Here is a 144,179-nt window from a genome sequence, read left to right on the forward strand (position 1 = left end):
GTAACCTAATCGGTTAGTTCCAGCACATTTTTTTTCTTGACTTCCAGTCCCTTACATCCACAGACTTCATTTTAACACTTGCTGTATCTTGCACACAGTCAATATTAATAACTTCATCAGGATTTTCCGTCCACTTTGTATTTGCTGGAATTGCCCCCCTCTTGGCTAAAACATCTTCTGTGGTGGCCTAGGTGCTTTCACTAGTTTGATAATCATCTGAACACTGCAAATTAAATTGAGGCTCTGGATTTTTAAATCCCAGATCAGGAAGATCATTCTCAGTAGTCCAAGGAGGGGTTATATCTGCTTCTGGAATAACAGCAGCACTATCAAAATCAACTGTTTCTCCTTCCTCTTTGTCATAAGTGAGGGCATTGAGTTCACTTTCCATGGTCTCCTTTTGTGACCAATGTATCGCTTTTAGCATTGGAATCTCTTTCTCTAATTTAGTACTAAATGTCCATTCCTTGTAATCCTTGCTCAGGTCTTGCAAAATTCCTGCCAGCTTGCTTTTGAATTCAGCCTGATGTCCGGAATCTATTTCTACTACCCGAGACATGTGCCATTTCATGTTATCACTTAAAGAGCATTCAAGACCAGCTATTTGAGTTTTCAGATCTTGAAGTGGTCCTTCTGCCCTTTTTCCACTCAATGCAGTTGCCAGTTCAGCTTCTTTGGAATTGAGTCATGATTCCACATCTCCCAGCTGACTCAGAGCAAGGCTTAAATCAGTTTACTTTTCTATATTTCTGACCTGCAGATGTCGGTGCTCCTCCCGGACCTTGTACAGCCCTAGGCCCTCTCATTGGCCGTGATGTCCAGTAATTTGTGGGTATCAGTCATCTCGGTCTCATAGCGCAGTGTAGGCTGGCCACTTGACTCATTAATTTACTCCTGTGAGAGTACCACTGGGCCTCCAGTGACGATTTCCCCGTGTAGGATCGTGGACGTCTTTCCGTCCTATTCTTATTAGAGACTCAATTTTTAAAGCAAATTGTAATACTGCAACGGCATTGTAGATACACTTATAGGAACGCACAACTTGCTTGGTTAATAGGTAGGTTTGATATCCATACTGAACCACTCTAGCAGATTTCCCCACGTCCTGGTAACGTCTTTGTTGGTGATACTTCCTAACCTTTACCTGTAGTAGAATCACGCATTCCTTCAAGTTTTGATACTTCTTTCTTTGCTGCCTTATTCGCCAAAATGACTGAATAACCCGAGCTGCTTTACTCTGGTGGAACAGCAGGCAAACTTTCCTCCCTCTGTAGGTGGTGACAGTCGCAGAGCGTTTACACATATGGCATTCTCTCGCCATCCTTCCTTGGATAAAGGCTCTGTAGTCTCTCTGAAGTGTAAGAATGCTTTTCTCTCTTTTGAGCAGGTCCATTTCCTCAGTGAGCGACCACTCTTTCTTGATTGCATCCTGCAATCTTACTCTCAGGGTCTCCATCTCTTCCTTGTGCTTGCTCCGAGTTTGCATCAGCGCATCCTTCATATCTTGGAGCTCTGCAGATTTCATCACCAGAGTCAACTATACTTGCGATTTCCACACCACTTTCTCCTGAGTGTACTGACATTTGGGGATGGCACAGCCTCTCTGCTTCTCCATCTCATGCTCTATTTTCTGGACCTTCTCATGCTCCCTCTCATACCTGGCCTCTAAGCTCCGCCTCCAGCAATGCTTAATATGGCCTTCAACTCCTCACGCTGCTCTGCATGGACATACTGGGTACTCAAACACTCCTGCAGAACTTTTACTTTGTTAGCAGCCTGGATACTTTCTTCCTGCAGGACCCACGGGTTCTCCGTTGCCTCCTGTAGATGCACACACAGCTCTTGCAGTATATGCTCTGCTTGTGTACTCTGCTCCAGGGAGAGGCATTCTTTTTCCAGCATTCTCTCTGCATTCTGCAGTGCTGACTGTACTTCTAAATTTTCCTGGAGGAATTGCTCCTTCACTTTTTCTGCTTGGTGAAGCTTCTCCTTTCCTTCACTGACCTGGTCAGACAAATCTGAATTTCCCTCTTTCAGACTTGCATTCTCATGGGTTTCCTTCAACATATCCAGCTCTGTGTTTAGACCGTGCCTTCCTGGTGTGAGTATTCCACCTGTGTGCTGAGAGCATGAAACTCTTGTAGAGTCTCCTTATATTTCTGTTTTAGGTTGGCAATCTATTTGTCAGCCTTGTTCTGATTTTCATCCATGGTAGCAATTGCAGTGTTGGCCCTTTTCAGACTAGTCTTCACCTCCTCCAACTCGCTCCGTAAGAGACGCTCTGTTTTCTTCAATGCCTGGTACTCTTGTATAGCTGGAAGTAGACACCTCTGTAACTCAGCGTTAGCTTCTCGCTCATTATCCAATCGCTCCCAAAGGACTTCATAATCATGGAGTGCAGAAATTAAGGTCTCTTTATCATGGATCAAGAATTCAGCTTCTCTTTGCTCCTCATTTTCTTTTGTGGTCATTTCTATGCTGACTCCGCCCATCACTCCGGCCTGCACACATCTCTGAACCTTTCTGACGCACATTGTCCTGACGTAGCAGGCTCACCAAGTGTTTCAGTCACTTCCTCTTTGGGTTGAAAAACACTTTTCTTTTTCTTTGGTTTAGAAGCTCCTGAGAAATCAGTAGTACTGGGCACAGACTCAATGTTTAACACACATATTCCCAGATAGCTCAAACTCCTACATCCACCACATCATGAATATATATTTATGCCAAAATGAGCGCTACTGAGCGTGGCAAATGTATACAACAGAAGACAGGGGTGCCCAATGCTACATCAAATTGACAAAACATATATGGTAATGAGTATAAAGTTTAAATACTTGAATAATAATAATAGTAATTACTTGTTTTTTTTAGTTAAACCCTTTGGCCAAAGCGTCGTAAGCCTGCATACCAAACGTCAAGGTAAACCAAAAATGCAGGTCCTAACACTAAAACTGTGAACCCTTCCTGTTACCTCTGTATGAGGGGAATGAACTGCAGTGAGTCCTGTCCATTCAGCAAGTTGCCAGAGTAATTACTATTATTATTCAAGTATTTAAACTTTATATTCATTACCATATATGTTTTGTCAATTTGATGTAGCATTGGGCACCCCTGTCTTCTGTTGTATACATTTGCCACGCTCAGTAGCACTCATTTTGGCATAAATATATATTCATGATGTGGTGGATGTAGGAGTTTGAGCTATCTGGGAATATGTGTGTTAATCAATTTCTGGTTGGTAACAGTCTATGGAGGTTAGGTGGCACCTCCACCCAGAGCTCGCCCCTCCCCACCTTTTTAACTTGGGAGGCTCTGGCAACTTGCTGAATGGACAGGACTCACTGCAGTTCCTTCCCCTCATACAGAGGTAACAGGAAGGGTTCACAGTTTTAGTGTTAGGACCTGCATTTTTGGTTTACCTTGACGTTTGGTATGCAGGCTTACGACGCTTTGGCCAAAGGGTTTTACTAAAAAAACAAGTAATTACTATTATTCAAGTATTTAAACATTATACTCATTACCATATATGTTTTGTCAATTTGATGTAGCATTGGACAGACTCACTGTTAACAGCTTCAACCTCTTGTTTGCACTCACAAGGCGTTGCTTGCTTTTGCATCTGTTTGTATTTGATAATTTGGGGACTCATGTCTTCCATGTGACCTAGTTCATGACAGGCCCAGCATACTAAATTCATCTGTGGGTATGGCTCTCTTCATGGGGCCACATACGAGTCATCATCATCATCATCCTCGTATGGCCTGAAGGGACACTGTTTTGCATGGTTATGTACATTATAAAACAAACATTTCACTTCGGCTATTTTAAAAACCCAGCGGTGCAAACTTGACACTTAGCACTTTGCTTATGGTGTAATCGTTACACAGCACAGCAAGCCTTTCATACCCGACAGGGCAGACTTTACACTCAACACTTGTTAGATGCAATTTCCACTTTCTTCCGCAAACATTTTGGTTTTCTGCTTGGGTTCAGGGTCTTAAGATATCTTCAGCTACTGACCACTGGGTGTAATTGCCGCCACACTTCACACATTCTCTGTGTATGCTGTAAGCACAACTGGTCATACACAGTGGGATAGACTTTACACGCAGAGTCTGCAATTCACTTCGGCCGTGTGGCCATTTTAAATCCCCATGTTTTTTTCTCAAGCCCACAGACCTTTCAGTGTCTGCCCACACTCTCCACCATATGTGGCAAATGGCTCCATTTGTGCAACGCTGCTGTTTCCCCAGGCTCTTCGCGACACAATCTTCTAGGGATTATTTATAGAAAAGGAGGACAAACAAGTGTATACACACACAAGAGGTACTCCGCCCTCAACCTTCAGTAGTTTATTTTTCCATTAGTGACACTAAACATTTCAAACACCGTCACTTTAAGAAACAAAAGAAATCATAAAAATAACATCTACTCCTGTCAGGAGTCTAACTCCCAGCATACCGCTTACTGCAAAGCTGGGTGGGTAAGCCATTTACCATCTTAAATAACACACACACATAACATTGAAATCTTAACTGTCATATGGGGACAGCGCCCCAATAGATTCTCAAATGCTGCCACACGTGAAGGGGTCGTCAACCTCGAACTGTTTCCTTGGGAGCACCATCCTTCCAGCCCCCAGGCTCTAGGATATACTGAAAAGCAACCCCCTCTGCTCTAAATACCTGTTCTAGTAATTAGAAGAGCAGGTGAGGGAAACCAGAACCATTGTAAAGTCTGGTATGGCTTTCCTATCCACCAGCCTTAGTGATTGTGAATCTATGGGGTGGATCACATCCACACTATGGCTAAGGCCCTGCTCCCTCAGTCAGCGCGCCCGCACTGCAGACAGGCGGTGCGCTGACAGGCAATTGACCGCGATATGCTGTCTGTAGGGAGCCAGGGCGGGAGTGGGGGGGGGGGGGCGGGAGTGGGAGGGGGGGGCAGGAGTGGGAAGGGGGGGCGTGGTAAAACTTTATGAAGATCGTGGTGCCGTCCACCCCACCACCACCACCCCCACACACAACACATACACACACACATATACACACTCACACACTTTTCCCCCGCAGCTCCTTCCCTGCTCCCCTCCCAAGTCGCCTCCCATCTAGCTCCTTCCCTCCCCTCCTTCCATCATTGGCTGACTGCCGCACCACGTGACGCGTCAGAGCTGAAAATCACTAGGAGCTTGTAGCATCGGCCGGCTGACGCGTCACAGCACGCAGTCAGCCAAGTAGTAAGGAGCCAGCGAGAACCTCCACCCTACAGGAAAGGGGCTGGTGGTCCGCGGCCACACGGGCCGTCGGAAGCAGCGGGACCCAGGCCTATGTCTGCACTTTCTGCTATGAATCAGACAGAATGCTGCCTACTATCCTGGGACTATGTCACAAGGGGTTGAGAGAGTGTGTATGGGGGGTGAATTGAGTGTGTGCGGGGGGCTTGAGGGTGAGGAGGAGGGATTGAGAGTGAGGAGGGGCAGTGAGATAGGGGGAAAGAGAGAGAGAGTATTAGTAGGAGACGGGGAAGAAGAGTGAGAAAGAGGGGGAGAGAGAGACAATGAGGAAAAGTGAGAGAGAGGGGGGAGAGATGAGTGAGTTGGGGGACCAAAATACATAAGGGAGGGAGTTCATGAGAGGGGCTGAGAGAAAAAAAGTGTGTTAGGGGGGGTGAAAGAGAGGGGGGTCCGCAAGGCCGCCGACACCGGAAACTGGATTTATTTTGCGTTTTTTATTGGGAGGGGGGCCTTTCAAACATTTTTCAGGGGGGTGGGGGAACCAAAACACATATTTATACCTCTGCTGCAACTAGTCCGCAAGTTAAGTACGGTGAATTATTTATTATTTGGGGACGTGGGTGAGTGTTCAGAAAGGATATCTCTATGCTGTGCAAATTTACTGATTGAAATGGCGGTTACATGATTACGTATTTTTATATATGTACATCTATCTGTGGGAGTCCTGTAGCACTGATTATGTATATACAGTGCTGAAGAATATCTCTGATTCCTGCTGGTATGCAGACATTTTCATTCAGAACTAAATTAGATTTTGGGGGAGAGTTTCTCATCATCAGCAGATTTCTGTTGTGTTTTAAAATACTTGAAATAGGGGTAGGGGTTTCTCATGACTATCTTGGATTTTTTTTCCAGCATCTTCCAGTTCTTAAAACATACTTGTTCTAAATTTTTATCTGTGAGGTACATTGAAACAGATGGCATTTTGCTAGAATGAAAATGAATAAAGATATCAGTATAATGTACTGGGAAACTGGAATAAATTATACATTGCTTTTGCACGTCACTTTTAAATATCTCAGGAACATGTGGGTACCTGGAATAATAAAGGATCATTTGGAGAGTGAACACTACAAGGAGCAGACCTCGGCATCAATATCCAGTTCTAGCGGACGGCAGAGACGTGCAGCGAGGAGTAAGCGGCGGCGAACAGCTCCACCCAGCGAGTGACGTCAGTGTAGACGAAAAATCTCGCGAGGGTTGGCCTGCAGGGACGCCAAGCCCGAGAGTGATCGGAGGAAGCGCCGGCGGCCATTACAGAAGCAACACGCGCCTGACTAAAGCTGAAACCGGACTGCACCACCTGCTAATACTGCTTGAACATTACGGAATTGCTGTGAGTAGGATTCCGGTTTTACACACCGGATCCTAGACCTGCTCCCTAGTTCATTATCCTTTTTAGTATTTGTTCTAATAAATATCTCTGTTTTATTGTCAGCCTTTCTGTCAGTGTTGTTAGTGGTGTAAGTCTTGTATGTGTGAGTTATATGTTTTTCATATGCAGTGTCACGCTATGATTTCTCTCTTTATCTTCCCTGCATAAAACCATGATTGCTGCTGTGGAGTCTGCTGTCTAACCACCGGATCCCCGTCATTGGACACTGCAGTATTTCTTTGGACTTAATATCGTTTTGGACATTTGAGGCGCCGGTCTGTATCGTTATCTCTGTGTTTTTACTAACTGTGTTTGGGTTAGGTTTTTTTTCCTGGCAGCCGTCCTAAATTTAGTCACTTATCACATTGTGTTTATATTGTGTATTATTCATTTTACTTTTATTGATAGCGCTATTTACACCATTCTTTTTTCCTAGTACCTGGAATAATTACCAATGCTCCAAAAGAACACACATGGTCCATATAATGTTTGAAAAGAAAATGTGGCCAATCTGCATTATTGCTTCAAAAGGCTCACGAGGCCAAGAGGAATCAAATCCCCAAAATAGGTGCAATATTCTTATTAAAAAGACCAGATTCTGTCCCACATAACTCCATTACATAGTCAAATAGAAGTCTATATATTTTACTCCTTAGCAGGAAAATGGAAATCTTAATTAACTCACTATGAATTACCAGAACATCAAATACAAAAGTGCACAGATCAGAGCAGTTACTATGTTCTGTATTCCCAGTAATTTATTTTCTAATGTTGTGCCACCCTCTAGGGCTCAAATGAGGGATTAGCATAAATCAATTAATCTCTTTTTTACAGCCGATCCACCCAGCACACTTAAATTAGGGCAAATAATGTGACATTACCTAAATCGGCAATGAACATTAAGGGGCCTATGCAGAGAGCAGCGAATTTAAAAATTGGCGAGGGTAATAAAAAGTAGCTTTTTTGGAGAGTTTTATTCTCCATATGCAGAAATGTGCGAAATCTGCAATTTATAGCATGAATGCGTGTGGCAAGTTTAAAATGGAGAGATGCGCGATGCTGAAATGTGTAAAAAAAAAAACGCGCATTTTTTTTCCCTTTCCTATAGCCTGCGAGCTCCAGCTTCTTGCCAACTTTTGTTGGCGTAGCAAATTGTCGAAAATCGCGCCATTTTATTAGCGCTAACAGCCGCTAGATGCCGTTCGCGCCTTTCTGCATTAGGATATTTTTAAAACTGGCGAGATGTAGGTTCTCGCCAGCCGCGCGGCAAGATTTACAAATAGAAAAAAAAATGGCGCGTTTTTCGTAACTCGCCATTTTCTGCTGTTTTCTGCGCGAATTTCTCAAAAAAATGGCGAGATTTACTTTAGCGCTGCTCTCTGCATAGGCCCCTAAGTTCCTTGAGCTTAATGAAGATCCACAAAGCTCATTTTATATAAAAATAACATCTGTTGTTGTCCTCAGCAGTAGCAGTGGGGGAGATTGGTTCCGAAGATGGTCATGAAGATGTGGCTGACTACTCGGATGGGGTAAATCCAATGTTTTCATTAGGTACACATTGAGTGCCATTGTGGCTACCTAGACTCTCCTTAAAGGAGCGCAAGTAGCCCCACTGTAACTTAATCGGTTATTTTCAACGTTTTAAATGTATGTATGTATATATTGTGGCAGGATGACCTCGAGGCAGGGTCAGTAAGAATCTTGGACAATGGGTTAAGCTTTAACTCCAGTGGTGAATTCACCACAATAATAAAAGAAGAGTAGGCACACACACATATATATATATATATATATATATATATATATATATATATATATATATATATATATATATATATATATATATATATATATATTTAACTGCCCTATACTAAACCGAAATAACCGATACTGCTTTCTTCCAGATCTGACTCAAGCTTCACACGAGACAGAGGAATCCCCCCTAACCCAGAAGACAGGTAGGGAACACACCCCCTCCAACATATCGTAGTGCGGCCGTAGCGGCGCAACTCTGATAACCGCGGGCAGATGCAGTATGTTTTTTTTCCCCTTAATATATTGCGGTATTTTAGCTCTCGTAATATTAGCATTTTATTAGCGCTGTCTGCAATACCATCTAAAAACTCAGGGGGGCGTTCGTGAGCTGTTGTCTTCAAAGTCTAATACTTTAGCAGTTCAACCTACAGTACGTCAGTACACAGTCTGCGTGTGCGCGCGCGCAGTAATTGTAAATTTGCATATTTATACATGCATGTGCAGTGCTGTATGTCTCATTTGACATGTACTGTAACAGTATCAGTATCTGTAACAGTATCACATCTCCCCTCGCTCGCCCCTGCGCACACACAGGCTAATTTACTGCACTGCAGTATTTCAACTTTTTATCTTATCTACAGTAAGTACAGTACACCTCTCCTACACCATTCCTTTGAATGTGTCTTTCTGGTTTCAATCACATTCCTGCTTGATAGCTGATGATTACTGCGCATGCGTCTGTAACTTCGCCACTACTTGCTTGCAAAGTTCAAGAGTGAGTGACCAAAAAAAAAAAATATTTTTTTTCTCCTCATTTTATTTTTATTTTCTCCACAAGCCTGCCTAAACCATCTTGATATTACGATATTCAATCTGTGCTGTAGCTTTTGACTGCGACACTGTGAGTTTAACTGCACATGGTTGATTTGTGTGCTTTTTATGTATTTGGGGGTGTAATGATCAAATAATTATGATGACCTGCCTTTTGAAAATATGTAATTTCTTTGAACTACAGTACAGCTAATCTTTCATGCAGCTTCACCCTGTACCCCCCTCCCCCACGCACACACACAAGGCTCGCTCAAGGATTTGAACCTCTTATCGACAGACACCTCTCCAGAACCATTCCATTTCCAAAGCTTGTCATTGTTCTTTTTATCGTCCCTAGCCGAGCATCACATCTCTGCGCCTGCGTGTAATCCTCTTTGGGATGGTAGCTACAGTACATAGCTGATGATTACTGCGCATGCGTCTGTAACTTCGCCACTGCTTGCTTGCGAAGTTCAAGAGTGAGTGACTGTAACAGGGGAGTTATCCCTGTTCAGGTAAAGTGCCTCTAATCCAGCAGTGTGGTGGTTAACTGCTGGTAGTCAATTAACAAACACCACCTGTCTGATTAGATTGCTTAGAAAAGCCTGTCTTTTGAGACAGGAAGTGAGACTCCTTAGCTCACACCTGAGCTGAACTTGGAGACAGAGCAGAGATTCTTTAGTCCACAACTGGGATGAACCAAGGAAGGCCAGATGTCTTGAGAGACAAGCTGACCACAAGACAAAGGGGACAAGATTCTAACCTGGAGCCTGATATTTCCTGTGCACACAGGGGTGCGGTTCCAAGAGAGCAGAGAAGCTTCCCCTACAGCAGCACAGCTAACAGATAAGACTTTCATTTATAAGACTTTTTATATCTGTTCATTTCATGCTATACTGCACCGACACACTTTATTCGAGCAAATACCCAGTATGTGCCTGGCAGATACCTGGAATGCGCCGCTCCTCACCTCTGACAAGCCCTGTTGCGTTTGCCTTCCCAGCCTGGGTTCATGCCTGGCTGACGGGCGGCTGATCTGTTAAATGATAATGATTAGGATTTAATAGGCTGCAATGCTTCGCGTGTCTACCAGATGGCATAAATTCATGAATTGTAATGCAGTATATATATATATATATACTGTGCAGTATTGCAGCCAGTGGGAATAAAATGCTTCAATCCCTGCATGGAAAATACCTCAATGCACTCGGGCAGAAAACAGTCACAAACCTCAATACACCCGGGTATACCCGAATTCGTGGGACTAGCCGAGCTCGAATAAAGTGTGTCGCCAGTGTATGTTTGGGGCTGGGAGACATGCTTATCTAAAGGGAGTTGTGGATTGCATAGTATTTCACTAGAAATACTCCCAAGTGAATAGAAGCTTTGTTTTCCCCTTGTTTGGATGGTTTCCTGATGTTAAGGAAACAGGTGCAATAAAAGCCTTTTTTAATTTCACCATAACCAGTCTCCCTTGCATACCTCTGTGAGCGTCCGCCTACAGTGACCAATTTTTAAGCACCACGTGTCCTACTTGGTGTACTGTGGGTGGGCCAAAAATGTCAACTACGAAGGAAAGCACGAAAAAAGGGCGTTTCCTGAAAATTTAAGAAGGACTATTGTGGATTTATTGCGGCGCTATTTTTCAATTTCAGATCTTTTAATGAAAATCGTTCGAGACTCCATCAATGGCATTTTGCGCCATACAAGGCATCGGCCCTGGAAGGACAATCTGGTGGGGATCGAATTTGTGTGACTGTTCAACTGTTGTTTATTTTTTGTAAATGTTTTTGTAAATGTTTTGTCTTTCTCTACTTTAATAAAGGAGATGTTGCATTTTTTAAATTTTATGAATAAAGAAAAGTTTTTACTTACTGTACACAAGACCTGCACAATTCCAGTCCCTCGAGGGCCGAAAACAGCCCCAGTTTTCTTAAAACCGGGCCTGTTTGCGGCCCTCGAGGACTGGAGTTGTGCAGGCCTGACTGACTGTTCATTCATTGCTCCTGAGGAAGTTGTCTAGTATGACGAAACGCGTAGAGCCATTTTCATTGCTGCAGCTGCTCTTTCTACTGAAGGCTTCAGAGTTGCTGAGTTCCCCCACCGTTTGCCTCCAAGACCGGATGCCGTCACCCCAACAGCGGATGTGACGTCAGACGCCATCTCCCACCCGGTCTGTTGTGAGTCTAAGGAGAAGATCCCCGGTGAGCTGCTCCACACTGAACCAGCACTCCATTTGCCTCAAGTAAAGCCTTATGTGAACTATGATTATGTACACAATGTGAGTACAATTCCTAAAATTTGTTGTTTGTTTATATAAATTTTATGCACGATCGACACTATGGTCTGCCTTTCTTTTGCATGTCTCTGATCCACTCACATCTACTGACGTCTGAGCTGAGGTGCTGATTTCTTATGCTGTAAACCTGGGCTGTTGTTCCTGAAGATCCTGACACCTTTCTACCTGCTGTGTAGATCAATGCTTTTTACCTTTTGACCTGCTGTAAGTAGGCATTGCTATAGAGCCAAGACATACATGTTTTATCCAGATTGAAAAGAACTTATTACACTATTGTATGCATTTATTTTTTATTTTTCATGGTGTATCCCTGCTATCTTCGCTCCCTTCCCATCCCGGACAAGTGACTGTTCTGTACACCATCCTACTGTAAATGTTTTGACTTCGGGACATAAATGTTTTCACTAGCAGTAAACCATACACCTGTTAATGTTTTGCATTGCTGTACACTTAAAATGTTGTTAAATTGTATTTGTAAATAAATGTTTTTGTACTTACTCCACCAATAAATAAAATGTTGATTTGTTTTAAATTGTTCCATTGTCTCCTTTTATACTGTAACAAAATACAGTGTTTCTAGAACATACTGTACAGTACTGTCCAGGCATACTGTGCAGTACTGTACTGTATACTGTAGGCATGCTCTGCACTGTACAGTACATCACAAGAGTATTAAAACAATACATGCTTTACGGGTATAGAATACACATATGTAGTGGATACATGTAGAATAAATGCATACTTTTTATTTTTTGGGTTTATTATACAGTACGTATATATAAAAAAGTATTGTATACGGTCTGAAAACAGCATACTGTTTCAGGTTTTCTATGAAGCTCTCAGTTACAGTATTCTATCCTAATCAATAACAACGGCCACTAAACTGTAGACTCCGGTACGTGGTTTTTTAAATCCGATTCAGCATTGTGCAGGCATTGTAACACAAAGCGATATTATCCATCGAAATCCCTCCATTTGCGGTTTTCCACATGAGATGACAAAGTTTTCTTTTCTGAGGGAAAACAAAAGTAAAAGTTTTACTGTAATGGTGATGCAGTCCCTTAAAGAAGTTCCCACAGTCAGTCCCACCAATAATTTTCTCGGGGGGCGTCTCCTGTTCACATGCGCATGCGCCTACTATCGATGTGATGACACGCATATGCGTTTCAAGAAGGTTCCAATGCGCATGCACCTAGCTTTCCACCAATTGTTCAGTATCTACTGTAGAAGCTGCTCAGCCAATGATATTGCTTACAGGAGAATCGCTTGACTGTGCATTGATATTGATATTTCAAAAACAGAATAAAATACGGCAACATTTCTCACCATAGACTTTGCCAATCAGCTGGCGCCGAGGCACTGCCAGTTCCGTATTCTTGATTATACATGTAGTTGACAGGTGACAGCGGGACTACTACACCTGTAGTCCGCTGTTGAGGCTGGAAATCGCTTAGGTACATGCAAGCTTGCTGGAATCTGTATGCGAAATACAGCTCAGACTGCAGGAATCCTGGCGGGGACAGACAGCAAGGGTTGTCAGTTACCAGGTTTTCACTGACGGTCGGACCGTTATTGGAAGCCTGTGCTGGTGCTGGCGGATTGCTTGCCTGCGACTGATGTTTTAGTTAGGATGAGAGGTGGCCCTTGAAGTTCAAAGGGGCCTGTAACAGGGGATTTATACCTGATCAAAAATGTGCCTCTAATCCAGCAGTGTGGTGGTTAACTGCTGGTAGACAATTAACCAACACCACCTGGCTGATTACAGGTGTCAGAAAAGCCTGCCTCTAAGACAGGAAGAGAGATTCTTCCTGAGCTCACACGTGAGCTGAGCTGACCCAGAAAGCAGAAAGAGCGGAGATCCCCGAGTCTCACAAGTGGGACTGAGCGAGGAAGCACAGATGTCTTGAGCTGCCAAAAGACTGCCAGCTGACAAATAAGACTGCTAAACCTGAATGCGGAAATAGCCTGAGGAAAAGGCAGTAAGCCAGGAAAAAGAGAAGCCTCCACCCTACAACTAGAAAAGACAGATAAGACTTTCTTATAATGTTATCTATCTATATATCAAATATCTATGTCTCTATGATTTGGGCTGGTGAATCGCTGGGCTACCACGCAGTTAAAGAGGGCTGGACTACAAGTGTAAATATACTCCAAAGTGGAGCAGATTTTGATTGCGGATTTTCACATGTTTGCTGTGTTTAAAGCGACAGGCGCAATAAAGCCTCATTTAAGTTTCACTGTAAACAGTCTCCATTGCGTGCCTCTGAACACGTCCCTTACATATGGTGTCAGAAGTTGGGATGAGAAGTGGCCCTTGAAGTTAAAAGGGGCCCCGGAGATTGCCTGTGAATTTTTTTTTTTTGCTTTTTGCCTGCATGCAGTCTGTAAACAGCCTGAGAAACAAAAACAAAGATTCACCTGCAGCAGAGACCAGAATTAAAGGGCTACACTGCACTGAACAAAGCCAGATGGACTCTTTTCCCCGATTCCAAGAGGAGAGAGAGAGAGAGACTGTGCTGAAGCAGGTAAACCTTTGTCAGGGTTCTGCTCGCCACAAACCAGGGTCGGACCGCGAGGCTGAGGTGCGGTTGTAAAAGCACCGACCTGAGACCGCGCAGGCTGATCCGGATTGCGCAGTTCGTAGTCATATGTCGCAGGATCAGGATTAGAGAAGACAGCGTCGTCGTTGTACAAGCCAGGGTCAGAACAGGAGACGTCAGGATAAACATTGTCCATGCAGGAGTTCGGCAATAAGGAGATAGGAGAGACCCGCTTCAGCTTAGGAGCGCGGGGTTGGCCTTTGCGCGATCGACGACCATGGCCCATGGTGCTGGTCACAGGAGATGGTAGGCAGACCAGAATAGCACACCGTCTTGCTGCACGGGTGCACCAGTGCTACAACGCAAAAGTCCTGAGCGGGCAAGGGAATCCACTGTTTCAGCGCAGGAACCAGGACACGGCCTCTCTATATTAGGGAAAGAGTAGGCCCCAGGAACCAGGAAGCTGTAGATACAGGGAAACCTCCGCTTCAGTGCAGGAATCCAGGAGACTGCAGAACGCAGGGACGAACCTCTACTTTAGTGCAGGAATCCAGGAGGCTGAAGGACGCAGGGACGAAACCTCTGCTTCAGCACAGGGGAACAGAAGCTGAAGGACGCAGGGAATACCTCCGTATCAGCATAAGGGAACAAGCGGCTTGAAGGGAGCTGAAGGATGCAGGACGTAACCTGGAATCAGCATGGGAGAACAAGCGGCTTGAAGGAAGCTGAAGGACGCAGGGCGGAACCTGGTATCAGCAAAGGAGAACAAGCGAGAGCTTGTGGCAAAACAGTTGACATCCAGTTAGGACTATGCTCGGCAAGGAGCATTATGGGCAAGCAATACTTAAAGGCCAGCGGGCCAATCCCCGGCGGGGGTGTGAAGGTCCTGCCCCTAATGAGTGAATGCAAGTATAGTTTGCAATGAAAGGCTGCACAGCTGCAGTAGATACCAGAGGGAGTGTGTATTGCTTTGAGTGAATCCAGGCTGCAGCAAACCTCAGGAAAGCTGTTCCAGAACTGCACCGGTCTGCAAGGTAAGGTAACCAGTAAACCGTGGAGCGGATTCCTTACAGTACCCCCCCCTTCACGCGAGACCTCCGGGCGAACATGAGCACTCATAGAGTTGGAGGCCCGGGAATTGTTGCTGAACCGTCTAGGATTGGGGCTAGAGTCGTACTCCAGAGACTCATGATTAGTCCTTAGTGTACCCCCACCCCCCGGTGAGAACTGTGGCCAGACAGGACCATCCATGGGCCTTGGGGACATTGAGTTGTTCCTAAAATTCTTTAGGTAGAAAGGGCATCCGTAAACGAGCAGTTCTTTGGTGAGTACAGTTCTAGGATATAAGACTGATGGAGGAAACATCCTTGGTACATGGCTTGCCTCGCAAAATGTCTTGGAAATCCAGGGCTGTGAAGAACCAGAGAGTTCCAGAGCAAAAACAGTAGAAGAACCCCCACTGAAAGCCCAGTCCTTAATAAAGAAACCTGAATCTAGGATCAGCGGCCCTGATAGTTGATCGAATACACCAGGAGGAACTTTGTAACAGAAAAAGTCTTGGCTGACCACTGCATGTTGGAATTTGCGAGGAATTTTTCCTCTAGAAGACTCCCAAGTAATGGTTAGTAAGGGTATAGGCTGGTTAGAAGCATCTCCCGGTATTGGTATGGAAGGTGACAAGGCAAGCAGTAAACCAGGCATAGGGACCGAAATCTTGGGATACGTACAGAGTATTTCCAACTGAGAGGAAATAACAGGGGCAACCGAAAATTCCGAGGGACAAAACCATGGTTTAGCAGGAGCAGAGAAGCAAACAACAGTAGAGCTCTCCAATACTGGGAAATCTTCATTGGGAGATAATATTGTCAGTGAATCAGGAATAGTCCCTGGGATCTTCAAATCAGTAGCTTGAGAAAAAGGCAGAGCCAGGGTAGTGGTGGGAGGGAAGCTAACATCAGAAGCTGAAGTCTGTACCTCAATGACAGGGCCCTGAGAATCAACAAGCAGCAAGTATGAACTATGAAAACTCTTAATGACATGCACCTTAGGAGTACAAAGAGTCTTCTCTAAAACTGCAATGGCCCTAACCACAGGGGTACCTAACCTGACAAAAACATGAATTGGTGTGTTTTCTAGTGCAAAATCTCTGATCACAGGACTCCTAACCGATAGTGAGGGTATCTGGGTTTGATTAGAGAAAAAATCAGATGTATTGATAAGTGACATAGAAACACTTACTGAGATACTAAATTTGCTGGACATGTGAGAAAAAATACCCTTTAAGACAGGAGCTTTAATCTCCCCCCCGAGTAACCCCATGTTTGCTGGGACATATTTAGACACAGTACTGAGGGACTGGGTTTCAGCAAAGGCAGGACAGCTAAAAAGCTCAAATTTAAACCCCAGGACTTGTAATATGTGCATGGTGTCCTCAGACAGTACTAAGGGAGTGACCGCAGATATGCTGATCCCCAAAGGATTAGCCTGGAGAGAGAAATCAGGAGAGCCCCCAGACAGGATACTCCTTATAGAAAGAGCCTCAGAATCAGAAGGAGAATCATTACCTCTCAGAGTCTCAAAACTAGTAAGACACAATTCAGCGAAAAGGGAAACAGTATGCAAGCTTTTTACTGATCTATATGAAAAAGCGTCACTTTTGGGAGAAAACCGTGCGTCCGCAAACATTCCTGGGAACACAATATGAACCCCAGGAGAGACATACAGACTACTGTATGCCTTTAACCCTAAGCTTAAAGAGGAGGAGAACTCAGACAGTACACGGGGGTTAATCATAACTGTACTGGTCTCTGAAGTAGGTATTTGGTAAGGAATGTCTGGGAAACCAGAACTTACTGCAGACTCCATAATGTGGGAACTATGCGCTGAAGCAGGGATCACCGCTATGTGGGCGACAGGCTGGTTCAGTGAAATACCCGGGAGAAGGAACTCTGCGACTAAGCTTAGGGAAAAACCTGACTCCTGAATACATTTAACAGGAACCAGAACTTTAGCCGAAGTCTCCGGAGACGAAACCTGAGCTGAAGCAGGGGATTTATAGCAAAGAATATCTAGAGACTCTGTACGGTTATGGGAATCCCTCAATGCAACCTCTGCTGTCTGACTTGTGGACTCATTCTCTGAGGCTACAACGAAGGCATTAACTTGGAGGCAGCAAGAATTTACAGGGGTTAATGCAGACAATGCCTGAGAGTAATACATAGGTAACCTTTTCTCTGTATTAGAAGAGAGCAGGAATCTCTCGTCTGAAGCTAGGGGCGTGACCGTGGCTGACAGAGAACAGGGATTTACCAAAGGAAACTCAGAGAGCTGCCCCACAGAGGTTAATACAGAAATAACCCTGGGAACAGAACTTAGGGATTCTTTCTCTGACGGGGAAAGCGCGCAGGACTGTCTAGCAGAGTTTAAAGCTGGAAAACCCTCAAGACCTAGAGAGAGGGATTCAAAGCTAGAAATAGGAGAACCAAGGGACTTATTCTCTGATACAAGAACCTTAGTGTTAGTTAGTGACACATATGTGTTCTCCAAGGGGACCTCACAGGACTGATCGGCAGGGGTTAATGTAGACATATCATTAGTGTCAGGGAACCCGGGCATACAATCAGAGCTTGGGACTGTGGCAGTTGCTACGTTGGGAGATATTGGTAATAGTTCTGTTTGGTCATCTCCCGGAGAGAGAGATACGTCCCCCGGTTTAGCAACAGGACTGGTAGCCGAGGGATACCGCCAAACGACGGCGTGAGCGGCTAAGAGACGATCCTGTTTTAACAAGCAATCATCCAATGCACGGGAAAGTAAATGCAGCGTCTCGTGAGCGAGAGCCACCATGACGGAAGGTTCCGGGAATACTATAGGAATGTCCAAAGATAAAGTCAGGGCATTGAGTGTACTACAGGCGTTGACCAGTTCCACAGGACTCAGCTCCTCCCCAGTTAAAGGGGAATCAGGGGAGCAAGCAATGTTAGCAATGGCCAAAACACTGGCCAGATACTGTTTTAAGTCTCTGAGGCAGTAAGCCTTATAAACCAGATTATTACGGCATTTCTTTTGCAAGGGAGTCAAGCCCTCCAACATAAACGGATCTTCCATCAGAGGTATTATATCGCACAAATAATTATTCTCAAACTGGGACTGGTCTACAGGCTGGGACAGGTTTTTAGGAAAAAACTTACTAACCCACACCTCAGCGGGGTCCGAGTTTGTAGGGCCGAGCATACTGTCAGGGTTCTGCTCGCCACAAACCAGGGTCGGACCGCGAGGCTGAGGTGGGGTTGTAAAAGCACCGACCTGAGACCGCGCAGGCTGATCCGGATTGCGCAGTTCGTAGTCATATGTCGCAGGATCAGGATTAGAGAAGACAGCGTCGTCGTTGTACAAGCCAGGGTCAGAACAGGAGACGTCAGGATAAACATTGTCCATGCAGGAGTTCGGCAATAAGGAGATAGGAGAGACCCGCTTCAGCTTAGGAGCGCGGGGTTGGCCTTTGCGCGATCGACGACCATGGCCCATGGTGCTGGTCACAGGAGATGGTAGGCAGACCAGAATAGCACACCGTCTTGCTGCACGGGTGCACCAGTGCTACAACGCAAAAGTCCTGAGCGGGCAAGGGAATCCACTGTTTCAGCGCAGGAACCAGGACACGGCCTCTCTATATTAGGGAAAGAGTAGGCCCCAGGAACCAGGAAGCTGTAGATACAGGGAAACCTCCGCTTCAGTGCAGGAATCCAGGAGACTGCAGAACGCAGGGACGAACCTTTACTTTAGTGCAGGAATCCAGGAGGCTGAAGGACGCAGGGACGAAACCTCTGCTTCAGCACAGGGGAACAGAAGCTGAAGGACGCAGGGAATACCTCCGTATCAGCATAAGGGAACAAGCGGCTTGAAGGGAGCTTAAGGATGCAGGACGTAACCTGGAATCAGCATGGGAGAACAAGCGGCTTGAAGGAAGCTGAAGGACGCAGGGCGGAACCTGGTATCAGCAAAGGAGAACAAGCGAGAGCTTGTGGCAAAACAGTTGACATCCAGTTAGGACTATGCTCGGCAAGGAGCATTATGGGCAAGCAATACTTAAAGGCCAGCGGGCCAATCCCCGGCGGGGGTGTGAAGGTCCTGCCCCTAATGAGTGAATGCAAGTATAGTTTGCAATGAAAGGCTGCACAGCTGCAGTAGATACCAGAGGGAGTGTGTATTGCTTTGAGTGAATCCAGGCTGCAGCAAACCTCAGGAAAGCTGTTCCAGAACTGCACCGGTCTGCAAGGTAAGGTAACCAGTAAACCGTGGAGCGGATTCCTTACAACCTTACTGGCCTATCACAATAATGTGTAATATGGTTGTTGAAAAAGGGGCTTTGCCTTCCAGCCGTAGTCAGGGTTCAAGAAGTGAGTTAGCGTGCCAGAGGAGCTAGGCTTTGTTTATTGTTTTCTTTTTTTTAAATGGTGTGAGGCTAATGCCTCTGCTGAAGCAAGGAAATGGGCAGCTAGCAAGCATTGTATTTAAAGAAAGAGTGCCCCAATAGGTCAAGGTGAAGAATACACCTGTGTGGTGGTGGAAAAAAAACCTGGGAATTTAAAATGGCCGCCCAGCTGAAGTCAAATACAGACTCTGCAAAAATGGGGAAGAAAATGTGTTCCTGGTGTAAAGAACCCCACCACACGGAGAAGTGTCCCTTCAGGCCTTATTCAGACGATGATAGTGAATGCATGCACAGTACTGCTAATATTGTAAAACTTACCAAAGGGAAGAAAAAGAAAAAGTCTATAGAGCTGCCTGTGAGAGCTACGATCTCTACAAGCAAAATATGCCCACCGGTAGGACTACCACAATTTGGGGTTCTAACGAATACAGTGACAACAGCTGCAATAGCGCCTCCTGAGTTCAGGAAGAAAAATACAACTGATAGCCCCAAAATGGAGGACAAGATGTGGCGTTTCTGTAATGAATCCTACCCCACAGAAGAGTGGCCCTTCCGGTCCGATAAGGAGGAAGACATCTCTTATGGGGAACCCAAACCGAGCCACACCCACAAAACACCCCAAGAATGGTGTGGGTGCCTGAATTCGGTATGAACCGAAAAGACCGCTATCTATGATAACTAATGTGATCGACAACAGAAACAGCAGGAGCAGCAGATCACTGAATATTCCTGTCAGCTAACGCAACTGCAAGAAAAGCCTGGCGTATACAGTGAAGCTGCTGAAGTTTCAAATAAAGATGGAGACCCCAGTATTCCTGATGGGACGGAGTCATCCAAAACAATAAGGCGGAAAAAGAAAAGCGGGTCTTCACTTACCGTGAAAGGAACAGACATGTCCGCAGATCCCGCGAAGGAAAAGGGGTAACGAGATGCCATGCAACCTAGAGAAAATGAAGAATTCATCCCGCGGATGACCAAATATCCAGAGAGCCCAAGGCAGAAGTCGTGTACCCCAAAGTAGTGTCTGCCCAGTGCCAATAGTGAGAAACCCTCAACCAACCATACCAGGGAAGCGGAGCCGGAACCAATGAGTGACGATCCCTTGACAGCCCTGAAGCTGTCCTGAAAACTGCCAGGCATGACTGTGATATGCTCTGTGAACAATTGAAACTGGAGAGGGAAGATAATGCTGAGCTACAGAAGACTGTTCTCGCAATGGACTCTAAATCCGGGACTGACTTGGAGGATCTAAGGACAGATCTAGATACAGCAAATGCTACTATTACCACCATGGATGAAAAGCAGAGTCAATCTGATAGAATGATTGCTAATCTGAAGCAGAAGTATGAGGAGGCACTGAAGGAGATTACAGTCTTTCAGCAAGAGGTTCGCAAGTGCCAAAGAGAGGTGGAAGTCTCTCAGAATGAGGTACATACACTCCGCATAGAACTGAATGCCTCACACCAGGAGATCACCAGTGTCCAGACAAGGGTGGACATATCCCAGAAAGCGGTTCATACTCTCCGCATAGCACTGGATGCCTCATACCAAGAGATCAGCAGTTGCTGCACAGAACTGGAAGTCTCTAAAAAGGAACCACAGTCTCGCTGAGGAGCTGGACATATCTCAAAAAACTAACCTCATTCTTAATATAGATCGCAAAGTCTCTCAGAAGGAGCTTCAGACCCTCAACCTAGAGATGGAAGTCTCACGCCAGGAAACTGTCATTCTCAAAGCAGATGTGCGTAAATGGAGGGAGGACTACAAGGAGGCCCTGAATATTACAGACAGCAAAAAGAGAAAATTTAAGACTGAAAGAAGAAAATTCTGATTTGACAGACCACGTCAATAAAAAGAATGAAAAGCTGCACGAGCTTGAAAAAATTAAGAAAATTTTGGAAGATGAAAAGTTTGAAGCAGAGCACCGACTGCAGAACCAACTGCAAGGTCTGCGTACACACCTTCAAAATGCAGAGGAGAAGCAGCGAACTCTGCAGGAAGAGAATCTGCAGGCTGCTAAAGAAATACAAGTGCTGTAGGAACATCTGATTATCCAGTGTGTCCCCGCAAAGCAGCAAGAGAGACTGAAGGCTACCCTGAGCATCACCAGAGCATTGCTAAAGGTCAAGCTTAGAGGCCAGGTGACGCGGTACAAGAGGGAGCAAAAGAAGGTCCAGAAACTGAGACAAGTAGCTGCGGCCCAAGCAAAGAAATTCACAGTGCTTCATAATATTATGGAGATGTGGAAGCAATCTCAGAGAAAGTACAGGGAGGAGATGAATACCCCGAGAGGAGAATTGCAGGATGCACTCAAGAAACAGGGATCTCTTGCAGATGAGATTACAGTACTATAAGAAAAGGTATTGACCCTGCCCAAGCGTCCGTATTCCACAGCAAATAAAACCCATGAAGACAAGGGTACAGTGAGAGCTGGGAACACCGCTCACCTGAAAAACAAAGTTGAAAAGTTTAAACAAGCACTAGCTAAACCTTCAGCCACCCAACAGGCAACAAAAAAAGGTATACGTGCAGAATCAAAACCAGAAGAATCCTTAGCTGAGGAAGGTGGAATTGCAACTCAATCCCAAAGAAGCTGAACTAGCAACTCTATTGAGTGAAAATAGTGCAGAAAGACAGCTTCAAGAGCGGAAAACTCAAAGGGCTATTCTTAAACGCTCTGCAACTGTCGCCATACAGTCTGCCTACAAAAAGAGGAGCGCCCGACGCAAAGGAAATCTCATGACCACAAACTCAGTAAAAAGACTATACTTGGAAAAAGTCCTCCTCGAGCGACTTAAGAGTGCTGATCTCAAGCACCTTCGGGAGGAGACACAAAAACTGGAGAATGGGCTCCAATCCCAGTGGGACTGAGGGTTCTCTTCCTCCATCCACTCTCATTCGACTCACAGTGATATCTCGAATAAGAGTGGAAGAATGGTCTTCGGCCATGGTAAGCCTGAGCTTCCCACAAACAGGGGAGGTATGTAACAGGGATTTTCCCTGTTCAGAAACTTACCTCTAATCCAGCAGTGTGCTGGTTGATTGCTGGTGTGCAATCAACCATCTCCAGCTGCCTAATCACAGATCTCTGAGAAATAGCCTGTTCTGAGACAGGAAGGGAGGATTCCTTAGTCTCTCAATTGGGGGCTGAACCAAGGAAGGAAAGACAGATTTCCTTAACTCACCTTTCGTGAGCTGAGAGAGGAAAGCAGAGAAGCCTGCACAGAGACACTGTCTTGAGCACAACGGTGTGCTGAGATAAAGACACCCAGACACCTATATTTCCTGGACACAGAGGACCCAGAAACCTGCCAGAGACTGACATGGAGGGCCACCTGCTTTAAGGTATCTCTTGAGACTTTGGGGAATAGGGTGGTAATGGGATTAACCATCCAGCCCTGCAGATAGGGCGTTTGTGTTTTCGTTGTTTTCATGTTTGCTGTGCTACTTAAGGAAACAGGCAATAAAGCCTTATTTTAATTTCACCTTAAAACAGTTCCATTGCGTACCTCTGCACACGTCTAACTATATATATATATATATAAAACAAAGAGAAGCGCAGGCTCCATAGCATGTACTGCTGCGGCCGAGTTTATTTGAGCATTTGCCCGTTCTCGGCCGCAGCAGTAACCTGGCGCGCGCCGGAGGGTGCCGGGCGCACGCCGAAGCTGCGGAGGAGCGCCCTCCGATCGGGGCTTTCTCCCTCCCACTGCCGGGTCCGCCGGGTCCCCCGGAACCCCCTGCCGCCGTCCCCCACATCGCGGGACACCAGGGCTCCCTCGGGGAGCCCTGGACGCGCGTACAGGGGGCGCAGGCACCCGATGACGCGTGACCGTGCATCGGTGATGTGCGGCACGCTGAGGGAGTGCGGCTAGCACGCCGGGGCATCCCCCGGCTTGCGGTGCTAGCCGTGCTCGGATAAAACGTGTCGCCTGTGTAACTGTATAACAAATTGGTACATTTATTAAAACCAGCAGCCTGTACTTGTACTGAATTGCACTTACAGGATTAAAAAACAAACATTCATTGGAGAGAAATCTCTGTTGGGGGTCAACCACGGGGGTGGGGGAGTCCGGAACAAGCAGGGTGCACCTGATCAGCCACATACAGCTCCTGCCACGAGCTAGCGCCGATCCGCTGTGCCTGTCAGTGCCTCCACGTTCTCTGCTTCTGCTTCAGCCAGGTACTGGCAGTTGGAAAATTAGCTGGCTATACTGCTGGAATGCCAGAGAACTCCACATGCACGCACGCTCACGTGATGACGTCACCATCCCTACGCATTACGTCACGCTTCGTGACTTCGTCAGGGGTTGTTTAATTGGTCAATAACAGCCAATTTAATAAGGATTCTTTTTTAATTATTAGTTAGGGTATTCTTGGTATATGGTGTGAACAATCCAACTATTTATCATTGTTTAGTTGAGTAATATTATAAGTATAAATACACATGTAATATACAAATTTATAAATTTGTTGAATCAGTATTCATATAGTGAGAATAGCTCTACTTGAACCTCAGCCTATTTCATTGGCTTTTATTGACCAATCAAATATCCGCTGATGAAGTCACGTAGAGTGACGAAACGCGTAGGAACGGTGACGTCATCACGTGAGGGTGCGTGCTCGTGGAGTTCTCTAGTGTTCCAGAAGTCTAGCCAGCTGATTTTCCTACTGCCGGCACCTTACTGAAGCAGGAGCAGAGGACGTGGAAGCACTGACAGGCACAGCGGATTGGCCCCAGCTTGTTGGAGGAGCTGTATGTGGCTACCATCTGATCAGGTGCACCCTGCTTTATCCGGACTCTCCCACCCCAGTGGTTGACACCCAACAGATTTCTCTCCAATGAATGTTTGTTTTTTAATCCTGTAAGTGTAATTCCTTGGGGCTGCTGGTTTTAATAAATGTACCAATTTGTTATACAGTTACATGCTATGGAGCCTGCGCTTCTCTTTTTTTTTTTTTTTAGATTTTATAGTGGTTGGCTATACCACTTCATCTGAAGCTGCAAAGTGCTCCCTGGATCTGTTTTGTTGGGACTATCACCTCTCTGGATTTTTACCAAGTGGAACAATTTTGGACTTATTCTTTTTATCACTGGTCACGTTATGGTTTGTTTCAATATATAGTTTAGTTTAATATGTAATTATTTCACTATTTAAGTATAATAATTTATTATCCTACACTACTAATATCGATATTCCTCCTTAGCGCTACATCTTTGTGTGTGGTTTTTTAATATTTATATCTATGAAAGAAGGAGAAAAGCGCACGGCCCATAGTTTAATATTGTTTCTACATTTAAAGCTGCAGTTCAGTCAATATCCTGCATGTGTGTTTTTTTTAATAAATCAGTTCTGTAGTAAGAAAAAATACTTTTAGCATTTTCTGTTTTTAAAAAAACAACTTTGAAAGACCAATTTTCTTGTATTCTATTTTAACAGCCATTTGCTAAGGCACTGCCGCTTCATGTCCTGTCACAAGCTCTGGCACACCCCTTTGTCAGCCCTGCCCTCCCTCTAGCACATGTCAGTGCAGGAGTGCTCATGAATATTCATGAGCTTCCACTGAGAGACAGCAGCAGAAGAAAAACATATGCCAGCTCTAATTATGTCACCAAATTTTGCCTATCAATAGATGGAGAACGAATTGACCTGCAGCTATACAGTTCTTTAGGTAATAAGAGATTGCACACATGAAACTATTGAAGTAAAAAAATAAATTAAAAAAAAAAAAAAAAAAGACTGAACTGCAGCTTTAATACAAATTGGGGAAAGGATACATATATATATATATATAGATATAGATATAGATATAGATATAGATAGATATAGATAGATATAGATAGATATAGATAGATATAGATAGATATAGATAGATAGATAGATAGATAGATAGATATAGATAGATATAGATAGATATAGATATAGATAGATATAGATAGATATATATATATATATATATATATATATATATATATATATATATATATATAGTGATGTATGAATTATGAAGCCTATCAGGTGAAACATATGTTGGGTATGTCCTAGCGTCACTCCCTGGTGCGCAGGCTAATCGGAGAGGTCAGTTGCGTTACCTTGTCAGAACATTTTGGAGCCTTCATCATGGGAAGCGCAACATTCTGACTTTAAATCCTATTTATAATTCTGTAGTACCTATAAGTGCTAAATGGCATTTGCTCCAGCATTAGGAGTGTCTGCCTGAATACATGCCAGGTGTTCTCACCATTACAAACCACTATGTTCAGCAGTTTCTGCACCTATTTGGTCTGGTGAAAAAATAAATAGATAAATAAAATAAATAAATAAATAAAAAATCTCCTTTATTGGATATATATATATATATATATATATATATATATATATATATATAAAACAAGCAAAAAATTGAAGTAGCGCCGCTAAATTACCCAATTGATATATATATATATATATATGGATATTATTTAGAGAGACAGTAGCTATTAATGGATTTCCCCTGAAGAAGTTGTCATTTGATGACGAAACGCGTAGGGCGTGGCTAGATTCCGGCCGCCATTGCCCACGATCACTGCAGCTACTTGATCAGAGAACTTTGGCTCTCGTGTGCGGCTCTCACGAGCCGAATCCCTATCACATTAGTCATTGGAGGCTTTTGTTTCCTGGAGGGACCTGTCCTATTTGAACACCAAGGGCGAAGGATCCCTCTTCCGGTTCCGGTTCCACGGAGGAGACTCACGTGACGACGCCATTGACTGCAGCCGGACGCTGGTGATCGAGCTGTTTGGCACATGAGAGCCTATCTCATACACGCTTATATTTGCTGTACCTTTGTGAGTGGGCATTTGTTAGATTTTATGTTCCTTTAATACATTTTTATTGTGGTAGTAATGCACTAGGTGTGCGCCTGTCCGAATGGATGCTCCACGTGGTAAGGGTGAACATGTAAATATACAAAGAAATCAAATCATAGCATAATACTGTAAAACATACACATAAATGAACAAACAACACTTAACAGACGCTGAGAACAACAGGTAACTAATCACAATGGCATTTAATATGGCATATCATTAATATCATAAAATACACTTATAACACATAAAATAGTACATAAAAACATATATCAGGTTCAGGCAAGAATCTCCAACTCGGGTGGGGGTACCTGCTTACCGAAAACAAGATGTTATCAGGCAATGGATAATTCAAATAGTATCCCCTCTTATGGATAGCTGCTGCTGCTGCTGCTGTTGTTAACACCTGGGCTCAGACGAGGAGTCTCTTATGGGCAGGGCAGGTTTTTCCAGCTAGCTGCGTCTGCCTCAGTCCTCTCCCAGCACTGCGGCACCGTCCACGCACGGCAGAAGCTCCAGGACCGCACACACAGATACTTCCTGGTCTGCCCGCGCCACACGCACCAAACAAAGCAATGCTGAAATGCCGGATGTTCCTACGCCAGCATTTGATTTCCCACAGCTCACAGCTCCCAACTTCGGAAGGGTACAGCACTCACACCCGAGTAGTAGGGACCTCACGGAACCACCGGGTGGCGTGTGGCGCGGGCAGACCAGGAAGTATCTGTGTGTGCGGTCCTGGAGCTTCTGCCGTGCGTGGACGGTGCCGCAGTGCTGGGAGAGGACTGAGGCAGACGCAGCTAGCTGGAAAAACCTGTCCCTGCCCATAAGAGACTCCTTGTCTGAGCCCAGGTGTTAACAACAGCAGCAGCAGCAGCTATCCATAAGAGGGGATACTCTTTGAATTATCCATTGCCTGATAACATCTTGTTTTCGGTAAGCAGGTACCCCCACCCGAGTTGGAGATTCTTGCCTGAACCTAATATATGTTTTTATGTGTTATAAGTGTATTTTATGATATTAATGATATGCCATATTAAATGCCATTGTGATTAGTTACCTGTTGTTCTCAGCGTCTGTTAAGTGTTGTTTGTTCATTTATGTGTATGTTTTACAGTATTATGCTATGATTTGATTTCTTTGTATATTTACATGTTCACCCTTACCACGTGGAGCATCCATTCGGACGGGCGATTTCCGTGGCTCTGGTTGTATATTCTATATTATCTATCAGAATTGTTTTGATCATTACAGTGTTGAGCGCCACTGATATAACTTTTTTTCCACTTCCATAGCCTGACTAGGGGTCAGGGTTATATCATAGGCTGCCAGCTCACTGTGGGATATAGCGCTACCTATTTGTTTTTTCTACTAGGTGTGCGCCTGTTTCTTTCTCTTTCCTTATATATATATATATATATATATATATATATATAGTGATATGTATCATCCTTGAAAATCAAATAGACCTTAGTCTTTGTGATCACAATGTACACATTATTTATTAATTAACACCAAACATAGGCATCTATAGAACAAGCACACATACATATATATGTAGCCCCGAGGTTGTTTTTCCCTCCCTGGCCCCTCTCCGGGAGTGCCGTGTGGTAGCGGGTGCCGCCGGAGGCTGCGACGGACCCGCCGGCACTTCGCGAGGGTGGGGGCCAGAGCAGGGAGCAGCGCTAGGTATCGCGGCGCAGGCCGGTTGCCGGGGACGCGATCGGGCCGTCGCTAGGGCCGCGATCGCGTTGCCACTGGCTCGGCGGCTGGAGGAAAGTGCGCCGCCATTGCGCGTTAGTTCGCGCATGCGCAGGAGGCGGCAAGCGCGCGATAGGACTCCAGGGATAGGGAGAGATCGCGCGAGAGTAGGGAAGTGTAGAGGGAGATTGAGGCGGCCATTAGGGGTTCGCGCATGCGCAGGGCAAGTGCGCACGCGGCCCCAATGCTTTAGGCAGCCCCTGGGGACTACAACTCCCAGGAGGCTTAGGGAGACAGGCATCAGGTGCCTGAGTGTGGCCAATAGGGCTGGAGGAAGCTCAGCCCGGGAATATAGATACATTTCCCGGGCTTTGCATGCGTGAGTCAGGAAGAGGAGAAGGAAGGAGTAGGAAGGGTGTAAGGAGCGTGTGGCTCCTGCACCAGGTAAGGGTTCTCCTTAGGTCCCCAGGCAGGCCCCAATTCCCGGTAAGGGCAGGGGGTAACTGAAGAGGGATGGCCCTAGATAAGGAGGTGACCCTTAGGTGTGGAAGGTGCAGTTTGGCAGTGCCACAGTGGATAGGGCTGTGCGCACTGGCAAATAGGCACAGCGTGCGAGCAGTGGATTTGCTGCGGGATTCAGGTGGCTGTGTGTGATTGCAGCTGCGTGTGTGTGTGTTGCTGCATGTGCTGGGCGCAGTGTGTGCAGCGTGTGTGGATGTCTGCAGGCTGACAGTGTGAGCTGTGTGTCTGCTGCAGAATGTTAGCTAGTTAATAGCTAGTTGTTAGAGTTACAGATAGGACTGGGTAGCTAGGGGAGGGGGGGGCAGGTTATTGTTCCACCGGCCCTAGGAGTTTCCCCCAAGCCATCCCAGGTTGCGGTTCATCAGGGACAGGCCCTAGGTTAGGGTTCCTGTCCTGATAGGGTTAGTTAGGGATAGCGGCGGTTTCTGTTCCCGTGCGACGGTGGTGTTACCGAGAGACGGTTGAGTTCCCGTGGAGCGGTGGGACCCTCGTTGGGGTCCACGGCAGAAGTACCTGGAAAGGATCAGATGGACGTCTGACCCTTTGAGAAGTGTGTTGCGGTCCCGAGCATCGGAGTGCTTGGAAGGTACTTCAGTATTATAAGTGCACCAACTGGGCCCTAGCTTAATTTAGTGACTGCGCAGTCACCCACGACCTCCGTAGGATTACGGGACATTGGGTGTGGGGGATCACAGGACACTGGGTGGGAACACCAGACATTGGGCTGAGGTGATGCGGGTAAAGCATCAGGTTATGTTATATTATGTTATGTAATGAGTTATATGTGTGTGTTAAGTAAAGTGTTAGTTATTGGTTTATCGTATACGTGTGTTATTGTATTTCTTACCCAGGGCTATCTTTCATAACAGGGATCCTGGGTAAGTGGAGGCGCTGCACCAGGTAATGGTAAGGGTTTCCCCAGGCTACCAGCTAGCGGAGGCTCAGATCTCCTGGAGCCACAGGTGTTATACAGTACCAGTAGTCCCTTAGAGCAGGTGTGTTGCAGGGAAAGGGACCGGTTAGACCACGAGGGGCCAATGTGAGATTGGGTGGGTCGGCCGGTTCACAAAAAGGGCTACATTTGGAGGCGCTGCTGAGAGATCAGACCTGGGGTGCCCTGTACATGTTTTTCTAATTTGTGTCCTATTTTTGTTCCACCACGTGGGTGCTCTCAAAGCAGGAGGTCTACGCATGGGCCTTGAAAATGAACGTGCCCCCCAACCGCGCGGTTGCCGTCGGGGCAGTCCCCGCGGACGTGTCCCTGCTAGATGTCCAGACGCAGGTTAGGGAACTCCCTGGGCTAGCTTGTACATGTGTCAGAGGGCGAAGGTATGATGACACCGTGCAATGGTCTACCGTATTGATGCATATGGGCCAGGCTATAAGCGAGGAAGACGGCCCCCAATTATTGAATCTACCCGGGGGTCCAACTGAGGGATGCCCCTTTATTTACCCGGACTTGACAGTTTCCCCCTGTAATGACAGCCCTAGTGTGGAGGACTGGGCTGTATTCAAAATGGAGGCTCCTGCAGCAAGGGATTCTGCGAGGGGGAGGGAGTGCCTTGAACAGCGATCAGCCACGTCTGTTCACCATGAGAGAAGTGACGGATGCAGAGCAGAACACCCCTGGCTGTATAGAGTCCTACGGTCCCCAGATTTAGCATTGCCAATAGCATTATGCCCGTGTGCATTCAGAGACTGGGAGGTGACTGGTGGCTGGGTAGATGGGTTAACTAGGTCACCAGTAGCGCTCACGAGGACAGTGGTAGATGGGGAAGAGTGGACGCACTGTTGCCTGAGGGAATGCGACTGCCCCATCGGCGAATTGACTCAAGGGCCCGAGTGTCCTGACTGTGCGGTACAGTTCCTGCAACCCAAACTGCCGCAGCCTACCGAACTGCCAGTGGGAGGGGACACTGTTGTAGAAATGGAGTGTCCTTCCCCTGGGAAGGAAATAGACTGCCAGGGGTTACACCCCAATGTGTATATGCCCTGGCGAGCGCCAGGAATAGATGAAGTTGTGCTAGCGTGTCCCTGCCTGCAAAAAGCCTGTGCCCCGGGAGCAGTCCTGTCGCAGTTACCGCTCGACTTCAAGGACATCGAGGTGGATGGAGAACTGGGTACCCAGTGTTTTATGCCAAATTGTGACTGTCCTAGAGGTGCACTGGCGTGGGGGCCCCAATGTGAGTGTTGCGGGGCCTGGTTCCTAAAGCCTATCCTGCCCAAGGCGGCGGAACCAGACGAGGAAGAAGAGGAGGAGCCGGACCTCCCTCCTACAGTAAATGATACTTGTCCTCAGTTTGTCTTAATTACAGAGGCCTCCGGGGACCCGTGTGTCCAGACCACTGTTGCAGACCCTCTCAAAGGGGACGTGCAAATGGAGGAGCAGGAACCTCTGATGGCGGAACCTGCGGAGAAAGAGGCGCCTGATGGTGCTACCGAGGTGGGTGAAGCCGCTACTAATGCTTCTACTTCAGCGATGGAGGTGGTGGAGGGGCCGTGTGCCCAAATGGACTTTCTAGATGCTGAGCCGGAGTCGCTGAAGGCGGAGCTTCAGATGTCGGAACCCCCGATGTCGGTTCCAGACCCGGTTCCCGAGCAAGAACCACTGATGCCAGAACCACAGATTCCGGAAGGCCAGGGTAAGGTGTTTATACCCCCGCCCATGTGTGGTGATTCTAGCGACCAACCGAGCGTGGTGATGCGCCTGCCGGCGGACCACTCCAGTGAGGTGACCGAGCCAACCACCTCAACTGATGCAGACCATGATGTGGGCCCGTGTGCCCTGCAACTGCCAGTCCGGCCTACCACCGAGGTACCAGCGGTCCCAGGCTTGGGATCAGTACCTGCCGACAACGATAGGGGTAAGTTGACTGCCCCAGGGGTGTCGGGTGTGAGCTCCCCGGTGATCGTGGAGCCTGGTGACTCCAAAGGTAGGGTCACCCGGGCGATGGGCTCACCCCGTCATCGCGTCCTGGTGGAGGTGTCTCCCCCAGAAGATCTCTGCAGATCATGGAACGAACTCGACCTTATCCAGGGATCCGGTGTAGCGGACCGGAGCGACACATACTCCTGTGAGAGGAGTCTCCAAACGGGCCTACCCGAAGAAGTGGTGCCGTCCGCGGAAGAAGTCACCGTTAAAGGGATTGTTGGAGCGGACAAAGACTCTGTTGAGACCGCTCTGGTAGTTGTGGCCTCTCCCAGGTGCGCGATGGAGCGCTATGTTCGCCATGTGGTGGATCGAGGCAAGAGACTGAATCTCCCTGTCTCCCGTGAGACGAGACCGGAGGATCCGGCAAGGATCAATACCCAGGACCCTTACTATTTTTTTCGCGAGGGGGAGGCGGTGTTTTGACAGAAGAAACAGGTCTAGAGTTCCAAAAGACTCACAGGAGTCAAGGTGGGATACCCTCACCCAGTCTGTTAGGGGCACTCCACTCTGAGACTCAGCTGGCCTCGGGTATCCATGCGGGTATGTTGGGTACGGGTGAACAAATGCCTATTGTATGTGATGTACTGTTTACTATGCATTTTTCATTGTGTAACAATATGTATGGTTGCTACCCAAGCGAGGGCGTTGGGATTTTGCGAGGGGGAGAATGTAGCCCCGAGGTTGTTTTTCCCTCCCTGGCCCCTCTCCGGGAGTGCCATGTGGTAGCGGGTGCCGCCGGAGGCTGCGACGGACCCGCCGGCACTTCGCGAGGGTGGGGGCCAGAGCAGGGAGCAGCGCTAGGTATCGCGGCGCAGGCCGGTTGCCGGGGACGCGATCGGGCCGTCGCTAGGGCCGCGATCGCGTTGCCACCGGCTCGGCGGCTGGAGGAGAGTGCGCCGCCATTGCGCGTTAGTTCGCGCATGCGCAGGAGGCGGCAAGCGCGCGATAGGACTCCAGGGATAGGGAGAGATCGCGCGAGAGTAGGGAAGTGTAGAGGGAGATTGAGGCGGCCATTAGGGGTTCGCGCATGCGCAGGGCAAGTGCGCACGCGGCCCCAATGCTTTAGGCAGCCCCTGGGGACTACAACTCCCAGGAGGCTTAGGGAGACAGGCATCAGGTGCCTGAGTGTGGCCAATAGGGCTGGAGGAAGCTCAGCCCGGGTATATAGATACATTTCCCGGGCTTTGCATGCGTGAGTCAGGAAGAAGAGAAGGAAGGAGTAGGAAGGGTGTAAGGAGCGCGTGGCTCCTGCACCAGGTAAGGGTTCTCCTTAGGTCCCCAGGCAGGCCCCAATTCCCGGTAAGGGCAGGGGGTAACTGAAGAGGGACGGCCCTAGATAAGGAGGTGACCCTTAGGTGTGGAAGGTGCAGTTTGGCAGTGCCACAGCGGATAGGGCTGTGCGCACTGGCAAATAGGCACAGCGTGCGAGCAGTGGATTTGCTGCGGGATTCAGGTGGCTGTGTGTGATTGCAGCTGCGTGTGTGTGTGTTGCTGCATGTGCTGGGCGCAGTGTGTGCAGCGTGTGTGGATGTCTGCAGGCTGACAGTGTGAGCTGTGTGTCTGCTGCAGACTGTTAGCTAGTTAATAGCTAGTTGTTAGAGTTACAGATAGGACTGGGTAGCTAGGGGAGGGGGGGGGCAGGTTATTGTTACACCGGCCCTAGGAGTTTCCCCCAAGCCATCCCAGGTTGCGGTTCATCAGGGACAGGCCCTAGGTTAGGGTTCCTGTCCTGATAGGGTTAGTTAGGGATAGCGGCGGTTGCTGTTCCCGTGCGACGGTGGTGTTACCGAGAGACGGTTGAGTTCCCGTGGAGCGGTGGGACCCTCGTTGGGGTCCACGGCAGAAGTACCTGGAAAGGATCAGAAGGACGTCTGACCCTTTGAGAAGTGTGTTGCGGTCCCGAGCATCGGAGTGCTCGGAAGGTACTTCAGTATTATAAGTGCACCAACTGGGCCCTAGCTTAATTTAATGACTGCGCAGTCACCCACGACCTCCGTAGGATTACGGGACATTGGGTGTGGGGGATCACAGGACACTGGGTGGGAACACCAGACATTGGGCTGAGGTGATGCGGGTAAAGCATCAGGTTATGTTATATTATGTTATGTAATGAGTTATATGTGTGTGTTAAGTAAAGTGTTAGTTATTGGTTTATCGTATACGTGTGTTATTGTATTTCTTACCCAGGGCTATCTTTCATAACAGGGATCCTGGGTAAGTGGAGGCGCTGCACCAGGTAATGGTAAGGGTTTCCCCAGGCTCCCAGCTAGCGGAGGCTCAGATCTCCTGGAGCCACAGGTGTTATACAGTACCAGTAGTCCCTTAGAGCAGGTGTGTTGCAGGGAAAGGGACCGGTTAGACCACGAGGGGCCAATGTGAGATTGGGTGGGTCGGCCGGTTCACAAAAAGGGCTACATTTGGAGGCGCTGCTGAGAGATCAGACCTGGGGTGCCCTGTACATGTTTTTCTAATTTGTGTCCTATTTTTGTTCCACCACGTGGGTGCTCTCAAAGCAGGAGGTCTACGCATGGGCCTTGAAAATGAACGTGCCCCCCAACCGCGCGGTTGCCGTCGGGGCAGTCCCCGCGGACGTGTCCCTGCTAGATGTCCAGACGCAGGTTAGGGAACTCCCTGGGCTAGCTTGTACATGTGTCAGAGGGCGAAGGTATGATGAGACCGTGCAATGGTCTACCGTATTGATGCATATGGGCCAGGCTATAAGCGAGGAAGACGGCCCCCAATTATTGAATCTACCCGGGGGTCCAACTGAGGGATGCCCCTTTATTTACCCGGACTTGACAGTTTCCCCCTGTAATGACAGCCCTAGTGTGGAGGACTGGGCTGTATTCAAAATGGAGGCTCCTGCAGCAAGGGATTCTGCGAGGGGGAGGGAGTGCCTTGAACAGCGATCAGCCACGTCTGTTCACCATGAGAGAAGTGACGGATGCAGAGCAGAACACCCCTGGCTGTATAGAGTCCTACGGTCCCCAGATTTAGCATTGCCAATAGCATTATGCCCGTGTGCATTCAGAGACTGGGAGGTGACTGGTGGCTGGGTAGATGGGTTAACTAGGTCACCAGTAGCGCTCACGAGGACAGTGGTAGATGGGGAAGAGTGGACGCACTGTTGCCTGAGGGAATGCGACTGCCCCATCGGCGAATTGACTCAAGGGCCCGAGTGTCCTGACTGTGCGGTACAGTTCCTGCAACCCAAACTGCCGCAGCCTACCGAACTGCCAGTGGGAGGGGACACTGTTGTAGAAATGGAGTGTCCTTCCCCTGGGAAGGAAATAGACTGCCAGGGGTTACACCCCAATGTGTATATGCCCTGGCGAGCGCCAGGAATAGATGAAGTTGTGCTAGCGTGTCCCTGCCTGCAAAAAGCCTGTGCCCCGGGAGCAGTCCTGTCGCAGTTACCGCTCGACTTCAAGGACATCGAGGTGGATGGAGAACTGGGTACCCAGTGTTTTATGCCAAATTGTGACTGTCCTAGAGGTGCACTGGCGTGGGGGCCCCAATGTGAGTGTTGCGGGGCCTGGTTCCTAAAGCCTATCCTGCCCAAGGCGGCGGAACCAGACGAGGAAGAAGAGGAGGAGCCGGACCTCCCTCCTACAGTAAATGATACTTGTCCTCAGTTTGTCTTAATTACAGAGGCCTCCGGGGACCCATGTGTCCAGACCACTGTTGCAGACCCTCTCAAAGGGGACGTGCAAATGGAGGAGCAGGAACCTCTGATGGCGGAACCTGCGGAGAAAGAGGCGCCTGATGGTGCTACCGAGGTGGGTGAAGCCGCTACTAATGCTTCTACTTCAGCGATGGAGGTGGTGGAGGGGCCGTGTGCCCAAATGGACTTTCTAGATGCTGAGCCGGAGTCGCTGAAGGCGGAGCTTCAGATGTCGGAACCCCCGATGTCGGTTCCAGACCCGGTTCCCGAGCAAGAACCACTGATGCCAGAACCACAGATTCCGGAAGGCCAGGGTAAGGTGTTTATACCCCCGCCCATGTGTGGTGATTCTAGCGACCAACCGAGCGTGGTGATGCGCCTGCCGGCGGACCACTCCAGTGAGGTGACCGAGCCAACCACCTCAACTGATGCAGACCATGATGTGGGCCCGTGTGCCCTGCAACTGCCAGTCCGGCCTACCACCGAGGTACCAGCGGTCCCAGGCTTGGGATCAGTACCTGCCGACAACGATAGGGGTAAGTTGACTGCCCCAGGGGTGTCGGGTGTGAGCTCCCCGGTGATCGTGGAGCCTGGTGACTCCAAAGGTAGGGTCACCCGGGCGATGGGCTCACCCCGTCATCGCGTCCTGGTGGAGGTGTCTCCCCCAGAAGATCTCTGCAGATCATGGAACGAACTCGACCTTATCCAGGGATCCGGTGTAGCGGACCGGAGCGACACATACTCCTGTGAGAGGAGTCTCCAAACGGGCCTACCCGAAGAAGTGGTGCCGTCCGCGGAAGAAGTCACCGTTAAAGGGATTGTTGGAGCGGACAAAGACTCTGTTGAGACCGCTCTGGTAGTTGTGGCCTCTCCCAGGTGCGCGATGGAGCGCTATGTTCGCCATGTGGTGGATCGAGGCAAGAGACTGAATCTCCCTGTTTCCCGTGAGACGAGACCGGAGGATCCGGCAAGGATCAATACCCAGGACCCTTACTATTTTTTTCGCGAGGGGGAGGCGGTGTTTTGACAGAAGAAACAGGTCTAGAGTTCCAAAAGACTCACAGGAGTCAAGGTGGGATACCCTCACCCAGTCTGTTAGGGGCACTCCACTCTGAGACTCAGCTGGCCTCGGGTATCCATGCGGGTATGTTGGGTACGGGTGAACAAATGCCTATTGTATGTGATGTACTGTTTACTATGCATTTTTCATTGTGTAACAATATGTATGGTTGCTACCCAAGCGAGGTCGTTGGGATTTTGCGAGGGGGAGAATGTAGCCCCGAGGTTGTTTTTCCCTCCCTGGCCCCTCTCCGGGAGTGCCATGTGGTAGCGGGTGCCGCCGGAGGCTGCGACGGACCCGCCGGCACTTCGCGAGGGTGGGGGCCAGAGCAGGGAGCAGCGCTAGGTATCGCGGCGCAGGCCGGTTGCCGGGGACGCGATCGGGCCGTCGCTAGGGCCGCGATCGCGTTGCCACCGGCTCGGCGGCTGGAGGAGAGTGCGCCGCCATTGCGCGTTAGTTCGCGCATGCGCAGGAGGCGGCAAGCGCGCGATAGGACTCCAGGGATAGGGAGAGATCGCGCGAGAGTAGGGAAGTGTAGAGGGAGATTGAGGCGGCCATTAGGGGTTCGCGCATGCGCAGGGCAAGTGCGCACGCGGCCCCAATGCTTTAGGCAGCCCCTGGGGACTACAACTCCCAGGAGGCTTAGGGAGACAGGCATCAGGTGCCTGAGTGTGGCCAATAGGGCTGGAGGAAGCTCAGCCCGGGTATATAGATACATTTCCCGGGCTTTGCATGCGTGAGTCAGGAAGAAGAGAAGGAAGGAGTAGGAAGGGTGTAAGGAGCGCGTGGCTCCTGCACCAGGTAAGGGTTCTCCTTAGGTCCCCAGGCAGGCCCCAATTCCCGGTAAGGGCAGGGGGTAACTGAAGAGGGACGGCCCTAGATAAGGAGGTGACCCTTAGGTGTGGAAGGTGCAGTTTGGCAGTGCCACAGCGGATAGGGCTGTGCGCACTGGCAAATAGGCACAGCGTGCGAGCAGTGGATTTGCTGCGGGATTCAGGTGGCTGTGTGTGATTGCAGCTGCGTGTGTGTGTGTTGCTGCATGTGCTGGGCGTAGTGTGTGCAGCGTGTGTGGATGTCTGCAGGCTGACAGTGTGAGCTGTGTGTCTGCTGCAGACTGTTAGCTAGTTAATAGCTAGTTGTTAGAGTTACAGATAGGACTGGGTAGCTAGGGGAGGGGGGGGCAGGTTATTGTTACACCGGCCCTAGGAGTTTCCCCCAAGCCATCCCAGGTTTCGGTTCATCAGGGACAGGCCCTAGGTTAGGGTTCCTGTCCTGATAGGGTTAGTTAGGGATAGCGGCGGTTGCTGTTCCCGTGCGACGGTGGTGTTACCGAGAGACGGTTGAGTTCCCGTGGAGCGGTGGGACCCTCGTTGGGGTCCACGGCAGAAGTACCTGGAAAGGATCAGAAGGACGTCTGACCCTTTGAGAAGTGTGTTGCGGTCCCGAGCATCGGAGTGCTCGGAAGGTACTTCAGTATTATAAGTGCACCAACTGGGCCCTAGCTTAATTTAATGACTGCGCAGTCACCCACGACCTCCGTAGGATTACGGGACATTGGGTGTGGGGGATCACAGGACACTGGGTGGGAACACCAGACATTGGGCTGAGGTGATGCGGGTAAAGCATTAGGTTATGTTATGTTATGTAATGAGTTATATGTGTGTGTTAAGTAAAGTGTTAGTTATTGGTTTATCGTATACGTGTGTTATTGTATTTCTTACCCAGGGCTATCTTTCATAACGGGGATCCTGGGTAAGTGGAGGCGCTGCACCAGGTAATGGTAAGGGTTTCCCCAGGCTCCCAGCTAGTGGAGGCTCAGATCTCCTGGAGCCACAGGTGTTATACAGTACCAGTAGTCCCTTAGAGCAGGTGTGTTGCAGGGAAAGGGACCGGTTAGACCACGAGGGGCCAATGTGAGATTGGGTGGGTCGGCCGGTACACAAAAAGGGCTACATATATATATACATATATAGGACCTCTCCATAGAAGAGGTTCTAGGTACATTAAGGATTAGGTATGTGACGCCAGGATATATGGAAAAAGCTACCACCACAGTTAATTCAATTGTATAACTGTGGTTCACACACTATTTATTTGATAGCTACTTTAATTTCCAGCAACAGCATTCAGATTCAGCACACCGACGTCTCCATTCATTTTTAATTTATTTTAATCATTTGGTCCATTGTTTTTCCTCACTATATCTACATTTTATTTTATATGTTAAATAAAGGTTATATTTTAACTCGCTAGGGTGTTTCCTCAGTGCGACACATTTGGGAGATCTTTCCACTTTTGTTCACATATCTCTCGATAGATAGAGATAGAGAGATAGAGAGAGATATAGATAGAGAGATAATGATACATATTTGTTAAGTTATGGTTGGTGAAAAAGGCGACAGAAGACCTCCACCGTTAGCACATAGCCAAAAAAGAAAATCACTTGTGAGCACATTAAAATGTTTTAGGCCTCGGTCCAGCTGCGCTCGTTGGCGCGGGCGGCCACACGCGAGTTTCCCACCAACAGGGGAATCCTGCGGAGCCGGTCCCGGTCCACCCTGGCTGCACAGCTTACTACACGCTGTGGCGCGTCAGCCGCTAGGGGACACAAGAAAATGGTAATCCCTAGCGTTGACGCGTCACGTGGTGTGGCTGTGAGCCAATGGGGAGGGGAGGCTTCGGGAGGAGGAGAGGCTTCGGGGAGCGGGGAGGAGTGTGGAGTGACAGCAGCGTGAGTGCCTGTCTGTGTGTGTCTGAGTGCGTGCGTGTCTGTCTGTGTGTGTGTATGTGTGTGCCTGAGTGCGTGAGTGCCTGTCTGTGTGTGTGTATGTGTCTGAGTGCGTGAGTGCCTGCCTCTGTGTGTGTGTGTGTGTGTGTGTGTGTGTGTGTATGAGTGCGTGAGTGCCTGCCTGTGTGTGTGTGTGTGTGTGTGTGGGTGTGGGTGTATATGAGTGCGTGAGTGCCTGCCTGTGTGTGTGTATGTGTGTGTGTGTGTGTGTGTGTGTGTGTGTGTATGAGTGCCTGCGTGTGTGTTTTACTTACCATCAGCAGCTCCAGACCGAGCCCGTGGAGGGTGGGAGGGGGGGAGAGTAGCGGGTCCCTCCGCTCAAGCCACGCCCCCTCTCCCTGTCAATCCTCCCACTCCCGCCCACCTCCCGCTCCGGCTCCCGCTCCCTACAGACCGCATATCGCGGTCTGTGTATGTCAGCGCCCCGCCTGTCTGTAGTGCGGGCGCGCTGACTCTGGGAGCGGGGCCTTAGCCTTAGACAGGTCTGCAACTCTGCCTTTCAACCATTATGACCTAGCATAGTGTTTCCACTGCAGCAAGGGATTCTGGGAAATAACATGCAAATGAGCACACAATGTGTCACCTTTTGCCTGGAATATCAATTCACATGGGGCCCATTTACATTGTGTGCTCATTTGCATGTCATTTCCCAGAATCCCTTGCTGCAGTGGAAACACTATGCTAGGAGATAATGGTTGAAAGGCAGGGTTGCAGATCTGCCTAAGACACGTGAATGTGCTCACAAGTGATATTCTTTATTGGAGATATAGAGATATTAGTAAGACAAAAATGAGAGGATTTTGCAAAAGGGTTTTGTGGCCTGGAACAAAGATTTCAATGAAATAACAGAATTGATGTACTGTAATACTTACTCGTTTAGATAGAACTAGAAAACTTATATCAGTGGAGAGAGATGCAACTAAAACTGACACACAGGGCATATTGTGCTTTTAATATAAGTTACAAGAGCACAGACAAATCCAGGAATAGATGTCAAAAGTGCCAACAAAAAAACACTGCTATGGGACTTCCCCAAAATTGCTAATTTTTGGGACCAAGTGCTGGACTATATACAGCAGAATGTTATAATAACTGCGGTTAAAGAACCAATTTCTTTGATATTTGGCAACTCGGAGGAATGGAAGATCATGAATAACGGGGTGAGAATACTTAAATTCGTAGAAGTTACATTACTGGCAGCCAGAAAAACCATAATGTTACTGTACAATGGATAAAGGATATACCCCCTAACATGGAGATGCTAAACAATTATTTCACACAATTATTCATGTTAGATAATGGAAGTCAAAACCAATAAAGAGCTTAAAACAGAAACACTATTTAAAAAATGGGATCCGTTGAGGTTGTGATGTGGGCGTTTGACTAAACGTTGTGGTATTTACCAAGAAATCTGGTACGTGAGAGGCACAGAAGGTGATGAGGGAGGGAAAAGAATAAAATGTCTAATGTCTGTTATCCCTAGATAAGGTTAAGACCTATAGCACAGAAACAATAAAAGGACTGTGGGTAAAGAGGGAAAAGGTACAGAGGGAAATGATGCAATGCAGATAGAACGGACTCAACGATTTAAATTTAATTTCTTTTTTGTTTGTTACTGTCTAAAGTATGTGATTTTAATATATTATTTACTGGTTTAGTGCGCTGTTAAATTTAAAGGAATATTATAATCACTGTAAACTGGTATTTTGTGATCTTGTTGAATTGTACACTAATATATTTTGTTGTGGAAATGCAATAAAACAATTGAACTCTAGCCAGGTCCCCCTGTGACAGAGGGAGTACCCAGGCCAATAATAAAGGTATTATGCTGGCTGTGTGTCTCTGAACCATATTGGGGAGTATGAAGTATCAGCTCGTCAACCCAGTATGGCATGTGAACTGCATTGTAATAAAAGATGTATGTGTGTTTTACTGTTCCAGGAGTGCCAACCAGTGGAGATTCGCAGGCGTGAGTTTCAGGGAGGATTTTACGGTAAAAATGTTGTCAGGGTGCGTTTGGGTAGAAGGGGACCGGAGTGGCTGGCTGCCCTGAAAATGTACCCAGGAATCCTACCAGATTTCTGGGGACATGAAGACACAGACCACCGGACAAAATCCTCCCTAGGAAGCAGTTAGGCAGCTCCCCGCCAGGTCTCTCTGCTTCAGCAACGACCAGAACAGTAAGACGGGGCAGGGGGATAAATCACATTCAAGGGTCCCCCGGTATATGCCCAAACCCTCAGAACCCAGTATAAGGGGTAGGAGTCTCTCCCACCATGTATAAGGTGGCGACAGTGAAATGTTTCTATGTCCAGCACTTAGAGAATAAAAAGCGGCTTTTTTGCCAACTTCTGTTAGGAAGCTCCTAGCGCTCTGAAATCGGCCGTGTGCATAGTTCAGGTAGAAACGTATAAAACAACCACAACTTAATTTTTATAACGTTTTATAATAATTGATGAATGAAAGTTCCCCTAAATGAATGTATTAAACATAATAGGAATAATTGGGCTTTCATTTAAAAATCCGGAGACAGGGAAACACTAATTAATTATAGTACCCCACTTAGTATGCGTGTAGTGACTCACTGTAAATTAGCCGACGATGTGCAGCTCCGGACTTCTAAGGCATCCCGCTGGCTTGATGCCACAATGTCTGCAAAAGCCCGGAGTTGAAAGGGCTCAGTGCCTCTGAGGTGTCAGTTTGGGAGGAGTAGCCCAAGTACACCCATCAAAATGTGAAGTCCGGGCCGTTGGCAAATGGTCGCCCAGCCCAGAATTACTGTCACCAGGTAGAGGGGTTGGGTCCCATATGCTAAGAGGCAAAGGTGATCGGTTGGGGCATGCGCCTAGCAGAATGGGAAGCCACACCTGCCAGGTTTCTGAAGTATTGGGAACTCCGGGATAGGTGGGAAAAGTTATTTCCATGGAGGGATTGGCTGCATTTGTTAGGGTTCTGAACCATAAAAGAATACCTGCAGCCCATCGGGAATCAGATTCATCTTAAGGTTCATCAAGTTTCATAAGTTTCATCAAGATTCCAAGTGCCATGACAGCAGCGGCAGATATGAGAACGGACCAAGGCTTTTGCGGATAATTCCCGCTACTGGGAAATTTCTCATACAGACTGTAACGCTTGCACACACCACGAACAAGGCGGGACCCCGGTACGGAGGTGGTAAAGTACAAGACTGAGCACCCAAAGCAGCGGGAGCACGCCTGGAGGGTGGATAGTCAGCGTAGCCGGGTCTGGGTTGGAGAGAGTGGGTTAGCATGAGTTCTTGCCAAAGTCCGGGGGCGGAGCCAGTGGGGTGGTCAGTGTCCGTTGTGCCGTGGTCTAGGGTAGGAGCCAGGAGAGTGATAGATTGTCCGTAAGCCGAAGTCTGGGATGGAGCAGTTCGGGTAGTCAGGAACAAGCCGGGGTCTTTTTCCAGAGGAGGTCCAATAGTCAAGCCAGGTTTGTACACAGGAAAGCAACAGAGAACACAGCAAGGCACAAGCAAAGCAAGGCAAAACAAATGCAAGAACACAAGGTCACAAGAGTTATGCTCGGCAATCAGGAAGGGAAAGTCTTAAGTAGCACACAGGAACCAATGAGGCTGGGGGCGTGTGGACGGACGTTCACAGAGGTACACAATTAGGAGGCTTTATAATGTGAAATTATAATAGGCTTTATTGTGCCTGTTCCTTTTCATCAGGAAATTATCCAAACACAGGGGGGGGGGGACAAAGCTTCCATTCACTTGGGAGTATTTCTAGTGAAATCCTATGCAATTAGTTCACATCTCCCTTAGTCAAGCAGTTCTCGCAGCCCCAAAACATATAGCATGAAAATAAGCAGATATAAGCAGTCTCTTAAGAATAAAAGTCTTATCTGTTTCTTGGAGGGAAAATCTCACTTCCTGGTTCAGCTTCAGGTGCAGTAGTTTTCCCTGTGTCTTGAATTCAGCTCTGCTGTGCAGAGCTCAAGACCGCTCAGCTCCAGAGATCTGGGTTTCTTTTGGTCAGTCTCTCCTGGGACTTAAGAACCTCTGCTCTGTCTCTCCAAAGGTCAGCTCTCAGTCAGAGCTAGGGAGGAGTTACTTCCTGTCTCAAAGGCAGGCTTTTTCTACTACCTGTAATCAGGCAGGTGGTGCTAGTTAATTTGCTACCAGCAGTTAACCACCACACTGCTGGATTAGAGGCACCTTTGTGAACAGGGATAAGTCCCCTGTTACAGGGCGGAACAGAGGCGTGGCCTCCGCAGATGTCAGGATAGGCTGCAGGAGACATGGGGCATTCAGAGTAGTTGCCACGCCGCTGAGGAGCGGTGCACAGCATCACGTGAGCGCGCCACACACGAGAAAAGCGCGGTGCGTCCGGGGGCGGAGCTAGGCTCCGTGGCACGAGTAGAAGAGCTCTGTGTGTGCACGCACTCTGTAAACAGAGCAGGGATGCACACACGATCAGCAACCAGCACAGAGGGCTGTGATGAAGCAGGTAAGGAGGGAACACGACGCAAAGGACGTGTTCCCCGATTCCTTACACAGACTTTATTTTACAAGATTTCATTCTAGAAACAAATTATTTCGTTTGCCCCTGTCCCAGTAAGGGTATTTTGACTGTAATTGTGCAACATTGTGTGTATGTCTTTTTGTGAAATAAATTACAATTTATTTTACCTCCTTGCTTTGCTCAATCATATGATCCCGGTATAAAATAAATAAATAAATATATATATATATATATATATATATATAAATAAAACTGAAATGTTTGTCTGTGGTGTTGTGCGTTGTGATTGGTTGTCTCGCCCGCCCACGGCTCTCGCTCTCATTGGCAGCCGGGGTGGGGTGACATCACGGCCAGGGCTAGCCAGCCCATGAGACTCAAACCACACTCACACCACGTGCGCCTCTCCAAGAGTGCCTACCACACGCCGTGCACCAGCTGCCGCCTCCCGCCCAGGTACAGCCACAGCCCCTTTTATTCTCCAACATCTCCGATTTTTTTCGGGGATTTTTTCCGAATGCCACGCACTTCACCGCGTTCATGCTGCATTCATGCCGGCGTCACCCGCGGTTGATGTGTTTATTGATAATGGTTTGGTTTTAATTGGTTGCAATTCTTCGCGTATCTGCCAGGTGGCAGATATTCATGAATTGTAATGAATTCTAATGTGCTACCCTCTGTTTCCCCCTCTGTCTCCCCCTCTGTCTCCCCCTCCCACCCACCGTCTCATCCTCTCATCCTGTCTCACCCTCTCACCCACCATCTCATCCTCTCACCCTCTGTCTCACCCTCTCACCCTCTGTCTTACCCTCTCACCCTGTCATACCCTCTTACCCTCTGTCTCACCCACCCTCTCACCCACCGTCTCATCCTCTCATCCTCTGTCTCACCCTCTCAACCACCGTCTCACCCTCTCACCCACCGTCTCATCCTCTCCCCCACCGTCTCACCCTCACCCACCGTCTCACCCTCACCCAACGTCTCACCCCCTCACCCACCGTCTCACCCCCTCACCCACCGTCTCAACCCTCACCCACCGTCTAACCCTCTCACCCACCATCTCACCCTCTCACCATCCGTCTCACCCTCTCACACTCCGTCTCACCCCCTCACCCACCGTCTCACCCCCTCACCCACCGTCTCACCCCCTCACCCACCATCTCACCCACCCTATCACCCTCCGTCTCACCCTCTCACCCTCCGTCTCACCCTCTCACCCTCCGCCTCACCCTGTCACCCTCTGCCTCACCCTGTCACCCTCTGCCTCACCCTGTCACCCTCTGCCTCACCCTGTCACCCCCTCTTTGTGTCTCACATGCAGACTCTCTGTGTCTCACACGCACACTCTGTGTCTCAAACGCACACTCTCTCTGTGTCTCACACGCACACTCTCTCTGTGTCTCACACGCACACTCTGTGTGTGTCTCACACGCACACTCTCTGTGTCTCACACGCACACTCTCTGTGTCTCACACGCACACTCTCTGTGTCTCACACGCACACTCTGTGTGTCTCACACGCACACTCTGTGTCTCACACGCACACTCTCTCTGTGTCTCACACGCACACTCTCTCTGTGTGTCTCACACGCACACTCTCTCTGTGTCTCACACGCACACTCTCTCTGTGTGTCTCACACGCACACTCTCTCTGTGTGTCTCACACGCACACTCTCTCTCTGTCTCACACGCACACTCTCTCTCTGTCTCACACGCACACTCTCTCTGTCTCACATGCACACTCTCTCTGACACACACACACACACACACACACACACACACACACACACACACACACACACACACACACACACACACACACACACACACACACTCTTAACAAGGACTAATTGTAGTATAATGTAATACAATAAATAAACATGTCAAAACCTAATGTTGTTCTTACTAGGAATTTATTCAAATTTTTTTAGAAGCGGGGCTGGGGGCGGGACTAGGGCGGGGCTAGGTGGCTCTGTTACAGCAGAGTAGCTCTAATCAGGGCTGTTAATGTACTGTTCATGTTCTACACTTGCTGAGCTGAATTGTTTTTACACTTATACACCAACTACTCTGCGCAGTAAGGCTTCGTCCAGGGTTGCTGCTTGCTGGCGGAGGCGCGCTGAGGCGCGTTTCCGCTCGGCACTGAGCCCCTACAGCCGCAAGCGTTGGTTTTAGCAGATTTTTACATTTCAGCGCTCGCCAGAGCGCAGGACCGGTCACGTGACGTCACTGGCCCCCCCCCGGCCCGCCCCCGACACGCCAGCGGGGAGCTTGGCTGAGGCCTAATTCCCATACAGGGATTTCCAGGTATAGCAATCAGTATACACATGGTGCTCTATATCGGAGATTATGTTTATTTCAATCTACTGATTAAATCAGTTCACAATCTTATATCAGGTCTGGGGCAGATTATATAGCAACTGCCACCATTTGTCTACACGGTGCTCTATTTAATCTATCACCTACTGCAGTTAGCAACAGGTTTTAGAAGTGCAGCACACTTTATTATAACGACACTGTGCAATATCAGCTAGAGCAGGCCTGCACAACATACTGCCCCCAGCCCGCCTGGCCTCGCTGACTCCGGCCGGGCGCCGGTTAATTAAATAAACTAAATAAAAAATTTCAAAAAAATGGGGGGGAGAAGGGAGAGAGAGGGGGGAGAAGGGAGAGAGAGGGGGGAGAAGGGAAAGAGGGGGGGAGAGAAGGGAGAGAGAGGGGGGGAGAAGGGAGAGAGAGGGGGGGAGAAGGGAGAGAGAGGGGGGAGAAGGGAGAGAGAGGGTGGGTGAAGGGAGAGAGAGGGTGGGTGAAGGGAGAGAGAGGGTGGGTGAAGGGAGAGAGGGGAGGCAGAAGGGAGAGAGGGGGGGCAGAAGGGAGAGAGAGAGGGCAGAAGGGAGAGAGGGGGAGAAGGGAGAGAGAGAGGGGAGAAGGGAGAGAGGGGGGGAGAAGGGAGAGAGAGGGGGGAGAAGGGAGAGGGGGGAGAAGGGAGAGAGGGGGGGAGAAGGGAGAGAGAGGGGGGAGAAGGGAGAGAGAGGGGGGAGAGAAGGGAGAGGGGGGATAAGGAGAGAGAGGGGGGATAAGGGAGAGAGAGGGGGAGAGAGGGGGGAGGAGAAGGGAGAGAGGGGGGAGGAGAAGGGAGAGAGGGGGGGAGAAAGGAGAGGGGGAGAGAAGGGAGAGAGAGGGGGGGAGAAGAGGGTGGGAGAAGGGGGAAGAGACGGGGGAGAAGGAGGGAGAGAGAGGGTGGGAGAAGGAGGGAGAGAGGGGGTAGAAGGAGGGAGAGAGAGGGGGGGAGAAGGGAGAGAGAAGGGGAGAAGGGAGAGAGAGGGAGGGGAGAAGGGAGAGAGAGGGGGGGGAGAAGGAGAGAGAGAGAAGGGGGAGAAGGAGGGAGAGAGAGGGGGGGAGAAGGGAGAGAGAGGGAGAGAGAGGGGGGGAGAAGGGGGAGAAGGGAGAGAGGGGGGGCAGAAGGGAGCGAGAGGGTTGGAGAAGGGAGAGAGAGGGGGGGAGAAGGGAGAGAGAGGGGGGAGAAGGGAGAGAGAGGGGGTACAGAAGGGAGAGAGGGGGCAGAAGGGAGAGAGGGGGTACAGAAGGGAGAGAGAGGGGGCAGAAGGGAGAGAGGGGGGCAGAAGGGAGAGGGGGGAAGAAAGGAGAGAGAGGGGGGGCAGAAGGGAGAGAGAGAGGGGGCAGAAGGGAGAGAGGGGGGCATAAGGGAGAGAGGGGGGCATAAGGGAGAGAGAGGGGGGCATAAGGGAGAGAGAGGGGAGGGCAGAAGGGAGAGAGGGGGGCAGAAGGGAGAGGGGGGCAGAAGGGAGAGGGGGCAGAAGGGAGAGGGGGCAGAAGGGAGAGAGAGGGGGAGAAGGGAGAGAGAGGGGGAGAAGGGAGAAAGAGGGGGGAGAAGGAAGAGAGAGGGGGAGAAGGGAGAGAGAGGGGGGAGAAGGGAGAGAGGGTGGGTGAAGGGAGAGAGAGGGGGAGAAGGGAGAGAGGGTGGGTGAAGGGAGAGGCAGGGGGAGGGTAATGGGTGATGGGAGGTGCAAAGGGGGAGTGATTTGAGGTGCATGGGGGGTGATTTGAGGTGCAAGGGGGGTGATTTGAGGTGCAGGGGGGGTGATTTGAGGTGCAGGGGAGGTCATTGGAGGTGCAGGGGGGGTCATTGGAGGTGCAAGGGGGTGATTTGAGGTGCAGGGGGGTCATTGGAGGTGCAAGGGGGGTGATTTGAGGTGCATGGGGGGTGATTTGAGGTGCATGGGGGGTGATTTGAGGTACAAGGGTGTGTGATTTGAGGTGCAAGGGGGGTGATTTGAGGTGCAAGGGGGGAGAGTGATGTGAGGTGCAAGGGGGAGAGTTATGTGAGGTGCAAGGGGGAGAGTTATGTGAGGTGCAAGGGAGGAGAGTGATATGAGGTGCAAGGGGGGGTGTGATGTGTGTGCTGTGCAGGGGTGTATTGTGTGTTTGATGTGGAGGGGGAGTATTATGTGTGTGGGTGAGGGGGAGAGATGGGGGTATGAGAGATAGATGGGGAGTATCGCAAAGGTTGATAGTGAGGGGTTCTGGGGGAGATATGAGGATGATGATGATGAAGGGTGCTGGGGGAGATATGAGGATGATGATGAGGGGTGCTGGGGAGATATGATGATGATGATGATGAGGGGTGCTGGGGAGATATGATGATGATGATGATGAGGTGCTGGAGGAGAGATGATGATGATGATGATGATGTGCTGGAGGAGAGATGATGATGATGATGATGATGATGATGATGATGATGATGATGATGATGATGATGATGATGATGATGATGATGATGATGATGATGATGATGATGATTTTACCCATGCGGACCAATTTTTTTTTCCTTGGAGCAGTTCGGCCCTTCTCACTTTACGAGTTGTGCAGGCCTGAGATAGAGCTAGAGGTCTTAACATTATGACCTAGAGCTATAGCTGTTGTGTATCCTTGGGGCAGTAATTTACACTGTTCATTTAACCCTAAGGCAACATAGGTGCATTATCTTATCAAGATTTAAATGACACTCTATTGCTAACTACAGGCTGTGCAATCAACCCACCATTAGCAGTGTCATTTCAATACTATTGCACCAATGCACTAGAAGTATATAGTTGGCATTCCATATAAGAATAGTATTTATAATCCCTCAATCTAGCTTTCCCCCAGGCTTCCCTAATTAAGGTGGCTGGGGGTTAGTGTACTCAAGCAACACTTCAATAACGACAACCTACCTGGGGACTATCATATCCCTTAGGTAATTAAGCGTAGTTATACAGAGTTTAATCCTATTTTAATCCCCATTGTTTTACTATGTTTCTAATAAAGTTTAGTTTTAAATTTACACCATCATCTCAACACAGTGTATGAGTGCTCTACTGGGGTTCTTTCCTCCATTGTTTATCATTCTTATATTGCCCCATCAGCACCTATACCCATCATTATTAATTCACTATTGCAAGCAGTAGCGGGGCTTTCTCTATAGTTTATGAGAATATGCACTCACCTACCCAGTTAGCCTGGAGTTTCTTACTCTCCTCGCTGTTTAGATGTGTGTAGCACTGTTCCCCCCCCCCCCTCCTCTGGGAGATATACATACTACTACATGGGTGTGGTGCTTCACCTGTTGGTTAAGGAGACTTGGAGTGATCTGCATTACTTTGAGACCAGGTCATGCTTTTGATCTTCTTCTTCTGAGTTGGTACTGTGCGGCTCATGCTGTGATGGGCTCCACGTGTATGGATGTCAGTCCCCACCACTGCATACTTTATCCCTCCTGCCCAAGGACTGCTAAGACAGGAAGGGAGTGAACAAGGGCCTTTATTGAGTAGTAGCCGCTGCATCAGTTGTACATACAGCGGTGCCTCTCACGGTTCCAGCCCTATCTGGATGGTGCTACCCCGATAGTATGGGGTGTTGAGTCAGATGGTCCCCCAGGCCTACGGCTGATGGTGAGCCCGCTCATCCTCGCAATGGAAGAGACTCACAGCCCATCTGCTTACTCCGAACTCCAAAGCAGGACTGACTAAGTTTTAACTCTACCTCAGGAAGCAGGGGCGGACCCATGGATTGTACCTATCCCTGATAGGTTGCACACAGGCCATGAGTCATCACCGCACTTCTGTCCATCAAAAGAGGAGCACAAGGGGGGTCAAGAGACCGTAAATTTAACATGTTACTGCCTGAAGCTAACAGGACTTACATAACAGATATACTGTACTATGGGTGTGAGGATTCACAATTCTGGTGGCTGGAATCCACCTCTCCATCTTACCTCCTCAACCTCGACTGATACTCAGGATGCACGATATCACGGCGGCCCCATTACATGCGCGAGCAGGGCGTGATCGGTCTGTCCCTCCGCGGGTTCCGACTCCAGTCTCCGCCCCCGCTCTGACATGCGGCGTGTCCGTTCGGTCATCCTCCCCTCAAGATCTGTTACCAGGCTCCGCCCCCGCTCTGACGACGGACATGCGCGGTGCGTGAGTAACGCGCGATCAGGTTGCCACCCCCCCGACGTTGGTGTCACGCGCGAGACAGGTCTCTTCTGGACCCGCCTCCAGGCTCCGTTCCCACTTGGGTGACGGGCATGCGATCGGGTCACTTCCCCCTGACGTAGCTTTGCCTCTAAACCTAATTTGGCTGCACAATAGGGCGCACCTGCGTGACCCAGCAGCCTATCGGCTTTCTCCTTTTGTTCCACCCTGGCTTACCATTTGGAGGGAGGCTCCTTAAATACCTGCTCTGCTCAGTCTCTCATTGCTGAGCATAACCTTGTGTGATGCTGTGCCTTGCTGCATTCCTGCCCTGCCTTGTGCCTTCTCTGTCTTGATCCTGCTGCTGCCTGACCCTGCTTCGCTTATTGGACTCCGCATCTCTCCTCTCCTGACCCAGCTTACGTACGACCATCCCGAACTCTCCAAACCTGACCTCAGCTACTCTCACGACCATCCTCCATTTTCTAATCCTGACACTGGCTTAGTACCCCAACGATCCGCTACTCTCCAATCCAGACCGGGGAAGTATAAACTACTATTCTACCTTCTGTACTACAGACCCGGCTTGCAAGACTAATCTACACTCTAGACGCGCCCTCGCGGTTGCGGGTTGGCGTTTTATACAATTCCCTACCTCAGCCTTGCGGTCGCATCTGGTTTGTGGTGAGCTACATGTTACAGTATGCTCAGCCACACAAACTTCGACCCCGCTGAGGTAGGAAGAGTCCTGAGCATGCACTCCAACTTCCTGTCCAGTATTGAGGAAAAATTAGAGGCGAATGACCAACAAATGCGCACTCTCCAGGAGAATTTCAGGTCTTTCTTTCTATGCAAGAGTCTCGGCCTGCTCCTGGCCATTTGCATAAAAGTGGATCATCGCCTCCAGGAAAGGTCAGAGAGAACTCACCACCGTGTCACCACATCCTGTACAATTCCCGTTCAGGTGAGCACAACCGAACTTCCACCGACTGACACTTTCGAACCAATGCAACTGGGGGGGTACTAGCCTTTCTAAAACTGAGAAGCAACGTCGCAATGATGCCAGACTTTGTCTCTATTGTGGAAACTACGGACCTTTTGCTTATTTTTGTGCCAAAAAGTTGGGAAACGCGAAGTTCTCATGAGTCCAGGGGAGTCTCATTGGGAACGCTTTCTCTCTCCCCTATCTCTGGATAACCACTCTAGGATACTGCTTTCCATCACTCTATCAGGGGATGGGATTCTTGTTTCTACGCACTCTTTCCTTGATTCAGGTTCTGGGGGCAATTTCATAGATCAAGGATTTGCGGAACGCCATCATATTCCTCTCAACTCCACCTCTCCAGCCGGTGCTGGATTCTTCTTTGTGAAGAAGAAAGACTGATCTTTACGGCCATGCATTGACAACCGGGGCCTTAATAAAATCACCATTAAAAAATCGCTATTCACTTCCTCTCATTTCGGAGATCTTTGATCGCCTGCAAGGCGCTAATATCTTCTCCAAACTAGACTTACGCGGGGCCTATAATCTCATCAGGATCCATCAAGGTGACGAATGGAACACTGCATTCAATATCAGAGATGGACATTATGAATACCTGGTCATGCCGTTTGGTCTGTTTAATGCCCCAGCCGTGTTTCAAGACTTTGTCAATTACATTTTTAGGGACCTTCTCAATTCTTTAGTAATCATTTACTTGGATGACATCTTAATTTTTTCAAAATCCAGACAGGAACATATGGCCCACGTAAAACAAGTACTCCTTCGCTTACGGGAAAACCGGCTCTTTGCCAAACTCGAAAAAATTTAAATTTCCTGATCACCCTGGCAGAGGGCACCTTTGGGTTAATCCCTCTTCCTTCTAGGTAGGACATGAAATTGACTTTTGCAGGAATGCCATAAAAGGCCCCTTCCTCTACCTGCACCTTAGTCTTTTTCCTGTCCGCACAGCTAGGAGTAGGATCTTTTGTTTTCTAAGGGGGACTCACCTAAACTGCAACTGTTGCAGTGATCCAGGGACCTCAACCTCTCTGCCCTGAAGCACCGATTGACGCGCCCCTGAGGGTGGCAAGACGGAGACCCCAAGAGTTGGTGGAACCCCCAGGAGCCCGGTAGACGCGGGGGGGGGGGGAAGAAGCATCAGGAGCATTTTTTACAACAATGGAACGGGAACCACAAGGATACAAGACAAAGAATCTTGTTACACCCACACACAAAAGAAGAATTAAAGTGGTAGGAAGATACCCGAAATCTGGGGAAAGGACGGACACTACACCCAGTACAATGGGAAAGAATTAAAACAGATGCGAGCAACGCAGGTTGGGGAGCCCAAATGGGAGAAACACTGGTGCAAGGAACCTGGACAAACAAGGAACAGCGCCTTCCATCAAATCTGCTGGAACTAAAAGCAGTACAAAGGGCTCTAGAAGCGTTCCAAGACCAAATATGAGATGGCAATATAAAGATACAGTCAGGTTGTAAAGTATATAGCCAAACAAGAAAAACAAGGAGGAACCAGGAGCAGAAAGCTGATGAACCTCACAGCAGAAATCCTCTCTTGGGCAGAGGACCACTTATCAGAGATCACAGCCGTACACATCCCAGGACTGGAAAATGTCACAGCAGATTTTCTAAGTCGCAATATTATACACCCAGGAGAATGGGCATTAGAACCACAGGTGTTTCAGGAGCTGGTAGAGTGATGGGGTCAGCCAGACATAGATCTCATGGCGACACATCAGAACCGCAAGGTAAAAAACAACTGTGCCAGGCTTTTTCATCCAAGCGCAAATAGCACAGATGCTCTCGGCTTCAAATGGGATTTCAAGTTTCCCCCAATTCCGAAAACAATCAGGAAAATCAGGGAAGACCAAGCAGAAGTGATATTGGTAGCACCATTCTGGCCAAGAAGGCCTTGGTTCACACACCTGGTAAATATGGCAGTGGATATACCATGGCACATACCAGACCGCAAAGAACTAATGCAACAGGGGCCAATATGCCACCCGAACGCCAAACAATGGGCCTTGACGGCATGGCGATTGAGCGGGAAACATTGAGGTTGAAAAGTTGTTCAGACAAGACAATCCAGACCCTATTACAGGCAAGAAAGGGATCCACATCAAAAGTGTACCATAGAATTTGGCTTTGTTTCCGGGATTGGTGCACAAAAGAGACACAAAATTTCTTCTCACTAAGAATTGTGACAATAGTGGAGTTCTTGCAAAAGGGATTTGAGAAAGGTCTCAGCTTCAGCTCTCTGAAAGTACAGGTGTCTGCACTATCGGCCTTATTGGAGAGAAATCTGGCAATAGAAAGATTAATCATCCGGTTTTTACAGGCAGTTAAAAGACTAAGACCTCAAATTAAAAACAGGGTGCCGACATGGGAACTGTCTTTAGTATTGGATGTATTAACAGCACCTCCTTTCGAACCTATACAAGAGATAGGGTTGAGATGGTTATCGTGGAAGATGGCGTTCTTGATCGCGATCACTTCAGCAAGGAGAGTGGGAGAACTACAGGCACTATCAGCTAAGAAACCATTCCTAGTCGTGCACCAAGACAAGGCAGTTCTCAGATCGTGCATCAATTCTTGCCAAAGGTTGTATCACAGTTCCATATGGATCAGGAAATCGTGATCCCGTCATTCTGTCCAGATCCAAAGAACAAGAAAGAGGAGAGATTACACAAACTAGATGTTGTAAGATGTCTAAAGGTATACATGGAAAGGATGTGAGATGTGAGAAAATCGGACAGACTATTCATCATACCAGAGGGACCGAAGAAAGGTCAAGCAGCATCTAAGAGAACAATTTCCCAATGGATAGTGGCATGTATTAAAAAAGCTTATGAGAGCAAAGGACAAGATAAACCTTTGAACATTAAAGCTCATTGTACAAGGGCTATGTCTACGTCATGGGCATTCAAAGCTCGGGCAACACCAGGGCAGATATGCAAAGCAGTGTCATGGTAGCTTATGACAAGATATAATGAACACCAAATATCTGGGTTGAACTGAATGAGGCTTAGATATAATAAAATATAATTTATTCCTTAAATAAGGTGAACACATCAATATAGTACAATTAACAGACAAGAGGGTAACACTAACTTAGGGTTGGGGGATGGAGAAGTATCCGCTAGCAATTCTCCAGCAGTCCAGTGACATTCAAGATGGTATCAGAAGCACAACTCCAGCACTCCAGCACAACCAAAAACTGTAGGGTTGGCACAGTTTATATACCTGTGTAACCCTATTCTTAATTATCTGTATCCAATCCCTAACGTGGAGACACAGACTAACCCATGCCCTCCAGCTAATTAGCTCATGTGTACTGGGACTCTATGGGTAGCCCCAAATTAAATCAGGGGCAACGATCCGTTTTACTAAATGAAGTATCTGCATTGTCTGTAGGTGTAGACATAACACGTACAAACCACTCCAGTTTAATGATTCTCCGTCTTCAGGTAACAATTAGACTGGCAGAGTTTGTTGATTAATACTTAATCTCTAGACATTGGGTAAACAATCAGGGCAGTTAACTTTTTGATCACTGTGCTTAACAACATTAAAGGTGAAACATGGGAACAGGGGAACATACATTTTCAAGGTATAACAAGGTGCAAACCTCCTCCCTGGACCGCAGTCCAGTTAACCCCTTGTCTCTCTGGTGAGGTCAGGGGATGGCAACCCCTTTAATACTGGGCCACCCCCTTTCTCCCTCTACACCTCCCCTTCTTAATGGGTGACCTGTGGCCCACTGGCCCTAAGGGGGAGTGGGGTACTGCTGGCACCCTTAACGAACTCAGTCTCAGAGGGATAGTCCTGACGTGAAAGTCCATCAGCATTGCTGTTTTCACTACCCTTTTTGTGCTGAATGGTAAACTCAAACTCTTGCAAGGCCAAGCTCCACCTTAGAAACTTGGCATTCTCCCCTGATGCCCTCTGCAGCCAACTCAGGGGATTGTGGTCTGTGAAAGCCCTTCCATACACATAGGGCTGGAGTTTTTTGAGTGCCCACACAATGTCCAAGCACTCTTTCTCAATGGTGGCATAGGCCACCTCTCTGGGGAGTAGTTTTCGGCTGAGGTACACCACAGGGTGCTCTCTACCGTCGTCCCCCACTTGGCTCAACACAGCCCCAATGCCATAGTCCGAGGCATCAGTCTGTATAAGGAAATGTTTGGTATAGTCTGGGGCCGCCAGTATGGGGGCCCCAGCAAGCGCAGTCAGTATAGGGGCCCCAGCAAGCGCAGTTTTCAGTGCCTGGAAAGCAGTTTCACAGGCAGGAGTCCAGGTGATAAGCACAGGCAGTTGCTTCTTAGTCAAATCAGTCAGGGGTTTGGCCACGGCGCTGTACTGTGGGACAAACTTACTATAGTACCCTGCGGTGCCCAAAAATGCCATGACCTGTTTCTTGGTTTTTGGAACAGGCCACTGAACTATGGCTTCTACCTTGGCTGGCTCTGGTTTGAGGTGCCCTCCACCCACCCTGTGCCCTAAGTACAGGACCTCTGCCATCCCTACCATACACTTAGTGGGTTTCAAGGTAAGCCCAGCCTCCCTGATCCTACCTAGCACCGCAGCTACATGTCCTAAATGGGAGTCCCAGGAAATACTAAAGACAGCAATGTCATCTAAGTAAGCCCTGGCATAGCTCTGCATCCCTTCCAGTAACCTATTGACCAGGCGTTGGAAGGTAGCCGGGGCATTCTTCATCCCAAATGGCATCACTAAAAACTCATAGAGGCCACTTGGAGTGATGAATGCTGACTTCTCCCTAGCCTCCAGGGTCAGTGGGATTTGCCAATAGCCTTTGCTCAAATCCATGGTGGTCAGATACTTTGCCCCCGCGAGTTCATCTAGTAACTCATCCATGCGGGGCATGGGATAGGCATCTGACACCGTCCCAGCGTTGATCAAGCGGTAGTCCACACAAAACCGGGTGGTCTTGTCCTTCTTAGGTACTAGGACTACCGGACATGCCCAAGGACTCTGGGACGGAGTAATAACCCCTAGGGTCAGCATCTCCTCTATCTCCCTCTCCATACTGGTCTTGACCTCTGCTGACACTCTATAAGCGTGCTTATGCAGAGGCCGCAGGTCCCCTGTGAGCACTGGGTGTTTTGTGAGATGTGTGGTCCCTGGCATGTCAGTGAAGAGGGCCCCATACCTAGCTAGCATGTCCCTGGCTTCTCCCTTCTGCCTAGCACTCAACTGTGCCCCTATCTCCACCTGCTCCACAGTGTTTCCCTGCCTGCTAGAAATCATAAGGGGTCCTACAAGATCCATCGCTACTTTCTGGAAGGGTTCCCCTATTATCAATAGGGGTTTCAGGGGTGCCTTCACACGGTCGCCCGCTTTACCCACTCGCTGGCAGGCATCACAAGAGCGGCAGAAATTGCCCACATCTCGAGATGCCCCCGGCCAGTAGTAACGCTGTAATAATCGGGCTCGCGTTCTGTTGACCCCCTGATGTCCCGCTAACGGAATAAAGTGAGCTACCCATAACAGTTGCTGTCGGTACCCCTGAGGCACTACTAGCTGTCGCTTACCGGTCAATCCCTCCTCTATCCCTGGGTTCCCTTCTTCTGTATACAGGAGTCCCTTATACCATAGGCAGTGCTCAGTGCCTTCCCCTGCCCGAGATTCGGACGCCCGAAGTCTCACGCCGGCCAGGGTAGGATCTGTCTTCACTGCCTCCCTAAACTGGGCTCCTAATTCTGGCCACCCCCCAGTCAGGTCATTGTCCGGAGAATGGGGAAGGGTGAGGGGGAACAGTAAGTCAGTCTGTGGTTGCAACTGATCCTGGCTTACCTCCCCGGGCTCCTCTGCACCCTCCGCTAACGTTGGTCCCAAAAGCTGGGGGACTGGCGCCGCCGCTGTCTGGCTCCGGGTAACCGCCGCCACTGCAGCGGGCTTGGGCACTCGGTCATAGGTGCAGGTCATCGGTCCCAGATCGTTGCCAAGAAGAACATCGGCATCCAAACCGGGTAAAACCCCCACCTCCCGCACACACTGGCCCTCCCCCCAATCCAAAAAGATTCTGGCCACTTGCAAGAAACGTGGCTCTCCGTCGGCCACAGTGATCTGTATCCCAGGGCCTGGGATCAATTCCTCTGGCCGGACCATATCAGGTCGGACCAGGGTCACTGCAGCTCCTGAATCCAGCAAGCCGACTGCTTGCCGGTCACCGACTGTGACTGGGGTGAGATGTCTGCTCCGGCCGTCCGTCTGCTGCAGGTCCGCGCTGAGATGTCCTCCGTTCCTGGCTGTAGGCACTGATGAAACCGGGACAGGTGTGGCATGGGACGTCTCGCTGGGAGTTGGTTCCCTGACCGGTCCGGAGTCTGTGGTGGAAGCCACCCGCACGCGGGCTACCGGCTTCGCAGCTGGGGTGCGTTGCCCCTGATGGGGTCCGCCAGAACGCAGGGGTTCCGGGCAATCTGGTCTGATGTGACCAGGGCGGTTGCAGTTGTAGCACCCGCGCTCGTGCCGCGCTCCCTCCCATTCGGTGGACTGCTGCCCGCAGGTGGCCTCTGAATCCATTGGGGGGTATTGGCAGACTTTCTGGCCGGTGCCGCCGCTGCCTTGGCTACTGTTTTGGCGGTCATCAGGGCTCGGCTGGCCACATAGTCATCTGCGAGCCTCGCCGCCTCCTGGTAAGTCTTGGGCTTCTTGTCGTACACCCAAGCCCTCACCGCCGGCGGGCACTGCTCCATGAGCTGCTCCTGAAAGATGAGGTCGAGCAGGCATTGGTAAGTCCGTGCCTCATAGCCCTCCACCCAGCATATCCCGTATAAAGCCATGCGGGTCACATAAGTAACATAGGACTCCTGGGGCTGCCTCTCCTCCTGCCGGAATTTACCCCGGTAGGCTTCAGGGGTAAAACAATAACAGTTCTTTCAGGTGTTCGTAGTCATCAGCATACTCATCTGGAAGCGTCATCATTGTCTGCTTAGCCAAGCCGGACAGTAAGGGGTCCAAACGTGCAACCCTATGCTGGGGAAGCACTTTGTACCGTCGGCACTGCGTTTCAAAGTTCTTTAAGACACTGTCAATCTGGTCAGTGCCTTCCACGAACTTGGTGAGACTGTGCTGGTCCAGTTTGAGTTCATCTGTGTTGGGTTGGACAGGGGGGCAATAAGCGGGTCTGTTCACTGCCATAGTGATAAACTGCAGCCGCTCCTCCGGTGTCCCTCTGTCTCCCCATGCAGTAATTAGTGCCAACATTTCAGGGGTGAACGGACTGGTAGCCGTAGCAACCAGTACCCCTCCTGTTGCACTGCTCCCGGGAGGTACACTCGTTCCCTCCCCGAGATTCCGCCGCCCCAGCACTGGGTTCCTTCCCTGATCTCCGGGTGGCTGTAAAAGGGCAAGCTGAGCCGTATCCTGAGGCTCTGCAAGCCGGGCTTCATAGTCACCGATTGCGTCAACCATGTCTGCGACTTCCTGGTTCTCAAAAGGCAGTCCATATTCACGGCACTTGTCTTTCAGCTGAGCTCGGGTCCACATGTTGGATGAGCATTCAGCCTCGCTCATGGTTCAGTCGCAGCAGTGAGGTGGTGTTACAACTTGTGTTAACTGTTGCACTACTGTGTGTTCAATATCTTTAGTCCCAGGAACTCGCAATTCCCTTCGAGTTCCCACTATATTACACGGTAATTACCGTACACTGTAATACAGGTTCAGTTCAATCCCACCGCTTGCCACCAGTTAATTATAGAGCTTGTCACGGTAGCTTATGACAAGATAAAATGAACACCAAATATCTGGGTTGAACTGAATGAGGCTTACTGTAGATATAATAAAATATAATTTATTCCTTAAATAAGGTGAACACATCAATATAGTACAATTAACAGACAACAGGGTAACACTTACTTAGGGTTGGGGGATGGAGAAGTATCCACTAGCAATTCTCCAGCAGTCCAGTGACATTCAAGATGGTATCAGAAGCACAACTCCAGCACAACCAAAAACTGTAGGGTTGGCACAGTTTATATACCTGTGCAACCCTATTCTTAATTATCTGTATCCAATCCCTAACGTGGAGACACAGACTAACCCATGCCCTCCAGCTAATTAGCTCATGTGTATGTGTTTGTTGATTAATACTTAATCTCTAGACATTGGGTAAACAATCAGGGCAGTTAACTTTTTGATCACTGTGCTTAGGCTACTCAGCCGGCTGTCCTTCATGACCCATTAGCCTAGCAGATGGCGTCTGCAAAGGAATCTCTGCAGGATTTTATCCCTGCCTTGGGAAACAACATTAAAGGTGAAACATGGGAACAGGGGAACATACATTTTCAAGGTATAACAAGGTGCAAACCTCATCCCTGGACCGCAGTCCAGTTAACCCCTTGTCTCTCTGGTGAGGTCAGGGGATGGTGTGGAAGAAGTTCCAGGGGAGTGTCGCCGTATGCACATAAAAAGAAAAAAACAGTGGATAGTGTAATATTGCAAAAAAACAATAAAAAGTGAAAGTGAATAACGAGTTCCTACTCACAAAAGTAGCAGGAATATAGGCATGTGAGTCAATAGTACTCTGTGATGCATATGGGGTGCAACCCCTTTAATACCGGGCCACCCCCTTTCTCCCTCTACAAGCAGCAGTCTGGTCCTCGTTCAATACATTTTTGAAATACTACAGACTAGACGTACAATCATCAGCTGATGCAAGTTTTGGGCGCAAAGTTCTACAATTTGTAGTGAAATAAAGTGTAAAAGTGAATTAATAAAGGTCAACTGATAACGGCATTGACTGGCGTTATCCCTCCCTAATTTGACACTGCTGAGGTATGTCCCAAAGGTGCCCACTGCCAGGGTGATCAGGAAAGAAGAAAATTTAAAACAACTTACCGTAATTTTCTTTTCCTGGAACCATGGCAGTGGGCACATAGTTACCCTCCCTATGTATGTCTAATGCCTATGTGCCCACTGCCATGGTTCCAGGAAAAGAAAATTACTGTAAGTTGTTTTAAATTTTCTTCTTTCATCAAGCTTCTGCCGTTTTTCTAGGATATATAATCTCTAATACTGGCCTTAGCATGGATCCTGCAAAAGTCAAAGCGGTACAGGCATACCCCGCTTTAAGTACACTCACTTTAAGTACACTCGCGAGTAAGTACATATCGCCCAATAGGCAAACGGCAGCTCACGCATGCGCCAGTAAGCACGTCCTGAACAGCAATACCGGCTCCCTTCCTGTACTGAAGCTGTGCACAAGCAGAGAGACTATAGCGCCTGTTACAAATGCGTTATTTACATCAGTTATGCACGTATATAACGATTGCAGTACAGTACATGCATCGATAAGTGGGAAAAGGTAGTGCTTCACTTTAAGTACATTTTCGCTTTACACACATGCTCTGGTCCCATTGCGTACGTTAATGCGGGGTATGTCTGTACTTGACTGGCCTCAACCCACCACTCTCAAAGCCATTCAAGATTTCCTAAGATGTTCTAACTATTATCGCAGGTTTATTCAGAACTTTTCTTCTTTGGTGGCTTCTTTCACGGCATTAAACTAAAAAAGGAGCAGACCCACCTCTTGGTCACCCATGGCCATCCAGTCTTTTTCGCGTTTAAAGAAGGCGTTCGTGTCCGCCCCAATTCTTATCCACCCTGATCCCAAAATTCAATTTACCCTCCAAGTCGATGCATCGGATGTCGGCATTGGCGCTGTTCTTTCCCAGAGGAAGAGTCCTCAGTCCAGGTTGCACCCATGTGCCTTCTTTTCCAAAAAAAAATCTTCTGCTGAATGTAATTAAGATATCGGTAATTATGAACTCCTAACCATGAAACTAGCACTTGAGGAATGGAAACACCTTCTGGAAGGTATGGAATATCCCATAACAATTCTGACTGACCACAAAAATTTGTTATACATTGAGGGAGCACGTCGCCTGGGAGCACACCAAGCCAGGTGGTCACACTCTTCGTTTCAAGATTCAACTTTATAATCTCTATCTCCCCGGAACCAAGAACATCAAGGCGGACACCCTTTCTCGTCAATTCTCTCTGGACGACAAATCCGAGGACCAACAAAAACCCATTCTTACTTTCAAATGTATCCTTTCTGCTACCACCTTGAAATGCCCTTAAGGACATTGTCCTCCAGCAGGACCACATTCCTGCTGACCTTACGGTTCCCAAGGGCCGCCTTTACACTACTTCCCTACATCGTAAAAAGGTTCTCGAATGGAACCATTCCTCCAGATCAGAAGGACATCCCAGGACCAGGAGGACTTTGGACCTCATCTCCCGAACATTCTGGTGGCCTGAGATGCAGAGGGACGTCAAAGATTTCGTAGCCGCGTGCCCAACTTGTGCCAGGACTAAAACTCCATGGAATCTTCCTTCAGGTCTTCTTCAACCCTTGCTTGTTCCTGATCGGCCATGGACACACCTATCCATGGATTTCGTTGTTGATCTGCCTATGTCCAGGGGCATGAACACGATCCTCGTGGTGGTAGATCGATTCTCAAAGCAATCCCACTTTATACCTCTCAAGGGCCTTCCCAACTCTCCCAAATTGGCTGATATATTCATCAGAGAAATCTTCCGTCTTCACGGAGTACAACTGGTCATTGTTTCGGATAGAGGTCCGCAATTCGTATCTCGCTTTTGGTGACCTTTTTGCCTTTATCCCTCCATTTTCCTCTGGGTATCACCCTCAAACAAATGGTCAGACTGAGAGGACCAATCATCCCTAGAACAATACATACAGTGTTTTGTGTCCGATTCCCAGGATGACTGGCCTGAGCTCTTGCCCTGGGCAGAGTTTGCTCATAACAACGCACGTAGTTGATCAACCCTGGAATCCTCTATTTTCGTGAACTACTGGTTCCACCCGCCCTCTTCCTCTTTCCTCATCGGGGTCTCAGCGGCAGATGACAGGATCAAAGAGCTGCAGAATCTCTGGAAAAAGGTCCAGGTAAACAGCAAGACAGCCACCAGTAGGCAGAAGATCCAGGCAGATTGCCACCGCAGACCAGCTCAGGATTTCAGACCCGGCGACAAGGTCCGGCTGTCATCCAGAAACATCAGGCTAAAAGTCCCTTCCATGAAATTCACACCCAGATTTCTCGGTCCATTCCCTATCGCCGAAAGGATCAACCCGGTCACGTTCCAGCTCTCTCTGCCTTCTTCTATGAGGATTCCATCCGTTTTTCATGTTTCTTTACTCAAGCCAGTTGTCCAGAATGTGCATTCGGTTCCAGTCTCACCTACTCCCTCTTATATGGTGCAAGGTCGACCCGAGTACGAGATACAGTCCATTCTGGACTCCAAGTTTTCTAGAGGCTCGTTACACTATCTAGTGCACTGGAGGGGATTCGGCCCAGAAGAAAGGTCTTGGATTCCGAGCCACCATGTTCACGCAGCCAGGCTAGTTCACCTGTTTCATTTGAAATTTCCGAACAAACCATTGTGGAGTCGCCCAGAGGGGAGGGCGAGAGGGGGGTACAGTGAGGATTCGCCATTACGGTGGCTGGAATCTACCTCTCCATCCTACCCCTGCAACCTTGACTGATACTCAGTATGCGTGATATCACGGCGGCCCTGTTACATGTGCGCGCGGACGGTCTGTCCCTCCGCGGGTTCCGTCTCCAGTCTCTGCCCCCGCTCTGACGTGCGGCATGTCCGTTCGGCCAGCCTTCCCTCCGGATCTGTTCCCAGGCTCTGCCCCCCGCTCCGATGACGGACATGCGCGGTTCACGAGTGACGCACGATCAGGTTGCCACCCCCGACGTCGGTGACGCGCACGGGACAGATCTTCTCTGGACCCGCCTCCAGGCTCTGTTCCCGCTCGGATGACGGGCATGTGCGGGTCGCCTCCCCCTGACGTCGGCGATGCGCACGGGATGTAGCTTTGCCTCCAAACCTAATTTGGCTGCACAATAGGGTGCACCTGCGCGACACAGCAGCCTATCGGCTTTCTCCTTCTTGCTCCACCCTGGCTTACCATTGGAGGGAGGCTCCTTAAATACCTGCTCCGCTCAGTCTCTCATTGCTGAGCATAACTTTGTGTGACGCGGTGCCTTGCCGCATACCTGCCTCGTGCCTTGAACCTTGTCTGTCTTGATCCTGCTGCTGATGTCCAGGATATTGGGAAGCGCAGTGGTGTGTGTACATGAAAGAAATAAACACAGACCAATAGTGCAGATATGTTTGTCAATTGAGTAATCGTCAATAGGTTCTTTCAATAGACCTAAAGAAATTTGTACTCACAAATTTCTTCTTAAAGATGTACACGTAAAAGGTATCTTTGCTTTTCCACAGCAGCTGATATATTTTGTGTATGTGTATATACATAGGAACCTTTTACAAGGATTAAAGCAGAAAAACTGGACATAGTGTAGACTAGGCTTGCACAACTCCAGTCCTCGAGGGCCACAAACAGGCCAGGTTTTCATGATATCCCTACTTCAGCACAGCTGGCTCAATTAGTGGCTCAGTATGACTGAGCTACTAATTGAGCCAGCTGTGCTTAAGTAGGGATATCCTGAAAACCTGGCCTGTTTGCGGCCCTCGAGGACTGGAGTTGTGCAGGCCTGGCGTAGACTGTTTAAAACTTTATCTTAAAATATCAAAAATAGAAATACACTCACGTTTCGTAAGTCATATACAAGCATTTAGAATAATATGATTCGCACCAACAGCTTCCAGTTTCCACGGTCTGTGTGGTGTAGGTTTGCCGTCTTCACGTACCCGGATCAGATTCTCAGATGGGGCTGGATGTCAGGAGATGTATATACAGATTCCTCTGCGTAATATTCCTTCCTGCGTAACAGGTCCCCGTCACGGATTCGGATCCCCGGCTGATATCGGAGGCAAAGTGGTAGGCAGACTGGTGACCCCGAATGTGTCCTTCTGCTACCTAATCGTTGGTTGCAACCAACACGTTTCACCTATACCCGGTTTCATCAGGAAGTTCCTGTCCCAAGTTAACCAGGCTAGCCCCTAGGCATCCTACACTATCTGCCTCAAGGTGACTAGGACAGCTATAGCCGTATGTACCCAGATCTACATTACCCTATTAGGGCACCTAGGGTGTTGTTACGCTGTGCTCACCACGGACAAGGAGGGACACCGAAACTGAGGTGAGATGGGTAACAAACTGTACCCACAGCTACGGGGACACGCCTGGAAAGTGGAAAATAGGCGTCTGGAACCGTCTGGGAGTATAAGATAAAGTAAGATACTCGCCAGATGAGAAGGGAGGTTCCAGAAGATAGGTGGTACCGAGAGCCTGGGGTCCAGAGCCGGGAGGTAGGTCGGAATCTGCAAACCAAGGTAAAGGGGTCGGGGAGTCCAGGAGGTCAGGATACAAACCAAGGGTAGGAGTCCAGAGCGGATCCACAGCCAGGCCGGTTCGGTACACAAGGGATCCCTAAGGAGACAAAGAGACAGGAACTGAGGCAGGCATGACTGTGGTTAACACAGGTCATACAAAGCTATGCTCAGCCAAAGAATGAATGGCTGATCAAGGTATAAGTAGGAGGAAGGACCAATAGGGAGAGGGGGAGTAACGAGGGAGCGGCCTCAGGGAAGATAGGGATTGGTAGGGAGAAACTTACCACAGCTGCACTAGATGTGCAGCTTGAGCGGTGCATGCGCAGCAGGCGTGTGCGCCGCGCGGGAGAGGCGCGCGTGGCCTCAGCTGGGGGCGGGAACTCCTCCTGAGGGAGGACGTAAAGGTTCTCGGCCATGCGAGCGCATGCGCGAGATCAGTAGCCGCCACGGAAAGCGGAGTAGCAGGAAGATCCTGCCCGCGGCAGCGAGGAGGCAGAGCTGGAGCGGGGTAAGTAAAGTCGCGGGAGGAACCCCTTCAGAGAGAGGTGTTCCCCCGGACCTTACAGTACCCCCCCCCCTTGAAGAGCGGCCTCAGGACGACTCCAATATGGCTTTTGGGGAAATTTGGAGTGAAAGAGTCTCAGCAGTCTCGGGGCATGTATTTGGTGGTAGGGTACCCAAGATCTTTCCTCTGGACCAAAGCCCTTCCAGTGAACCAGGTATTGTACCGAACCCCTCATCCTCCTGGAATCCAGAATAGACTGAATTTCGAACTCTTCCTGTACCTGAACTATGACTGGTTTAGGGTCAATCGGTGTCCTATGGAACCGTGGACTCTGGGACACAGGTTTCAGCAGTGACACGTGGAACACGGAGGGTATCCTCATGGATGGAGGAAGTTCCAGATGATATGCCACAGGATTGATCCGTTCTATCACTGAGAATGGACCCAAGAACCTGGGAGCCAGCTTGTGGCTTGGAGTCTGCAGTCTAATGTTCTTGGAGGAGTGCCAGACCTTATCCCCTGGTTTGAAGACTGGTGCCTGACGATGGTGACGATCTGCCTGTGCCTTTTGTCTATGGGTTGCGTTTCTCAAAGCCTCTTGGATCCTTTTCCAGGATTCCTGAAGATCCTTGATTCGGTCATCGGTCGCTGGAACCCCTGAAGGAACTGAGGTAATGGGCAGCTGACCCGGGTGAAAACCATAATTAAGGAAAAAAGGGGATTTCAACGTGGAGCTGTTCTTTAAAGAGTTATGGGAGAACTCTGCCCACGGAAGTAAATCTACCCAATTGTCTTGGCTGTCTGTGATGAAGCATCGAAGGTATTGCTCCAGAGTCTGGTTCGTTCTCTCGGTTTGCCCATTAGTTTGGGGATGATACCCGGACGAAAAATGGAGGGTGATATCCATCCTGCGAGCGAAGGCTCGCCAAAATTTTGAGACAAATTGTGTACCTCGATCGGATACGATGGAAAGAGGAACTCCGTGAATGCGGAATATTTCCTTAACAAAAATGTCTGCCAGGGTAGGGGAATTGGGTAGGCCTTTGAGAGGAATGAAATGGGCCTGCTTGGAAAAACGATCCACGACAACCAAAATGGTGTTCATCCCTTTAGAGGTTGGAATTTCCACCACAAAGTCCATGGACAGATGACTCCATGGGCGTTCTGGTATAGGGAGGGGTTGTAGAAGGCCGTACGGCTTTTTACGAGCGGTCTTAACCAGGGCGCAGATTGGACAAGTTTTTACATACTCTGAAATGTCCTGCAACATGGTTGGCCACCAAAAGGTACGACCAATTAGGTCAGAAGTCCTGCTAATGCCTGGATGCCCGGCTGACCTAGAATTACATCTACCGATGGAGTGTGGATCACGTCCAAGATAATCTTCTCTTGGTGACCATCCTCCGTGGAGAGGGATAGAGAACAAGTCTCCAGGGAAATAAAGGCTGGTTGGAGTGGACGCCCGTCTATGGCCTCCAGACCAACTGGAACAGCCTTAGATTGGAAGGGAATCCCATTCCTATAGGCAAAACTCTGATCAATAAAGTTCCCCTGAGACCCAGAATCTATAAATGCAGAAACGGGGATCAGGGAGTTATTCTAGGCCAGAGAAATAGGCAGCATTATACGATTGGGAAGTACTTTAGAAGAAGAAAGAGAAGAAGAGATTACACCCAACGAGACCCTCTCATACCTCATTGGGTCCTGCGGTTCCCGGTCGCAGAGGACAGCTTACCAGCAGATGACCGGGATGACTGCAGTAATGGCACAGTCCACCATCTCGTCGGCGCTGTCTCTCAGACGCGGATAGCCGATGACCTCCGAGCTGCATAGGTTCGGGCTCATCCATGGGTTGGGGAATGTAATGGACGAGACTGCGGCTGGAAGACCGGGAGGAGGTGGTTCGAGGAAGAGCGCGTTCAAGTATTCTCTCTCGTAGCCGCTGGTCCACGCGGATGCAGACCGCAATGAGATCCTCCAATCTGGTGGGTCTCTCCATAGTGGCCAGCTGGTCTTTGATGGCATCCGACAGACCCTGCCAAAAAGCTGCTGATAGTGAGCCATCGTTCCAGGAGGTCTCCGCCGCGATGGTCCGGAAGTCCAAAGCATACTCGGCGACAGGACGAGTACCCTGGGAAATATGGAAGAGAGAAGAATCTGCCGTAATTTGCGACCAGGCGTATCAAATACTTGCCTGAATTCTCGAAGAAAGCGAGAATAGTCATGCGTCATGGCAGCTTCCCGCTCCCAGATGGGGGATGCCCAGGCTAGGGCCTTTTGTGCAAGAGAGACATAATATAGGCCACCTTTGAATGTGCAGTTGGGAAGCGCGAAGGAGATAATTCAAATTGCATCTCGCACTGATTAAGAAACCCTCTGCACTCGTGGGGATCCCCTGCATAGCGGTTGGGAGCCGGGAGACGAGGATCCACAGCCACGGGAAGACCCGGGGAGGGAAACGCCGCAGCTGCCATGGCAGAGGAGCCTGGGGAATGCTGCAACGAGGAGAGTCTAGAGAGCTCCTGCGTCATGGAGCTGGAGAAGTCGCTGCATGGGGCTTGGTTGCTCAACCTCTTCGGGGTCCATGTCTGTAGGGCTGAGCATAATGTTACGCTGTGCTCACCACGGACAAGGAGGGACCCCGAAACTGAGGTGAGATGGGTAACAAACTGCACCCACAGCTACGGGGACACGCCTGGAAAGTGGAAAATAGGCGTCTGGAACTGTCTGGGAGTATAAGATAAAGTAAGATACTCGCCAGATGAGAAGGGAGGTTCCAGAAGATAGGTGGTACCGAGAGCCTGGGGTCCAGAACCGGGAGGTAGGTCGGAATCCACAAACCAAGGTAAAGGGGTCGGGGAGTCCAGGAGGTCAGGATACAAACCAAGGGTAGAAGTCCAGAGCGGATCCACAGCCAGGCCGGTTCGGTACACAAGGGATCACTAAGGAGACAAAGAGACAGGAACTGAGGCAGGCACGACCGTGGCTAACACAGGTCATACAAAGCTATGCTCAGCCAAAGAATGAATGGCTGAGCAAGGTATAAGTAGGAGGAAAGACCAATAGGGAGAGGGGGAGTAACGAGGGAGCGGCCTCAGGGAAGATAGGGATTGGTAGGGAGAAACTTACCACAGCTGCACTAGATGTGCAGCTTGTGAGCGGTGCACGTGCATCAGGCATGTGCGCCGCGCGGGAGAGGCGCGCGCGGCCTCAGCTGGGGGCAGAAACTCCTCCTGAGGGAGGACGTAAAGGTCCTCGGCCATGCGCGAGATCAGTAGCCACCGCGGGAAGCAGAGTAGCAGGAAGATCCCGCCCGCGGCGGCGGCGAGGAGACAGAGCTGGAGCGGGGGCAAGTAAAATCGCGGGAGGAACCCCTTTAGAGAGAGGTGTTCCCCTGGACCTGAATACAAAAAAGAATGGGGGAGCACAGTTATAGGAAACGGGCAGTGTATTTGGACTAGTATTCGTTGCAGATAGAGCAGTTTAACAGCTATAAAAGTGATGGTTCATGGGGCGGATACCATACTCAATAGGTTAACATACAAAGATGTGTATGTGTGGGTGGAAAGGTAAAAGAATATAAAACTTACACGGCCCTGTGTAAGTTCAGTCTCATCTGGGTTTCTTTGGTTTTTCCCGTCACCTTGGAATGATGTGATCTCCTAGGGTTTGTGTTTCTTCTTCTTGGTGTATAATCAGCTTTCCTCGTTCGTTCGATGTGCCCCTCCAGGGGGATTTCCTCTCATATAAACAAAAAGAGGGTAAGGTTAACTCACATATATAAAGAGGCGACAGTGTGGGGAAGGATGGTATATTGGTAGACCATTAAAATGTAATGGTAATATCATGCACTCACACGGGCTAATGTGAGCCTTCTCTTATCTTGGTATCTTGTATTTACACCTTAGGGATGACTTTCAATTGGTTAAAGGTGGTAATGAAGGGGGGAACAATAAAAAATATATATAACATAATACTCACACGGGCCAGTGTGAGTACACACTCCTAGTGGTTTCTTGACACTTTTGTTCCTGTTCTTTATGCACCCCTAAGGCTGGAGATGGGGTGGACACAGATGAAATTACACTATGGTCAGCAGGATAAACTTTATTAAAATAAAAACATGATATAAAAACAAGAAAAAAGAAACCAAAGGCTTCTATACGATTAAAAAGCTAGGGGAGTAGTAAGGTGTATAGGGGTAGGGAGTCTCTCCTTCCGCGTCCGGATGGGGAGCTACGACTGCACCTCTAACTCCTCTAAAATATGCTTGAAAATGTCCCAACTGAAGAGTAGAGCAACGCGTTTCGTCCGGAACTGGACTTCCTCAGGCTCAATGAGGAAGTCCAGTTCCGGACGAAACGCGTTGCTCTACTCTTCAGTTGGGACATTTTCAAGCATATTTTAGAGGAGTTAGAGGTGCAGTCGTAGCTCCCCATCCGGACGCGGAAGGAGAGACTCCCTACCCCTATACACCTTACTACTCCCCTAGCTTTTTAATCGTATAGAAGCCTTTGGTTTCTTTTTTCTTGTTTTTATATCATGTTTTTATTTTAATAAAGTTTATCCTGCTGACCATAGTGTAATTTCATCTGTGTCCACCCCATCTCCAGCCTTAGGGGTGCATAAAGAACAGGAACAAAAGTGTCAAGAAACCACTAGGAGTGTGTACTCACACTGGCCCGTGTGAGTATTATGTTATATATATTTTTTATTGTTCCCCCCTTCATTACCACCTTTAACCAATTGAAAGTCATCCCTAAGGTGTAAATACAAGATACCAAGATAAGAGAAGGCTCACATTAGCCCGTGTGAGTGCATGATATTACCATTACATTTTAATGGTCTACCAATATACCATCCTTCCCCACACTGTCGCCTCTTTATATATGTGAGTTAACCTTACCCTCTTTTTGTTTATATGAGAGGAAATCCCCCTGGAGGGGCACATCGAACGAACGAGGAAAGCTGATTATACACCAAGAAGAAGAAACACAAACCCTAGGAGATCACATCATTCCAAGGTGACGGGAAAAACCAAAGAAACCCAGATGAGACTGAACTTACACAGGGCCGTGTAAGTTTTATATTCTTTTACCTTTCCACCCACACATACACATCTTTGTATGTTAACCTATTGAGTATGGTATCCGCCCCATGAACCATCACTTTTATAGCTGTTAAACTGCTCTATCTGCAACGAATACTAGTCCAAATACACTGCCCGTTTCCTATAACTGTGCTCCCCCATTCTTTTTTGTATTCATTGCCAACAAGGGTCCTGGATAGATCCTGTTGGGGTTTCGAGTCACAGAAGGACATCAAACGAATACCATTATCAGGCAGTATTACCCCCCCCCCCTTTCTTTCTGTATCTCTATATTCGCATCAAGAAACAGAGAGATAGCGCCCGGGTACCCTTTTCTAATAAACGTTCCCCTGGACCTTACAGGTGTGCTTTGCGAGAGAACGTTCAATCCTGACTACCCCTAGTTTCTAATGCCTTTCCTTCTGCAGCACTTGCTCTGAAAGTGTACATACTTCTTTCAGTTCTGCTTCGCTGAAAACCTGTCCTGTTGATCTCAGCAGCGCCTCCAAATGTAACCCGTTTTTCCCCACCCAATCTCACATAGGGTGTCCAAGGGTGTCTTAAGCTCAGGCTACATGTCTGTGCGTGGTGCATACCTGCTGGCAACAGGGGGCCCTGAGTCTCTCACGATGACATGGGAGAAGACAGGACAGGTTTCTGGGGTTGTGCCTCCGTTCTCTTCACTGGTGCAGCGCCTCCATCTCCTGCAGCCCCCAGCAATATGGGGTGGAGTACCTACAGAAGAACTTGTCTCCTCCTCCTCCTGATAAACTCCACTCTCAGACAGGAGCTTGTATAAAAAGTGCAGTCTCTTTATTCCTCCTTATTCACAGCATACACAGCAGACAGTTGCACACAGCCAGCTGTCTCCCTGCAGGATGTCCCTGACTCCACTCTGGGCCTAGGGCCACCCAGAGTGGGTCTAGCTCTTCCCCTACCCACTAAGCAGGGAAGGAGGTATATGGTCCACCTATTGCACTCTATATCTACCAGCTCTATTCATACTCCTCTCTCCAGCCAACTTAACACACTCTAAATAGGACAACATATATATTAGACAGCACTCATGAAAGACCTAATGGGATGGTGCTCAAGGGAACAAGGACCATAATTCCTCCCAATCAACATACACACAACAAATGTTCCCAGCACTCAAAAGTAAAACGGAAAAAGTACATGGATCAGCCAAAGGAATTTAATGGTATACAAAAAATGCCCCAAAAGATAAATACAGACTGCTGATGTCTGAAAAGATGCACCACTGAAGTAGGAATAATCTAAACCAATAAAACAGGGAGAGAAACAGGGAAGGGGGGAAAGAAAGGGATAGGAAAAAGGGGAAGGGGGTAAGGAAAATAAGGGGGGGAATGTCCAGGGCAAGGGGGGCAACGAACGTTTTGGGTTGTGAAACCCCTTCAGGCCCATTCCCAGGGAAAACCTAGTCCCCTGGTACTTCCCTATACCCCGTGACTCAAATCCGAGGCAAAGGATATGAGACTAATGGGTACTATGGTCAGAGCAGGCAACAGCTATAAGTTAATGCAAAAGCTAAAATAGTGATAGGTGGCAAAGAGAGGCTCTAGAGATGTGGTCTCATAAACATAGACCTGCAAAACAAAAATGCATGCCGACATCCAAATATAACACAAATGAACCTGAACACATTGTCAAAGGCGCCACAAATCCATAATACACAAATGCAAATACATACTGTGAGGTAGAGAGACGTTAGCAGCACATTTGGAGTCCTTAGGGATAAAGCCCAGATGCAACACTGTAATCCGTCTGTGCAAACAGCCAAGCAATGGTAGAGGTGAGGCGCATGTAGCTTCATTAACGTCTCCATCTGATTACGTCATCGCTCATCCGCAATGCGGAGCGGCTGTAGCTCAACAGTCCTGGGAGGCACCGATGTGGAATTCCATGGCTATTAGTGTGCGCAGGTGCATTGGGACCTGCAGAAAGCTCCCGTCAGTCACACGTCCGAGATGGAGGGATACGGAGAACAACAGCTGACATCTCAGAACAGGCGCAGTGCAGCGCGAGACAGCAGGAGCCCAGGACATAAGGTGGAGAGGAACAGAAAAATAAGTTATCTGTATGTAACACTCTAAATAGGAAGAGCAATGCCCAAAGTAGATTCAACAGGCACTGCCCCTGTGTCTCTTGATTGGACGCAGAGTCAGGTGAGCTGCCTTTACTGTCTCAGGGCACTTGCTTGAGGTGGGGAAAACCCATGATAACTTCTGCAACCTGCCCTTATGCAGGGATTACTGCCAGGAGGAGGGCAGAACTATAGCCCAAACCACACAGGGCTACATATGTATTTACTAATATATACATAATAGTCTTGACCACTTCCTTATAACCTCCTGATCATTTATAAAATCAGTTATTGATTTTCAAGGTCAAGCTTAAGGCTCAGAGCATCAACCAGTAAGAGATGGCTCCCCCCTGCGCTCACACACAGGCAGACAAGTGAACAATAGATACACCTGGCTTTATCAGGTACAGGATCTGCTAAAAAAAAAGTAGTTTCAGGGTAGGCAAGTTATTTAAAGGTTCTCTGTAAATACAGACAATTGCATTGTATAGTAAAGGTCTGACACCAAAGAGTGAGACTCTGAGATTTTGAAGTGTACGCTCTTAAAAATCACTGAGATATCACAAGTCTGAACTAGGGAACAGCACCATAACAGTCAGCAGCACAGCTGCAGAAAACAGTAGTAATAATAAAGATATCCATTTCACGCTCTTTCCCTCACCAACATGGCGATCTCGCTATGACATCGCTCCCAGAATCCCCAGCGTGTGTACGTTTGACCTTCCTCCCGGCATGCCACGCTGCCATAACTCCCCCTTCTCGCACCGGCAGCGAGTTTGATTTCATTGGTCCGCTCCCCAGCTATCTGGAAGCTGCCGTTGTTCCCCGGGAAATTTAAATGTTAATGTTTGTTGTTGAACTGCTCTTTGACTCTGCTGTCTGATCTCCATCTGGTTTCGTCTGATCGCTCTCTGACCGGAGCCGGCAGTAGGCAGGTGTCGGGGCATCAGCCGGTGACAGGTAGGCGGAGAGTGAGCGGTAGCCGTTGTTGTACCAAGTGATTGAACCCGGGGGCAGGTGGTCCTACGTCTCGCGCTGAGGTTCTGGGTTGCAAGTTCTAATAATGTGTCCCCTGCATGCAGCCAAGTATAGTCAGATTTAGGACAGAAATGCAGGGACTTGATGATGCATCATTTTATTTGCAAGTCGCCTACATATCCAGGAGGCAGCATTACAATAAATGCATGAGGCATTAAGAAACAGACAGTTTCACATGAATGTTGTAATATTAATCTAATGCCAGAATGGCAAGGTTATATTTACTCCCTGCCCATCCCGCTGATTTCACTTAAACAAAACGTAGCCTTTGAAAAGTTGGCAGTAGCCAGCTTAGGAATGGTTGTCAGTCTAAATTGACTATTACTAAAGGCTGTTTTATGCCGCATTGACAGATTATACTCTTAAAATAATATTGGTGTGTCTCCTAATCTTTAAACCTAGATTGAAACGCCTACTCTACAGTAAATGAACTTCAACTGATTGCTGTACCATTTAGGATTTTTTATTTAATTGGCTTCCTTACAAAGATTGTGTTCTTCCATAAATTACACTTTCATGCAGCATTTCATTCAATATCCTGTGGTTGTGTTTTTTTTTTTTGTTTTTTTTTTGTTTTTGTTTTTTACATTCGTTGTGTGGTATTAGTTAATACTGCATTTTGTTTAACTGCTTTTTTTTTTTTTTTTTTTTAATCTATTAAGCTTACTTGGATAGCAACCATTTAGGAAGCTACACCATTTGCTCTCTTAAAATGGGCATTGAGTGTCTGTTTAATTCAAAATCTTAGAAGACCATCCTCTCAATGAAGAGAGTAATCAGCGGGCACTGCTTGGAAAAATGGCTGAAGGCTGGACTGTGGCTTTGTCCCCCCACGGGCGAAACGCGTTAGAGCGCTGAGAGGGGACTCCTTCTCCCTTTTTAATCTGTATCTGCCATGAATCAATAAAGGCAAGCAGTGCCCGCTGATTACTCTCTTCATTGAGGATGTTCGTCTACTTCACTACTTAACAGCCTGGAGCACGCCGATTCGAACAGACCACAAACAAGATCTGAGTAAGTCATTATTCTTATTTCAATAAGCTACCCCAGGGGACCAGCCACTTTTACTGCGAGATATATACATTTGAGGGGTCCGCAGCTGGTTGCAAAACCAGCTTGGTCAACCCTCTGTATATCGCCAGGCTGCTCCCACACTAGGGGAGAGTCGGGAGACTCGGCTGTTTTACTTCAAGAATTAACCCTTGATTGTCTGATACCACTTTGATGGTTAAACGGATTATATATATTCCTGGATTGATTCTCTGTAGCACATGAAAAGTTGAGGGGGCTCCTTTCTTTCAACATTGTTTCTAATTCAAAATCTTACCTTTAAAGTTCTTGCAGCCCTATTTTGGTCCTTTAGGCTAGGTCCCCAGTGGTCGGTACGGCGTGTGCACCACACACCTGAGCACAGCCCTCTATGGGGCAGGCCCCAGTCGGCATTTGTGCGTGCACGCGCGACCGCCTTGGACAAAATACAAGAATTTTTGTCTATTGGTCGCGGCGGTTCTGCCAATGAGGGCGAACCGGCCATGACGTCACGCGGCTGGATCTTCTGCAACCGCAGCTCACAGGTCGTGGCTGAAACGGGTGCACGTGCTGCCAGACGCTCCGGCGTGCTTGCAGCCGTGACCACTGCGGCCGTAGCCTATGGCTGCGTCCCCGCTGACCGCGCTTATGCTTGAGAGCGGTGAGGTCACCAACTCTCTAAGCACGAGACTCGGGTGTCCGGTCTATTTTGCAAGTTCACGCGTGGGGGCATGTTGAGCGCGCTTCAAAGTCACCTTTTTTTTTTGTCTGAAGCGCCGAGCTTTGGAGTGTGTGCACGTGAACGGGGATGTGAATATTAAGATTGCAACAAGTAACAGCAGCAAGCGCTCAGCACCAGCGGGGACGCAGCCTTAGGCCTCGGGCATAGACACTTCGCCCGTGCGGAGGCGCGCTGAGGCTCAGGGAAAGCGGTGCTTTCCCTGGCCTTAGAGCGCGCGCCGTCTGGGGGCGGGCCAGTGACGTCACGGAGCTGGTTCGCCCTCATTGGGCGAACCGCTCACATGACCGCCCTGCGCTCCGGCAAGCTCCAAAACTTAACATTTGTTAAGACACACGCTTCCGCAGGCGTGCGGAAGCGTGCGCGAGCCCCTCCTAAAGCCGCTCTGATTGCGGCTGCAGGGGCTCAGTGCCGAGCGTGAGCGCGGCTCAGCAAGGCTCACACTACTATGTCCCAGGCCTTAGATGTGTAGATTTGTTGTAGGTCATAACAGGATGCAGTGAACTGTGAAGCTTTGAAAGCTGTATATACTAGTTCACCTATGAAGAACTCTTATTTTAGCTCCTTAAAACTTATAACAAATCTAATGGTTTAATACTTGTTTTCTTTAACCCTTTGAGTGTTGGCAAAACTGTAGCACCGCCCCTCTGGCACATTGGGATATGTGATCGATCCTCACTGATCTAAGAGGAAACGTTTCCTCTTCTGTTTAGATCTTTATTGGCACTTCAGAAAACCGCTAAACGTAACCGTCACGGGCACCCAAAGGGTAAAATATTTATGCTGCCAATTTTATTTGGACAAAAAAAATAAAATCTAGACCAACATTTTACCTTTTTATATAGAATAATTTACCAAGAGCCTTATTACAAGTGATTAGGTGAAGATCGTAAAAAAAACAAACACAAACTTGATTTACTATGGAGACCTGGAAGAAATAAAAAATACCCATCTGATGTAATTTAAATAGTGTAAATCATATACAGTACACCTCTTAAACATGCCTCTACCATCAGTTAGGTTTGGCCTAAGGCCGCGCTTATAGTGCTGGCAATGTGACCGATGACGTCACCTGTCGCCACCAGCTAAAGTTATAATTTTAATAATTATAAAATTATTTGAAGTGACGTCGCTGGCGACAAGGCCAGTGACGTCACTAAAAGGGGCGGGCTGCGCAATTTGATGTGTTTAGAGACACGTGGCGACTGGCTAAAAAAAATCAAATTTACCCGGCTTCAAAATGTTTGGTCGCGCTTACTATAAGCGCTTGCGATGGAGTCAATGTATTTGTGTCGGTGCAACGTCGCCGTCGCAAGGCACTATAAGCGCTGCCTTAGGAAGGACTGACCCCTTGAAGGCCTGATGGAGCAGTATACATTCAATGTTTCCACACTACGTTAGGTGAGTACTTCCTGTATCATTATTAGATTGGGAAGTGTAAATGCTTGCACCTATTAAAAATAAAAAAAACAGTTTGTCTATGAAAGCATCTGCCCTTTAGTTTGTCAAATCCAACAAATGCAATTCTATCTTGTGTTTGTTGCTGCTGAATGACGCAAAGCAAATCTTTTAAAAGGCAACCTGCGCTATCTAACCAGAAAGCATGTTACTGATTCATTGGCTGCTTTTTGCTTTGTTTTGAAAATTTGCACATTTCTTTTTCTTCATGGGCTTTTAAATGGGAGTGAATCAAGTGTTTCGTTTACCCTTATTCAACCCAGTCCTAAGAGAATTACTAATGTTAAAGGAGAGGCAGTATGAGGGATTTTGTCTGCAAACTCTAGATCAGCGGGGCGCAAACTGGGGGGCGCGAGATTTGTCTGGGGGGGGGGGCGTGGTCCGTTGCAGAGGCCCCGCACTCTTCCCCAAGGCATTTAATGCCGGGGATCGCATGAGGCCCCTGCAACAGGAAACTTACCTGGAATCAGACGTGTCTCCATGGCAACGCGGCATCATGTGACGTCGCCGGCTCATCTAAAGGTAGGAGAGGGGGCGGGAGACCGGGGGAGCCCTGGCAGGAGGGCGCAGCTTAAGTTTGCGCTCCCCTGCTCTAGATGCACACATAAAAAAGGTAGTGCTAAAGGAAATCAAACCCTTTCCGAATATAATATTGCCAAACCTATTTAAGTACTTTTATACAGGCATACCCCGGTTTAAGGACACTCACTTTAAGTACACTCGCGAGTAAGGACTTATCGCCCAATAGGCAAACGGCAGCTCGCGCATGCGCCTGTCAGCACGTCCTGAACAGCAATACCGGCTCCCTACCTGTACCGAAGCTGTGCGCAAGCGGGGAGACTATAGAGCCTGTTACATTTATATCAGTTATGCACGTAGCTGACGATTGCAGTACAGTAAATGCAATGATAAGTGGGAAAAAGGTGGTGCTTCATTTTAAGTACATTTTCGCTTTACATACTTGCTCCGGTCCCATTGCGTACGTTAATGTGGGGTATGCCTGTAACTGACAAGACCCTCCATCACACAATTAGCATTAAAGTTGAGCACAGATCTTGCTCTTTCACAAACTTGCATCTTTTGTATGAATGAAATGGGTTTTGGGGGACCTGTACAAGACATGCAACTTAATTAATTATTTACAGTATGTTGAGGTAAGTAATTCATGGAACATACCATTTTCTTTTCAGTGTTCGCAATTGAGTGCTATCCTTTTTGCACTGTTAACTGCTAAAATATAAAATGTTCATGTTTGTGTGACCGTCAAACATTGTTTTCAATCAGTGTTTCTTTATACCAAATTATTTCTGTTAACTTATGCAGCTGTTGCATAGTGCATGGCATGTTTTATGTTAGCTATTTTTAGCCAGATGTCACAACAAATCAAAGCTTTGATCCTTTTTTTTTTTTTTATCTATCTACTTTGAAAGCGATTTCTGCTGTATTCAAGAAAACGTCTGTTTTCTACTTGTTTATAGATCATAAACTGGTTTAAATTTAAAAGCGCTCTTTAATAATGTTAATGAGTATTAAACTCTTAATTTTAGCCGTTTGATATGTGTCCATCAGAAATAAACATTCAGAATGGTAACTAGCTTTCTTTTTGACATTTTCTCTTTTATAAATGTCAAAGTGCAGTAAATATAGGAAAATATCCAAGGGGTTATTTGGCAGGGTGCGGGGCAAAAACAGTGGGGAAGATAACGAAGATGCAGGACTGAAGGTAACACACCTTTTTGTGTCGGGCACATTGGCAAAAGCAAACAGCGCGGGGAAAAAAGCCAATATGGTTTGGATGGAGAACTACATCAAGGGGCTAAGCAAATAATCTGATGTGGCAAAGCCCAAGCAGTAGAGAAAATAGCTCAGTCAATCAAGAGTTGATTTTAGAGAAGCAAAACAAGATGAGTAGTAAGACTATAGATGAGATGGGGCATGTGGAGGTTAAGCTATAGCGGACCATATTTATTTTTGATCCGTCTTTACAGCAGAAGGGAAAGTTGAACTGTAGTTATGTACTGTAACATCCACCTAAAGTCAATTTACTGGGGCGTCAATCCAGATGCATGCTTGTGTGGATTTGCTGCGGGTGATCATATCAAACTATTTTTGGTTTGTGCTGGGTGACGAAGGATATCAGGGTGGAGCAGGAGATGTAGCGTTCATGGATTAAATACATTTGTTGCTTTTGTTACAAATCCTATCTTTTACATGCTCGAGTGAAAATCTGCTTGCATGTGGTCATTTTTGGTGCACAAAAGTACCTTTTGGTTTCACCACTACATGGCTCCTACGACTATTGCAAATAAGTTTCAGTATACTTGAGTTTTGCATATAGGGGGAATAAAACAGGGGAAAAAAAAAACCTTTGTCCTACTCTTCTGAGTTTTTTTTTTTTTTTTTTTTTTTTTTTTAGTTTTATTTGTGCAGTAATAGCTATTGCGACCATGGCAGTGGACGACTACGAAGAACTGTTCAAGTATTATGACTTGCGTGAAACCATTGGAACAGGTAAATGTCAAGATTGGTATAAACTTCTATAGTCATGTTAAAAGGTTTCAATTGCATGTGGTTCCTTAATTCAGCGGTGCACAAACTGGGGGGCGAGACTGACTGCGGGGGGTGGTGGGGTTTAGAGATCCCGTGTGCTTCCCGAAAACACATAAATTAAGTGCGAGGGCCTCTGTAAACCTTACTTACCTTGGCTTCTTAGGCCACGTCCATAGAGGGGGGAGCAGTGCTGAGGCGCGCTGACTCTGAGGCTCGCCTGCTGAAGCCTGTGCGATTTCATGGACTTGCAGGCGAGCCAGCGTGCGCGATCGGGAGGCAGAGGGAGGCGTGTCAGTGATGTCGCTGGGCCAATTGCCTGCGACGTGACGTTGACGCTGCTTCGCGCTGATTGGATGTTTTCAGCCGACAGTGTGCTGAAAAACAGCTTGGCTGTCGGCTGAAAAATCCAACTCCTCAGCACGCCTGCGGACGCTCGCGTGAGCCCCCTCTAAAGACATCCTAATTGAGGATGCCGGGGCTCAGCGCGGAGCGTCCGCGCGGCTTGTCCTTCTTTGGACGTGGCCTTAGACATGTCGCCATGGCGCCGCGAGGTCATGTGATGTCACATTGCTATGGCAATGTGACGTCATGACGCCGGAGCCGAGGTAAGAAGGGGTGGGGGGTGGTGCGGACAGAGAACAGCTGCCAGCAGGGGGGCGCAGGGAAAAAAGTTTGCTCCCCCCTTCCTTAGTGCTTTGCAAAGCATTATGGGTTGTGACTTTGGGATGCAAATCTAGTGATTGACAGTTCTGCCACAAATGTTTTTTTAGAGCATTTTTTTTTTTTTTTTTAAGATTACATTTTCCTGCTATGATTATTTTAACAAGTTTGAAACCATTTTAATGCTATTAAATCTGTTGGCCCTTATTCTATGAAGTGCAATAGTGCTCCTGTGGTGCTATTGCTCAGAATGCTCCATTAACTTCATTGGGCCTTTGAATGAGAAGGCCCTGTATCGGCACTCACAATTGATAGACTTAATTGCAGGTCTTTTTCTTCTGGTCCATTTGACAGTGTAGTAATTCTACCTCTTTCCTCAATGTAGGAGGATTTGCAAAGGTCAAGCTTGCGCGTCATCTTCTTACAGGTGAAAAAGTAGCCATAAAGATCATGGACAAAGATTCTCTTGGGGTACATTGATTTGTCTCTGTCTATATATTTGTTGTTCTCCTCCCTGCATTTAGAAGTGCAAGTTCAATCCAGAGAATGTTATAGCAAAGTATTCAGTATATTTTGTATTTTTGTTTCTTTGTGACTCCTATTATACAGTAAATAGTGAATTGCTAGATGGAAAAACAATTGGGCTCATTTCATTGGAAATTACTTGGTAGTTTTATTATTCAAAGTCTCAGCACACAATATGTGAAACCTACATTTTAACAAACATTTTATCTAGCTATGCAATACAAGTATTTTGCAGCTTATTGCAGTGCAAAAGTAAAATAGGTCTAAAAGACTAGGCATGCAGACTATTTGTGATATTACCCATTTTAGTACTAACAATGTATATAGGCACTTAAACATTGTAAAAGGGGAATTTAGTGCAGTGACCGTATAAAACAGATGAGATGTGATTTTTCAGCTCTTTGCACTGCTACATGTCTCATACCGTTTTTGTTAATCTCTTTGCTGGATCTCGCAACCGCAGCAAATGCTATAAGGAAATGAAAACATTTCAAAATTTGCAATTTTTTATTACGTAGGATCCTTTGTCAGGATTTAAACATTTTTGAAGGGTTTTCTGATCTGGTCGCTTTTGGGGACTGGTTGGAGAGCCCTGCTTTATGGTTTACTCTTAATATGGCTTTTTTTGTTTTCCCCCATATATAAAGGATGATTTACCACGCGTCAAAACAGAAATTGACGCCATGAAGAACTTCAGTCATCAAAATGTTTGTCGATTATACCACGTGATTGAGACATCAAAGAAGATATTCATGATCCTGGAGGTTAAGACAAAACACACACCCATATTGTTTTGCATTTTTAGCATGTTGGCTGTATCCAATCTCTGGGCATTGTACCTGTCACCTGTAATGTTAACTTGTGGGAGAAATGGGTTTTATTTGTTTGCCATTTAAGGTTTATTTAAATTTTGCTTGGATGAGTTTGTGTTACTTGGTGGTAGTCTTTTATATGAAAACTGCCAAAAGGCAGTTAAATTCAATCCATTTATAGCTATGAAGACAACTAATGAAGTATCTGCACATCAGAATAACAGCCTGAGTCCATGTTTAGGCCTACTCAGCCTGCCTTGGTTTTCAGCTTTTTTTTTTGTACCGAGCTCAGTGCTGTTTACCCTCGGAGACTTGCTATTACACTCCAAATTAAGACATATATAAAATGTGCAATGTTAGTGCATTCAAAATTAAAGGATGCTATATTTTACTCTTCACCCACTGCCCTCGCCCCCCTTACCCTTTCATGTCAAAGGAGTGCCCCACTATTCCATCTTATTAATACAAATGCACACCCTCTGGGCGCGTGAATCGGCCAAATCTGGACTGGCTTTGATGTAACTCAAAAACCAAAATGTTTTTCATGGTATTTGTGTAATTAAATTACTTTTGATGCTAAATTTTCCTTTGATAATGTCAGAGTAAGGCTACGCTTATAGTGCTGGTGACGTCAGGCTGCGGTTGCTGGGAAAAATAAAATTGAGATGGCTTCCAGCGATCGTGACCAAGCCTTCCCTGCGTCACGCTTACTATAAGCGCACGCGACGGTGGCAATGCATTTGTTTTGACGTTCTGTTGCCGGCACTATAAGCGCAGCCTAAGAAGGTGCAAAGACAAGAAGGTAAAGAGCATTTCACAAAGTGATCTTTCTAGTTTATAACCTAGTTATCATTACGAAATCTGTGTGTAAAACTCTGGGGTGGGTAATGTTCTTTTTGCTTTAGTACTGTCCAGGTGGCGAATTATTCGACTACATTATTGCAAAAGATCGTTTAACGGAAGGTGAAGCCCGAACATTTTTACGCCAGATTGTGTCGGCTGTTGCGTATATACACAGCCAGGGATATGCGCACAGAGACCTCAAGCCAGTAAGTTTATGCAGTGCTTATATTTATGGGTTACTTAAAATCTAGTCCATTCCTCTTGTGCCTTCACAGGATGTATTGAGTATCTCTGTATATTTCCTGTAAAAATATCTTTATATAAAGTATTAATCTGTTTTCCATTTAATTGCAAAGTTGTTGGTATCTACAGGGCTAATTGTACATACAGCAACCTGTTGGCTACTATTGATTTCTCTAATGAGGTCCTGGAAGGTGTTGGTGCGGTGTATTTTTAAAGTGAATATGGTAAGATATAGATGTATAAAAGTGTCAAACTATTTTGCTCATGGGCAGTGATATCTGTTATTTAATATTTCTTTATCAGGAGCTGATCCTTTTTGTAGGTTATTGTTTTCTTTTACATTTGTTTTATTTAAAAAAATTAAAAAAAAACAGTAAAGACTGGTTTAAATCATATTAAAATATAGTGCTTGTTTGGAATGTGAGCATTTGTATGACTAGAACTACCAATGCATTTGCTTTGTGTTGATATGTGCATAGTTCTTTAACGATTTTTGTTCCTTTCAGGAAAATCTTCTTATTGATGGAGATCACAACCTGAAGTTAATAGATTTTGGGCTTTGTGCAAAGCCAAAGGTATGCCTTATAGCAGCGGTGCGCAAACTGTGGGGCGCGACCCCCAGGGGGGCGCGACACTGCCGACGGGGGGCGCGGGGTTTACAGAGGCCCAGCGCGCTTCCCGAAGGCACTTAAATTAAGTGCCGGGGGAGCTGCAGGGCCTCTGTAAACCTAACTTACCGTGGCTCCGGCGGCTTCCTCCCTGCGGAGCCATGGCAACGCGGCGTCAAAATGACGCTGCGAGGTCATGTGACGTCACGTTGCTATGGCAACGTGACGTCATTACGCCGGAGCGCGGGTAAGTTGGGGTTGGGGGGGGGGCGCGGGAGCGAGGGGACAGCCGTCAGGGGGGCGCAGGGAAAAAAGTTTGCGCCCCCCTGCCTTATAGGTTAAGAAATCCTAAGTTTGTGGTACTACTGACAGGCCTGTGCTATTGGGGGATGTCTAAAACTTATTACACAGAAAAGCTATTGAACCAGCACGGGGTACAGATAAATTACCTGTTTCCGTCTGTCATTTGCGGCACTGTTCTTCTCTCCGCAACTATTGTGAGCTGAAATAATTTTAAGATGTGAAGCAATTTTTCCTAGAAAAAAATCCTACATTTGTACAATTGTTATAACCTATTAGTTTCTATTTGCATCTTTCCAAATGTTTACCAACACTTGCTCCCCCTTATGTTAAGAATGCTAACTGCAGTGAAAGCAAAGTAGACTTCTATAAGTGTCATTGTTTATTTAGAGTAGGTGCTTCATATGGCTTTGCATTCTACTAAACCTTGCATACTAAACCTTTTTTAAGATGTAGTATCCACTATTCCTTTCTGGTATAAATGCATACATTTTTCTGCATTAATCATTCAACAGATTTCTTGCAGAATCAGTCATTTTGCGGATGACGAGCCTTTATGTTCCTATAAAAATACAGAATAACTAAACTTTGACATTGCGGTTTGATAATTTGCCATTAACGGCTAACAAAACAAAAGCAGAAATTATTGTATGTTCCATTATATGTAATCTTTATTTCTGATCTAAGCTCTTTAGTGTAAACTTAAAAGGCTACTATGCATTCTTGTTTTTCTTTTTTAATTTGCTGCTAACACAAGTGCTTTTGTCTTATTTCTGTTCTGCTGAAGGGTGGCATGGATTATCACCTAATGACTTGTTGTGGAAGCCCAGCTTATGCTGCACCTGAATTGATACAGGGTAAAGCATACATTGGATCTGAGGTAACACATTTATTGTATTCTGCTTCTTTCGCACTGTAAGAGGTCCTTTTTCTTCATAAAAATGGAGGCCACCAGAGTGGAGACTAATAATGTCTAAGTAACTGTTCAGGGGACACTCCCAGGTAGCCCAAGAAAAACAAACCTTAACAATTGGCATCTTTAGAAAAACGATATCACATTGAAAACAATAATTTTACTTCGAACCTTGTGAACAAGGCATGGTTATTTTTTTTTGTCTACTGAATTCGATCTACTTATGTCTATCAGTTTGGCCAATGATGTACAATCATAATTATGGTAACAGAACCAGAGAAAAAGCTGGTAATACCCCTCCTCCCCCTTCCAAAAGCATTTCTTTACCATAAATATGTTACGTTTAAAAAAAATAAAAAAAAAATGTATATATATGTCCCCCATTTTATAAATTATTTTGAAAGCACCAGTTTTTGACTTGCAATCCCAGCCGCTACCGCTACGTTCTATTCTGAGAACTTTGCCCCGAAAAGAAGGACTTAGAAAATTTCTCGCCTTTCTCCTTTCCTCCAAGAGCATCTTTTGGTGATTTCAAATTTCCCGCTGCTGTCTTGGCACTCAATCTTAGAGAATCTCAACAACAACTTATAGTGTTTAAGTTCATTCGCAAAATACTGCAGCCAATCCGAGCATGGGAACTTTACAACCAGCCAATCAGATGGCTGCCAGTCTTCTGAAGCCAGGCAAGCGGATCTTCTGAATGAAACAAGGGCATGCCACCTTAGTCACTTTCTATACAGAAGCCAACTGCTGGGCTAGGTGCCTCCTGGTCTGGGAAGGCGAATGCTAGCCGGAACGGCTTCCATTGATCCCAGGACGTGGGTACTTCACCTAGCCATCCTGACCAAATGTTCTTCACACATCTGGCAGCATCTGTGGCTTTCAAGTCCGTAACTCGAGTAGACACAGCATCACAGTTTGGTAGCCCCCTGGCTCACTCAGAATACCGGTTTTGAAAGTCCGAGCTTATTTTATAGTGCACAAGCATAATACATTTTAAACATACTTGTTGAATAAAATATACTTTACACTTGTATTCTGTCTAAATCTTTTGGTTATGAGGGGTAGAATGGAACCCTTTACTTTTATTCCCACTAGCCATATCCCTCACACACTGCAAACCTGACTTAGACTTTTAAAATATCATAGCCCTATGGGCTATTAAACATTTATGAAACAAAATGTTTTTCACCATATTTCTTCTAAGTCCCAAAGTAGAATGAAAAGACTCTTCGGTTCATTCCCAGGACTGTAGCTCATTCCCTTAGGTTCATTCTTAGAGCTGTATCTCCTTTCTTTACTGAAAACTGGACTTGGTTTCATAAAAACCCTTGCAACCTCATGTGGTTGGAGTCTCCCCCAGAACCTCTATACTGGTTCTGGGGATCTCGGCATATACTGGGGGACCCTCACTAACTTAGGGACCCCTAACTGTACCCGGGATACACCCATCCCTTTGCCCCCATTTGCCTTTCTGGTCTGTGCTGAAGCCGGGAAACCTGGCGGTGAGTCGCGTAACTGTTTTCAAGGGTGAATTTTGACCGGGGTGATTGTCTATATGTCCCCTGGAATCATCTGACCTGATTCCCGGATACATTTTTGGGGTGGCCAGCAACTCTGGACCCCGGCTACCTAGACACAATCTGGCAACACTTTTACCCCAAAACCTCCCCTTTAAAATCATAGCCTCTCAATCTCCACTGGTTAGCACTCCTGGAAAGGTAAAACACACATACATTTTTTTGTCATACAATCGTATGCATTTCATATACAACAGACGGGTTCAAGAGCTGACACTAAATCCCCAAATATGGCTGAAGTAACCAGCCGGGCATAATACCTTTATTGACGGCCTGGTTACCCCCTCACTGTTACAACTGACACTTCACTTTGCCACTAGAATGGACTTCCCCTTCGTTTTATGGATAAGATATGTGATTGATTCTGTGTTTGTTAAACTCTTACATAGGTTCTGTAATAGATGCTGATTGATTATCTTTCATGCTGGGTGAAGTATTTGAAGATTATTTTGTAACCCTTCCTTTTTAGCTCTGACTTGACTTGCTGAGGTGGGGGCCTGAGTTCCTATATATAACTTAATGGGACACTCGTGGTCTACGGGCAGACGGCTGGAGAAAATGCAGACAGTATATGGATGATACAAAATTTTATTGTACCCTTAACTTGGGCAACCTGTGATCCTCAGCTGAGGATCAGGACATGTGTTGGCAGTCACATGTCCTCAGCTGAGGATCACTACATAATAAACTACAGTTCCCAATAACGCTGCACAGATTTGTCAGTGGTCCGTTGGCCATCCAATATTGGGTATACTGGCTTTGTGATGGTGGGAGGTTTTTTGTGTACAAACTGTTGCAGGCCTGAATTTTCCAAGGGGTGTGTCGGTACCACTGTGTTTTGTAGTTGAGGGTCCCCTACGGCGCTCATACACTCGATCACGTCCTGTCTGCAACTCTCTGCCATGTGCGCACACTCCAATCCCCAACCGAACCTTATAGTACTCAGGTACGTGCAGATATGTCCTCAACCTGGCCCTTTTTTGAAGGCTCCTCGCCTTCTTGGTCTCTCACCGCTTCCACAGATGTTGATGGCAGTCACATGTCCATAGCACATTCGAGAGGAACTTGCTAGGGGACAGTGCGTGTGTGGATGTCTCATAGGGGGTTACAATTTCTTTAGAAGAAATCAAATTAGGGTGCATTAACGGTCTCTTTATTTTACTTACTAAAATGTATTTTATTTTTTTGTAGGCAGATATTTGGAGCATGGGGGTACTTATGTACGCACTAATGTGTGGATATCTTCCATTTGACGACGATAACGTTATGCTGTTGTATAAGAAGATAATGGTGAGCAAATGATAAATAACTTTAAATTACTGTAACTTTAATTAAAGAAAAAAACAGTAATAGACATTTCTAATCCTGTTTAAGTAAATTTGAGAAGCTGCTAATATATCTGAACACTTTAGTGCAGAGGCACGCAAACTTTATTTGACGCCATATGAAGCCGCGCGAGGTAAGGTGGGGTCCCACCTTACCTTGCGTGCCATCATGACGCCGCGGGGTCGTGTCACGTGACCCGCTGCGTCATTTGAAGTCATGTTACTTTGGCAACCATGACGTCACATGACCCCGCAGCGTCATTTGATGCCACGTTGCCATGCCGACGCCTGACCCCGAGCTTCTGAACCACGGTAAGTGTAGTTGCAGAGGCCTCGCGCGGTCCCCTGGCATTTAATTTAAATGCCTTGGGGAGTAGTGTGGGACCTCTGCAACCGCCCGTGCCTCCCAGTTTGCGCACCGCTGCTTTTAGTGTATGAAGGGCCCAAAGGTGCATTGCAAAGCACTGAAGTGGCCAAGCTGTTACACGTCTAGAAAAATGAGTACCTAATGCCCACTCCTTTTTTTTATGCAATTTTTTTTTTTTTAAACTGAAGCAAAGTTGTCAACCAGAATAGAGAGATGCATGTTCCCAGGTTTAATCACCACCTCAAAGCTCACCTGTAATCTTAGTAGAAAAAGTGAGGGCACTATCAGATGATGCAAAATGAAGTATTGCATGTTTAATGAGAGATTTCAACTAAAGGCTGATGTTTTAGTCATGGGAATCCTCTCGGGCACTGTGCTTCTATTGCTTTATATGCTATGTGTTTTTGGCACTTAAGTCTGTCGCTAATGTTATCTGCTGGTTCCATCTTTCCACTTTCATAAGATTGTTCCTTCCACTACAATTAAACAATTAATTGATTCATGTATTTATTTATTTTTTGTGTGTACAAAATTCTCTGGTTTGTGATGCATTTTGTTTTTATTAAATGAAAATGGTGTTGTGTATGAATTTTGAACTTTGTGGTTCTACAATTATTTTAATTATTTTTTATATCTTTTCTATTTTAGTGCAACTTGCAGAGTATGTAACTCTCTCTCTTTTTTTTTTATTTTTTTTTTTTTTTATGTGAATTTTCTCTGCAGAGAGGAAAATATGAGATTCCAAAATGGCTTTCTCCTGGCAGTGTGTTGCTCCTTAGCCAGATGATGCAAGTAAGTCACCTGTCACTTTAAAAGGTTAGGTTGGAAGAAGACCTTAAGTGGTATCCGTATACCTCCTAAAAATGAAATGGCACCACAATTGTTTTATGTGCATTGGAGACACTGTAAGTAAGCAAAAACCACACTGCGTCTACTACATACATTTGATATGCTGCCAAAAGGTGTCAGTGGTTGATTTCATGAAAGGGGTGAAATAATTGCGTTCCTGGTACTTCCCCTTGGGGGCTTATTCTATATTTGCTGAAGCTGACTTTTTTTTGGCAGAAATTCCATTAGAATTCAATAGGGATTTTGGACTGAAAATTGTCGCTTCTGCAGATGTCAAATAACCCCGGAGTGTTTTAAGAAAAGGCATCACAAGCACTTAAAGTGCATATCCTGTAGTTTTCTGATCCTCGCCTTTAACACATTCCATTGCTCACATCTGAGAGGGAAATCTCCGTCTTTAAAAGCTGATTTTAATTAAAATCCTGTACTAATTTTTCTTCTTTCAAATTAGTAGTGCTGAGACTGTTACAAGACGAACCGCACACCCTGCAAACATGCCAAATTACCAGTCGGCCACTAAAACATAACAGTCAATATTAAATGATTATACTGCTGGTCAAGGAAGCTACATTGGTGAAACCAGCCTAAAACTGAATAGACCTGCACGTTTAACACAAGATAAAGATACTGCATTCCAGTAGGAAATCACTTTTCACAGCTAGATAATTCCATAAATGTTAAAAATACAAATCCTCTTAGTTGTGTTCAAATGTTTTCCGTTCTGGAGCATTATAAAATTATTTAAAACTTCATTAGCGGCACCTACCACATGAAAACTTCCCTGGCAGTAAATTGCCTTGATGGTGATGGAAGTGCAGTGCAGGAAGTGACGTCACTGCTGGCAGAAGAGGCCATCAGCGTGGGTGGTGTTGCCAGCTCCCACCAGTCACTGTAGTGGAGGATAACACACACACACCAACACCAACCACCCCTCCTGTGTCCGTACCAATATTCTGTGCCCCGGTTCCTCTTAGATCTCCTCTTCGGACAGGGGCTGTGAGATCTGGGAGGGAGGGAGAGTGTGGAAAGAGTACTGAGCGTGCCGTAGCTGAGCGGGGCGTAGGGGGGCGGTATGAGCGCTGAGCACAGTGTTTTCTGAGCGGGTGAGGGCACTGGGAGATTCAGCAGGACATGAGCACATTGACTGGCACGTGCGTGCATAGTGACACGAACGCACAGGGACGAACGCAGTGGCATGCGTACACGGAATTCAGTTACTATATAGAAGTGCAAATGGCTAACATGCGTTCTAAGTCAAACTTCTTTGCGTTTTTGGCACTGATTTGTGTTTTTGATTTTTTTTAAATTTAAAGCATCCCCATCACAAATTCAATTTCGTTGACAAAACAGTGACAAAATACAAAAGTTTCACTTAAAATGTGCGTGCACGGTACTTTTTTTTTTTTTTTTTTTTTTTTTTTTTTTTTTACACCACACAATGTATTTTTTCTCCTGCCTCTCTGTATACTTTAATGTGTATATACTGTATATACATTTCTTTACATAGCACTTCATAGCAGTAGTACATATGAAAAAATAATCTAATATATATAATGGAATTAAGCGGTTCAGGCATAAGTACCATTAAGAAAAGGAGTCCTTGCACTGAAGAGTTTACAATCTAATGTAATCCCCCTGCTGCCCCCCTCCCACTATAGGATACTTGGTTCTCCATTAACTCCACATTTCTCACTGTCCACATTTACCATTCCTGTGCCCCTCTGTGATTCTCTGATTCTACTTCATCTGTCTTAGATTATCTTGGTTAACGTAAACTTTAGTAAATCAGTGTTGCTTGTCCTAAAATATCAATTTAGTCCAAATAAGAAAAGTACTAAAGTACTCCCTTTTATTTGCACTATTACAGCTGGGCTAACCTAACTACTTTTTTATATATAATTTCTACAAGATAAAAATAACGTAACCCTGGAACAATAAGGCTATTGAAAAAGCCTTGTAAATGATGTATATGTGTATACATACAGTTAGGTCCGGAAATAATTGGACACTGATACAAGTTTTGTTATATCGGTTGTGTACCAAACTAAATTCAAGTTACAGTTAAATAATGAATATGGGCTTAAAGTGCAGTCTATGAGCTTTAATTTGAGGGTATTCAAATTGGAGGAAAGGTTTTGGGAATTACATCTCTAATATGTAGCCCTCTCTTTTTCAAGGGACCAAAAGTAATTGGACAATTGACTCAAAAGCGGTTTCATGGACAGGTCTTGGCTATTCCTTCGTTATTTCATCATCAATTAAGCAGGTAAAAGGTCAGGAGTTGAATCCAGGTGTGGCATTCGCATTTGGAAGCTGTTGCTGTGAACCCACAACATGCGGTCAAAGGAGCTCTCAATGCAAGTGAAACAGGACATCCTTAGGCTGCAAAAAAAAAGAAAATCCATCAGAGAGATAGCAGGGACATTAGGAGTGGCCAAATCAACAGTTTGGTACATTCTGAGAGAAAAAAAGAACACACTGGTGAGCTCTGCAACACAAAAAGGCCTGGACATCCACGGAAGACAACAGTGGTGGATGATCGTAGGATCCTTTCCATGGTAAAGAAAAACCGCTTCACAACATCCAGCCAAGTGAAGAACACTCTCCAGGAGGTAGGCATATCATTATCCAAGTCTACCATAAAGAGAAGACTTCACGAGAGCAAATACAGAGGGTTCACCACAAGGTGCAAACCATTCATAAGCATCAAGAATAGAAAGGCCAGATTAGACTGTGCCAAACAATATCTAAAAAAAGCCAGCCCAGTTCTGGAACGGCATTCTTTGGACAGATGAAACTAAGATCAACCTGTACCAGAATGATGGGAAGAAAAAAGTATGGAGAAGGCTTGGAACGGCTCATGATTCGAAGCATACCACATCACCTGTAAAACACGGTGGAGGCAGTGTGATGGCATGGGCATGCATGGCTAACAATGGCACTGGGTCACTAGTGTTTATTGATGTGACACAAGACAGAAGCAGCCAGATGAATTGTGAAGTGTATAGGGATATATTGTCTGCTCAGATTCAGCCAAATTCAGCGAAGTTGATTGGACGGCGCTTCCCTTTACAGATGGACAATGACCCAAAACATACTGCGGAAGCAACCCAGGAGTTTTTTTTAAGGCAGAGAAGTGGAATATTCTGCAATGGCCGAGTCAATCACCTGATCTTAACCCGATCGAGCATGCATTTCACTAGCTGAAGACAACTCAAGGCAGAAAGACCCACGAACAAACAACAACTGAAGACAGCTGCAGTAAAGGCCTGGCAAAGCATCACAATGGAGGAAACCCAGCGTTTGGTGATGTCCATGCATTCCAGACTTCAAGCAGTCATTGCCTGCAAAGGATTCTCGACAAAGTATTAAAAATGAACATTTTATTTATGGATCTTGTTAATTTGTCCAATTATATTTGAGCCCCTGAAATAAGGGGACGGTGTATGAAAATGGTTACAATTCCTAAACGTTTCATACGATATTTTTGTTCAACCCCTTGAATTAAAGTTGAAAGTCTGCACTTATATTGCATCTCGGTTGTTTAATTTTGTGTGTGTGTGTCTGCTTTATGAATTTGTGATGTCATCACGCACATGCGTGTAACATGTTATGCGTTCCATGGTGGACCGCATGTGCCTAACAACCAGGAAATGCTTCTGCACAGTAAGGGCTCTATGCTTGTGTATGTGGAGGCCATCTTTTGCCTCCCACTTTGTGACATAACGCAAATGCGCAGGCCGCTCGCTATGTGTTCAATGGTGGAATGCAGGCTGAATCCAGGAAGTGCTTTTGTAAATTGGCCACCTGTTCTACGTATTTTGGCACAAATTTGTCCTTTTTAAAAGTGCATCTTGCTCTGTTTGCTTCACCACTCCCAGTAGAAGGCTTTGCCGAAACACGTGGGAGCGCTGGGCAGGACCCCCTGACTCACCCCCCCCCCCCCCCCCGCCTTGGGAACACGTAATTATGTGTATTATGTAGAGACCTTGCTGTGATACTTTGTTTTACACTCGGAACTGTGTGGATTTGACCACTATACTTTTATAGCAGCTCTCCATGCCTTATTATTCATTTGGATTATTACTCTACTCTCACTTACATCAACTGACTGTAACTTACCCTCACCTATATTCTAGGGTTCATATCTACATCTATTTCAGTCATATTTAGTCCGTGTTATATTTTCTATTTACATACATGTTCTGTATGCTTATGAGGTTGAGGAGTGTTTTAGTATGCTGTCCCTTTAGAGTATGCAATCATACTCTTTGTCGCACTGAGATTAGGAGCATTCCATCTATCGCCTCAGTTTTGTGAGAGCATGTGTTAGCACACATTTATTATTGGCTGTGTGCCAGCTGTCTGTATATTTTTTGCTTTGCTGTTACTGCTCAGAGCTACATAGTGATTTTTCCTATGTGCAGCAGATATTGTTGGTCTCTGTGGCTACCGTGCAGGGGTCCCATGTCATGTTTCTATATTCTGTGTACTTCTTTTTATTCAGTTTGTGACATTTAATGAATTTTGTATTGATTGATGGTAAACCAGAGTGCAACAATATGGGGTGTGTAAATTATGTTTTTATTTTTGATTGTTTTTTTAAATATATATGCATCATGTGCTTATTTACTGTCATATTTATGGTTTGTTCCTAAAGATATTAACTTTCAGAACCAAAACTGAAAATATTGGTGTTTCTTTTAGTATTGGCAAAATAGCACAAGAGATTAGATAAAATTGTTAAAATCCTTCAAAGTGTTTGGCAACCGTGAAAATGTCAAGTGGGGGGGGAAAAATTGTTTGTATTGGCTATATTTAGATCAGTGTGTGAAATCTATACTTCATACAGTATATCGTCTCATATTCCCTTCTCCGATGCTAGGTGGACCCAAAGAAAAGGATTGGAGTCAAACATCTGTTGAATCACCCTTGGCTCATGCATGGTTCTACTTGTCCAGTGGAATGGCACAGTAAATGTCCAGTAAGTACTGCAGATTATATCCAACAGATGTTAAATGGTTTTGGGGGGTAAATATTTTTCCACAAGAAAATCAACCTCCTTCCTTTTTTTTTTTTTTTTAACTTTGGTGTTTATAAGTTAACTTTTTGTTTAACTGTTTTTTAAAGTTTTACTTGCATACATATTTTAAAGGAAGAACATTTCAATAAGTTCTGTTATGTACTAAGGTTGTTGTTGTTGTTCTGCATGATTCCCTTCGGCATGTATATCGATTTTTATCTCATCGTGGTAGAGGTAACTCGCTAAATGCACTTCCTGACTTGGAATTTCTATTAGGTTCATTAAGTGCCTATTTTGTCCTACGTAAGGGTTTAGAAAACAAAACTCTAAGTATGATTTTTAAATGTCAAACATTTTAATCGCCTTTTTTCTCAGTACTGTACTCGACAGTAATCAACATATATTTATTTTCTCACATAATGGTGTGTTTATGCATATAGGCCTACATGTTTCTTGTACTTGAATTACTACTTTTCAGGAAAATTATTTTTAAATTGAAATTGCGGATTAGATTGACTTGTTTTGACTATTTTTGTCACTACCGTCCCACTTTGAGTTAGTTAAGTAATCCTTCTCTATAAATTACAGGTTTGATCTGAAACTTGTCCTTTAAACCGGCCACTGCCAAGAAAAAAAAAATATATGGCGCTCAACATGTTTCTCAAGCTCATTCCATGAGGGTGATGAGATGGGTTCAGTGAAATATTCCTCCACCTTTTTTAAAAAAGGATGCTGAAAATTGTAATCCTTTTGCCACCAAAGCCATGTGTTGCAGTTCATATGGTAGCAAAAGGCATTAGTGTCCTTTGATTTCCTGTAGTATTTAAAAAAATATTTTGGATAGCGTATTGAACTGTTGAACCCTTTTGTGGAAAGGATGTTTGCTTAGCTTTGTTGCATGCGCCACAATGTTTTGCTTGAAAGGCATGCATGTTACTGCAATGATCTATTGGGGACGGGTCCTGCAACCCTCCTCTTAAGCACAGTTATAAATGATACAATTACATTTGTCGTCTGGTTTAATCTAGTCAAGTCGTTTATTCTTTATGAAAATAAGAGAAATTGGGTTAAAGATCAGCATATACTAACCACTGCAATGTTATCGAAGTATTAAAGATTGACCGTTTTCTATCATTTAAAAAAAGACCTATTTAAAGTTGTTTGTTTTTTATATTTTCATTCTAGCTTGGTTATATTGATGAAGACTGTGTTACAGAACTTTCGGTGTTCTACAAGCTTAGTAAACCAAGCATGTCATGCCTGATCTCTGAGGTAATACTGCTCTCTGTACTGCTGTGCGTCTCTAAAAAAAAAAAAAAGTTACTATGGTGTAGTCTCAGTGGAATTTGTCATTGCAATTTTTTTTTAAGCCACTTATAGCTAACCTTACATTACAGCCATTGTTTATTGAATTACAGGCATACCCCGCTTTAAGGACACTCACTTTAAGTACACTCGCGAGTAAGTACATTTCGCTCAATAGGCATACAGCAGCTAACGCATGCGCCTGTCAGCACGTCCTGAACAGCAATCCCGGCTCCCTACCTGTACCAAAGTTGTGCGCAAGCGGGGAGACTATAGAGCCTGTTACACATGCGTTATTTACATCAGTTATGCACGTATATGACAATTGCAGTACAGTACGGGCATCAAAAGTGGGGAAAAGGTAGTGCTTCACTTTAAGTACATTTTCACTTTACATACATGCTCCGGTCCCATTGCGTACGTTAATGCGGGGTATGCCTGTACTGTATATAATTTTCATATTGCAACTCTGCACTTTATGTCCATTAGATGGTGCTATAGTATAGTTATATGGCAGTTTACGGTTTATATTATGGCCTTTTTAAACGTTTAGCTAAAAAAAAAAAAAATTGTGCATTGTACTTTTACAGCTTTCAGGACACCAGTAATGGCAACTTAGTTTCAGAACTCTAACATAATTATATAAATAGACGTACAGCTGTAGTCTTGCACTCTTATATATTTAAAAAAAAAAAAATGTAATAAACTGTTTATTAGATATAGGAGTTAATATTGGCAACAGCTATTAAAAAAAAAAAATGCCAGACATGGTTTATGGGGCACGATACTACCATTCTAGGAGTATAATTTCTGTAGGCTTATGGGGATGACTGTTGCTCTTTACCATATATTACAATAATTACATTATTTTTTTTTCTTTCCAAGTCGGTGCCAAGATCCCAATTTAATTCAAATGTTCCGTATCTGGGTAATTTTGCCTAAATATGGAAACTGCATTGCAGTGCATATTTATCCATATGTTCTGTCTCTGAACTAGAATAACTAGTGATTGGTTCCCAATGAGACTGGTAAACCGATTATACCACCGGTAGTTTAAGTGGCTGTGGTGGTTTTTAAAATGGATATTAAAAGTTAACTTATTTAATGTAACTTCCTTTACATAGACATTTAGCGCGTGTCCTGTTAAATTGTGGTGTGTGGGGTTTTTTTTTTTTCTCTCATTGAATTATCATAATTCCAGAGGTCTTTTTGTTCTGTTTTGTATAGTGGCATTATGATCAAACCACTGCCACTTACCTGCTGCTTCAGTCTAAGAAGACCCACGGGAAGCCTGTTCGCTTGATAAATTCATTAGCTGTTTCAGAGCAACTACAGGTACCAGGCACCGCTTTCATGGAACTAAAGGTAAATGTAGATCCTTCAGCAGGAGAAAAGTACTACGGTGTATATAGCTGGGAATTGCTGCTTATGATAGGGTTTCCCAATCCTAGGGTGCCACAGGAGAGACATGCATACTGGGAGAAACAGACAATGGGAGATAGTGGAAGTGATGGGGAAAAGAAGCTTCCTTGCATCAATAATGCCTTTTTTTTTTTTCTTATGGGGTTCAGTTTAAAAAACATAAATGACTAGACTACCAGCTCATGTGATGCAGAAGATTAACACTGTACAACCTTAACAGGTCTCTAAATCCACGACTGCTTGGAATTTATAAATTGGAAAAGGCCCACTTTTTTTTTTTTTTTTTTTTTTTTTTTTTTTAATCCTTATCTGGAAGCATCTCTAGACATTATTATGCTGACTTGCAATCTCAAAATAGTTATTTTATTCAGAGAAGATGCAGACTTGCAATGAAAACTGCATGGCGCTTTGTCAGCATTTTCTCAATCTTCACTTGTTCCGAAAGACTGAAGAGACGTAAGCAAATATTTACACATCACTTATTGGTACCCATGTTTGTCCTGGCTTAGTCCTTCTAAATATAAACCACATTTATCATTCTGTAAACCTGCAGGATTGTTCTATTGAATAATTTGGACTAATATACCTAAACCATTTACAACCTGTAATTCATGAGATTGGCTCTCTGCTTTTGTGAAGTTAACACACAGTAAACACAGTGGCGCGTGCGTGCACACGGAATTCAGTTACTATAAATATAAAAGTGCAAATAGCTAAAATACGTACTTCTTTGCGTTTTGGCACTGAAATTGTGAATTTGATTTTTAATTAAAAGCATCACAATCACAAATACAATTTCGTTGACAAAATACAGAAGTTTCACTTAAAATGCGCATGCTCGGCACTCGTCGTCCTTCTCTTTTTTTTTTTTTTTTTTTTTTTTTTTTTTGGGGGGGGGGGTGGGGCACTTTGTTTTGGCACTGAAATTGTGGATTTGATTTGTGCATTGACATATGAAGACATTGAGAATTGTGTTCTAGAGAAAAATTACTTAATGGGGCCTTTGTTCAACAGTCCAGTACCAGGTCCTGAGGCATTGTGTAGCTGTGTGCAGAAATGGACCCAGACCAATTACTCATTTCTTAACATCCAGTGATGAACAGCTTGCTGTGGCAATCTGCTTAAATGAGCAATCCCCTGAACTCCCTTTTTTTTCTTTATATTATTGGAACCTGGGAATGTCCTGTGCTCAACCACACTATATTCAGCTCCGTGGATCCTCTTTGGGTTTTTTTGTTTTTTTTTGAGTGACATTTTAAGCCCTATAACATCACCAGTATGTAGTGATACAGAGTATCTACTCCCAGGTGATCACCCAGTCCTGGTAAAGGAGGAAAAAAAAAAAAAACCTGTTAACGAACCATAAAGACTTTCTTGGTTAATTCTTAGGCTAAGGCCCCGCTGCCTCAGACCACGCGCCCGCACTGCAGACAGGCGGTGCGTGGAGAGGCACTTGGGGCTTTTTCCGGTCCAAAGGGACCATTTCTGCGAGCGAGGAGGGGGCCAAAATGGAAGGGGGGGCGTGGCCATGATGTGAGGGTGCGGGACCGCCCCTCAGCCGTTCAGCCCCTCAACCATACACTGTGTAAGTTGTTTGATGTTGCATTTATTTAATGAATGTACATGTTGTATACAACCACTCCATAATAGCTCAACTGTTCAGCCCCTTAGCCCCTCAACTGTTTAGCCCCTCAACTCCTCAGCCGCTCACACACACTCAGGCACACACACACACAGACACACACACAGACAGGCACTCACGCTGCTTTCCCCCCACACTCTCCTCCCCGCTCCCCGAAGCCTCCCCTCCTCATTGGCTCACAGCCACACCACGTGACTCGTTGCAGCTTGGGATTACAATTCTCTTGAATCCCCTGCCGGCTGACGCGTCACAGCGTGTAGTGAGCTGTGCAGTGAGGGGGGACTGGGACCGGCTCGGGAGGATTCCCCTGCTGGTGGGGAACGCTCGTGCGGCCGCCCGCGCTGCCGGGCGCAGTGGATCCCAGCCCTTATGTTTGATGTTAATTTCCAAAGTCCAATCACTTTGTGTTTACTAAGCCAGCAAGGATTTTTTTTTTTTTAAGCTGTGCTTTCATACCATAATGAAATGCAAAAGGGATACTGCGACTCATTTTTTTTCACTCTGTCGATAAAATTGTTTCTGGTCTATATACTGTATCAATGGTTATTTCTGCCACTTGCCTTTAAAATGTCCCTTAATACAAAGTAGGAAAATGTGGATATGTGTTTATTAGTACATTGGAACTTTAAAATGGGGTTTATGTATGTATGTCACCTGTGATCAAATTTTCTTCTCAACAGTCAAGAAAAAATCTACACTTTGATAAGCCTGAAAGTGCTGAACTTCCCTATGTGTTCGGATCCATAGAATTTCCAGATGATGCTCACTTTTATGAGGACTCTCCATTTGAAGGCTTTGCTCTACTCACTCCAAAAGAGGTGTGTGGTTAGTGGTAAATGTATAAGTGCGATGTATATGATATAGATATATATATATTTGTGTATGTGTATTATAGGAACTGGAACTCCATCACTCTTGACTTTGTGACTAGGTGAAATTGGCCCAGGCATTTTTTGTTACATTTACCCCACGTTTTATTCACTATGAAAAGCTACAGTGCAGGGTATCCACGACAGATTTTAGCAATAACTAATGAAGTTTACATGTGTGAATGTCTCCTATACAATATGTGAGTGCTCTTCTGTGATTATCACAAACATATTTGGGGTTAACGGAGGAGAGTTGGGGAAAAATCCATTGTATAGATAATTGGTGTCAAAACTGTATGTCCAGTTCTATTTTATAGTTCTGTCTTGAGGGTGAGAACTGGGATAGACTATATAGGTAGATGTATAGTTTGCCTGATTTAACATTGCATGCTGGTGTGATCTATTCATGTGTTTTTTATTTATTTTTATATATATATTTTAAATGTTTAGAACTCCAAATATCGCTCAGCGTTCAACAGTGTTGACTCTGCACCTGTGACGCCTATCAACCAAAGGGGATTAACAAAGAAATCTGAAAACAAAGAGAATGTTGACACCAAGATGGAAAAAAATGAAAAGCCCTTTTTGCAGCCAGCTCCAAAGACTCCCATCACTAAGAGGAGTCAGAATGAGAAGAAAGGAATACTCATTACCCCGAATCAAAATAACGTGGTGCCGGTAAAAGGTATGAGCTTTGTGTGCTCGTAGAAGTCAAGATGCAGGTTCATGTAGAAAAACGTTTCCATCTTGATTAGAGCGGTTTGGAGTCTGGGAGGGTCTTACAATTCCATTCAAACGCTTGAAATAACAGGTTTTGAAATCTCCACACACTTTAATCTGTGAAGAACTCTAAGGAGTTCAATGCTTAGATGTTTATCTTTTGAAGCCGATTTGTTGCAGGTGATAGCTGTTAGGAGCAAAACATGAAATGGTATACCCATATAATGCGTGCACTCAACCTCTTGTGTAGAACTCTATATTTTTTCTGGAAAGAGATGGCATTCTATCTCCACTAATACAATTTTATTTATTTAGGTAGCAAAGAATTTGTAGGTTTAAAATCTATTTCAACAATTAGCGTATCAAAAATTTATTGTATATAAACATGTACAAATTGATATTGAATTTGCCACTTTTCAACCAAAAGTGGATAGCTAGCATATGCTTGGGGAAGAAACGTAATTCAAGGTTTGTAATTGGTGTGAAGTGTTGAAAAACAGTGACGTTGGTGTAAAAGGAAGGGAGATACCTCAAGGTGAGTGAATAATAATGTGAGACCACAGAGTAATCATATTGTCTGCAGTCAATAATGTGGCACAGTGAAAAAGTGTAGCATATAACAAACCATATATCCCTTAATAGAGCCTTGCATAATTTGCCAGTAGTCTAAGCATATTGAGCTGCAAACTGTTACAATAGATGTTACCTTCGTAACATTATCAGCAGTTAATGTAATTTGTTTTCAATTAGTGTGTGTGCGTGTGTGTGCGTGTGTGTGTTATATTTCCAAACACTTCTTTACTGCATCGGCCTTTTTCTTATGCTGTTGTGCTTCATGCTAGTCTCCTCCATCGGGGTCCATAACGCTCTGTGCTTTAGGAAGAGGTTTATCTCAAATCGTTTTTTATTTAACAATTTCTTAACAGAGAAACGCATTAAAGAAACACCAACCAAGAGAAACACTGATGACTTGGCTTCTGCTGTAATTAGTCCTGAAAGGCGGTGAGTGATTTCTCATCTCCTATTTATCTGCTTAACAAACGTACAGTGAAAAACAATGAAATGGGCACCCGATGCTTGTGTCTAGTAAATAACTAATATAGTGTGGTGTAGTGAGGGGTGCAAACCAAAAGGCAATAAATTATACCACTAAAAATAGTGAATACGTGACCTTGAAATAGTGTATATGTAGTCGGCTGCTGTCCACAAAAGGGCTCTATCTCATGAAGTTAGAGGGGAAAAGAGGAACAAGCGCACAACTCGTAGTGTAGCATATAAAATTATATTGGTGAAGATATCCAAGGTAACAGACGTACAAAAAATAAGTTCTTTAAAACATGTTATGCAATAACCAGCATGGTGTTGCCTCATTCGGTAAGGGACTGTCGTTGGCTGCTGGATCTGGTTGTTGGAATACTTCTTTGAAGCAGCCTCCTATTCCAGGTGGTGTACGGGCAGCGTTACATTTTCTCTGAAGAAGCCGTCCGTTATTGCATAACATGTTTTAAAGAGCTTTTTTTTTAAAAAAAAAATTGTATGTGCTATTGCCTTCGATATCTTCACCAATATAATTCTTGTATACTTTACTTTGTGCGCTTGTGTTTTTTTTTTTTTTCTAGTTTGACAAACGTTTCTGCTATTTATTGGACTTCATTTCACGTACAGATGTTTCAGGAGTTGTTGCACCTGCTGGCACACCACCCACGTGTGAAGTGGCGCATTAGCCGTGCCCACCTTTCACATACTGCTGATTGAAGACAATTGTTGCTTCTCTTGCTGGTGCATTTTGTCCTGCGCTAGCAAGTGTAAGAGAGTCTGCTACATCTGTATAGGCCCTATACCAGTGGTGGGCAACATGATATACTTCAAGAGCTGCATGTGCATGTCCTCAAAACGGCTGCATATTATATATCTATCTACATCACCGGTAGAAGGGATGTTGCAGCCATGGGTAGGAGCTTCTCTAGTCGGCTGCCTGTGGTATTCCTGTAGCTACAGTATTTCAGTGCACTGTGATTAAGCAGCTGAGCAACTACGATCCATGCCAGCAACATCTCTGCTTGTATACACTGAGGAGAGGGGGCTGCTGGGGTGGTCAGAGGTTGGGAGCTAGCGATCAGGCCCCCAGGCTACCTTTTGCCCCATCAATGCTCTAGTCCATAACATTAATTTCTAGTGATTACAGTACAATTTTTACAAGTGCTACAGACAATTTGAAGACCCTTCCAGTTTTTTTTAATTGTTTAAAACAAAAACAACAAAAAACACAAGTTGTGCAACTTACAGTTTGCTAAAACTTGTTTCGTTTTTAAAATGTAAAGCGGTTTGCAACGTATATAAAGTGTTAGCTTTTATTAAGTAGTTAAAGGTACCCATCAGTGTATTTTGTTTTACCTGCTTTTTAAAAAAAAAAAAAAAAATGCTTTGGTAATATGTAAAGCTGTTTTCTTGGGAAGTTTTCAGCTCTAACTTGAGTCTTGATAAATTGCTTGACTCATTATAGAACAGTCTGTTGTGTTTTTTTGTTTTGTGCTAGATTTGTCCCTGTCACACTCTGTATTGTAACATGCTGCACTTTGACTTCATTCACAATATATGTTGTAGTTTATTTTTAGTTCTGTTTGTATGCTTCTGTTCTCCTCAAGCTTTTTATGCATTTCTTGAAAAATGTCCCCTTTTTTTTTTTTTTTTTTTTTTTTAAATCACTAGATTTCTTTTATCAGAAGTATGTTCACTTTAGAATCTGTGATACATTTTAAACCATTATAAATGCATCATTTGTTCCTTTGCACAATTTAATGTTGTGCTATACATGCAAAAAAAAATGAGCTGTGAAGTATTTACCCACTAGGTTGTGCTGCATTGCAACAAAACGTTGTTATTGTTTTAACGTCGCCTTGGAGAAATTTGGAAGGTCTCTAAACCCACTTGGTGCTTTGACTTTTGTACTGTTTTTGTTAGATGCCGTTCTGTGGAATTAGATTTAAACCAAGCACATTTGGATAGTTCTCAGAAGAAAAAAGGAGTAAAGGTTTTTGGAAGCCTAGAAAGAGGACTTGATAAAATGATTACCATGCTTACACCAAGCAAAAGGAAGGGGTGTTCAAGAGATGGGCCCAGAAAATTGAGGGTAAGCATAACTCGTTATGAATCCAATGGGGAAAATTGCACAATATTACAGCTTTAAATATCAAATATAAAGCATTGTAATACTGTTGTACTAGAATCTAGGGAATGTTAGAATTTTGAGGTCAAACTGTGCAATAAAAATATTGTTTGGCATGATCATAGCGATTCTAGCGTTTGTAGGGAGACTTAATAACCCAAGTCTACTACAGGATTGCAACGGCTTAAATTATGATAATATACCAATGTGTACCTTTTCAGGCACATTACAATGTGACTACAACAAACATCCTGAATCCAGATCTGTTGCTGCAGGAGATAACAAAAGTACTTCCTCAGAAGAATGTTGACTATGTGCAAAAGGGGTAAGTGATGAACAAGTAGCCAGTAACCCATTTTGGTTCTTACTGCCTCCGTTTAAAATACAATTAAGCAAATACAACTAATCAAACTACATCATTCCATTCTAGCCTTTTTATTACCGATCTTGCGCAACAATATAGTTTAATTTTAAAAAACGTTTCTAGCATTTAATCCCTTTTTATATTATTGCGTTTGTACTTGGATAAAATTATGTAACTGGATGATAATTTTCACATTAGTAAATGCTGTGTTGCTGCTTCATGACGTAATCTAGATGCATGTATAATCTTAATTTGTATAGCGCCATCATGTACTTTGCGTGTCACAGCAGTAATACACATAACAAAATGAAAGGGGAAATAAGTGCTGCAGACCTGAAAGTTAAGAGTGCTGCCCAGAAGAGCTTACAATCTAATTTGTATGCTGAAATGTAATATCTATACACAATTTGAAGACATCAGCTACTGATAGACCCATTAAGAAAGTAAATCAACATACTTTTATATAAGATACAAGTAACTTTCCATATAGATCAATGAGTCTGTTAAAAAAAAAAAAGTTATTTACACTAATCTTTGCATTGTAATGTCTATGCTTATTAGGTATATTTTTATTTCACTATACAGATACACTTTTAAGTGCAAAACACAGTCGGATTTTGGCAAAGTGACCATGCAGTTTGAACTAGAAGTATGCCAGCTTAGTAAACCTGAAGTTGTGGGTATCCGAAGACAACGACTTAAGGGTGATGCATGGGTGTACAAGAGACTGGTAGAAGACATCCTCACCAGCTGCAAGGTGTAAATGTTGCTTCTGAAACCATTCTTGTCTGGACATAAGGTTTCCTTATATGTCAACCCTGTTACAAATCAATCTGAAATAAAAGAAACCATTGAGGATGCCACTTTAAACAACATCTTGTGAATTCATGTAACATAAACTCATCTGTCTATTTTAATTATATAGCTTTTGTATGTTCGTTACTGTATATAAATGTCTACTTTTTTTTTTGTTTTAATGTGTCATTTTCTTTGTGAAATAAAATTATTTGAAATTGTATTTCTTGTATTTTTTCTGCCCTCCCTTTCTTAAATTCACTTTGAGTAGTTTCATTTGTAATGGAACAGCAGTCCTGTATTCCCTGTCTGAAGAAACAAATGTTGACTGGTGGATGGGTGATGATGCATTTGCATAATTCTTTTCCTGTCTCTGGTTCTTAAGTAGGATTTATTGAGGTCGTTAATTAAGCCACAGCTGTGGTTACTAGAGTTAAACTGTGTGTTCAATATGTTGAGTAAAATAGGATTGACTCCAATAAATGTATTCTTTAAAGTCAACAAAATGCCAGGCTTCCAACTATGAAGTCGTATGCTTTGTAATGAAATGTAAATTCATTACTTAGGTTTTGGACCAATGGGTAATGATCGCTACTGTTGCTAATCCTGTTGAAATATATAAAGGTCCTCAAAATCTTGGTTATTAGCATTCTTGGGATAAGTTGTGGGTTTTTTTCCCCCCCTGCTTTTGATTAGCGTTTCTTTACTACGCTTTCAATGATATTGCAACTAGCAATATTGCCATCAAAAACCTTGACAACCCTTGGTACACGTTGGCACCAATAACAAAGACCAAGTTAGAGGAAGATGGAGGGTCCTAAAAAAATTGATTTCGGGGATCTAGGCTACAAGCTAAGGCAAAGGGCCTCCAAGGTAGTATTTTCTGAAATGCTACTCCTGGGAGACAAATCGGATTAGGGAGGTTAATGCATGGCTAAGAGTGCTGTAGAAAGGAGGCTTTGGGGTTTTTAGAGAACTGGGATTCCCCTTCTGAGAGGTGCAATCTTTATGGTAGGGATGGAGTGCACATCAATGAAGAGGGATATTCTGAGCTAGGTGGGAGAATGTTTGTTTAAATTGGAGATTCTAAACTAGGATAGAGAGGGAGGGAGAAAGAAACAGAACAAACTAAATGGAATAATTCATGAAGCCCGTCATAAAATGGGTGAGTTTGAATTAATAGCTACAAGGGGGCATTATTGAAATATGTTGGGATGAAACTCATGACTGGGCAGTTAATTTAGAGGGTTATTGCCTCCTTTTTATTTATTATTATTATTTTTTGGTGGGGGGGGGGTGCAAGGATCGAGCAAATAGAGGAGGTTGAGTATGCTTATATGTTGAACCGGATCTAAAACCTATTATACGGGAAGATGTTTATGAAGGGAATGATGAAAATTTAGACATTGTGGATAGACATTAGCAGTGGTGGTAAAAGTATACGGAAAATGTTTGTAGGGATATGCTATAAACCACCAAATATCTGCGAGATTGAGTAAGCCAAAATCTTTTGTAAACAGTGCATCAAAAATAGGTCATGTTTGCATTATGGGTGAATTTAGTTATCCAGACATAGACTTGGGCAATTAGATGTAATGCTTATCTCAAGTAAACAGGTTTTTGGGGGTGCTTAAAGACAATTACGTGACAAATTATTGAAGAACCAACCAATAGAGGGGCAATACTGGATTTGGTAATATCAAACAATGTAGAAGTAATAACATATTCAAGTCCGGGAACATTTGGGTAACCGTGATCATAACATTACATTCTCAAAAATATTTATTGGGTTCAACAAAGACTTTAAACTTTAGTCTTCAGTTTATTAAAATCTGCCTTTCTAATCTACAAGGAATAAATTGGTATGATTGTTTTTGCATGGGAAAAAAATGTGGAGGATAAATGGGCTGTCTTTAAAACATTGTTGAATGTGTTTTTCTATCCGTATACCCTTGGGTAATAAATATAAAAGAAAGAAGTATAAACCAATGTGGCTAAATAAACAGAGAAGGAAATGGAAGAGAGGCGGGAATTTAGATTCTTAAAGTCAGAATTGACGGCGACATATCAGAATTTAAGGAATGTTGCTAAAGGTTAATCAAATTAGCAAAAATGGTTAATGAAAAAGGATTGCAATAGAAAGTAAGATCAAACCTAAAAAGTTCTTAAAGTACCTTAATAACAAAATAATAGAAAAGACGATACAGCAGCTGCAGCCACCGATATTTGACCATTTCTCGAAGCAATCCGAGGCAAGCCGTGAGATTTCAGAAAATTTAGCCAAAGAGTTAGCCACAAGTTTACTGTGGTTTTAAGTGTAGCAATTGAAATTTAGTGATGGCTGCAATACCGGCCAGAAACTCAAGTGGGTGATTGTTATTGTCTCTTAAGCTAATTGCATCGCAACCTGTTATTCCCAATTGCACGATCTGATTTCACACAGATGTTTAGTACTGTACTTAGATGCAGCAGACTGGTTTAGACCATTTGCCATGGAAAATCTGTGGCTATCTCACCGTAACTCGAGAGATGGTCCAGAGCAGGCTCGCAGCATTGGATGGGTTTTAGTGCAGAATTTTCAATGCAAGCAGTCTACATCCGGCAGCTGTACAGTACTGTGTGTGTGTGTGTACACATACACATGAACACAAAGTATTTTTAGAGAATTAAATGTTTTATTTGCACACGATAAAGTAAAAATAAATAATACAAAAATACATAGGGGCCTATGCAGAGAGCAGCGCTATTTCGAAATTCGCCATTTTTTGGAGAAAATCGCGCAGAAAACAGCAGAAAATGGCGAGTTCCGAAAAACGCGCCAATTTTTCTTTTCTATTTCTAAAACTCGCCTCGCGGCTGGCGAGAACCTCAATCTCGCCAGTTTTAAAAATATCCTAATGCAGAGAGGCGCGAACGGCATCTAGCGGCTGTTCGCGCCAATAAAATGGCGCGATTGTCTCCTTTTTGCCTCGCCAGAAAAAATTGGCAAGAAGCTGCCGCTCGCGGCCATTGCAAAGGGAAAAAAAAGGCGCGAATTTTTTTTTACACATTTCTGAAGCGCGCATCTCGCCAATTTAAACTCGCCAGACGCATTCATGTTAAACATAGCAGAATTCGCACATTTCTGCATATGGAGACTAAAACTCTCCAAAAAAGCTACTTTTTAATAAATTCGCCAATTTTAAAATTCGCTGCTCTCTGCATAGGCCCCATAGTCTCTTTCCAAATTTAAAATGTTTATTTCTCGCATGGCATGCATGTCACTATGGAACTTGGTTGAAATGCATATGCGTGTCATAGCATTTGTGCACATACATGTCACTGTGGAACCTGGTTGACAAATAAAATTACTGTATGGTACAGGAGTTGCATGAATTACAGTACTATACAGTACATTACCTCATGGTGTCGCCATATGTCCAATGGGTTGCATACAGTACTGTAGGTTACCACACTCTGTGTTTATTACCTACTTTGTATTGTAATGCACATTTTATTTTAATGTGTATTTAAAGTATTTTTTATACAATATAGTACAGTACAATATATTTACAGTAGTTTCAACACAAATGAGCAAAAGCACTATTGGCCTTCATCCTGGCAGCGCAAAGTATAACTTTCTAGATTTATATATATTTCAATGACATTGGTACTTTCTAGTACTACAATAAGTGTATTTAATATAAATCTAAAGAGTAAAAACATGAACAGAAGTATTTTTAAAGAATTAAATGTATTATTTGCACGTGATAAAGTAAAAATGAATAATACAAAAAATACAAAGTCTTCTCTTCCAAATTGACAATCTCCTTGTCTTTTTCTTCGCGCTGGCTCTTTTTGGACATTTTGTTTTTAAAGAAAGATAATATTCAATATTAATAATCGCACCTTACATTATGCAATCCTCTTTTTTTTTGGTGGGGTTTGGGGAGAGGACATGGCATGGAGTATACTACTTTACGGCTACACATGAAAAAAAATATTCAACCATGACTACATTATTAAATCCTCAGGTTTTTTGGGGTTGGGGAGAAAAGTCATGGCATGGGATATAGCACTTTAGCTTTTAGGGGTTTTGAGGTAAAGGGCGTGACATGCATGGATTTTAGCACAGTGCATTACCTGCCAGTATTGCTAGATTAATTTTCTGCACCAACGTGCTTCCTGCGCGTTGTCTTTGTTCAGCTCCAGAAATGCACATGGAATAACAGAAATTGAAAAAATAATTACACCATGAGTACATTAAATCCTCTGGTTGTTTAGGGTTGGGGGAGAAAAAGCATAGCATGGGGTACAGCACTTTACATTAGGACTTTACACTGACTACATTATGCAATTCTGCGTTTTTTCGGAGGGAAAATACATGGCATGGAGTACAGTTCATTACCTGGCAGCATTGATGGATGTCTTTCCTGCACGTTGTTTTCACCCAGCTCCAGACAGGCAAAATATAAAAGCAGCATTAAACAATGAAATATTTATAAAAAATTACTTTTAAAAATTATATTAAAAACATTTCCGGCGCATTTTTTTTTTTTTATAACTTTCGTTTTATTGGGTGAAACAGTACAGACATGTTAACACAATCCATTAGCTTACAACGAGTCACCTTATTTCCGTTTTTCTCCTCCAATCAACATGTATTACGTGACATGACGGACACAGGAACCAGGGATAGGGATAGGAGGGGGTGGAGGGGAGGGGGGGGGGCGACTCAGGCGGCATTTGTTCTTTTTCTGTTTAATCTTCCATGGTTAGGTCCGGGACCTCAGCTGTTGGAGTGGCTTTATCCTGACTTTCTCACTCTAAATTGAGTTATGCTTCGGCTATGTATACACTTTTAAGTCAATTAACCTAGGGCCTAACGTCTAGGATCCATTTCGCTACCGGAGAGCGCCTTTTCTGAATATCATTGCAGTATGTTGGTAACATCTATCCCCGGGATGTCTGTCTGTGTCAACCAAGGTGACCAAACTTTTAGGAAATTTGTGCCGGTGTCGTTGACCAGACTTGTCAACTGTTCCATCCGGCAGACGAACCAAATTCTGTTTCTGATTTTGGGTATAATTGGAATCTCCGGTTGCTTCCACAATGCTGCTATCTCACATCTGGTGGCTGTGGCGAAGTGTGCAATTAGTTTGTGCGTTGCGTTCGAGAACCCCTGAACCCGCCGACCCAACAGGAACAGCCATGTGTCTATGGGGATCTCGACCTCAATTAGCCGCTGCAGCCACTCCTGTACCTCACCCCAAATCGGGGCCACTTTAGTGCATGACCACAGCATGTGGAGCATGTCTGCTCTTTCCCCACACTGCTCGGGGCAGAGCAGGGAATAGCCTTTGACGAATTTAGAGAGTTTTGTTGGGGTATAGTACCAACGCATCAGGACCTTATAGGCGTTCTCCTTTAGTGTGGTACAGATAGAGCTCTTCGCTGCTGCCTGTAGGATCCTGTCCCATTCGTCGTCCTCTAGCGTATCTCCTAAGTCAGACTCCCATTGCCTCATGTAATTAAGTCTGGGTGCGTCAGCTGTCTCCGGACAGATCACTTCCCTGTACATTCGAGAGGTTAGTCCCCGTGTGTCCGTTTGTCTGGCACACATCTGCTCAAAATTTGTTCTCCGCGGCCAGATAGGGGTCTTATTATAGAAAGCCCTGATCTGTAAGTATCTAAACAATTCGGAATTCGGAATGTTTTTTTCCTCTTTTACATGGGCAAAGGATTTAATTACATCCCTGCCCTCCAGATCGTATAATCGGAGATAGCCTGCTAGAATCCACTTTGTAAACTGAGCGCTATCTAGGCCTGGAGCGAAATCTGGGTTACCCCATATGGGGGTCATCAATGACTGCTGTGTTGTGAGAGAACATCTAAATTTAGTGGCCTCCCATATTTTCAGGGAATTTCTCATGGCTTGCAGTGGTGTTTGCATCCGTACATGGCTACTCCTGGGCAGCCATATCAGGTTTTTCAGATCCACCGGAGCGCAGCACTCCCTCTCCAGTGCCACCCATCTCCTAAGGGTCGGGTCTGTGTGCCACTGCAGAATCTGCGTTAACTGAGCTGCTTCGTAATAAGCGAACAAGCATGGCACACCCAGCCCTCCTCTCGAGGTCGGCCTCCTCAAGATATCTTTCTTAATTCTGGGGCTTTTTTTGTTCCAAATAAATGTTGTTATCGCAGACTGTAAAGAGAGGATCTCTTCTCTTGGCAGGGGAATCGGGAGGGTCTGAAAGAGATATAGCACCCGTGGGAGAAGATTCATTTTTACGCTTTGAATCCTGCCTATCCACGAGATGCCATATTCTGCCCATCGCCATAGGTCCTCTTTTAGTGTCCTAAACAACTGTGGGTAATTTGCCTTATATAAGGTTTTATAGTCTTGGGTGAGGTTAACCCCTAAATATTTGATCGTGGAGGGCTGCCATTTGAAGTTAAAATTGAGTCCAATTAGTTTTTCTGTTGATTTGGGCAGATTTAGATTGAGAGCTACTGATTTGGCCTGATTAATTTTGAAACCCGAAATTTGATTAAATCTCCCTAGGATTGAGAACACATTGGGTAGAGAGGTAAGAGGCTGGGATAATGTCAGGATCACATCATCTGCGTACAGGGCCACTTTGTGTGACTGCTCTTTGAGTGTTATGCCCGTGACATCCGGGCTGTTCCTAATATGCACCGCCAAGGGTTCAATACAGAGGGCAAACAGCAAAGGGGACAGCGGGCATCCCTGTCTCGTGCCACTATGAATCTGGAAAAGCTCTGAAGGGAACCCCTGATGCCTTACCCTCGCTGCTGGCCCCTCGTACAGTGCCAGAATGGCCCCCAATAAGCTTCCTCCGAAGCCAAATGCCCCCAGCGTCTCTTTCAGGTAGGGCCAGTCAATCCGGTCAAATGCTTTTTTGGCGTCCAGACTAAGCACTATCGAAGGGATATTTTGCTTTTGGGCCAGATCAATTACGTCAATTATTCGTCTGGTGTTGTCTGCCGCCTGCCTGCCACTAATGAACCCCACCTGATCTGGATGTATCAGCCTGGGAAGGACGATACCCACTCTATTGGCTATGAGTTTTGAGAAAATTTTAATGTCTGTGTTGATTAAAGAGATGGGCCGGTAGCTCTTGCAGTCTGCCGGGTCCTTTCCTGCTTTATAGATCAAAGAAATAGACGCCTGGAGCATCTGTGCTGGGAACGAAGCTCCCTGTAGTACAGAATTAAAGAGTTTCAATAAATGTGGGGCTAGAAGTTTTAAGTATTTTTTATAGTAGAGGTTTGAGTAGCCATCTGGACCGGGCGCCTTGGTTGGCTTAAGAGACTTTACAACATCCGTCAACTCTTCTAAAGAGAAGTCTTCCTGTATTGCCTCTCTTTCCACTCGACCCAATGTGGGCAAATTTGCCTCTTTCAGAAATTCTCGGAGATTATTTTTCATTTTCTGATTATGGATAACTTTACCCCCATCGTAGAGCGACTCGTAGTATCTCTTGAATTCCTCTACGATTCGCTTAGGATTAGAGGTAAGTTCCCCTCCCTGCGTGCGGATTGATTGAATTTGAAAATGTGGTTGTTTATTTCTAAGTCTAGTCGCTAGAAGAGTGTCTGGCTTGTTCGCTTTCTCGAAGAATCGACGCTTCGTCCAGCTCATTTCTTTTTCAGCTTGAGATGTCAGTTTTAGATTTAGTTGCTTTTTGGTATCTTGAATTTGTGCCAAGATTGCCTCCTTTTTGGAGTTTTTATGTAATGCTGTCAAGGATGCCAATTTCCCCTTCAGATCCTTTATCTGACTCTCTTGTTCTCTTTTGCGTCTAGCAGCTAGCCACATAAGAGATCCTCGGAGGGTAGCCTTATCGGCCTCCCACAGTGTGGCAGGTGAAGATACACTCCCCTCGTTCTCTTCGAAATATTCTCTGATTTTGTCTGCAATCTCCGAATCGAATTTAGGGATTTTTTAACAGTAGCTCATTTAATTTCCAGTTCGCTCCCGGTCTATCTAGCAACTGTAGCTCGCACCGCAGCTCTATAGGTGCATGGTCTGACCACGAAATATCGTGTATGCCCGAATGGGAGACCATTGGGACCAGTCTGTTGGACACAAGGAAGTAATCTATCCGGCTATATCGGTTATGAGGGTGGGAGTAAAAAGTATAGTCCTTGGTCTGTGGATGTTGCTCCCTCCAAATGTCCACTAGCTGACAGTCTCGGAGTCCGTGTAAGATTGTTAGTATGTCTCGTTTGTTGGGTGGATTAGGGGCCGTACATCTGTCTAACTTTGGATTTAACGTCCTATTTACGTCTCCTGCCAGTATTATTTGGCCCTTTGCTTCCCGCTGCAAGCGCCGGTAGAAAAGGGCAAAGAAATCTGCCGCCTGTTCACAAGGGGCATATAGCGAGACCAGTGTGAGAGCCTGACCTTGGATGGATCCCACTAAAATGATGTATCTGCCCTCGGCATCTATCACCTTTTTTTCTAGCTCGAATAGTAAATTTTTGGGGAATACAATGGCCACCCCTCGTTTCTTCACTGAAGCGGAGGCTAGGTATATTGTGTTAAAATCTTTGTCAGTGTATTTGGGGTAGCTTTTTTTAGAAAAATGAGTCTCTTGCAGGAAGAGGATGTCAGCTTTGTGTCTTTTATAGTCTTTAAAGGCCAACTTACGCTTAGCTGGGTTATTCAGTCCCTTTACATTATGAGAAAGGCAATGTATCTCTCTACCCATTAGGATCATCTTCTGGTGGCTTCTGTGTGGTAGCTGCTAACACCGGGCTGGGCTCGCGCTGTGGAGTCCTTCTCCATATTCGGTCTGGTAGGGCTGTGGCTTCTGCAATGCTGATGACCTCAGTCGCCGGAGGGACAGGTGGGAGGGGGGGGGGGGAAGACACAAGAGGATAGATACAGATATGACATAAAAGAAAAAACACCATGTAAATAAACATGTGTAAACAATATGGTCTCCTTTTCAAGACTCCCCTGTCCTGAAGTAGAGTCCAGCGCCTTCGGTGAGTGTGGCCCCTCACCCTCAGGACCATTACCCTCTCTCCCTCCCCAAAGGACTTTGACGGGATTCTGGGAGACCCTCCATCCCAGATCTCGTCTACAGCACATGCCGACCTCGGGGTATGAAGCTCTCTCTTACCCTCCGGCCCGCTCTCTTGTTAACTACCCCCTACAAGTTTTCGTAAGTGACAAATTTATTCCTTGTTCAACTGTTAAATTGAACTACTCTTAAACCTGTACCCTTGTTTAGGGTCTCATTAGTTCCTAGAACTTTAACTTTATCTTGTGTTGTGCCTCTAGTAATCTCTATGCATGTTGATATCACACCAGAGCTCTTTATTCACTTTTCAGAGCTTTTTCCCTTCCTCTCCGTGGCCCTTTATCCCCTAATCTCCCTTATCCTTAATGCCTTTTACGTGTGTCTCCTCTGAAGTGTCCTTCTGGTGTAATGTGGGGTTCCCTTATTAACTCGCTCTACCCCTTCCCACATTTGTGTGTGTTTTTTTGTTTTTTTGTTTTTCCCCTCTTTTGTCCTTGTCCTTGTGTCCCAGTGTCTTTCCCGTTACCGCTATCATGGCCCTGTCGGGCCTCCGTCGCTTGTATATTGACTGTGTCTTTATTTATAGCTGTCTCGCCTGCCTGTGGGGCCTTCGTGGCTTGCGGTCGCTCCGGACATATTTGCCACCTCCAAGATGGCGCCGGTGTCTCTAGCGCTGTTTGATGATGGCAAATTCCGGTTTCCGGCGGCGGCCATTTTGGATCTCCTGAAGCCTCGAGGAGGATGTGCTGCTCTTCGTTCCCGCTCGTCGGCCATTTCTTTGCTCTGCGCCTCACGGTGGGACACAAGAAGCTCCATCATGTCGGCCATCTTCCATTATCCTCGTGGTGATCGTCAAAAAGTGAGTCCCTTAATTTCTTCCACTAGGACTTGGTTATTTTGACCGGATTCAGCGGGGGGACTTAGGTTTCATTCCGAGGGTTTCTGTAGGTGTTCCGCTTGAGATTTGAGGATGATATAGAGGTGCGGGTCAGCTCTGATTCAGTGCACAACGTGGCACGGTTTGGCCAATAACTTCGTAACTTAAGTAACCAAAAACAACGTGTTTTATGTGTCCATAAAAGCTCTTTATTGCGATGTTCATTTTATTCGCTTGGGTTTTGGTGAGGTTGGTCCTCCGTTCCATTCCGGTTCCAGGGCTGGCTCTTCTTCTGTCGTTTCTGTCAAGGGGCTTTGCAGACCTAGTGCATTAAGGAACCCTGGGCCTTCTCCAATATCCTTTAGTGTGAGGGATCTCCCGTTTTTCGTGACTTGAAGTCCGAACGGGAAGGTCCAGCGATATCTCGTGTTAGTGTCCCGGAGTACTTTTGTCACGGGGAACAGGGAGCGACGTCTCTCCAAGGTAAGTGGGGACAGGTCCTGGAAGATTTGTATTTTATTGGCCTCAAATTCAATCACCGGAAAGGCTCTTGTTAGCCGTAGTACCGCTTCCCGGGTTGTGTAATAGTGCAACCGGAGAATGATGTCTCTCGGTTGTTCATTCTGGGTTGGTCGGGAGCGTAGGGCCCGATGACAGCGGTCCATTATGAGTATTTCTTTTGGGCTGTCTGGCATTAGGGACTCCAGCCATCTTGCGGTGAAGGCCTCGCAGTCTCCTATCTCTTCCGAGACTCCGCGAATCCTTATGTTATTCCGTCTATCGCGGTTTTCCGCATCCTCCTGCCGCTCTTTTAGGTCATCTATTTGTTTTTGTAGGTCTGCTGTTTTTTTATCAGTTTTCTTCCCTGCTTTAATCGTGAGATCGACTTTAGTTTCTAGGTCATCAGTTCGCGTTCCCAGTTTGGTAATCTCTCTCTTGACTTCCTTGATATCTGCTTGTAAAAGTTTTTTCAAATCAGTGTATAGTCGTGCGAAGTCGCAACGTCTGACTGGGAGTTGGGATTGACCGTTTGTGTCCTCATCATCTCCTTCTATTTCTGTGTCTGTGTCGGCCATTTCTCTGGTTGGGGCACTTTCTGCTGCTCCTCCAAAGTACGTCCGTACATCGGATATCTTCTGCTTTTTTTTGCCCCACCGGCTTCTTCGGAGCCATCCTGGGGTGTTTATATTGCTCAGGATAAACGTGTGGGAACTTAGTATTGTGAATTAGGTAGTTTTATTCGTTATCTTTTAATAGCGCGGGACGGAGCTATTCTCTTATGCTTCCATACTCCGATCCTTCGCGCATGCGCCTCCTTCCGGCGCATTTTTATTTGTAAATTAATTTAAAACCTGAAGTCGTCCCCCAATCCGCTGGGCTTTCATGCCTCAAAAGGGCAATGATTGTGTCTTTCAAGGTTTTGAAAACAAGCACGTTCATGGTGAAACGACGCTTGATTTCTTCCATAATACTTCTCCGTAAATTCTTAGGAAGCCCCAGCTTGCTCCGCGGTCTGTTCAAAATGTTGTGTTTAAAAATGAACATGACTAATTTGTGTGCCAGTCCTCTGCTTCTGATAAAGTATTTCTCCCAGATGCTCTGCGGGAGGTCTTTGAGCATGATGTCTGGGATTTGCACACTCCTGGGTGCAGCCGGTGGGGTAGATGATCTGGGATAATTCGCGTCGTTGGTGGCCTTTGCAGCTGTACACTCCTGGGTGCTGGACCGGGTGTGCTTCTGTCAGTGGGAAAGGGTAGATGGTCAGGGAGGATGCTTTCCTCCTGTCATACCTGTGCTCTTACCGGGGTTGTCATCGGCTCCAACATAAGGGTATATCGTGAAGACAGAGTGGGTGGGAGGGGGGCCTTCCATGGTGTGCATGGTGCTGGCACCGTGAAGGTCAGTTCCTGGGATGGAGAGGGTGCATGGGGGGAGTGGTGTATGCGGTTCTTCCTTGGGGGGGGGAAAGCTTCCTCCAGGTCGCCCTCCTGCGTTGGACATACAGGGGCAGGGACACCAATCAAAAAATAGAGGGCCCTGATGTCCTTCTCAATGTTCTCCATGTGTACACCCATTCCCCTCTCCATCCTCTCCAAAAGAGGATCCATCTTGGCCTCCATTCTGTCCCTGTATTGCTTGGTTGTGTTACCAGGCATTTTGCAATCACAAAAACATCAAGCATGCGGACGACTGAGCTGATGCAAGGTGTGAAGGTGTAATCCGGGTGGGCATCGGCATGGCTGGGTGATGGACGAGATGAGCGGGGGTATCCGGTTGGACATCGATGGTCAAAGGGTCAGAGCGGGCAGCTGGTTGGGCATCGGTGGGTGATGGATGAGATGAGCGGGGGTATCCGGTTGGGCATCGATGGTCAGAGCGGGTGGCTGGTTGGGCATCAGCGGGTGATGGACGAGATGAGCGAGCGGCTGGTTGGGCATCGGTAGCGGTGGGTGATGGAAGGGAAATTGCGGGACGTCTGAATCGGCTTTGGTGGATGCAGGGGCACTTGATCGGCCTGCCCAAACAATTTCTGCATCAATGACTTTGGCCATTTTCTTCTTTTTAAACCGCGGTCCAAGGTTCTTTGCCTTGGGAGCCTTCAGTACCTTTTCTTTAGGCACCTTTGCCTCTCGCTGGAAGGGCTGGGAAACAACTGCCGCCTTTCACTTTCTCGTGGCTGGGTCAGCAGCAGCAAGCAGGTTCTTGCATCCGTAGAAACGGGGATGATCCATGGAAGAAGATGAGTCGCAATACAGTATCTGGACAAGAGTTCGTTCAGATAGAGATCAGCGTGCTATGCAATTTGTGTCAACTTTTATGCACAGTATCCCTGATGTAATTTGTTGGTGGGCGTGCCTACGAGGTACAGGTGTCAAAAGTGGGCTTATACTTTACCTGTGCAGGTACATGATAAATACCCCATCACTTCTGTTGACTCAATGCACATCGAATACACATCAAATATACATTCCTCTGTGCTTGATTTCTTTTCTAAAGCAGCGATGCCCAGAAAAGTTGTTTCAAAGGATATCAGCATGAGAATACTGGAGATGAATAAGAAAGGACACAAAATAATACAGCTCAAACGCTGGTTTGTTAATTCGGGCATCAAGTTAGCACATAGCACTGTCTGCTATCATGCCCATGGACAGACTAAAAGTGTAAAGAGTAAGTATTGTACTGTATTTAGAATCTTAGCATTTTATTTTTGTCATAAGCAAATTTTAAATGATTAATCCATTGCCATCTGGTTATTCTGTAGTGTTACAAATTGATGTGGGCTCCTGTATTTCAAATGAGAATTTTTTTTTTCCTTTTTGTCTTCGAAATTCGTTTTACAGTACATTTTAGAATGAATGGAAAAAAACATGTCCGTCTTTAAATTTAATAACACTACAGTATGTACACTTACAACTCGTTTTCTTTAAACTGTAGGGCGGTGAAGTGGCTAGTGGATGAGATCAGTGATGCTAATGATGAGCAAGTATGCAGCTGCGGTCCAGATGGTTCTGGAGAAGAGTCATAATTTGACAATATTTGAAACCAGCATCAGAAGGATGAGACCCCAATTGGGCTCGACCTATGAACGTGTCAAGTAACGGGTTTTACTGTAATATAATGACATAGTATTGTTCTTGGAAGTGTAATGTTACTTCTTAAAGCATTGTACAGTGCTGTACCACTGTGGTGTAGCTCCTAGAGTGACAGAACAGGGGGCATGTTTATTTAATGCAGTGCAGTATTGTTCAGTACAGCTAAAGTGTTGTATGCGAAAGTGCGGTTTTACTGTACCTGTAAAATTATTTATTTTCATTATAGTGTGATAAGGGAGCCCAACAAGATCAAAAGAGTCGACCAAGCACGTGCATGGATTGATAGTGGCAAAACATTTCAGGATGTTATATTTTTTGATGAGACAACTGTCGCCCTAGAAAGATTTTCCACCCTTGCCTTTCGCAAAAAAAAAAGTCTAGCCCTGAAACCGCGACCCAAGCACCTACTCAAGATCCTTGTGTGGGATGCAATCTGTAGATGTGGACCAAAATCCATAATACTATTTGAAGATTCAGTTAGTCACAAAGATACATGCAGTAGTGCATGACGCCAGGACATCAGAACCAAGGCAAGCAGGGGGGTGCAAGGAAAGGTGGACAGTCGGCAGGGGGGCGCAGAGAAAAAACATTGCGCTCCCCTGCTGTAGTGTAATGCAGCGGTGCGCAAACTGGGGGGCAAGAGATTTGTCGGGCTGTGCGGGCAGTTGCAGAGGCCCCGCGCTCTTCCCAAAGACATTTTATTTAATGCTGGGGTAAGACGTGAGGCCTCTGCAACACTCCACTTACCTTGATTCAGCCAGCTGTGTGACGTGTCGCCATGGCAACGCGGTGTCAAATGACGTGATGTCACATGACCGGTCGCCATGGCAACACGTCATCAAATGATGCCAGGGGGTCATGACGTCACCTCACCTCCGCACGCCGGGAAGCGTGGTAGGTGGGGGCGCGAGCACCAGGGGATCAGGCAGGGGCGGCATAGCACGAATAGTTTGAACACCCCTGGTGTAATCCACTGTACTAATGTACTGTTTGCCATAATGTACATTTTTTTCATAATTGTTTTCTTCTCTTGGTCCAGGAATCATGGATAAATTGTTTTTCCAAGAGCACATTATCGGCCGCATTGTTGAATACATTAGGCATGATTTCCCATTTGGTCACCAGTTCTTCCAGGATAATGAGCCAAAAAAATTAGCCTCTGCTGCCTATATACAGGCAAGCTGAATCAACTGGGTAAGAACCCGATCTGAGGTAAGTGCTGTATTGTAACTGTTTCTTGTTGTTTTCAACTGTATTTATCATTGCTATTATTTTGCCATTTTTTCCCCTAACATTGCAGATCCCCCCGATTTGAACTCTATAGAACTAGTGTGTCATGCGATGCAGCATCATCTAAGAAGGGTTGTCAAATCGGCCAACAAGGTGGAACTTGTAAAGGGCATAAAGAGTTTCTGGAAAGACACACTTACTATACAAAAATGCAACAACTACATTAATATATTAGAGTGTTTTGCCCGTTCTTTTAGAGCATAATAGGAATGCGACCGGCATGTAATATGGTACAGGTAAGTATGGTACAGACAGGAAGCAGAAGGTAAGTTTACGCTATATACTGTACAAGTAAAGGTTTTCCCTCTGTGGAGTTTTGATATTAGCCATACAGTAAAGTTAATGTTACGTAATCATTCCATGTCTGCAGTAATTCTCCCCTTTTCCTTAATTTTCTTTCACAGAATAGTAATGTACATTATGTGGTAAACATTTTCAGATATTATAAATCTGTATATTACCTATTAGAAACAGTATACTGTATAACAGGTATATAACAGGTTATTAATTTTGTGTGGATGTTCACAAATCAGTCCTGGCCTACACTAATCCTGCAGTAATCCCCTTTGTCCCTTTATTCTCTTTCACAGAAATCCACCAGGCACCTGGGTGTGGGGGGAGGAGGCCTGGGAGGGGGAACGTCCAAGCCTATTCTCCTGTTTGCTTAATAACAGTCAATAGCTTGGCCTAATCCCCCCTCCCTCAATGACCAGATGAGATCAGATTGCTCTGTTTGCACGGAGGCAAAATAACTCACCACCAATTTGAACAGCATTGCTGTCGTTGTCACCCTGTAATTCAGCAAAGTCCCATGGAATTTAAAGTGTATTTAACATGCAATTAATAAGCGTGAAATGTAGTCTTGTTGTCAACTGTTAAAACTGTTTGAAATTTAATAAAGTTATCACTGCCTGAGACCTGTGTGTACAATTTTTCTGTATACTGTACAGTATGTACATCAATCATACCGAAGGTTAATAATGTTAATATTGAATAGAAAACCAAAAAATAAAATAATAATAAAAAAAATGTTTTGGTTATTATTAAATTGGCCTGCATAAATTGCACATGCAAAGACACAGTAGACTGCAAAGCCCCGCAATGTATTCTCTCCATATTTAGAGAAGAAAAAAAAATTTTTTTTTAAAAGTTCAATATCCCATTATTAGTGAAGGCATTTTAATCCCCAATGCAGGCCTTGTGCCCTATGTGCATGCGTGTGAAGTGGAACACTACAGCCGTTCATGTCACTAACCAGGAAGTGGAATTAAAGCATGAAACATTTTGGTGTGACATTTTATTAAAGGTGATGACATAAATCTATCTATCACATACATTTATGTGCGGTGCCAAACAAGCGTGAAATACAATCATTTAGAAAGTGCTGTAAAACGTAAGACACATTTTTAGGAACATTTTTAGAATTGTAAAGCAGGTAATACTGTAAAAAAGTAAAAAAAACGAACGTTTAAAATATAGTGATTTTTGACTTCCGTCAACATCATCTTCATCATCTTCTGGCTGTCGATTTGACTCTTATTTCTGGAGAAAAAAAACGGATAATGCTTTAAGTACAATATACAGGTACTGTATTCGAAAGTGCGCATATGTGAACTCGCGCTCTAGTGCACACGTGTTGAAGCATTTACGAGCTATGGCACGCATACACATACAGTATGCATGTCATTGGGAATTAAAGTTACTACTGTATAGTACATTATATTTACCTTCATTATTAACCTTGCCAACCGGGTGGAGATGACCCAATGTCCGGGGTGTACTGTGTGTAGCAGCTCAAGTCGATCATATAGTCAGCATGAAAGCTTACAGGTGCCTGCTGAAGCTGGTAATAAGGCGGGCCACGTAGCAAGGACTGAGGTTCACCAGGTTTTCAGTGACGGTCGGACCGTTATTGCAATAGTATTGGTAAGCCGGTGGTGGCACATTGCCGGCTTGGGAAGTACGATTATTCAATATATTAAACCCGACCTTTCTCCGTTTGAAGTTGCCAAGATCAAACATACCCGCAAAAGCTGGGAGCACTGACCAACAACCTCTGGTTCTTCCTGGAGGCGGGTGTGTGCGAATAAAGAAATCATTACTAGATAAATTATGCCGTATCAAATTCTTCCATCTATGAGGGTTCATAGTTGTCAATCATGTAGCCATATATCTCTGCTAAAGTCACCTTCTTATCTGTTCCATCATTAATTGCAGAAAATATCATGTATGCGAAACTGCATTTGAGTCGATTATAAGGACTTGACAGGTTGTATGTCCATGCAGACATAGAGCAGGCAAAGCAATGTAAAATAATGTCCACCACATTCTGTTTTGTAATTTAATGTGGAACGCCTACATTTGATAACATCTTCAGTGACCAAGGTCATTTAACAATGGATTACTGTAATGCAGGGGAGCGCACCCTTTGGAGGTGCGCCCCCCTGCCTGCTCCCCTTCGCTTTCGCTCTCACCTCGCTCGGCGGCGTCAAATGACGCAGCGGGGTCACGTGACGTCACCCCGTTACCATGGAGACGGCATGTGACATCACTCCGCATGACACCACGGCGTCATTTGATGCAGTTTTGCCATGGCGACGCGTCACACCAGCGTGTCTGAACCCCGGTAAGTTTGTTGCAGAGGCCTCACGCGATCCCCCAGCATTTAATTTTAATGCCCCAGGAAAGAGTGCGGGGTCTCTGAAAGCACCCACGCCTGCCCCAAAAAAAATCCCGTGCTCCCCCTGGGGGTGCGCCCATGACTTTGCGAACCGCTGCTGTAATGCACACACGTTTTATCTGGTATTAATACACCTGCACATTGACTACCCACTGTACAGTATATGCAAAGACATTCACTTTTTGCCATCTGGCGGTTACATGCTGAACTACAACCACACAAATTAGAATCCAGGTAATCATCTACAGGTAAGCAAAGGTGGGATTGACAACTTCACGTGAGGATGATTTATTGAATCACGCGACGAACACGAAAGACGGCAGCGAGATTGGTCCGAGAAATGGTCGAATACCGGTGGCTGCATGTGGGTAGAACTCTTTCAGTGTGAGATAGGCAGCAAATTATTGGAGATAAGGAAAAAGCAGAGGTATTAAACATTCTTTGCCTCTGTATTTACCAGGAAATATTCAATTGCAATAATTCAGGTAGCCACAAGTGTAGAGATGCAGCGCACAGCAAAGAACTGGATCCACGGGACAGCAGCAGTTTGATAAAAATAAAGTTCTTTATTGAAAAAATATGGTGCAGACTGGCATGGGTGCAGGGAAAAAAGCCTCTGTCTCTACTGGCAGAAGCACGCATTCCAGAAGGCACAATGGGCAAGGTCACGTGAGTTTGTACCTTAAACAGTACACAGAGGTATTTTATTGGTGTTATTACAAGTTGTCAGTACCAGTCCACATTGGCAGTGAGGGGGTGGGGCTCATATATCTCCATTACCCACACTCACCAGGACATTTATTCAGGTCTCAGACACATATACTCACCCATATATACCTCACTCATATATCTATACCTTAAACCCAGCCTATGACCTTCAATCAAGAAATTATTGTTTATTACAAACTTTGTCACTAGAGCACTATATTTGAACAATGTTCTTCTACCTGGTATTCAATTGCAATAGTAGTGTCCCAGGAAGAAGCCACAACCTCTATATTAACGAGCAATTGTTAACTGAGGAAGAAGTTTATAGGCGTCTTGATAAAATTTAAATTAATAAAGCACCGCACCCAATGGCATACATCCAAGAGTTCTTAAGGCGCTATGTTCAGTAATAGCCAAACCATTACATTTAACATTCCATTACTCCATTTCCACAGGCTCAGTACCACAAAATAGGTGTAAAGCAGACAAGCCTATATTTAAAATGGAAGCTAGCTCACAACTGAGGAATTTCAGACCAGTAAGCCTGACAGCAATAGTGGGAAAGCTACTTGAAAGTTTAGTATGGGATAATAGTCAGGAATACATAAAAAAAATTTTTTATAGAAATAGTCAGCATGGATTTATGAAGGATAGGTCGTGCCAAACGAACCTTATTAGATGCCTTTTATGAATACATTGTGGGGTGTGCTACTAACTTATTACTGTAGCTAAATGGAACCTGAACTACATCTACGAACCTCATTCTGGGAGTACCCCTATAGCCCCACCGTCTCCTAACACTGCCCACAGTTTTCAATTTGTCCCATTATCTGAAGAGGAGATTACACAAGTGCTTCTCAAATTAAAACTAAGCAAAAATGGGGACAAAACACTGTCTCAAACTACAGGCCAATCTCTCTTCTCCCAATACTATCCAAAGTCATGGAAAAATGTGTTCACTCCCAATTAAGCGATTACTATACCAAGACAAATTTACCTAGCCAATTCCAATCTGGCTTTCGCCCCAAACACTCCGCAGTAACTACCCTCTTAAAAGTTTGCAATGAGATCCAGTGTGGAAAGGAACTGGGACAATTTACTGGTGCAATATGCCTAGATTTTGCAAAGGCTTTTGATACTGTTGATCATGTTATCTTGCTAAACAAACTCCAGTGCTCTGGAATAGGTAAGCATGGTTTAAACTGGTTTAATTCCTTGCTATCAGACCCCTTGGATATCTACTGTGGTGTCCCGCAAGGCTCTGTTCTGGGGCCCCTACTCTTCTCAGTGTTCATCAATGCTCTTCATACAGCTTGTAAGGGAGCTTCAATACACATGTATGTGGATGACACAATCTTATATGCACACAGCCCTAGCCTCTGTAACCTTGGATACATACCTCAATCTGACTTTTTGAGATTTGAAAATTGGATTTCCCAAAACAAACTGTTTTTAAACACTGACAAAACTGTAACAATGGTATTTGGGGCCAAGGATACATTTCTAAAGCTTCCAATGAATGAGTTTCAGATCAGAACAAACGCTAATACTATCCTAGCCCCTGTTACTAGTTTCAAATATTTGGGCATATGGTTTGACTCCCATTTAACATTTGAGTTGCACATTGATACCCTGATATCCAAAACCTATGCCAAACTACGTGTACAATATAGGAAGAAATCCTCCCTATGTCTGCTGGTAAATAAGCGCATCGCACAGCACTGTAACAACCTGGGAGTCACGCCGCCCTTGTCGTGCTCCCCACTCACCTGCAGTCCCGCCGGGTCCTCCCGCGGCTCACAAACTGCCTCCCTCCAGGATGCCGCTTCCTGCTCCACGGGGGCGCGCGCACGCCGGTCTCCTTCAAGGGCCGTTCCTAGGGGTATGCCCAGTCAAGCGCCCGCAAGTGCAGCTACACGGAGGCGCACCAGCCTCTTAAAGGCACAGCACCTCAAACCATTGCTGCAATCAAATGCAGCCTGACTACTGGGCTTTATTGCTCCTCCCCTGGGAGTCATTCTGGACCTATCCCTGCCGCAGCCTGACCCTTCCACACCCCCCACCTTGCTACCCTGCCATTGGATCCTCTCTCTTACATATACCCTGCAGTTTCACTAACTCATTGGCTGAGCATAGAACCAGTTCTTCTCATTACTCTCTGCCTCCCTAGTCCTGTCTTGTCTTGTTTTGCAGTCTTCCTTGTGTACCGAACCGGCTTCCTCTATGACTCTCTGCACCTCTGGCACCCCGAACTTGGCATACGGCAATACGACTCTCCGCACCTCTGGCACCCCGAACTTGGCAAACGGTAAAACGATTACGTCTCTCTCTCTAACCCCGGACTTGGCTAACAGCACCCACTACCATCCGTACCTCTCCTGCCCCGACTCGGACTCCCAGACCATTCTACTCTCAAGACGTGCCCTCGTGGCTGTGGGTGGCGTTATATCCTTTCCCACCTCAGCACCGCAGGCCCGCCTCGTTTGTGGTGAGCTCGACCTGACACTATGCTCAGCCCAACAAACATGGACCCCGCTGAGGTGGAGCGTACTTTAACTTCCCACTCAAATCTCTTAGCCAGGCTAGAGACATATCTGGAACAAAATGATAGGCGGATGGATTTGGATTTGGGACCTTCACCAATGGCCTCAACGTCCTCCGCAACGGTCTTTGCATCTTTTCCATCTGCTATGGAACCCCGAATTCCGACGCCCAACTGCTACGCTGGGGACCCCCAAGGATGTAGGGGCTTCCTTAATCAATGTTTCATCCAATTCCAACTCTCACCCTCTCGTTTTGTCTCCTCAACCTCTAAGGTCGCCTATATCGTGGCTCTTCTCTCCGACGAGGCGCTGGCCTGGGCCTCCCCCATTTGGGAACAACAATCTCCCATCACACAGGACATCAACCTCTTCGCCCGTGAGTTCCGAAGGGTCTTTGACACACCTGGACGGCAGTTAACGGCAGCTTCCTCCCTCCACCACATAACCTAGGCAGATCGTCCCGTCGCCCGGTACGCTGTGGAGTTCCTCAGCCTTGCTGCCGAGACGGGGTGGAAAAATGAAGCACTATCTTCGGCATTTTGGCAGGGCCTGTCGGAGTCCCTAAAGGATGAGCTTGCGGCGCGGGAACGTCCTACTGACCTAGAGGATTTGATCGTCCTTTGCCTTCGGGTGGACCAGCGTCGGCAGGAGAGGAGGAGTGAACGTTCTCTTTACCGTCAAAGGGTTTCAAGGTCTCCCGCCCCATTGTTTCTTGTCTCCAGCACCTCCGTCTTTGGACGTCCCGGAACCAATGCAATTGGGAGGGAATAAGCTGTCCTCTGCCGAGAAACAACGCCGGCGCAGTGCAAGTCTCTGTATGTACTAATACAAATATAGAAAACAACCTGGCGCAAAGTGTACAAAGATGTCAGTGAATAAACAATTGTGAAACAATACAATATCAATGAGATAAAAAGGATATAAGTGATGAGAGTGGAGTCCTTTCTTTCAGATGTTGAATGATAAATGAATAGATAGTGGACACAGTTCCCAAAACTCATGGAAAAAGGGGGATTTTTTCTGCTGCAGGCTTTTATCCTGTGATGCAAGACAAGAACCATGGACAAAACATTGCGCAGTATTGTTTTTTTCAGCAATGAAATTCCCCCATGTATAACTTCAACAAATGCCTACTTACTAGATGCAAGGTAGGCAGCATGCAGTGGAGAGAATCTGTAATCTTGTAAGTCCAGACGTTTTCAGGCTTACACGAACCCCACGTGATGCACCCTCTCCGGATGGACATAAAAAGGATCTCCTTCTCAGGGTAATATCTCCTGTATCTGCTCCCGTTCTCCTGTATGTGTGTCTCCGACAAGGGATAAGAAGAAACAGAGGATTGCGCAATATCTAAAAAATATATTTTAATAACTCCTCCAACACTCGAACAGACACATACTCACAAGAACCGTGAGTTTTAAAATCAAATTAGGAACGCCCGACCCGGCTGTCCAGCAGCAAATTGCAGTCCCTAGTAGTCCTTGCCGAGTGTTGGAGGAGTTATTAAAATATATTTTTTAGATATTGCGCAATCCTCTGTTTCTTCTTATCCCTTGTCGGAGACACACATACAGGAGAACGGGAGCAGATACAGGAGATATTATCCTGAGAAGGAGATCCTTTTTATGTCCATCCGGAGAGGGTGCATCACGTGGAGTTCGTGTAAGCCTGAAAACGTCTGGACTTAGAAGATTACAGATTCTCTCCACTGCATGCTGCCTACCTTGCATCTAGTAAGTAGGCATTTGTTGAAGTTATACATGGGGGAATTTCATTGCTGAAAAAAACAATACTGCGCAATGTTTTGTCCATGGTTCTTGTCTTGCATCACAGGATAACAGCCTGCAGCAGAAAAAATCCCCCTTTTTCCACGGGTTTTGGGAACTGAGTCCACTGTCTATTCATTTATCATTCAACATCTGAAAGAAAGGACTCCACTCTCATCACTTATATCCTTTTTATCTCATTGATATTGTATTGTTTCACAATTGTTTATTCACTGACATCTTTGTACACTTTGCGCCAGGTTGTTTTCTATATTTGTATTTGTATATTGTTATTAGGGCATTTTAGAGATAGTTCCCTTTAATAGATTTACCAGGCTGCATCTTAATATATATTTTTCATTTATTGTGCACAGCACTGTTTAAAAATAGGTCTAGCGCTGATTTTAGTAAATTTGTTTTTGTCTCTGTATGTACTGTGGCAATTCCGGTCACTTGGTGCTCCAGTGTCCCCACAAGCCGGGAAACGCCAAATCCCATTGAGATCCCGGGGAGTCTCATTGGGAACACTGCCTCTCTCCCCCATCATCAAGGATGTCCTTCCCACCGGGATCCTGCTGCCAGTGTCGCTGTCTGGAGAGGGGTTTCATACTCAAGCACTGGCATTCGTGGACTCCAGCTCTGCAGGCAATTTCATCGATCAAGCCTTTGCTAGACGGAACAATATTCAACTTACCAGCAAGAGGATTCCAGTGGGCCTGGAGGCCATTGATGGTCGACCTGTACAGCCGGCCTTCATCACGCTACAGACGGTGCCTCTCCTACTGCAGTTCGTCGGGGCTCATACGGAGACCATTACCCTCAATGTCATCCACACTCCCTCCGTCGAGTTGATTCTGGGCCTTCCTTGGCTCCAAGTTCATAATCCTCACATCGACTGAACAAACCGGGAACCCATCCAGTGGGGTGCTCAATGTGCCAAGATTTACCAGGCTGTTCCAGAAGGTAGGAGGTTTGTGTACCTTGCCAGAAGAGGTCAACTCCTTGCCCACTGTATATTTGGAATTCCGTGATGTGTTCGACAAAGCACGATCCGAGGTTCTACCTCCGCCCGACCTTTCGACTGTCCGATCGACCTGCTGCCCGGGGCAGTTCTTCCCAGGGAGCGATCCTGCCCATTCTCTCTCCCAGAGACTAAAGCCATGAACACTTACATTGCGGAGAATTTGGAGAGGGGTTTCATCCGAAAATCTTCTTCCCCAGTTGGAGCGGGCTTCTTTTTTGTAAAGAAAAAGGACGGTTCTCTTCGTCCATGCATCGATTACCGGGGCTTGAATAACATCACGCGCAAAAAATGCTACCCGCTGCCTTTGATTTCGGAGCTCTTCGACCGCCTTCAAGGAGCAACCATTTTTTCTAAACTGGACTTAAGGGGCGCTTACAATTTGGTAAGGATACGCGAGGGGGACGAGTGGAAGACTGCATTTAACACACATGACGGCCATTATGAATACCTGGTCATGCCATTTAGCCTGTGCAACACGCCAGCAGTCTTTCAGGACTTCGTCAATGAGATTTTCCGGGACATTCTTAACAAGTTTCTCATTGTTTACTTAGACGACATCCTAATCTTTTCTAAGTCCGTCCAAGAACACATTAAACACGTTCAGCAGGTGCTGTTACGCCTCCGGGAGAACCATCTTTTTGCAAAATTGGAGAAATGCCAATTCCATCTGATGTCCGTGGCGTTCCTGGGATACATTATCTCTGACTCTGGGTTCACTATGGATCCAGCGAAACTAAAGGCCATTCTGGACAGGCCCCATCCGACCACCCTTAAAGCCGCGCAACGCTTTCTAGGTTTTGCAAACTACTACCGTCGCTTCATTCGCAATTTTTCCACCACGGTATCTCCCATCACTGCTCTAACCAAAAAAGGTGCAGATCCCTCTTCATGGTCCGTGTCCGCCATTCAGGCATTTAATCTTCTCAAGAAGGCTTTCGTGTCTGCCCCGATCCTCACCCACCCAGATCCTAATCTCTCATTTACCCTGGAAGAGGATGCCTCTGACGTCGGGGCTGGCGCCATTTTGTCCCAAACGACTTCCCCCTTAGCAAGATTACACCCATGTGCCTTCTTTTCTAAGAAATTTTCTTCCGCAAAACGGAATTATGATGTCGGTAACCGGGAGCTCTTGGCTATCAAGTTGGCATTAGAGGAATGGAGACAACTCTTAGAAGGCACGGAAACTCCCATAACCATCCTCACAGACCATAAGAACCTCCTCTATTTAGAAGGGGCACATCGATTGAGCGCCCGACAAGCCCGCAGGGCGTTATTCTTCTCCCGGTTCAATTACTTCATCTCCTTCGTTCTAGGCTCCAAAAACCTGAAGGCGGAGGCTCTGTCTCGACAGTTCCTTGCAGAGGATAGATCTGAAAAGCAGGTAGAGACGATAATTCCCTCCAAATTTATCGTATCCGCCAACTCTTTCGATATCATGGACAAGATCCGATCCGAGCAATCACAGGCTCCGATGGGGCTCAAGGTCCCGGAGGGAAGGCTCTACATTGCACCGCAAGAGAGTCCTCGAGTGGTGCCATTCCTCTAAATCGGCAGGACACCCAGGGATACGGAAAACTAAAGACCTTATCCAGCGAACCTTCTGGTGGCCAGGGATATCTAAAGATGTGGAGGAGTTTGTGAAGGCGTGTGGCACATGTGCTCGCAACAAAGTACCCCGGGTCAGACCAGCAGGCCTTCTTCTTCCATTACCCATCCCAGATCGGCCTTGGAACCATATTTCTATGGATTTTATCGTGGAGCTCCCAACTTCCAAAGGGATGAATACTATTCTCGTGGTAATTGATCGCTTTTCCAAACAGACGCACCTTGTTCCCTTGAGGGGCCTTCCGAATTCCTCCAGGCTTGCGGATGTTTTCATCCAGGAAATCTTTCGTCTCCATGGAGTGCCTTCGACCATCGTTTCGGACCGAGGGTCTCAATTCGTGTCAAAATTTTGGCGAGCCTTTTCTCTGAAATTGGGCATTTCATTACAATTCTCCTCTGGATACCACCCACAGACCAATGGGCAGACGGAGAGAGCCAACCAAAACCTGGAACAATACCTTCGATGTTTCGTAACCGATACACAGGACGACTGGATGGATCTGCTTCCTTGGGCCGAGTTTGCCCTCAACTCCCTTCGTAATGACTCCACTCAAGAATCTCCCTTCTTTATAAATTTTGGCTTTCATCCTTCCCGCTTACCCTCCTCCCCCCTATCCTCGGGGGTACCAGCGGTCTATAACCGTATCTCCCAGCTAAAAGACTTATGGAGGAGGATTCAGGAAAACTTAAAGGTGGCCACTGGGAGACAGAAACTCCAAGCAGATCGCCTTCGACGCCAGGTCCCAGAATTCGCTCCAGGAGACAGGGTATGGCTTTCATCCAGGAATATACGAATAAAGGTTCCAACTATGAAGTTGGCACCCAAGTTCCTCGGTCCCTTTCCCGTGGTAAGGAGGATTAATCCAGTGGCTTATCGTCTGCGTCTTCCGCCCTCAATGAGAATTCCTCCAGTCTTTCATATATCCTTGCTAAAACCAGCATTTCATTGTCCTCGTTTTTCCAAGATCACTTCTCCTCCACTCCCTCTGCTGATCCAAGGTCAACAGGAGTACGAGGTCCAGTCTATCCTGGATTCTAGGATCTCCAGAGGAGGAGTACAGTACCTCTACAGTACACTGGAGGGGGTTCGGGCCAGAGGAACGCTCATGGGTTCCCTACCGAGATCTTCACGCCCCTCGACTCCTTCAAGCATTCCAACGTAGGAATCCCTCTAAACCGTGCCAGGGACGCCCGGAGGTCACCCCTGAAGGGGGGGGGGGTACTGTAACAGCCTGGGAGTCACGCCACCCTTGGAGTTCTCCCCACTCACATGCAGTCCCGCCGGGTCCTCCCGCGGCTCACAAACTGCCTCCCTCCAGGACGCCGCTTCCTGCTCCATGGGGGCGCGCGCGCGCACGCCGGTCTCCTTTTTCAAGGGCCGTTCCTAGGGGTATGCCCGGTCACGTGCCCTCAAGCACAGCTACATGGAGGCACGGCCACACGGAGGCGCACCAGCCTCTTAAAGGCACAGCACCTCAAACCATTGCTGCAATCAAATGCAGCCTAACTACTGGGCTTTATTGCTCCTCCCCTGGGAGTCATTCTGGACCTATCCCTGCCACAGCCTGACCCTTCCACAGACCCCCACCTTGCTACCCTGCCATTGGATCCTCTCTCCTACATATACCCTGAAGTTTCACTAACTCGTCGGCTGAGCATAGAACCAGTTGTTCTCATTACTCTCTGCCTCCCTAGTCCTGTCTTGTCTTGTTTTGCAGTCTTCCTCATGTACCGAACCGGCTTCCTCTACGACTCTCCGCACCTCTTGCACCCCAAATTTGGCATACGGAATACGACTCTCCGCACTTCTGGCACCCCGAACTCGGCAAACAGTAAAACGATTACGTCTCTCTCTCTAACCCCGGACTTGGCTAACAGCACCCACTACCATCCATACCTCTACTGCCCTGAATCGGACTCCCAGACCATTCTACTCTCAAGACGTGCCCTCGTGGCTGTGGGTGGCGTTATATCCTTTCCCACCTCAGCACCGCGGTCCTGCCTCGTTTGTGGTGAGCTCGACCTGACAAGCACATAATAATGCCAATTATAGACTATGGGGACATAATATATGGCACAGCACCTCAAACTCACCTTTGCAAACTTGATACGCTCTTCAACTCAATATGCCGCATTGTCCTCCAATGCAACTGCAACCCACATCACTGCAAAATGCTCAAAGAACTTGATTGGTCATTGTCATTGTGCTCACCACAAACCAGGACCGGGCCGCGAGGCTGAGGTGGGGATATGAAAACACCAACCTAGGCCACGAAGCCGATTGCGCAGCTCGTGGTCGTGGGTTACTGGGTCCGGGCAGGAGAGGGTAGGATCGTAGGAGGTACTTGCCGTATCAGGGTTGGAGAAGTCGAGAGTAGTCAGAGTACGAAGCCAGGGTTGTGGGTAGGAGAGAGTAGAAGTCCGATGGGAGAGCCGAGGTCCAAGGGTGCCAGAGGTCAGGAGTTCGGATACAATGCTGGGATCTAAGTACAAGGAGACAAGACGAATGCAGAGACGTGGCTTGTAGCAAGCACAACTAAGAACTAACTATGCTCAGCAATCAGCCAAGGGCTGATTGAACTAAATACCAGTGAGGAGCCAATGAGAAGGTAGGAGGTGAGGTCACAGGTAGGTGGACCGCTGATAGGCTGAGGCTGGGTGCAGGGCAGGTGCTGAGGATTCCAGGAAATTGGTAAGGGTAGCCATATATATGTGTGCCCGCAACTGAGGCTCAGGGCTGGAGCGGCTGCCGGGAGGTGCTGGTGTGCACAGCGGTCTGCCCCGGCGGCGCACACAACCCGCAGCAGGAGCAGGGGTCACTGAGGAGAAGGGGATGGCGATCCAGGCGAGGCGTTCACTGCGGCAGGCATGCGAGGAGCACAGGAGGAGAGGAGCAATGTTGAAGGTAAGGGACGCGACGCCCTTACAGTCATCACTTGAGTCTAGGCGCAAAGTTCATCTCCCTTGTCTTGCCTTCAAATACTTTCTGGGCAAGCTACCCGCCTATCTGAACAAGCTCGTCAGCCCTACTACATACAGCACTTATAATCTGAGATCTGACTCCAAAACACTGTTCATGGTCCCATGGTTGAATAAACTGGTTCAACTATCTACTAGAGACTCTCACAGCCACCACCAGTCTAAGTTGTTTCAAAACTAAAACTGTCTCACATTTTAATCTGATGAGAGGGGATGGAAAAACAAAGCACTACTAGCACCAAAGCTTGAAAAAAAGTTAAGCAGAGTGCGTGCCCATGTATTAACAATTTATTGGATCCAGATAAAAACAGCTACATAATGGGGTACCCAAGACCCCCACCAACGCGTTTCAACCGCTAGGTTTTTGTCAAGGTGTACGTAGACAGTACTCACCAGTCAGTTTATATATCCTCAGTGCGCGGTGTCCTCGCCAATCCTGTTCAGTTCTTGAAGCGACGCAGGTCCGGTGACGTCATCGCTCACTGACGAAACTTAAAAAATAATCAAACTTTATTAACAAACGACAAACAAGGATAACATGACTGCCCGGCCAGTAAATAACAGTGTTTAAAATAAAAAAACAAAAGAACCAACCTATAATAATATTAAAAATGAATGTTAAAAACATTAACGTATTATCTAGAATTTGGAGCTTTCTAGAAAAAATATGCAGAAAACAAACACTTAAGCGAATATGCTAATTCTGTCAATGAGCTTTACATTTATAATGACTGAAAAACAAAAAAATCTAAATAAACAGAAAAAAATATTAGCAATATTCCCACTGCAATCTTAATACGCTGTTCCTAAACTAACTGAAAGTGAAAATTGTTTATATATTGTATTCATAAACTTGAAATGTCTTTATATAAATATATTTTCTTGTATCATTATACTTGTAGTGTTGTGCATGAGTGTCACATATAGAGCATGAAACATTGTGAACATCAAGGATGATGTAAATTCCTCAGAAATTCTTTATAAAGAAATCACAAAGACATCAACATTTTTTTATGCCCAAGAATGAGCATTATCCATACAAGTGGATGGTTAACCCCTTCATATTCAAAATGCTCACACTATGCTTTCCATTTCATCCTTATGGGCCCTCTGGCAGATCACCACAGGCATATTGTCTAATATTAACGTTCCATACTGTATCTTTTATGACTAGACACAAAAAGAGAACATGAGAACGGAAAAAATATCCATGATTGTTAATATCTTTTGATTTGATCAATCTGTCTTTAATATACTATTAGTGCCATTAAAGATTAGTGTTTACAAGTACAGATTATCTCCCAAATAGAGAGAACAAGATACATAAAATTGGACTCAACAGTATATGTAGAAACGTTATACCATGATTGTGGTTACAATTGTTTACAGATACCAGATTAAATCATTGTAGAAAGGGTCCTAAATCCCAGTCAGAATTCAGACCATGGGGTATTCTGGTCCTCAACGTGAAAATCCAATAGAGTTAACGTTGGTCCAGTGCCTTAATTCTGTAGCTGTTTTTATCTGGATCCAATAAATTGCTAATACATGTGCACGCACTCTGCTTAACTTTTTTTCATGCTTTGGTGCTAGTAGTGCTTTGTTTTTTCATCCCCTCTCATCCGAATGCTGCTGAAAAACGGAGACATACCTATACCCTGGGACGGATGAATATACCTGGACAAAGAATATACCTAAAAACGTGAGTTGTATTACTCCTGTTGTTTATATTACACCTATCAATATCCACTACAATGTTTATTTGTCTGGACACAAGCATGTGTTGATTCTCACCGCAGTGAATGTGGAATCAGTACCAGTTAGTCGATATACTGTGAAAATCTGTTTATTGTAAGTGAAAGGTGTTGGTACACTACCGACACACTTTATTGAAGTGTGGTCGGTACCGCAAGCCGGGAAATCTCCCGGCTTGCTAGTGGCCGCCCCTCGGCGTGCCGCGCGTCATAGACGCGCGGTCACGCGTCATCGGGAGCGTGCGCCCCCTGCACGAGTGTCCAGGGGCTCCCCGAGGGAGCCCTGGTGTCCCGCGATCGCGGGACAGCGGCAGGGGGTTCCGGGGGACCCGGCGGACCCGGCAGCGGTAGGGAGAGCGCCCCGATCGGAGGGCGCTCTTCCGCTGCTTCGGCTCGCGCCCGTCACACTCGGGCGCGCGCCAGGCTACTGCTGCGGCACAGAACGGGCAAATGCTCGAATAAACTGTGCCGCAGCAGTATATCCTAATATATACATAAGGGTTTTTCACCATTGACTTTATTCAATCAAGTTATGCCTAAGTAAGCAACGAGTCTGGAGTTTTGGAGCACCACACAGCTCTTTTTTGTCACTTTTTAATCTGGTCTGTAACTGTTACATACGCATATAATATATATTATCTTTAACTTTACATGCAATGTCATGTATATAATGTATAAAACCCTGTTCATTTAAAGTAACTATGTATTTGTAACCATGTCTTGTCATCATAAGTCTGTGCCCAGGACATACAGTACTTGAAAATTAGATGTAACTCTCAATGTATTACTTCCTCGTAAAACATTTTATAAATAAATAAATTAGTTTCTTTGATGAGGTACTGTAAGTAGGAATTTAGACTAGGTTAATGCAGTTGTTTTGGTCTACTTCGATTTTGTAGATTCTAGAAGCTCTCCTAGGTCAGTTTAAGTTTAGTTCACAGTGTTTGTAATTGAGGTGCAAAACAGGAATATATAATAATTATTAGCAAAAAGAAAAAGGTCTCTGTATGCTGCACATTCATATAAAATGAAATTGTAATGATGGTTTAGTTTATAATGAACTTTTATTGGATATATTTTAAAATAATGTTAGAATATTAAATAAAAACAGAAATAGTAGACATTAATAATGTATACAGTTAATAGCACGATTAAAAGTGATTATACCAAGGGCAATTGTTAGTGTGGTATTGTATTGTATGTCTTTATTTATATAGTGCCATTAATGTACATAGCGCTTCACAATAGTAATACACGTGACAATCATAGAAATAACAAATACAGATAATGGTCCATGGGAATAAGTGCTTCAGACATAAACGTAACATTTAGGAAGAGGAGTCCCTGCTCCGAGGAGCTTACAATCTAATTGGTATGTAGGAGGAACGTACAGAGACAATAGGAGGGCATTTTGGTAAGTGCTTCTGCAGGGGGCCAAGCTTTATGTATCATGTGGTGTATTTTTTCTAGTATATCGACATAGATAATGTGTGTATATAGCACAGTGAGTGTAGATTTTGACTGTTATCCTACAATAGCCCAGTATCTACTTTTTTAGGTGAATAGATAGTAGCAGATAATGCTATGATTTATAGCCCTTTATGGATTAATATAGATAATAATAATAATAATAGCATGTTCTTGTATAGCGCTGCTAATTGTACGCAGCGCTTTACAGAGACATTTTGCAGGGACAGGTCCTTGCCCTGTAGAGCTTACAATCTATGTTTTTGGTGCCTGAGGCACAGGGAGATTAAGTGACTTGCCCAAGGTCACAAGGAGCTGACACCGGGAATTAAACCAGGCTCCCTTGCAGCAATCTCAGTGTCAGTCAGTGTCTTTACTCACTGAGCCACTCCTTCTCTGTTTCTATATACTACGCAGTATATAGTAGACTATATTTTTATGGTATTGAGAGCATTAAAAAAATTCTATGCAATATGCAGGGTGGCAATAATGAACTTCCATTAATACAGGTGTAACGGGTTTCCCCCCCCCCCCCAATCTCACATTGGCCCGGGTACGCGGTCTAACCAACCCCCCATTACGTGTTTGTGTTTGGTGGTGCACCTGTAGGCAACAGGATTCCTGAGTCTCCCACTTGATGGTATTAGGGGATGTCATCAGGACAGGTAGCTGAGGTAGTGGGTGCGAGTTCGACTTACATCATGTGCAACGCCTCCACCTCATCAGGGTCTGTGCATCCGCAGGGAGATGGTCCTGATGAGGAACTCCTTCTTGGTGGTGACTGCCACTGCTGAGTAATCTCACACTCACACAGTGGGGGTTTCATTAACAAGGTCATCTTTATTGTAGATTGGGATGTAGCAGACTGCCCCATGCAGCTGCCGGCTCTAGCCGCACATCTCTCCGTGCGGTCCCTTTGCCAGGAACGCCCTCCCGTATTGAAGTGAGATTCCCTCTTCTCCTAGGGAGATCCTCTCTGTGCCAGGTCCCTGGACACAGAGTGGCTTAGACAGGCTTGATTGGTCAACCTGGACCGCTAGTTACTGCACTAGGGTCACAAAGTGTTCCTACAATCCCTTATGCAGGAAAATACAAGCTACCAGCTACTTCGCATAGCTGCTCCAACTGACTTACTAACTAACTGTGTTGTGCCTTATATACTTCAGGAGGCAGGCGCATCCCTGATGTCACTATCCAGGGACTCAGAGCATACAGCCACTCCCCTCCATACATAGGGCACCTCACCAGGGTGTGAGGGAAAACCTCCATAACTACTGCTGGCATACCCGTATTTATCAGGACTTACTGCCAACAGAGAGGAAAGTAGTATACCATTATTATGCATGGCTATACAGGGTTTAGGTCTCTCAGGAGGGCTGCAGTAGGAGATAACCCCTTCATTTCCTTATTGGTTACAACCACTATAGTAATTAAGGGATTAACCCACCGCTACCTACCTGGGTGGCCTAACCACCCTCCCAGGGGCAACTACCCCCACCCACCACCCCTTCTACCTATTGATTGTCACTGTGGTAAACCATGCCCACAATAAGGGCATTGATTGCCACAGGGGCAATGAATGGACAACCTAAAAATTAAAAATAACCACAATATAAAATACATTACATTTGACTAAAAACACTTTACAAATTAGTGCAGCATGGCATTTTTTTTACCAAGCTCTAAAAAATGTGCGATTTTTCTTAGTGAATCCATGCTCTTAGTGAATACCGTTTTTACACAAATTTCAGAGCGTTCAGTTGGACCATGCAAACCCAATCGGTAATGCAATGAATTTATCGAAATTTAGTGAATAGGCCCCTAAGTGTGCTATCTGTAAATTACAATATAATTAATAGGGATGAGGTGTTTGTAAATATACAAAGAAATCCTACTGTTGGTGCACTCCTTATACACACTAATTTATACATTTTGTATTGTTACTTCATAAAATGTTACTTTTAATTAATGTATTTTTAAAAAGAAAATACAGATAAATACGAGTGCTCTGTTTACATGTAACTCAAAGATTGTGATTGTGTCCTACATATATATTTATCTTTGATAAAGTGCACGGCACGAAACGCGTCAGAGGACTTAACTGTATTGTCCTTTTTTTGGCACCATGTCTATTAAATCATTTAATTGTGACCTGTTTCCAGTTCAGCCTTTATTGCAGTGCTCTAACCTTTCTCTGCTTTCATTGAATACGGTTACTCATCGGGATGGACGCGTGTGCGCAGAACTGACGGACAAGAGGTTTGTGAGTATATTCCACTGAAGTTCAACTGTTGTTTCTATTAGCCAGTGTGGTGTTGCATTGTTTTGGTGTATGCTAGGGGTACGAGATGGAGGGATGTTGCAGCAAACTGCTTGGATCCATCAGACGGTCAGAGACTGCACTAGCTGAGGATACTGTCACACACCCTCCACTCCATTGATTCCCCCTTTCTCCCGTATAGGAGGCCTCTGCGATAATATCAGGCAATTGGGCCATCCCAAGTACACCACAAAACACTGGGCTTTATTCAGGACTTAAACAATTTCATGAATATATATTGTCAGTTCTGCTCGTTATTCTTGGATTAAGGATCATTATTGGATATGGTTCACTGATACTCCTTGGGACTTTAGAAGCACCCTTTCAGGATCTAGGTCCTACTTTGCATCGCTACATGTATAAGAAATTGTTTCTCAATAAACAATTTAAACCCCAAGATGTTTTGGTCTTTATATAATATACTGTATATATTATCATCTTCATAAAACACAGGAGTCTTAAAACAGCACTAGATGTGAAGATGTTAAAAACCGTCAATACCAACAGCAACAAAAATATATTTATTGAGAAGCAGCTAGGATGTCACAAATGTGGCCTAAATAGGTGTATTACTGTACCTGTAATGTAATCATTTGGACACAAAAGAATAAATAAGTTTTCAATCAACAGTTTCTAGCAAAATATTTAACATAAAAGATTTGATTCATTGTAATTCTACATATGTCGTCTATTTATATACCTGTCCATGTAAAAAGCAATATGTAAGGAGAACAAAAAGACCATTAAAAATTCACAGACAAAATATTCAACATGGTTACACCCAACAAGGCTTATCGAAGCCCTTTAGTGACATCACATCTCAGGACTGACCATTAAAGGCATAGAACAGATTCAAATTGTCAAACACAGAGGAGCTAGACTACTCTGCGTCGTAGAGAAACAAACTGGATTCACCAATTAGAGACCCTAAAAACCCAAGAGCCTAAATTTGAATATCAACCTAGCAGCCTTTTTATAATTCAGTATATGACACTGACGTCATGTTGTTTGTATCACTATTTTTGGAGGTTCCTTCACCTTCCCCCTTTCGTGCGTACTGTTCTAAGACCATTTTAGTGTATCTTTTTGTTATATATTTATTCACTCAGTTAGTCTCTAATATCTGGTTCTCATGGTACTAAAAAGAACATCATTTGGTTCTTTTATCTAAGTGGTCATTAGAGTACTGCTAAAACCTAGTCCTTTGTCTATTTTTAATACGGATAAGAGCTGTATTCCCCTTATTTCTGAATGTTTTTTTATTTCTTCAATGATGTTCATTGTGCTCTTTACATTTACCCTATACCAAGAGAGGCTGATGAGCAAAATATCAATTTACTATTTAATGGGTAGATGCTGTCTACTATCCATCAAAAAGCTATTATTAGTTTGTCTTATTTATGTACCAATCCTATTTGGCTACATACTGTATTGCTATCATACTGTATCTGTTTGTAAACTTTTATAAAGCCCCACTTTTTAAAAAATATTATACATTTATTCTGTGTAATTGAAATGCAATTGTGTTAATACATGTCAGCTCTGATAAAATATTATCATAATGTTATCTATATATACAGTATTTCTTTTTTATTTATACAATCATTTTATACATGATAATTTTTCACTCATTTTTTTCAATCTTTATACTTATCCTATTTATTTACATTTACTTTATATCTAGAAAGGTACAGTACTGCTGCGGCAGCTTTTATTAACATGTCAGACAACTAGTAGTTACTGACTAACTTATATAATTAACCACCTGTCTACTGCATTTGTGCTTTAAACCCTATGAGTAATATATTAATGCAGCATGTCTTATCAGATCTGCAAAATGTTCCTCTATAAGGCTTCTTTGTTTATATATACATATTTTATTATACCGTTACTCTATCTTGTGTAAACCATATGTCAGCTGTTAGGATTATCTCAGATTCAAATCATTTGTAAATATTTTGCTCTTTTGATATTCTTGTATACACCTTTCCCATTCTTGTCACAATAACCCTGGACGATCTCCTACAGATCCATGCTCTTTACAAGTAAGGTGTTTGTATGTACTGTATACATCCAATCACTTGCAAGTAGGAGAAGCCTACATGCTCTTTTTAAACCCCTTTTGACTATGGGGTATTTACTCCCTTGATGAAGAAACGTTTGTGTGGGGCTCCGGCATTGCTGGTGCCCACTCTAAAGTGCCCTGTACACTGCTTTGCTCTCAGCCTGGACCTCCACATGGACCCCAGCTTTTCCCTCTCCTTTGAACAGTCTGTTGTCTGCTTTGTTCTCAGCTTTGACTTCCACATGGACCCCGTTTTTTCTCTTCTTGGGACCGCATATTTTGACATTTCTCCCTCCATTAGAGAGGTATAGAAAACGTTTACGGTTATTGTAGGACCTGCTGAAGAGGGTTAACTGTGACGTGGTTGCAGGCATATAATTTAACTAAATAACCCTTATTTATGTACATAGTTCTGTTTTGCACTTCAGCTCTCACTGAGGATTCGGCGATGATTGCACTTACTGGCGCTCTGCCTTTAAGGAGGCTGGACTTGCTCAGAATAGCGCCAGACCATGGAGTTCTATTCTTTTCCTGTGAGCTTCCAGGTATTGTTCTGTTTTCAGTTCTTGTTCCTGTTCCGTGTATCTTGCCTTGGCAGCAGCTGGAACTCTTTGGAACTCTGCCCAGACCTCAACCTTGCTCACCAGCACAGTTTTTGAATGTCTCTCCACTATATCATCCTGGATGGCCCTCCGCAGACTTAAACTTAACATGTTAAAAACGTAGCTCCTCATATTTCCTTCCAAAATCCCGTATCACCCACTCAATTCTCTTCCTCACTTTTAAAGCTTTACACTCTTCTGACCCTCCTTAGATCTCAGGCCTAATTTCTCGCTATACACCATCCCGACTCTTGCGTTCTATTCAAGGATGTCTTCGCTCTACCACTTTTGTGTCTAAAACCCTCTCCCGCCTTAAACCTTTCTCACTGACTGCCCCATAAGAGGGGGTTCTTATCCTTCCTTTGGCTGTGGAGAAACTGTTTGAAATGGAGGGGATCCACTGACACCGGGACATTGTTGTGTGTTTTTTTGCTTATAAGACCTTTAATATTATGTGTATGACAACGCTAACTGTGGTGCCTATTAGTTTTTTTCGATTTACATATCAATGTTTCTTATAGACACCCTGAAAGCCAGGGGTGCCTCAAAGTAGACGTAATGGTGCCTGTGAGAGAGTGAAGCGTTAAACTCTCTTTGTGCTCTCAGGAAACCACACCCTAGTGTCAGGTTTCCTGAGCTGCTTCAATTAACTCTTGATTAAGCAGGGTTCAAAAAGCAGACAGTAATGGTCTGTCAGTGTTCCTGCTCCAGCAAGAGCGGAGGGTCACAGGAGGGTTTACTGTGACCAACTGGATCCCACAGCCAGCACCAGCACCAAATCTGCAGAGACGAAGGCTACAGAGACCAAGGCTTTTTGTTTCCAGAGGGATTTTCCTGGGGACAGCGGGAACCTTAAAACCCTGAACTAAAGACAAGCCTGCAAAGAAACAGGGCAAGAGTGAACCAGAGGGAAGCAGCAGGACTGCAACGCCTGCAACTGAAGATTGCCTGGAGAAAACGGAGACAGCACTTTCAGATAAGGACTTTTACATTGTTCCTAGATGTATCCTACATTGTTTTAGACTGGTAACTGGGCTATCTAGCCAGTGAAAAAGCTAGGGCCTGCATGTATATTAAGTTTCCCCAAGGAGTTGGCTTTCTTTTCATGTTTTATATAAATGCCTTTAGTACTTTACAGTACAGTATATATAGTGCTACTGTAAGTGTGTCAGGGTCTCCTAGACCTCCTTCCTAGCCATAGTTCTTTCCTTGTCCACCGGGTTTGCTGCTGCTTTCTGTTTGCTCTGGGTTCCTCTGTCTGTCTTCTTGTTGCTCCTCTCTCTGTCTTATAGTTCTGCTTCCTGTTTGTTCCCTTGCCTTTGTTTTGAGTCAGACTCCTATGCACATGCTTCTGTCTCTGATCCTGATCTATTCCTGTACCAGTCCTGTATCTGATTCTGTTCATAGTAAAGGCCCTTGCTGGTAATCTGGCTTGTCCCTGTTTCTTCCCCGGTCTCAGTCCCTGTTCCCCGGTCTCAGTCCCTGCTCCCCGGTCTCAGTCCCTGCTCCTCGGTCTCAGTCCCTGCTCCCAGACCTGTTCCTGCTCCCCTGTCCTGTTTCAGTCTCCTCGTTGCCGACCTCTGCTTGCTCCCTGACTACGCTATCTGCTGCCTGCCTTGGACCCCTGCTTGTTACCCGACTACACTATCTGCCGCCTGCCTCGGACCCTTGCTTGTCACCCGAATACGCTATCTGCCGCCTGCTTCGGACCTCTGTGACCCCTACTACGCTTCTGCTGTTCCAGCCACCGAGATCCTACCCGCCACAGGAGTCTCCCATGACAGAAAACAAAGACCACTTCTGGATCTCGCCGGAACAGATTCTCTGCCTTCCTGCTTCAGCAGACCCCATCCGCTTGGAGGAAGATAAGTACTTTTTTTTGTTTTTTAGAAATCCCAGTTGGGATCCTGAAGGTTTTGTTGCTGCAAAGGTTTCTGCAGGTTTTTTTGTGCCACTTTCTACCTGAGAAGAATTCCCTTTTACAAAAAAAAGCCTTCCCTGCAGTAAATGTTTTCGCCATTTTCAGACTTTCATTATCTGGCCAAGGATTATCTCTGCATTGTGGGTGGGCCACTGCAGATTTTCAGACTCACATTTCTATTTAAGACGGTTACCTTGATTTACTGCTTACCTGGTTGGACCACTGCTGTTTACAGGGTTCCCATTTCAAAAGACAAGAGTGCTCCCATTATTTTGTTGCTGCATTCGGTGATTTTTTCCTGCAGTCCTTCCTATGATTGGTCCTAAAGTTTCAGATTTAACTGCAGGTTTCTCTGTCTGATATCCCTACGCCCGATATCTAAAGTTTCAGATTTAACTGCAGGTTTCTCTGTCTGATATCCCTACGCCTGATGTCTAAAGTTTCAGATTTAATTGCAGGTTTCTCTGTCTGATATCCCTACGTCTGATGTCTAAAGTTTCAGATTTAACTGCAGGTTTCTCTGTCTGATATCCCTATGTCTGATGTCAAAAGTTTCGAATCTAACTGCAAGATTTTCTGTAGTAGTTTCTTGCTGTCTATGAAATTTCTATGCCTGATTTCTAAAGATTCAGATTTAACTGCAGGTTTTCTCTGTCTATATGATATCCCTACGCCTGATGTCTAAAAATTCAGATATAACTACAGGTTTCTCTGTCTGTGTTTTTTCCTTGCATTTATGATATCTCCGACTGATGCTAAGGTCTCAAAAGGTCAGCGCTACTATCTTGTGTCTCTCTGTGTCTAATATTTCTGTTGCTCATTCTAATGCTGCTGCCTTAAAGACACATTTCCTCTTTACTGGTTTCTTGGGACGTTTGGTTTCCCCATGTCCGAAGCTATGGCTCCCACTCTGAAAACAGTCTTGAGCAATAAATGTGAACACAGTACCACTGATTCTTCAGAACTTCTCAAAGCAAGGAAGAAGAAGAAAAGGAAAGGAGGTATTACTGTGGAAGTTGCAGAAGGAATTAAGGATGAACCTTTAACCCCAGGAGAGTCTGCATTTGATGAAAGAGATATGCTGCAGCTTAAGTCAACTCACAGACTTATCCTAAGAATAGTGGAAGAAAAGAAATATGTATTAAATGAAGGAAAAGATGCCCTAACTCAGACACTTCAATCTGCACGGAAAGAGATTGATTGTCTTCATGGACGTTTAGATAAAGAGCAAGAAACCAAGGCTGCACTACAAAGCTGTCTATCCTCAGCAATTGCTAAGTGTGTTCTCCTGGAGAAAGAAAAAGATCAGTTGGAGAGGGACAGGGTGATCCTTTCAAGTAAACTGGAGAAGGCATACGCTGATTCTGTCCATGACCAGAGTTTAATTGATCAAGCTTACTCAGCGCTGGAAACCTCTCAGAAGGAAGTTCACAGGCTTAATACAGAGCTTAAAGTCTCCCAGGAGGAGATTTGCTACTTCAAAAAAGAGATGGAAGTCATTCGGGAGGAGAGATGATACTTGAAAACAGAGATACGTTCTATAAGAGAGGACTTCGAAGGGTGGAAAAGTGAGTCTGAAACTACAAAACAAATGTATAAGACCCTCTCTGTCCAAGCCAGTGAAGGAGATAAAAGACTCCATGAATCAGAAGAGGAGAAGAGACTATTGATAGAAGAAAAGTCAAGGATGCAATTAGCACTTGAAAAAGCAGAGGGTGACTGGGAAAAAGAAAAATATCAGTTGGAGAATGACAGGGTGATCTTGTCGAGTAAGCTGGAGAAGGCCTACGCTGATTCTGCCCAGTCCCAGACTTTCATGGCTCAAGTTGACGCAGCGCTGGAAGCATCTCAGAAAGAGTTTCACAGGCTTACTACAGAGCTTACATACGAAAGACACTAGATGGCGCTCAAACACTATATCTATGTGCAAATAACAGTGAAAACATAAAATAAAGATAAATATATATAAACTTCACCGTGCAAAAAATAAAAGTAAAAACACTCAAACCCTTATAGGACTGTTTCAGGGTCCGCACTCAGAGTACAATGGAACGATATCAGGGGAGCGTCAGTACCTGGAAAAAATATATACAAACCACCATAGTGTATACTGCTATTAAACAAAACGTTATGGTAGGGCTCCAAGGAGCAACAAGGTGCTGGATTGGGTATATAGTCCAAAACAGCATATAATTAGGGAGAGCGATATCCCAGAAGAGAGACACAGAGTCAAGGATAAAAAGCCATATAAAATTTATCCGGAAATGGTAAAAGTCAAGGCTTACAAGATACCGGAGTATAACAGGTGTGGGTAACAGGTTAGAGATGGAACGCCGAGTCGCGACCTCGTGGACCTCCTGCACGTCTGTCTTCTCCGCCGGTATCTGTCCTGTGCTGCAGACTGGATGCCGATACGTCACTTCCGGGTTTCACGGAACAGTTGGCGCCACCGGAACATCAGCTGGAGACTGCTTCCCTCAGGATATCACGTTGAGGGTTACGCTCTACGAAGCCGTCCACCCTATACGGCGAAACGCGTAGAGCGTAACCCTCAACGTGATATCCTGAGGGAAGCAGTCTCCAGCTGATGTTCCGGTGGCGCCAACTGTTCCGTGAAACCCGGAAGTGACGTATCGGCATCCAGTCTGCAGCACAGGACAGATACCGGCGGAGAAGACAGACGTGCAGGAGGTCCACGAGGTCGCGACTCGGCGTTCCATCTCTAACCTGTTACCCACGCCTGTTATACTCCGGTATCTTGTAAGCCTTGACTTTTACCATTTCCGGATAAATTTTATATGGCTTTTTATCCTTGACTCT

The 144,179-nt window shown here is 45.6% G+C and overlaps 1 protein-coding gene and 1 long non-coding RNA gene across 4 annotated transcripts; one reads left to right on the forward strand and one right to left on the reverse strand.

Annotated features, from left to right (window-relative positions):
- Window positions 1-12,294: 12,294 nt before the first annotated feature.
- LOC142496126 (uncharacterized) lies at window positions 12,295-72,997 on the reverse strand. The gene is made up of 3 exons (XR_012801903.1): window positions 71,593-72,997; window positions 12,859-13,042; window positions 12,295-12,544 (listed from the first exon to the last, which is right to left on the reverse strand). It is a non-coding gene; the product is annotated as an uncharacterized LOC142496126 (long non-coding RNA).
- On the forward strand, window positions 72,731-103,353 carry MELK (maternal embryonic leucine zipper kinase). Of its 3 annotated transcripts, none has more exons than XM_075602526.1 (18): window positions 72,731-72,945; window positions 78,666-78,760; window positions 79,845-79,930; window positions 80,632-80,748; window positions 81,702-81,845; window positions 82,389-82,457; window positions 83,578-83,670; window positions 86,475-86,573; window positions 87,699-87,767; window positions 92,710-92,808; window positions 94,033-94,119; window positions 95,380-95,517; window positions 97,897-98,034; window positions 98,536-98,770; window positions 99,732-99,807; window positions 101,767-101,935; window positions 102,193-102,296; window positions 102,921-103,353. In XM_075602526.1, the coding sequence occupies exons 2-18, from the start codon at window positions 78,697-78,699 to the stop codon at window positions 103,096-103,098; spliced, it is 1,965 nt and encodes a 654-aa protein (XP_075458641.1). In that variant the 5' UTR covers window positions 72,731-72,945; window positions 78,666-78,696; the 3' UTR covers window positions 103,099-103,353. The 3 variants fall into 3 exon arrangements, with proteins under 3 accessions (XP_075458641.1, XP_075458651.1, XP_075458659.1); XM_075602536.1 differs by having other exon boundaries at window positions 78,680-78,760; XM_075602544.1 differs by lacking the exons at window positions 72,731-72,945; window positions 78,666-78,760; window positions 79,845-79,930; window positions 80,632-80,748 and adding an exon at window positions 82,012-82,106 and having other exon boundaries at window positions 81,712-81,845.
- The last annotated feature ends 40,826 nt before the right edge of the window (window positions 103,354-144,179 follow it).

This window comes from Ascaphus truei, chromosome 1 (assembly GCF_040206685.1).
Source record: "Ascaphus truei isolate aAscTru1 chromosome 1, aAscTru1.hap1, whole genome shotgun sequence".
Taxonomy (NCBI): domain Eukaryota; kingdom Metazoa; phylum Chordata; class Amphibia; order Anura; family Ascaphidae; genus Ascaphus; species Ascaphus truei.

Excerpts from the sequence above, each read along its gene's own strand:
- MELK (XM_075602526.1), top strand. The coding sequence starts at position 78,697 with ATGGCAGTGGACGACTACGAAGAACTGTTCAAGTATTATGACTTGCGT. Across the intron at positions 83,671-86,474 it reads AAGCATACATTGGATCTGAG|GCAGATATTTGGAGCATGGG; the intron begins GTAACACATTTA and ends ATTTTTTTGTAG. Across the intron at positions 101,936-102,192 it reads ATGGGCCCAGAAAATTGAGG|GCACATTACAATGTGACTAC; the intron begins GTAAGCATAACT and ends GTACCTTTTCAG.